The sequence below is a fragment of the Saccopteryx bilineata genome, chromosome 2, assembly GCF_036850765.1.
Source record: "Saccopteryx bilineata isolate mSacBil1 chromosome 2, mSacBil1_pri_phased_curated, whole genome shotgun sequence".
NCBI lineage: Eukaryota > Metazoa > Chordata > Mammalia > Chiroptera > Emballonuridae > Saccopteryx > Saccopteryx bilineata.
In genome coordinates, this window is record NC_089491.1 from 100463383 (window position 1) to 100607561 (window position 144179).

The following is a 144179-nucleotide window of genomic DNA, read 5'->3' on the forward strand; positions in this document are numbered from 1 at the left end:
TTCATCACCACCCCGTCAATGCACATTTCTGTCCTAAGTGCTGTCTACAGCCTACCTAGGCCTGGGTTCCTGTGCTGTGTAGTCCCAGCAGCCATCACACGCCAACAGGGCTCCATAGCACCTTCTCCTTATATGCACCTCAAAGGCAGAGCTCCATGCCAGTCCAACTAAAGGGCTTGGAGAGTCTGGACTGCCGTCCTTTCATTGACCAGTGGGCCAAGGCCATCTGCTCTCCTTCCAGTGGCATGTGCGCATCTTCTTCTTGGAGGCACGGCCTCCATGTGAGCATAACCAGTCCCCAGCCCGGCAGCTCCCTTTCTTCCACCAAGTGGTTTGGGAAGTCTGAGCTCTGATGTCAACGTGCCCTGGCGTGGCCTCTGCATACTTGGGTCAGTAGGGAGAGGGTTCTCAGTAGGCCCCTCAAGCTCCAGGCAGAAGCAGGTGCATAAACATCTTTCTATGCTGGTGCTGGGCTCACCCTTTCTGACCTCCTGGATAGGCCATGAACCCCAACTGCAGAAACTGTTAGTGTTGACAAATTACTTCTCAAGGTGGGCAGGGGGTTGTAAGTGCAACCCACCAATGAAGCTGGGACAGGGAGAGAGGATTTCTGGAAATCAGAGCAAGTTGCACTGGCAGGTGGCAGCCCAGCTCGCAGCTGTGCCTGGCTCTTGTCATTATGACAAACATGTGCAGCCAGGCCAGGCCAGCAGCCTCCAGTGGTGTCCAAGGCAGACAATCCTGGCACTCGCAGCCCAAGGTCCCCTGCTTGAGGGTCATGCCTGCGGGGCAGTCCAGATCCACCTCGTTCTCCACCGTGTGTGTCCCAGGTGGGTGGCGCTCGGCATTGAGCTCCTGTGCCCAGAGCTGGAGTGCTCACCCCTGCTTGGCCTTGTGTGCCAGGTAGCTGGCCCAGCCTGGGTGCAGGTGCCCGGGGGTGGGGTGGGGTGTTTGAGCAGGGGTGTCGCGGAAGCAGCTCTCCGTTTGTCCTTGTGGCGCTCCTTGCTAAGGCGCACATACCTGAGATTCTGCCCTGACTCCAGGTGCTTTACAACTCTTGGCACCAGCGCCATGTTACCGGGGAACACTCCTGTTCCTCTGAAACTCTAAGTCATCTTCCCAAGGCTAACGGCATCAGGGCCTAACTGTCCTGGAAAGAATTCTCCTAGAAGTGGCTGAGCACGGGCACCCGGCACCTCCCGAGCACGTGCATTCTTCGCCGCCCACGCACACACCCAGCGCCATCCAGAACACAGGCGAAGATGGCCATCTGCAACCTGAACGCCAAGCCTACCGCTCCGGTCCCGCTCAGGCAGTGCTTTCAGCGCTCTGCCCCCCCACCCACTCCCGCGCCTGGGTCGCTTGTATTTTATTTTTAGCAAGAATCACCTACTGTGAATCTGATAAAGACTTTACCATTTCTTTTTTTTTTTTTTTTTTTTGTATTTTTCCGAAGCTGGAAATGGGGAGAGACAGTCAGACAGACTCCCGCATGCGCCCGACCGGGATCCACCCAGCACGCCCACCATGGGCGACGCTCTGCCCACCAGGGGGCGATGCTCTGCCCCTCCGGGGCGTCGCTCTGCAGCGACCAGAGCCACTCTAGCGCTTGGGGCAGAGGCCAAGGAGCCATCCCCAGCGCCCGGGCCATCTTTGCTCCAATGGAGCCTCGGCTGCGGGAGGGGAAGAGAGAGACAGAGAGGAAGGAGAGGGGGGTGGAGAAGCAAATGGGCGCTTCTCCTGTGTGCCCTGGCCGGGAATCGAACCCGGTTCCCCCGCGCGCCAGGCCGACGCTCTACCGCTGAGCCAACCGGCCAGGGCCAAGACTTTACCATTTCTACATACAAACAGAGATGATTATTAAAACTAAGATAATGGACAAAATGACAAAAACAAATCTGCTTTGTTTTCAATATTTTTCGCATGAAAACATTTTGCTGAAAATAAAGTGATTTTTAATCTGCAGGTAAAAGGCTCTCTACATGAGATTCAGGATATGTTACAATTTGGTTTCAAAATTGATTTCTAAATATTTAGAATGTCTCCCACTGATTTCGATAAATACGCGTTCACCAATGTGGTGTGGAAAGCAGTGATTAATTCTGCGATGACTTTTTTTACTGAAGAACCTGCCTGAAGTTTCAGAGTAATTCTTGTTTGTTTGTTTTTAATTAAATTTATTGGGATGATATTAGTTTCAGGTGTATTATAATTATATAAAACCGCATCTGTATATTGCATTGTATGCTCCCTACCCAAAGTCTAGTCAGTCTCCCTCCATCACCATCTGACCCTCTACCTTCTTCATCCTCCCCAACCCCTGTCCCCTCTGGTGACCACCATACTTTTTGTCTGTGTATACGAATCTGTTTGTTCTGTTTTTTCATTGTTGCTTTCTGTTTTTCATCTTACATAAGTGAAATCATATGGTTCTTGTCCTTTTCTGACTTATTTTGCTTAGCACGATAGGTCCCGCTATGTTGACACAAATGGCAGTATGTCATCTTTTCTTATGGCTGAGTAGTATTCCACAGTATATGTATACCACCTCTTCTTTATCCAACCATCTATCATAGGACACTTCCATTCTTTCTGTGACTCAGCTACCATAAATAATGCTGCAGTGAATGTGGGAGTACATATATCTTTATGAATAAACATTTTCAAACAATTTTGGTTAGATACCCAGAAGAAGGATTACTGGGTTATAAGGTAAATCTATTCTTAACTTTTTAAAGAAACTCCATACTGATTTCCATAGTGGCTGTACAAATTTACATTCCCACCAGCTGGGTATATGGGTTCCTTTTTCTCCACAACCTCTCTAGCACTTATTTCTTGTCTCATTGATAACAGCCATTCTAACAGATATGAGATGGTGGAGTTGTGGTTTTGTTTGCACTTCCCTTATATATAATGAGGTTGAACATTTTTTCATATATATCTAAGATTTTAATTTTAAAATTTTTATTTTAGAAAGAAAAGATAGAGAAAAGGGGAATAGAATTGGGGAGCATCAAGTCCCATAAGTGCCTTGACTTGGCAAGCCCAGGGTTTCAAACTGGTGACCTCAGCATTCCAGGTCGATGCTTTATCCTCTGCGCTACCTCAGGTCAGTCTCTTCTGCACATTTTTTAAACAGACTTTCTCTGTTGTTGAGATTCACTGATTTTTGGAAGTATTGATTACAAATATCTTCTTCCACTTGTTTGTTTGCCTTTTGGTTTTGTTGATGGTTTATTTTGCTGTGCAGCAGCTTTTTAGGTTAATGTGGTTCCATTCATTTATTTTTGCTTCCACTTCCCTTACCTTTGGGGTCAAGTTTATAAAATCCTCTCTTAGACCAAGGTTCCTAGTTGTAGTACCTACATTCTCTTTTATGTATTGTATTGTTTCAGGTCTTATATTCTTTAATTGATTTTGAGTTGATTTTGTTTATCGTGCCAAGTAGCAGTGTAGTTTCATTCTTTGCATGCGGCTTTCATTTTCCCTGCATCGTTTATTGAAGAGACTCTTCCTTCTCCATTGCCTGTTTCTGGCTTGTCAAAAATCAGTGGCCCGTGTACATGTGGGTTTATTTCTGGATTCCAGTTCTATTTCACCGGTCTGTATCTGTTCTCCTACCAATACCATATGGTTTTTATTATTGTCACTTTGTAGTACAATTTAAAATGAGGGATTATGATAACTCTAGCTTCGTTCTTTTTTCTCATGATTGCTTTGGCCATTTTGGGGTCTTTAGTGGTTTAATACAAATCTGATGAATCTTATTCTATTTCTTTGAAAAATGCCATTGGGTTTTGATGGGGATTGCATTAACTTTGTACATTGGTTTAGGTAATATGACCATTTTAACTATGTTAATCTTCCAAATCATAGACATGGAATATCTTTCCATTTCTTTCACTGTTAGTCCTTCACTCCATTTATTTTCCTTATTTTTAGTTTTTTTATTCATTTGTTGCAATTGCAAATAAAATCATTTCTTATTTATTTTTCTGACATTTCATTGTTATGATATGTGAATCCAACAGACCTTTGAACATTGGTTTTGTATCCTGTAACTTTACTGTATTTCTTTATTGTTTCTAATAGTGTTTTGATGAAGTCTTTAGGATTTCCTATATATAGAATTATGTTATCTGCCAAAAGTGATCATTTTCCTTCTTCTTTCCCAATTTGGATTCTTTTTATTTTTTCTCTTGCCTGACTGCTCTGACTAGGACTTTCAGTACTATGTTGAATAAGAGTGGTGAGAATGGACATCCTTGTCCTCCTCCTGATCTTAACGAAAAAACATTCAGTTTCTTACCATTGAGTATATTAACTGAGGAGTTCTCACATATGGCCTTTATTATGTTTACGAACTTTCTTTCTGTACCCATTTTTTTTTTTTTTTTAGTATTTTAATCATAAGTGGATGTTGTATCTTGTCCAATGCTTATTCGGTATTTATTGATCTGATTGTATGACTTCTTTTATTTTGTAATGTGGTGCATCACATTGATTGATATGCCTATGTTGACATGTCTTTGCACCCCTGGAATGAACCTCACTATGTTGTGATGTACGTCCTTTCATGTACTGTTGTATTCAATTTGCTAGTACTTTTGTTTAGGAATTTTACATTTATATCATCAGAGATATTGGTCTGTAGTTTTCTTTTTTGTGTGTTTCTTTGCCAGGTTTTTGTGTCATGTTGCCCTCATAAAAATTGTTGAGTGGCCCTGGCTGGTGGCTTAGTGGATAGAGCCTCAGCCTGAGGTATGGACACCCCAGGTTTGATCCCCAGTCAGGACACACAGGAGAAGTGACAATCTGCTTTTCTGCCCATCCCTCTCCTCCATTTATCCCTCTTCTGGGTGCTGAGGATAGGTCAGTTGGTCTGAGTGTCAGCCTCAGGTGCTGAGGATAGCTTGGTTTATTCTAGCATTGGCCCCAGACATGGGGGGGGGGTGGATCCTGGTTAGGGTAAATACGGGAGTCTGTCTCTATCTCCCCTCTTCTAATCAGGAAAAAATAGATAAATATAAAAAATAAAATTTATACAGAATCCAGACATGTTTTTAAGTACATTTAGTAAAGACTCAATGTTCAATGTCTTACATATGTGCCAACATTTCTTCCACCTGTCTTCCTGGGAGAGGTGATTAATCAATCATTACATTCTTGTCCTCTAAGTCCACATGATACTTTAAGAAGCTACAGTGAACCCACCAGAATTTAAAATAGGTATTAAAGCAATTTTTATTCCTACTGAAAATATACTGCCATGAACTGACTGCATAAAGGAAAAAAAAATCAGTTCTTTTCAAGTGTCTCATTTTCAGAAAGTTTAAATCTATAGTCTACTACTAAAAAAAAAAACTATAGTCTACTGCTAAAAATAATAAATTTGACCAATAAAATTAAAAATTATACTGTTCAGCCTGACCAGGCAGTGGCAGGGTGGATAGAACGTTGGACTGGGATGTGGAGGACCCAGGGTTGAGACCCCTGAGGTCATCAGCTTGAGCACAGGCTCATCTGGTTTGAGCAAAGCTCACCAGCTTGGACCCAAGGTCCCTGGCTAGAGCAAGGGGTTACTCAGTCTGCTGAAGGCCTACGGACAAGGCACATACAAGAAAGCAGTCAATGAACAACTAAGGTGTCACAACGAAAAACTGATGATTGATGTTTCTCATCTCTCTCCGTTCCTGTCTGTCTGTTCCTATCTATCCTTCTCTCTGACTCTCTCTCTGTCTCTGTAAAAAAAAAAAAAAAAAATTATACAGTTCAATTATAAATTTCTTTGAAAAATGGCATGTCTAAGTTGCTGTCTAAAATTTAGCTCACTTTTATTGTTAAACATAGCACAGGGCAGCTGTCTATGAAATTGCAAATTACCTTCCTGCTTGGGAGGGGCTATTGTTATGCTACTGTCTCCTCCCCTTCTGCCAGGATTTTAACCTGACCTTAAAGGTAAATATACTTCATAAACTGGTTTATTTCTTTACATTTTCTCTTATTATGTGTGTGTGTTTGTATGTATGTATTTGTTATTTATAAAGTACATTTTCTTGCCTGACCTGTGGTGGTGCAGTGGATAAAGCATCAACCTGGAAATGCTGAGGTCGCTGGTTTGAAACGCTGGGCTTGCCTGGTCAAGGCACATATGGGAGTTGATGCTTCCAGCTCCTCCCCACCTTCTCTCTCTGTCTCTCTCTCCTCTCACTCTCTCCCTCTTTCTCCTCTCTAAAAAAAAAAAAAAGAATAAAAAAATATATAAATAAAGTACATTTTCTTATTTAAAAGCATATAAAACAAAAAATTTGTGTAGTTTTAGGGACTGGAACGGATTAATTGCATTCTTAAAATTTAAATGGGGAAATTTAATTTTGACACACGAACAAATTGAATCACGAGCTCAGCCATGAAAAAAATTAAACTCGGGTGTCAGGGCACCAGTGTATTTCAATGTGTTTGAATATGTCCAAACTTTATCAATAAATAGCAACCCTTGCTATTTTAGAAAGAGCTAACTAAACCTCATAGGACTGTGCTGCCCCGTATTTCTGTTTTTGTTTTGTTGATAATGAAAATAATATACCAAGAATTCATAACAAGTAAAAGAAAAAAACCCACTTAAGATGACTACACATTTTTTACCTCATAAAAAATATGTACTTATTAAAGAATCAACCTGGAATGCTGAGGTAGCTGGTTTAAAGCCCTGGGGTTGCCTGGTCATGGCACATATGGGAGTTGATACTACCTGTTCCTCCTCCTCCTTCTCTCTCTCTCTCTCTCTCTCTCCTCTCTAAAATGAATAAATAAAATATTTTTAAAAAGTATTAAAAATATGTATGTATGCTGAAAGCAGATGAAACAAAGGCAAAATCACAAAATGCCTAAGTATCATAAGAAATAATACACAAGATGGATAAATAACCCATGTTTCAGAACTGACAATTCACTCAAACGGCATTAATTGACTTAGGAATTCAGTAAGTACCAAAGTCTACTACATTAGCTTTCTATCCTTGGGTACCACAAGCTTGGTGGCTAACACTGCATGTGTTTGTTATCTGACTTTATAGATCTCGAGTTCAGGAGAGGATGCCTGGAGGCTTCTCCCAGTCTCATGAACTAAAACCAAGCTTCTGGCTGGTGGGCACTTACCCAGAGATTCTTGCCTTACTTGCCTTTCAGGCTTAATCAGATTGTTGGCAGAATTCAGTTTCATGTGGTTATAGTTTTGAGATCTTTAGCACCTTGCTGGTTGTGACCTGGAAGTCACATTCTGCTCCTATAACTCTTCTCAAGAAACCTCCTCTGGAGAGAAAAAGATGGCAGCAGAGTAGGCGGACGCATAGACACCCAGCTCTTACCACCAAACTGGAATACAAATCAATTTAGGAAAAATCAGCATGAAAAACCAACTCTGAACTGCAAGACCAGCTCTCAAAAACCAAGGAGCAAAGAAGAAGCCACAACAAACCTGGTAGGGAGTGCCTAAATCTCCTCTGCTTACAGGAACGGAGGGTGGGGGTGAGGCTCAGAGCCCAGAGGGGATCTGACACAGGGAAAAGAGCAGAAACTACTGCTCACAGCCACTTGCCTGGCAACCAGAGAGTGAGCTGTGTTGAAAAGACCAGCTTATCTCCCAAGTGGAAAGGACAGCGAGAGGGACAGACTGTGAGGGGCTAAGGAATGCAGGAAATGAACTAAAAAAGCTGTCTCATCCATGTTGGAGGCAGCCATAGCTGGGGGAGGAACTGAACCTTTCACAAAACAGAGCTGAAGTGCTTCCAGATCAAAGATCTCTGGACATCTATCCAGCTCCAATCAGCACAACAAGACACAGCTGAAACAAGAAGTGGGGAGGAGGGGCAGTAACTCAGGTCTCCATGGAGATCTGAGATACACCTCCCCCTACTGAAGCTGAGAAAACACCCTGCCCCCAGTGAGATTAGCTGGCTAAAGAGGCCTTCAGAGTCTCAGGTTACACCCATAGCATGCCTGGATACAGTTTCAAGGAAACCCCTCCGGAGATCAGTAAAAAAGACTATCACCTGTTAAGAAAACAAACAAATCAAGACTTCAAAGCTGCCCAAATCCGAAAGTGGATTACAGATAACAGCTGATACCCACCCAAGAAGACCTAGAAATAACAAAACTGAAAACTGGAGGCAGACAAAAACAAGCCTAGACTCAACCAACTCTATAAATAAAACACCCAAAAACAGATAATGAGAAGACAAAGAAGTGCAATCCAAATGAAACCATAAGAGACACCTTCAGGAGATGAATTGAGTGATATGGAAATAATCAAACTTCCAGATGCGGAGTTCAAAATAATGATGGTAAGGATGCTTAGGGATCTTAGAACAACAATGGATGGTCATTATGAACACCTAAATAAAGAAATAGCAAGTATAAAAAAGAATCAGTCGGAGATGACAAATACAATATCAGAAATAAAGACCACAATGGAAGGAATTAAAAACAGGATAGATAGAGCAGAGGATCAAATCAGCGAGTTAGAGACAACTGGGATGAAGGCATGAAAGCAGAGAATAAAAGAGAAAAGAGACTCAAAAAGTCACAGGAAACTCTTAGAGAGCTCTGTGACAACATGAAGAGAAATAACATCTGCATCATAGGGGTTCCTGAAGAAGAAGAAAAAGAACAAGGGATAGAGACTTTGTTCAATCATATCATAGCTGAAAACTTCCCTAAATTAATGCAAGAGAAACTCTCACAAGTCCAAGAAGCACAGAGGACTCCATTAAAGAGAAACCCAAAGAAACCTACACCAAGACACATCATAATTAAAATACCAAAGCTAAGCGATAAAGAGAAAATATTAAAAGCTGCAAGAGAAAAAAAAGTTATCACCTACAAAGGAGCCCCCATAAGGATGACATCTGACTTCTCAACAGAAACACTTGAGGCCACAAGGGAATGGCAAGAAATATTCAAAGTAATGCAGAACAAGAACCTACAACCAAGACTATTTTATCCAGCAAGGCTATCATTTAAAATTGAAGGAGAAATAAAAAGCTTCCCAGAAAAAAAACAACTCAAGGAATTCATTACAACCAAACCAATGCTGCAGGAAATGTTAAGGGGCCGGTTGTAAACAGATCAAAATGGGAAAAGAATATAGCAAAAAAGGAATACACCTTTAAAGAAGAAAATGGCAATAAACAACTACATATCAATAATAACCTTAAATGTAAATGGATTAAATGATCCAATCAAAAGACATAAGGTAGCTGCATGGATAAGAAAACAGGACCCATACATATTTTGTCTACAAGAGACACACACCTTAGAACAAAAGACACATATAGATTTAAGGTAAAAGGATGGAAAAAAACATTTCATGCAAACGGAAAAGAAAAAAAAGCTGGGGTATTAATACTTATATCAGACAAATTGGACTTTAAAACAAAGTATATAGTAAGAGATAAAGAAGACCACTACATAATGATAAAGGGAGTAATCCAACAGGAAGATATAACTATTATAAATATCTATGCACCTAATATAGGAGCACCCAAATATATAAAGCAGACTTTGATGGATTTAAAGGGCGAGATCAACAGCAATACTATAATAATAGGGGATTTCAATACCCCACTAACGTCACTAGATAGATCCTCAAGAAAGAAAATTAACAAAGAAACAGCAGACTTATTGGAAACACTAGATCAACTCGATTTAATAGATATCTTCAGAACCTTTCACCCTAAAGCAGCAGAATATACATTCTTTTCAAGTGCTCATGGTACATTCTCTAGGATAGACCACATGTTAGGGCACAAAAGTGCTCTCAACAAATTTAAGAAGACTGAAATCATATCAAGCACTTTCTCCGATCACAACGGCATAAAATTAGAAATCAACCACAACAGAAAAGCTCAAAAATTCTCAAACACATGGAAATTAAATAGCAGGTTGTTAAATAATGAATGGATTAAGAATGAGATCAAAGAAGAAATAAAAAATTCCTAGAAATGAATGACAATGTGCATAAACAACTCAAAATTTATGGGACACAGCGAAAGCAGTGCTGAGAAGGAAGTTCATAGCACTACAGGCACACTTTCAGAAGCTAGAAAAAGCTCAAATAAACAACTTAACCCTGCATCTAGAAGAATTAGAAAAAGAACAGCAAGTAAAGCCCAAATGTAGTAGAAGGAAGGAAATAATAAAGATCAGAGCAGAAATAAATGACATAGAGGCTAAAGAAATAATACAGAGGATCCAGAGGATCAATGAAACTAGGAGCTGGTTCTTTGAAAAGGTCAACAAGATTGATGAACCTTTAACTAGACTCACCAAGAAAAAGAGAGGACTCAAATAAATAAAATTAGAAATGAGAGAGGAGAAATAACAACTGACACAACAAAAATACAAAATATTGTAAGAAAATACTATGAAGAACTGTATGCCAGAAAACTAGACAACCTAGATGAAATGGACAAATTCCTTGACACATACAATCTTCCAAAAATCAATCTGGAAGAATCAGAAAACCTAAACAGACCAATTACAACAAATGAGATCGAAACAGTTATCAAAAAACTCCCAACAAAGAAAAGTCCGGGACCCGATGGCTTCACAACAGAATTTTACCAAATATCCAAAGAAGAACTAACTCCTATCCTTCTCAAACTATTTCAAAAAATTCAAGAGGAAGGAAGGCTTCCAAGCTCCTTTTATGAGGCGAGCACCATTCTGATTCCAAAACCACGCAAAGACAACACAAAGAAAGAAAATTATAGGCCAATATCCCTGATGAATATAGATGCTAAAATCCTCAACAAAATATTAGCAAATCAGATCTAACAATATATGGAAAAAATCATACACCATGATCAAGTGGTATTTATTCTGGGGAGGCAAGGCTGGTACAACATTCGCAAATCAATCAATGTGATTCATCACATAAACAAAAAGAAGAGGAAAAACCATATGATAATTTCAATAGATGCAGAAAAAGCATTTGATAAAATCCAGCACCCATTCATGATCAAAACTCTCAGCAAAGTGGGAATACAGGGAACATACCTCAACATGATAAAAGCCATCTATGAGAAACCCACAGCCAACATCATACTCAATAAGCAAAATTAAAAGCAATACCCTTAAGATCAGGAACAAAGCAGGGGTGCCCCCTTTCACCACTCTTATTCAACATGGTCCTGGAAGTCCTAGCCACAGCAATCAGACAAGAAGAAGAAATAAAAGGCATTCAAGTTGGAAAAGAAGAAGTAAAACTATCATTATTTGCAGATGATATGGTATTGTATATAGAAAACCCTAAAGTCTCAGTCAAAAAGTTACTGGACTTGATAAATGAATTCAGCAAAGTGGCAGGATATAAAATCAATACTCAGAAATCAGAGGCATTTTTATACACCAACAATGAACAGTCAGAAAGAGAAATTAAGGAAAAAATCCCCTTCACAATTACAACCAAAAAAAAAAGTACCTAGGAGTAAACTTAACCAAGGAGACTAAAGACTTGTACTCAGAAAATTACAAAGCATTGATAAAAGAAATCAAGGAAGATACAAACAAGTGGAAGCATATACCGTGCTCATGGTTAGGAAGAATAATCATTATTAAAATGTCTATATTACCCAAAGCAATCTATAAATTCAATGCAATACCAATTAAAATACCAATGACATACTTCAAAGATATAGATTACATATTTCAAAATTTTATATGGAACCAAAAAAGAACACGAATAGCCTCAGCAATCTTAAAAAAGAAGAATAAAGGGGGAGGTATCACACTTCCTGATATCAAGTTATACTACAAGGCCGTTGTACTCAAAACAGCCTGGGACTGGCATAAGAACAGGCATATAGATCAATGGAACAGAACAGAGAACCCAGAAATAAACCCACAGTTCTATGGACAACTGATATTTGACAAAGGAGGTAAGGAAATACAATGGACTAAAGACAGCCTCTTTAGCAAATGGTGTTGGGAAAATTGGACAGCTACCTGCAAAAAAATGAAACTAGACCACCAACTTACACCATTCACAAAAATAAACTCAAAATGGATAAAAGACTTAAATGTAGGCCATGAAATCATAAGCATCTTAGAAGAAAACATAACCAGTAAGCTCTCGGACATCTCTCGGAGCAATATATTTGCTGATTTATCTCCACGGGGAAGTGAAATAAAAGACAGGATAAACAAATGGGACTATATCAAACTAAAAAGCTTTTGCACAGCTAAAGACAACAAGAACAGAATAAAAAGACAAACTACACAATGGGAGAACATATTTGACAATACGTCTGATAAGGGGTTAATAACCAAAATTTATAAAGAACTCGTAAATCTCAACACCAGGAAGACAAACAATCCAATAAAAAAATAGGCAAAAGAAATGAATAGACACTTCTCCAAAGAGGACATACAGATGGCCAATAGGCATATGAAAAAATGCTCAACATCACTAATCATTAGAGAAATGCAAATTAAAACCACAATGAGATATCACCTCACACCAGCCAGAATGGCGCTCATCAACAAAACAACACAGAATAAGTGCTGGCGAGGATGTGGAGAAAAGGGAACCCTCCTGCACTGCTGGTGGGAATGGAGACTGGTGCAGCCTCTGTGGAAACAGTATGGAGATTCCTCAAAACACTGAAAATCGAACTGCCTTTTGACCCAGCTATCCCACTTTTAGGAATATACCCCAAGGACACCATAGAACGGCTCCGAAAGGAGAAATGCACCCCCATGTTTGTGGCAGCATTGTTCACAATAGCAAAGATCTGGAAACAGCCCAAGTGTCCGTCAGAGGACGAGTGGATTAAAAAGCTTTGGTATATATATACTATGGAATACTACTCAGCCATAAGAAATGATGACATCAGATCATTTACAATAACATGGATGGACCTTGATAACATTATACGGAGTGAAATAAGTAAATCAGAAAAAAAACTAAGAACTATATGAATCCATACATAGAAAGGACATAAAAATGAGACTCAGAGATATGAACAAGAATGTGATGGCAACAAGGGTGGGAGGTGGGGGGAGGGGGCATGGGATGAAGAAGGAAAGAGGGGTTGGGGGAGGGGAGGGACACAAAGAAAACCCGATAGAATGTGACAGAAGACAATTTAACTTTGGGGGAGGGGTATACAGCACAATCAAATGTCAAAATAATCTAGAGATGTTTTCTCTCAACATATGTACCCTGATTTATCAATGTCACTGCATTAAATTTAATAAATAAATAATTAAATTAAATTTTAAAAAATAAAATAAAATAAAGAAACCTCCTCTGGGTTCAAGGCCACCAACACTATATCAAATCCTTTCAGTACTTTGAATTTCTGACTTCTTTCACCTTTGTCTTCTGCCACCGGCCAGAGAAAGTTCTCTCCCTTTAAGGCAGGGGTCTCAAACTCAACTCAGCATGTGGGCCGCAGGGCAAGATCACAGCCCTTAGGCGGGCCTCACTAGGTCTACAAAAGGCAACTGTTCCGCAACACTTTTCTCACTGCAGTTGAAAACAAAAAAAAATCAGTACAACAAGCACAATCGTACATGCAGTTTACTCAGTGTCACAAAACGACCAGAAACTGTAGTTCGCATCACAACTGCTGTTAACTAAGCTAATATCTAGCTAGGATGCTAGAGAAATGAAAAATACAAGTAGGCCCCTAGGCTTACTTAATTTTATCCAAAATATTTTGAACTTCGTGGATTAGTCTGCGGGCCGCACAAAATTGTTCGGCGGGCCGCATACGGCCCGCGGGCCGCGAGTTTGAGACCCCTGCTTTAAGGGCTCATGTGATTAGATCAAGCCCACCCAGGTAATCTCCCTGTTTTAAGGTGACCTGGGCTACAGAACAGCATGACCTTAGAGGTACATACCAGCACGCTCACAGTTTCTACAGCGCTGTGTGAAACCCGGGGCCCTTCAAAGACTGTTGCAGAAAGGTAGGTATAAGTCTCAAGATCAGGCCCATGTCCAAATCACAGAGTATCAGAATTGAAGAAAAATTTGGAAAATATTAGTTTAAGTTTTCAACGAAAGCATAAATTCTGCACATGGGGAAAAGATCTTACATTTAAGTTCACTAATGAATGAAAATAAAGGATCTCACTCTTTGACCAATGCAATGATTAAAAAGTCAGAAATACTGTGATGACATTTGTTCCCAATAATTTTTAATTTTAAAAATTGAATCTAGTTTTCTTTCCTGATACCTGGTAGTCTTATACTTTTTTCTATGTTTTAATGTTCCTGTGACTTTGTTTTGATGACCTTAAAAATAAAACAGCCAGTTATCTTTATCAGAAAATAAATGATATATTTGGGATTAGCAGAGAATTACAATTGAGGACAAGCATCAGACAGCAAAACATATGAGTAAGTCCAGCAAACAAATGAAAAAAAAGGGTTACATTATAGAAAAAAAGGTGGAATTTGAGAGGAGGTGCTTTGAACAAATGTCCATTGGAGGAAAAGAAGCCTTCAGAGTGGTAATAACTTTTCATTGGCTGAGTTGTGACCACTCTCGTTGTTTGAGCTTATTTCTGGGCAAGGAGAAAATCTTCCTTCCTGCTGTGGCAGTAGAAAATAGAGACGCTTCTGTTAGGAATACAAGGGCATCTCTTCCTGTGAGGTATGTAGTTGACATGGAGTGGTAGTGCCCTTTCAGGCCTTCCAACTTAATTTAAATAAGGTTTCTTTTATTCAGTTTCACAGTGTTGCTTTATCCCACTATCTCTTGTGAAATAGAGGCTGACAAAACACAACCCTCTAGCTGCAGCCTCATTCTATATATTTTATAGACATTTATCCTGGTATTTTCCCCTGTTACTAAGATAGCTTTCCTTTTGAAATTGTACTTATTTTAACTTCAGACTCATGTGTTCTCATGAGAATCTTAGTGTTCTGAATAGGCTTCTAGACGTTTGGAAAGCCCACTTACAGCCAAAAAACAGAGTATAACTTTTATATAATGGCTCCCTGTGATTGAATTTCACCTCTTTCACTATACCTTTATTTGAAGAATCATCAAATACCCTAGAAAGTATTCAAAGTACCATAAGAGCCCCTAGTACTTTGGGCTGCTTAGAGACCCATAAAAGAAAACATGTCTACATAAACAAGAGAAAAGAATAATATTGTTAGAAACATTCTGTGGATATACAGGTGCATTTGTGATCTAAACACATGATTATTCCATCATCCTGGAGGCCCGGTGTGAGCCTCCACCCTGACACCTTCATGCTGAAAGGAGGAGCCTGTGATGAGCAAACTGCATCCCTATGGGCTTGTTGATTTCCCAAGCAGGATAAAATCATAAAAAGAAAAGAACTGACTACTGCTGTAGAATTAGCCATTCAGGAAGCTTCAAGCTTTGAACATATTTTACTTTTATTTCTTCATTCATTTTGGTCAAGAGAAACTATAAAGTTTGTTGAAAATATTTCTTAGTTCAATTATGAGTTTGAAGACCCCGGGGAAAAGCACTGTTCTGTTCTCCAGCCTGGCAGCCTGCTGGTCTGGGTTCCTGTTTGCATTTTGGCTACTCAAATACTGGATCATAGTCTTTTTCATCAAAGTTTACTCTTTGTGTAATATGCCAATATACTGTTGTCATCTGAAATATTAAAGCCAAGCAAATAGTCTCGGTGCCTTCTGAAACTTGACTGGCATGGCACAATCCCTTTTGATGAAATCTGTGTAGCACTTAAATTGTTTGCACCCAAAATGTCCAAACCTATATCTGAATTAAATGTTTATTCTTTTATTATTATTATTAAGTGAGAGGAGGGGAGGTAAAGAGACAGATTCCCACATGTGTCCCAATGGAGATCCACCTGGCAAACCCCATCTGGGGACGATGCTCAAATCAACTGAACTCTTTTTAGCAACTGAGGCTGATGTTCTCAGACCAACTGAACTATCCTCAACGCCCAGGGCTGACTCGAACAAATTGAGCCACTGGTTGCGAGAGGGAAAGAGAGACTGAAGGGGGGAAATGGAGTGGGAGACAAACAGATGGTTGCTTCTGCGTGCCTGATCGGGAATCGAACTGGGTATGTATGCACGCCAGGCTGACGCTCTATCCACTGAGCCAACTGGCCAGGGCCTGTTTTATTTCATGTGGTGCTCCATTTACATGGAGCATTCTGTGGTGAAACTGGTAGGAAGTCCCACTTCCCCCAAGAATGAACTATTTAGGTTACATGTGAAATCCATAGAATATATTATTATACTCTACATTATGTCTCACTCTGGGTGCAAAAGACAGAAGATATAATTTGCTGTCATGTAGGTGAACTTCTCAGAATGTAGGTGACTGGATGATACACTCTCCCACAAGTCAAGTTGTTCCCAATTATTTCATTGCAACCAAATATCAGCTGATAGATGATATAAGAAAAGTTTGTTTTAGATCACACTGTAACTTTCAGTATATAACTTGGAAAGAGTTAAAATCAATGGAGCATTGTCACCATAAAGAAGTTCCTCCAGTGTCCTGCAGGGTAAGTAAGTCAGACTTCATTGCACTTAAAGGTATCCAGTTGAAAACTATGAAGAGAATCAACGCTGAAACCGATCTCAGTCTAGAGGTAAGTGGCGTCTATTCACAGGTCTGTTAACTAGTTCAGAAGTAACCCCAAGCCCTTCTTATCACATGATGTATTTCCAATGGGTTTCACTTGTGTCTCATGCTCCTTTTTTCAGAGACCCTTCACTTCTGAATTTGGGCAGTTCGACAACATTTTTTAAATAGAAACATCTCACCCTGCAAGGAGGACAGACAGGCTGCAGCCTTGGGACAGGGTCCCAGAGGTCTGAGCACTGCTCCTGTGCTCTGCCAACACTGCCAAATGGGCATCACAGAGGAAAAGAAAAGGTTCACTATTAAATCAACACATTTTGTGTTTTAGTACAAAGGCATAATTCATTATTTTTTAAGAAAGAGGAGGGCAGATAAACAGACTCTCACATGCGCCCAATGGGGACCCACCTGGCAACCCCCAACTGGAGCGAATGCTGGAATCAGCTGAGCTATCCTCAGCACCTGGGGCTGACACTGGAACCAATTGAGCCACTGGCCATGGGAGAGGGAAAGGAAAGAAGGGGGAATGGTGGAGGAGAGAAACAGATGGTTGTTTTTCTTGTATGCCCTGACTGGGAATCAAACCCAGGACATCCATACAGCTGGGCTCACTCTCTATCCACTGAGCCAGCCAGCCACAGCCAATGCACTCATTTTGAAAAAGGCATGTTTAATTGGTGCAGAGGCACATGAGGATGTCTCCTCAGCTACCCCTGTTACTGGGAGATTGGCTGTTGAGTTTGTAAAGGCTCAGTAAAGAACCACCACTCATGTGGTGACTTAAATAACACACTTTATTTTGCAGAGTTCTGTAGGCTGAGAATTCCTGTATCGAGGTGCTGGTGGATCTCATGTCTAGTGAGAGAGCCCCCTTCCTGGTTCACAGACAGCCACCCTCTCTCTGCATCTTCACATAGGGGAGAGTAATATCTTGTGTCTCTCCCCTTTTTAGGCCATTAATTCCATCACGAGAGCCCTACTGCATGATCTACTCTAGCCCTAATCACCTCCCTAAAAAATAGCACCACACAGGGGTAGAGGGCTTCACCAAATGTGTGAATTTTGTAGACACAGGAGTTCAGTCCATAGCACCTGGTGGACAGGATCCAGTTGGTAATATTATCTGAAAATGTGTATAACCTGTTTGTGAGGAATTAAATGGACCCTACAACCTAGAAACCCGAGAGAAAGTGCACAGTGGTTTTCTCCTTGTTTTACGATGAGTTCTGAGCCTACTTGTTAGGGATTTCAACTGTGTTTACAAACTCCTGAGGCTTATGTTTTCTTAGGCTGGTAACTGATGGAACAAAAGACAGAGATGAGAAACCCCTTGGACTCAGCAGGCCAGGTAAGAGGACAGTGTGTGTCAGTGGAGACGGCATGGCGGGGAACACCGTTTTCCCCACCTGTATATGCACACAATAATAACAGAGGGCTGCTAGTTCAGAAACCACTGGAGATAAAAATATTCCATAGTTTTTAAGGAAATATAGTCACTAAAATAATTATTTGGTGTCAAAACAACAATGTAGGCCCTGGCCAGTTGGCTCAGTAGTAGAGCGTCGACCTGCCGTGCAGGAGTCCCGGGTTCGATTCCTGGCCAGGGCACACAGGAGAAGCGCCCATCTGCTTCTCCACCCCTCCCCCTCTTTTTTCTCTCTGTCTCTCTCTTCCCCTCCCTCAGCTGAGGCTGCACTGGAGCAAAGATGGCCCAGGCGCTGGGGATGGCTCCTTGGCCTCTGCCCCAGGCGCTAGAGTGGCTCTGGCCGCAACAGAGCGACGCCCCAGAGGGGCAGAGCATCGCCCCCTGGTGGGCACAGCGTCGCCCCTGGTGGGCGTGCCGGGTGGATCCCAGTTGGGCGCATGCGGGAGGGAGTCTGTCTGACTGTCTCTCCCCATTTCCGGCTTCAGAAAAATACAGAAAAAAAAAAAAAAAGAAGTGTTATGTCTTCTTGATATAGTGCTCCCTCTGTCATTAGAATATGTCCATCTTTATCTTTTGTTAACTCTATCATGAAATCTATTTTGTCATATGTAAGTATGGCTACACCTGCTTTTCCTTTGAAGTTATTTGCTTGTAGAATCATTTTCCACTTTTTCACTTTGGATCTACTTTGTTCTTGCAGCTTAGATGTGTATTCTGAAGGCAGCAAATGGTTGGGTTTGCTTTTTGATCTAACCTCTTAGTCTATGCCTCTTTATGTTGAGTTCCGTCCTCTTATATTTAGGTTGTTTATTGATGCATGCAGATTTCCTATAGCGATTTTATCATTGTTATCTCATAGTGCTGTTTCCATTTTTCTTTTCCTTTGTGTACCTATTCCTTAGGTTTGGTGGTATTTCATACTTCTTTTTTCTCTCTTTTTAAGCTAGGTGTCTCAGTTCTCTGTGTGTGTGTGATTACCATTAGGTTTATGAAAAAGAAAGTTTTATTTATACAGTAGTCCTTCTTCTTTTGAAAGCATTTGATCTCCATATTCTGTAAATTCAAATCTTTACCCTTTCTCCTTTTACGTTTTTGTTGTCACAAATTATCCTTCTTTATGCTGTAAGTTTGTTAGTGACCTTAGTTGTAGTTTTATTACCCTTTGTTCTTTGTTTCAGGTAAAATTACACCCTTGAGTATTTCCTGTAGTGGGAGGTCTTCTGGTGGTAAATTCCCCCAGCTTCTTATATCTGGAAAAGTGTGTGTTTCTCCTTCAAATCTGATGGATAACTTTGCTGGATATATTATTCTTGGCTCTTAATTTCTCTCTTTCAGTAATTTGAATACTCGATTCCACTCTCTTCTGTCTTGTAGTGTATCTGCTGAGAAATCTAATGCTAATCTAATGAGATTTCCTTTATAGGTTACTGTCTTTTTCCCCCTGGCTGCCTTGAGAATTCTTTCTTTGTCATTAATTTTTGACAGTTTTAGTACAATGTGCTTTGAAGAAAGCCCCTTTGGATTGGTCAACTAGGTGTTCTGTTTGCTTCTTGGATTCAAGGGTCTAGCTCTTCCCATATGTTTGGGGTATTCTTATCAACTATTTATTTGAATAGGCTCTTCATTCCCTTTTCCCTCAGTTCTTCTCTTCCTATACCTATTATTCCTATATTTTTCTTTCTGATGGAGTCAGATAGTTCTCAGAAAGTTTTTTTTCTTTTTATGTTCAAATTTCTCTCTTCTTCCCTCTGCATTATTTCTAGGTTATTATCTTCAGTATCACTAATCCTTTCCTCTATCTGATTCACTCTATTTCTTATGCACACTAGTTCATTCTTGAACTCGTTTATTGAATTCTACACCTCCAGAATTTCTGTGTGGTTACTTTTTAAAGTTTCCATTTCTTTGGTAAACTATTCATTTTGTTTGTTGATTTGTTTTCTGAGCTCATTAAATGGCCTGTCTGTATGTTCTTGCATTTTGTTGAATATTTTCAGAATACAATCTTGAATTTGGTCTCTAATATCACACATTTGTATGTGTTTAAATTTGTTTTCAGGCATTTTTACTGTTCTCTCTGAGTTGCTTCGTTGTGTTGATTATTCATTTTATTTGATGAATTTCTTCTCTTTGTAGGTATCTAGGTATGAGTGGCACTTCTCTAGCAGATTGACATGAAGAGGTCTTTCTATTATTTTCTTGTAGGTGGTGCTGAATATTAGCTCTGTGGAATCTCAGTCTGTACCTCACAGCCAGATGTTGCCAACAGTGTAGCTGCATGCGTGGGGGTGGGGTAGGCTGGGGGAACCTGGTAGCCAGTCATCCGTGTTGTTTTGTCCTCCCAGTAAGGGTGACTTCAGGCCCCTACAGGTTCACCTCTGTACCCCCAACACTGGAACAAATCACAGAATGCACTTTTTTCTCAGGGAGAAAAAATAGTGATTCTAATGCACTATTAGAATGGAGTGCTATAAGGATGGAGGAACAGGGACCAACACTAACAGAAAAAGCAGTTCTTGGGTTTGCAGATAATGTGTTCTGCCACCCAACACCAAGGGCAAACGGAGGTGAACTCTGGGAGCTACCTGGGGGCCAAGCTCTGTGGTCTCTGTGGCTTTGTTTCCCTGTCTGAAATGCTTGCTTCCCAAGAACAGAGGCTGTACTCCTGTGCTCTATTCTTGCCCAGGTCTCTAGACTCAGCCACAGCACATACTACTCATTCTTACAGGAATGCTCAACAAATCTCTTTTCTCTTCCCAGCTGAAGTTAGCACCAGCCACAACCCAAGTCCTCCCCTCCCCATGTTGAGCCCCACCATGAGCTTCCTGCTGCAGGGCTGTGTCCATGGCTCATCTCAACTTTTCTAACTTCTTGTTTTCCGTTTTCACTCCCACTTGCTTACCTTTAGATGTTTCAAGGCATGGATGTGTTGGACACGTTTGTGCGTTGAACAGGGAAACCCTTGTTGACTGATAGCTCTTGAAACTGTCTAAACTTCAAGGGAAGAGGGTAAAGGGAATGTCTTAAACCACCATTTCTCTAATGTCACTCTTGGGTTTTGCCTCTCAAACCTCAGGAGCTGTTGCCTGTCATGCTTGTTTTACAAACTACCATTTTATAGGTGAAACACAGAAAGTTACCACAGGAGCAGTGGGATTGGCAAGGCCTTGATGAGAGAAAGCAAAGAAGAGGGTCACATCTGCACAAGTTAGAGCCTGGGACTTTCAGTGAGAAAAGCAGTGTGGAATGATGACCACGTTTCAAGAGAGGAGTAGAGACGATGAGACGCTGTGTACATGTTTAGTTGAAAAGATGTCTGCTCCAAAATAGAGAGGCATTTTACAATCAGACAGTGATCTGTAATGAGCTTCAGTTGAAGTTTGAGATTAATAAATTCAGCACCCATAGAATAATAGCCAAAATATGGAATGGGAGCTCTTTCACAGAGAAGAAGGATAACAGGAGAGGAGAAGTAGAGAGGTTTTCCCTGACCCAGAGAAAGGATGGAAAAACAGGGACCAACACTCACAGAAAGAACAGGAGAAGCATCTGGACTGGGATGCTCCATTAGGGATATATACCTGCTACTCCAGAGCATGCTGTCTCCCTAAAGGACACTTGACCACACTTGAAGGGACAAGAAATTTACACAGATACACATTCATAAATGAGTCTTCAGTTGGCTCCATGTCATCTTGTTGGTGAGAAAGAGATAACCACCTAGGGTTGTGGAAATGACCAAACACACCACACCTAACACAAAACAGATGAGCTCAGTGGTCACATGTACTCACAGCCCCGGGAGCAGGACACCAGACAACACGCAGCACCACACAGGAGTTGTACTCAGCAGCAGGGTACATGAGCACGAGCTGTAGTAACAAGAGGTCGGTCTCCCTTTAGTCCCTGCAGAATGATACAGTTGACTGCTTTGAATAATTCTGAGTCTGGCAGGAAAATGAAGATTGCTTCTCTGGGGACACAGGAACTGCCCCTGGTCCCCGCAATAAGCAGGGTCATTGGGCTGGGTGACCTTGTCTGTGGGGACACAGTGGAAAGGGAATGCTGTCAAGGCGGCACATCATATTGAAGCATGCTTTGGGTCGTGCACTACCATGACCTGATGTGGGGAAAGGCAGGCAGTGCCAACCTGGATCAGAAGCACAGTGTTTATTCAGATTACAGGATGGCTCTCGAGTTCAGCACCTGTGCACCTGGAAGCGTGCCTGTCTCCTAGTTCACCTGCCGGCAGACCAAGGCCTGGTTCACTGCCCATAAATTCTGTTTATAAACAAGTGCTGGCAAGGCTTCTACCCTCACATCAAAGAGTGAGAAGGCCTCCAAGGGAAAGGCTGTATAATATAGGACATAAGGCTTCCTTGTTCAAATTTAAATAGGGTTTTGGGGGGGAAAACCAACCAAATAGTTTAATTTGATCCAATATGTGAGTCTTTGTAATAAATAACTCCATTTACATTGAGCTCTGATGTGTTGTGTTTTCATTTGTTTTGTTGATTTTAAGTATAAGGGAGCTGAGAAAAAAATTAATTTACAAAACCTTTTATTCTTTTTTCAAGTTCTTGCCTATAAAAAATTGCATTTCTTTTTTTAATCTTCTTATTACTTTTTATTCAGTAACATTGATAAATCAGGGTACATATGTTCTGAGAAAACAACTCCAGATTATTTTGACATTTGATTATACTGCATACCCCTCACCCAAAGTCAAATTGTCTTCTGTCTTCTTCTATCTGGTTTTCTTTGTGCCCTACCCTCCCCCTACCCCCTCCTTCTCCTTCCTTGCCCCCTCCCCACCCCTCCACCCCATCCCCTGTTACCATCACATTCTTGTCCGTGTCTCTGAGTCTCATTTTTATGTCCCATCTATTGTATGGGTTCATATAGTTCTTAGTTTTTTCTGATTTACTTATTTCACTCCGTATAATGTTATCAAGGTCCATCCATGTTATTTATTGTAAATGATCCTGGCCCTGGCCGATTGGTTCAGCGGTAGAGCGTCAGCCTGGCATGCGGGGGACCTGGGTTTGATTCCCGGCCAGGGCACATAGGAGAAGCGCCCATTTGCTTCTCCATCCCCCCCCCTCCTTCCTCTCTGTCTCTCTCTTCCCCTCCCGCTGCCAAGGTTCCATTGGAGCAAAGATGGCCCGGGCACTGGGGATGGCTTCTTGGCCTCTGCCTCAGGCGCAAGAGTGGCTCTGGTCGCGGCAGAGCGACGCCCCGGAGGGGCAGAGCATCGCCCCCTGGTGGGCAGAGCTTCGCCCCTGGTGGGCGTGCCGGGTGGATCCCGGTAGGGCGCATGCGGGAGTCTGTCTGACTGTCTCTCCCCGTTTGCAGCTTCAGAAAAATACAAAAATAAAATAAAATAAAATTGTAAATGATCCAATGTCATCATTTCTTATGACTAAGTAGTATTCCATAGTATATATGTACCAAAGCTTTTTAATCCACTCGTCCTCTGACAAACAATTGGGCTGTTTCCAGATCTTTGCTACTGTGAACAATGCTGCTATAAACATGGGGGTGCATTTCTGGAACCTCCTTTTGGAACCGTTCTATGGTGTTCTTAGGGTATATTCCAAAAGTGGGATGGCTGGGTCACAAGGCAGTTTGATTTTCAATTTTTTGAGGAATCTCCATACTGTTTTCCACAGTGGCTGCACCAGGCTGCATTCCCACCAGCAGTGCAGGAGGGTTCCCTTTTCTCCACATCCTCGCCAGCACTTATTCTGTGTTGTTTTGTTGATGAGCGCCATTCTGACCAGTGTGAGATGATATCTCATTGTGGTTTTAATTTGCATTTCTCTAATGATTAGTGATGTTGAGCATTTTTTCATATGCCTATTGGCCATCTGTATGTCCTCTTTGGAGAAGGGTCTATTCATTTCTTTTGCCCATTTTTTGATTGGACTGTTTGTCTTTCTGGTGTTGAGATTTACGAGTTCTTTATAAATTTTGGTTATTAACCCCTTATCAGACCTACTGTCAAATATGTTCTCCCATTGTGTAGTTTGTCTTTTTATTCTGTTTTTATTGCCTTTAGCTGTGCAAAGCTTTTTAGTTTGATATAGTCCCATTTGTTTATCCTGTCTTTAATTTCCCTTGCCTGTGGAGATAAATCAACAAATATATTGCTCCAAGAGATGTCGAAGAGCTTACTGCCTATGTTTTCTTCTAAGATGCTTATGGTTTCATGCCTTACATTTAAGTCTTTTATCCATTTTGAGTTTATTTTTGTGAATGGTGTAAGTTGGTGGTCTCGTTTCATTTTTTTGCTGATTGCTGTCCAATTTTACCAACAACATTTGTTGAAGAGGCTGTTTTTACTCCATTGTATGCCCTAACCATCTTTATCAAATATCAGTTGTCCATAGGGCTGTGGGTTTATTTCTGGATTCTCCATTCTGTTCCATTGATCTATGTGCCTCTTCTTATGCCAGTACCAGGCTGTTTTGAGTACAATGGCCTTGTAGTATAGCTTGATATCAGGAAGTGTGATACCTCCCCCTTTATTCTTTTTTTTTTTTTTAAGATTGCTGAGGCTATTCATGTTCTCTTTTGGATCTATATAAATTTTTGGAATATGTGATCTATATCTTTAAATTATCTCATTTGTATTTTAATTGGTATTGCATTGAATTTATAGATTGCTTTGGGTAATATAGACATTTTAATTATGTTTGTTCTTCTTAACCATGAGCATGGTATATGCTTCCACTTGTTTGTATCTTCCTTAATTTCTTTTATCAATGTTTTATAATTTTCCAAGTACAAGTCTTTAGTCACCTTGGTTAAATAAACTTCTAGGTACTTTATTTTTTTGGTTGTAATAGTGAAGGGGATTGTTTCCTTAATTTCTGTTTCTGACTGATCATTGTTGGTATATAAAAATGCCTCTGATTTCTGAGTATTAATTTTATATCCTGCCACTTTCCTGAATTCATTTATCAGGTCCAGTACTTTTTTGACTGAATCTTTAGGGTTTTCTATATGCAATATCATATCATCTGCAAATAATGATAGCTTTATTTCCTCTTTTCCAACTTGAATGCCTTTTATTTCTTCTTCTTGTCTGATTGCTGTGGCTAGGACTTCCAGGACTATGTTGAATAAGAGTGGTGAAAGGGGGCACCTCTGCCTTGTTCCTGATCTTAAGGGGATTGCTTTTAATTTTTGCTCATTGAGTATGATGTTGGCTGTGGGTTTGTCATAGATGGCTTTTATCATGTTCAGGTATATCCCTGTATTCCCACTTTGTTGAGAGTTTTGATCATGAATGGGTGCTGGATTTTATCAAATGCTTTTTCTGCATCTATTGAAATTATCATGTGGTTTTTCTCCTTCCTTTTATTTATGTGATGAATCACATTGATTGATTTGCGAATATTGTACCAGCCTTGCCTCCCCAGAATAAATACCACTTGATCATGGTGTATGATTTTTTCCATATATTGTTGGATCTGATTTGCTAATATTTTGTTGAGGATTTTAGCATCTATATTCATCAGGGATATTGGCCTATAATTTTCTTTCTTTGTGTTGTCTTTGCGTGGTTTTGGAATCAGAATGGTGCTCGCCTCATAAAAGGAGCTTGGAAGCCTTCCTTCCTCTTGAATTTTTTGAAATAGTTTGAGAAGGATAGGAGTTAGTTCTTCTTTGGATATTTGGTAAAATTCTGTTGTGAAGCCATCGGGTCCCGGACTTTTCTTTGTTGGGAGTTTTTTGATAACTGTTTCGATCTCATTTGTTGTAATTGGTCTGTTTAGGTTTTCTGATTCTTCCAGATTGATTTTTGGAAGATTATATGTGTCAAGGAATTTGTCCATTTCATCTAGGTTGTCTAGTTTTCTGGCATACAGTTCTTCATAGTATTTTCTTACAATATTTTGTATTTCTGTTGTGTCAGTTGTTATTTCTCCTCTCTCATTTCTAATTTTATTTATTTGAGTCCTCTCTTTTTTTTTCTTGGTGAGTCTAGTTAAAGGTTCCCCAATCTTGTTTACCATTTCAAAGAACCAGCTCCTAGTTTCATTGATCCTCTGTATTGTTTCTTTAGTCTCTATGTCATCTATTTCTGCTCTGATCTTTATTATTTCCTTCCTTCTACTACATTTGGGCTTTACTTGCTGTTCTTTTTCTAATTCTTTTAGATGCAGGGTTAAGTTGTTTATTTGAGTGCTTTCTTTCTAGCTTCTTAAAGTGTTCCTGTAGTGCTATAAATTTCCCTCTCAGTAGTGCTTTCGCTGTGTCCCATAAATTTTTAGTTGTTGTATGCTCAATATCATTCGTTTCTAGAAATTTTTTTATTTCTTCTTTGATCTCATTCTTAATCCATTCATTATTTAACAACCTGCTACTTAGTTTCCATGTGTTTGAGAATTTTTGAGCTTTTCTGTTGTGGTTGATTTCTAGTTTCATGCCATTGTGATCAGAGAAAGTGTTTGATATGATTTCAATTTTCTTAAATTTGTTGAGACCCCTTTTGTGCCCTAACATGTGGTCTATCCTAGAGAATGTACCATGAGCACTTGAAAAGAATGTATATTCTGTTGCTTTAGGGTGAAAGGTTCTGAAGATATCTATTAAATCGAGTTGATCTAGTGTGTCCTTTAAGTCTGCTGTTTCTTTGTTAATTTTCTTTCTTGAGGATTTATCTAGTAATGTTAGGGGGGTATTAAAATCCCCTACTATTATAGTGTTGCTATTGATCTCGCTCTTTATATCCATCAAAGTCTGCTTTATATATTTAGGTGCTCCTATATTAGGTGCAGAGATATTTATAATAGTTATATCTTCCTGTTGGATTGCTCCCTTTATCATTATGTAACGGCATTCTTTTTTTTTTAAGTTATTGAACTCGTTTTATTCATCATAAATTTATACAACAATTCAAGTGGGAAATGCAAGTAAAGAAATTACAACCACTGTATAAGATGCACCCAGGTTTTCTTTGTTGTTTTATTTTTATAAATTTTTATTTTAATGGGGTGACATCAATAAATCAGGGTACATATATTCAAAGAAAACATTTCCAGGTTATCTTGTCATTTAGTTCTGTTGCATACCCATCACCCAAAGAGAGATTGTCCTCCATCACCTTCTATCCAGTTTTCTTTGTACCCCCCCTCCCCCTCTCCTTCCTTCCCTCCCTCCACCCCCCCATAACCACCCCATGCCTGTTCATGTCTCTTAGTCTCGTTTTTTGTCCCACCAATGTATGGAATCCTGCAGTTCTTGTTTTTTTTCTGATTCACTTATTTCACTCCGCATAATGTTATCAAGATTCCACCATCCTGCTGTATGTGATCCGATGTCATCATTTCTTCTAGCTGAATAGTATACCGTGGTGTATATGGGCCCCATCTTCTTTATCCAGTCTTCTATTTTTTTTTTACAGTAATTAAAAGCCTTTAAGCAAACTCTTGGCCAATACAGCAAGAATCCATAAAAGAGTAGTGTCCTTAACATGTTCACCAAGTCCAAGTTGGCCCCAACACCATGCCAAATTCCTGAAAAATTTAACCCAACCACAGTTCAATCTGTTAGGAGCTCTCACAGGGAGCAGGAGTCCAGGAAAAGTCCTCATGGCACTGGAATTTTTGTCACCATTCTATACTTTGCAGTTCATGTCCAAGTCCCAATGACCGCTGCTTCTAGCTGGTAATGATTCAGGTAGACTGAATTTAACAGCATTCTTTATCTCTTAATATATTCTTTGTTTTAAAGTCCATTTTGTCTGATATACATATTGCTACCCCAACTTTTTTCTCATCTCCATTTGCATGAAATGTTTTTTTTCCATCCTTTTACCTTCAGCCTATGTGCATTTTTTGTTTTAAGCTGCATCTCTTGTAGACATCATATGTATGGGTCCTGTTTTCATATCCATGTAGCTACCCTATGTCCTTTGATTGGATCATTTAACCATTTACATTTAAGGTTATTATTGATATGTAGTTGTTTATTGTCATTTTATTCTTTAAAGCTGTATTTCTCTTTTGCTATATTCTTTTCCCACTTTGATCTGTTTACACCATGCTCCTTAACATTTCCTGCAGCATTGGTTTGGTTGTAATAAATTCCTTGAGGTTTTTTTTTGTCTGGAAAACTTTTTATTTCTCCTTCAATTTTAAATGATAGCCTTGCTGGATAAAGTAGTCTTGGTTGTAGGTTCTTGTTCTGCATTACTTTAAATATTTCTTGCCATTCCCTTCTGGCTTCAAGTGTTTCTGTTGAGATGTCAGATGTCATCCTTATGAGGGCTCCTTTGTAGTTGATTGTCTTTTTTCTCTAGCAGCTTTTAATATTTTCTCTTTATCACTTAGCTTTGGTATTTTAATTATGATGTGTCTTGGTGTAGGTTTCTTTGGGTTTCTCTTTAATGGAGTCCTCTGTGCTTCCTGAACTTGTGAGAGTTTCTCCTGCATTAATTTAGGAAAGTTTTCAGCTATGATATGATTGAACAAAGTCTCTATCCCTTGTTCTTTCTCTTCTTCTTCAAGAACCCCTATGATGCGGATGTTATTTCTCTTTATGTTGTCACAGAGCTCTCTAAGATTTTCCTCAGACTTTTTGAGTCTCCTTTTTTTTTTCTTCTCTGCTTTCTTGCTTTCATTTAAGTTGTCCTCCAACTCGCTGATTCGATCCTCAGCTCTATCCATCCTGTTTTTAATTCCTTCTATTGTGGTCTTTATTTCTAATATTGTATTTGTCATCTCTGACTGATTCTTTTTTAATATTTCAATATCCTTTTTTATACTTGCTATTTCTTTATTTAGGTGTTTGTAATGACCATTCATTGTTATTCTAATATCCCTAAGCATCCTTACAATCATTATTTTGAACTCCACATCTGGAAGTTTGGTTATTTCCATATCACTCAGTTCATGTCATGGATGTTTCTCTTGTGGTTTCATTTGGATAGCACTTCTCTGTCTTCTCATTGTATCTGTGTATTTGGGTGTTTTCTTTGTGAAGCTGGTTGAGTCTAGGCTTGGTGTTGTCTGCCTCCAGTTTTCAATTGTGTTATTTCTAGGGCTTCTTGGGTTGGCATCAGCTATTATTTGTAATCCACTTTCGGAATTGGGCCTCTTTGAAGTTTTGGTTTGTTTGTTTTCTTAACAGCTAATTGTCTTGTTTCTGATCTCAGCAGGGGGCTTATTTGAAACTGTATCCAGGAATGCGGTGGGTGTGATCTGAGGCTCTGAAGTCCTCTTCTGCCAGGTAATCTCTCTGAGGGCAGGTTGCTTTCTCAGCTTCAGTAGGGGGAGGTGTATCTCAGATCTCCATGGAGACATGATTTACTGCCCCTCCTCCCCACTTCTTGTTTTCAGCTTTTTCTTGTTGTGCTGATTGGAGCTAGAGAGATGTCTGTATCTCTGTGACCTGGAAGTACTTTTGTATTTTGCTTTGTGGAAGGAGCAGCCCCTCCTCCAGTTATGGCTGCCTCCAGCATGGTCTCACTTTGTATCATTTCTCAAATCAAACTCATATGTGTGGAAATCAACCTCTTGAAAAGCCACAGCTTCTTAGTGACACTGCCTGCTCTCCCATGGGTGTGGCTTTCCATGCTTCAAGGTCACTGCTGTCACTTCAGGCCTGATTATCCAGGAAAAAACTGCCTCACTCAGAGGTCACTCAATTCCCTGCCTCTGTTTTTACTTTGACCTTGCTTTTCTGCCTCTGGGTCATTTCTCAACTGGTTAACATCTTCACCTATCTGATGGACAAAGAAAAAATAAATGAAACACAATCTAATCCCATTTTCCTGCATCTAGGTGTTGCTGAAGGACTAGGAAACCTGCTGGGAGACATTGAAGTGAGCAGGAGATGCTAAAATGTCAGTGCCAGCCTGGTCCTGATACTAGCAACCTCCTTTATGAATCCAGGAGACCCCCAGAGCTGCCCCACCCACAAACACTGGGCCGGTTGAGCCTGGAGATATCCATGCGCCCGCCCCGTCACACCCTGCCTGTGAGGTACGGGATTACCCGAGCTGCCCCAGTGAGGCCTTCTTTTCCCTGACCGAAGCTCCCAAAGCCTGCCCTGCACTGCCACGTGTTGATTTCAGGTAAAGGATAGACCCAAGGCCGTGGTACCCTGGGTTTTGTACAACTTTGATTTGTAAATTAAGTCCATTTTTTTGCTCAGATTTACTTGGCACCTGTCCGAACAACCAACTGGGAAGCTCCCTGGCCTGTGCCCTGAACACCCAGCCTCCATGTCAGGGAACACGGTCCCTGCCACCCACACTCTACAGTGTCTCTGATACTTAGAAATCTTATGCCCTGACCAGGAGCTACCTTGGATTACACAACCAGCTGGGATCCAGCCCTGCCTTCCCTCCCTCATGGACATTGGTTTAGACACTAAACTGTTTTTCTTTTTCTTTCTTTCTTTCTCTCTCTCTCTCTCCCTTTTTCTTTCTACAAGATATAGATAGAGGCAAACATGAAGTAAGACAGTTGAGAAGCATCTACTTGTCGTTACAGCACCTTAGTTGTTCATTGATTGCTTTCTCATATGTGCCTAGACCTGGGGGCTCCAGCTGAGCCAATGACCTCTTGTTCAAACCAGCAACCTCAGATCATGTCTATGATCCCACACTTAAGCCAGCAACCCCGTGTCAAGTTGGTGACTTTGAGGTTTCAAACCAGGGTCCTCTGCATCCCAAGTGGATGCTCTATACACTGAGCCATCATCTGATCAGGTTAGATTGCTTTTTGGAGAGCTACTTCTGAGGTCAAATATTCCACTACTAACCCCACATAAAAACTCCCATTTCAGCCCTGGCCAGTTGGCTCAGTGGTAGAGCGTCAGCCTGGCGTACAGAAGTCCCGGGTTTGATTCCCAGCCAGGGCAAACAGGAGAAGCACCCATCTGCTTCTCCATCCCTCCCCCTCTCCTTCTTCTCTGTCTCTCTCTTCCCCTCCCACAGCCGAGGCTCCATTGGAGCAAAGATGGCCCGGGCGCTGGAGATGGCTCCTTGGCCTCTGCCCCAGGTGCTAGAGTAGCTCTGGTCGCAACAGAGTGACGCCCCAGAGGGGAAGAGCATCTCCCCCTGGTGGGCAGAGCGTCGCCCCTGGTGGGCGTGCCGGGTGGATCCCGGTTGGGTGCACGTGGGAGTCTGTCTGACTGTCTCTCCCTATTGCCAGCTTCAAAAAAATAAAATAAATAAAATAAATAAAAAATAAATAAATAAAACTCCCATTTCAACAGTATGTTTGCAGATGTTATTTAATCATTATAACACTTTTTTTCCATACTCCCAGATCATTAAGATTTGTCAATAATTACAATAACTAAGGACTGAAGGTGAGTTTTGTTAGTTTCCTATTAATGAAATTGACACATCATTTAATCGATTCAAAATATTGGACTATATTCAATATTGTTAAGATATCCACTGTCCCCAAATTGATCTATAAAATTAACACAACTCTACCAAATGCCCAGCAAATGTTTTTGTAGAAATTGAAAAGTTAATTCTAAAATGTGCATGGAAATCAAAATGATCTAGAATAGCCAGAAAATTTTGAAAAAGAACTTAGTTAGAGGGTTTATATGACCTAATCTCAAGGGTAAAAGATTATTAAAGCTACAGTAATCAAGGGAGTCAAATATGAGCATGAAGACAGACGTATAGATCAGGGAACTAAACAGAGAGTCAAAAACAGACCATCCATAAGGGGAGAATTGATATTCAACAAAGTAGAGTTGAGAAATGAAGAGTTTTCAACTATAGTAGAAAATGAAATATCCACATAGAAAATAATGAACTGAAAATTTTTAACTGACATAGTACAGTATTCTTTTTTTTTTTTTTTTTTTTTTTGTATTTTTTGTATTTTTGTATTTTTCTGAAGCTGGAAACGGGGAGAGACAGTCAGACAGACTCCCGCATGCGCCTGACCGGGATCCACCCGGCACGCCCACCAGGGGCGACGCTCTGCCCACCAGGGGGCAATGTTCTGCCCCTCTGGAGTGTCGCTTTGCCTCGACCAGAGCCACTCTAGCTCCTGGGGCAGAGGCCAAGGAGCCATCCCCAGCGCCCGGGCCATCTTTGCTCCAATGGAGCCTTGGCTGCGGGAAGGGAAGAGAGAGACAGAGAGGAAGGGGGGGCAGGGGTGGAGAAGCAAATGGGCGCTTCTCCTATGTGCCCTGGCCGGGAATCGAACCCGGGTCCCCTGCACGCCAGGCCGACGATCTACCGCTGAGCCAACCGGCCAGGGCTAGTACAGTATTCTTTGTGGCAGAAGTATTGTGCAAGTCCTCATCCCCAGTACCTGCGAGTGTGACCTTATTTGGCAAAAGGTTTTTGCAGATGTGATTAAGGGAAGGACCTTGAGATGAGGTCATCCTGGACTGATCAGGTGGCCCCAAAGACACAGACAGAAGAGTTGACACATGGGAGAAGACTATGCAGAGATGAAAGCAAAGACCGGAATTACGCTGCCACTAACTGAGGCGCACCTGGAGCCCCCAGAAGCTGAAGGAAGCAGGATGACTCCCTGGAGCCTTCGGAGGGAGCACGGCCCTGCCAGATTTCTGGCCTCGGAGTGGTAACAGAATGCATTTCTGTCATTTAAAGCTACCACATTTGTGGCCATTGGTATGGCAGTCCTAGAAAACTAATACAATGCATAAAAATTAACTGAAAATGTGCCCTGGCAGATAGCTCAGTTGGTGAGAGCATTGTTCTGAAACACAGAGGTTGACAGTTTGATCCCTGGTCAGGGCACAAAGAGGAGCGAATTGATATTCCTGTCTCTCTCTCTCTCCCTACCCCTCTTCTTCTCTCACAAAAATCAATTTTAAAAAAAAGTAAATTAACTGAAAATGTATTATAGGCTTGAATTTAAGATCTAGAACTATAAAGTTTCTAAAATGGAGCACAAGAAAAAGTCCTCGTGACATTACTTGCACTGAGCAAAGATTTCTTAAGTAGGACAGAAAAAAAATTAAGCTAAACACAGAAGACAATATTAAAATAGCTGCTTTTTGAAAGGCACCATTAAGAAAATTAAACAAGCCAGAGACTGGGGTGAGAATACAGAGGAACTGGAACTCTCATCTGCTGACAGGTATATAATAAAATGTCCACCGGCCCCCTCCCGACCTCCACCGGCATCCTTGCTCCTTCCCCTCCGCCCTACCACCACCACAATCACATACCCCCCTGCCCTCGGTCACATGGACCCAGGCTTGGTCGTGTGGTGTCTCCCAGGGATGTGGTTCCAGCAGACAAGGCTCTGTCCTTCTGCTCCCCTGCCTGGAATCATACAGTACAGATTCCGTTGTGTCTGGCTTCTTTTGTTCAGCAAAATGCTTTCGAGAAATCTCCCTGCTCCTGCACGCATCATGACTCCATCCTGCCACTGCCAGGGTGAAGTATTTCACTGTGTGCATAGACCACGCTTTGTTCTCCCATTCACCTGTTAGTGGGCTTTTGGGTTGTTCCTGCCTTTCACCGTGACAAGTAATACTTCCGTGGACATTCATGAATAAGTAAGTCTTCGTGTGGTCACACCAAATTTGGGAGCACATGCTAATCTTATGTTTACATTTTTAAAAAAAATTTCAAACTGGTTTTCACATACTTTATGAGGATTATGGGGGAAATATTGGTCTGGCAATATTGCAGGGGTGAGGACAGTGTTACAGAAGCCTGGATGGAGCGGGGTGGGGCGGCTTCCCAGGGCGGTGGCACATGTGCTGACTCCCAAAGTGTGAGCAGGAGTCTGCCAGATGCACGGGTGGAGGGGTCTCTGAGACAGAAGACCGTAGAATGTGAGAAGCACAGGCTGAGGGAGGAGCTACGCAGAATTGAAAAACAGGAGACTCTCAAGGTGGAGATGGCCTGGTCCTATTTTACAAAGTAAAATGATTCAAATGTGTTCGACATTTTGCATAAGCACAAGATTACATATTTACATTTATATAGCTCCTGAAACTCAATTGGTGTCTTTATGTTAACCTAGAAACAAGTGAGCACCAGCAAAGCACCTTGAAATCCAACGAGAAGCATTAAAAGTTCAGAAGAAGCCCGTGTTCACATGGAAACTGACTCAGGGAGGCAGAGGGAAGGGACGGCAGCAGGGTCCTTCGGCTCTTTGCAGAGATGGGACAGGCACCAACCCATCCTGTTTAGGACGAGCAGCTCAGCTGCTCATCAGTCATGGCCAAGGCGCTGAACACCATCAGAGGTGCTGAGCGGAGCTCAGTCAAAACCTGACACTCAAAACCATGAACCCCAGTTGTAGGCAAAGATGGAGAGAAATGAAGAAGAAATTGATCTCTCTGCAGCTTCTGCTGGAAGCCATCTACCTGCTTGAAGTTCTCCTTCCTCTTCCACATGGGGTAGGGGTTGAGGCTCTGCTGGGCCCCCCCCCCAGAAGCTTCCATTCCACCTACACAGAAAGGGAGGGCCGGGCAGAGGCAGAGGTGGGGCACCTGCACGACACCTGAGGGCTGACTTATGACATCTGATTGAGGTAAGTATTTGCAACAGAAACCGAGAAACAACCTTCATTTTCCGGTGTCAGAAGCCCCTTGACAGCAGCTCCTTTGCTTCTGAACAGGAGGGAACCACTGACTCGAAATCCTGCCCTCAAACACCTTCGTCCCGGGCTGCCAGGAACCAGAGCTTGCCCCCATGCCAGAGCCGAAGCAGGTGGTGCTGGACCAAGAACTAGGGTGCCCCAACACTGTCCTCCCAGCAGCACCCCTCCCTTCTCTTCTCCTTGGCTTCCCAGAGGAGCTGAGACCGGGAAAGGCTACACACGATCACCTGGGACCAGAGGCTGCTGCCATCTGTGTTGGGTCATACCAGGCACCACACAGAACTGACACAGCCAACACCGGTAAGAACAGGGACTGGGCTCCTCGAAATGGGTGCTGAATTAGTTTTCTAAGACTGCCACAACAAAATGCCACCAACTGGGTGGCTTCAGCAGCAGGAATTTATTCTCCCTCAATTCTGGAGGCCAGAAGTTCGAGATCAAAGTGTCAACAGGGTTGCTGTCTTCTAAGGCACATAGAAAGCCATCCCCACCTGTGTCTTCATACGGTCGTTTCTGTGTGTGTGGCTGTGTTCTAATCTCTTCTTATAAGGACACCAGTCACATTGGATCAGGACCTCTGTAATGATCTCATTTTAGCTTAGTCACCTCCCTAGGGATCGTACCTTCAAATATGCTTACAGTCTAAGGTACTGGGGGTTGGGATGTCAATATATGAACTTGGAAGAAGGGGACACAATCCTGCCCCCAGCAGATGTATTAGCTATGTCAGTGTTTCCATTATTGTCACAACTGAGCTCCCATGGAGATGCTTCCTGCTCTGTGATATTGATAACAGATCTCCCAAACTCTGGAAAGTCATAGAATCTTGTACTCTCCCCACCAGTTTCTTCCAGAGCCCCGCCCAGCACTGATGGCCCAATCCTGCTAGGTGTGCTGACGCTCGCTGTGAGGGCCATACGTCAGGGGTCTTCACCAGCCCCTGTGCCTGTTGCTCTTCACACCCAAATGAGTGTGAACACATCTGACTGTGAATTGAGCAAAGCCTGTGACGGGGTTGACACTCACTGGCCACTGTCAGAGTCCACCAGGAAGTTTAGGACAAGAAACTATAACATTAACAGTGAAATGACAACAGGTTGCTTTGCATATACTATATATAGTTTGGGGGAGTTAATTTTAAATATTTTAGGTAAAATGGCATTGACAACCACATGGTATCAGGTAGCATATTATAAATGTCTGTTTCCAAGGTGCTCATAGTCTAATCTCCAAGAGTCCTTGAGATGCTGAATGACTGTAGCGTGTTCTTGTGATGCACATGGACAAGCATGCTACTGAGAAACACTGAGAGGTCTGCTTACATATTAGAGCCACCAGACCTAATCATTGTTTTTTTGTTTGTTTGTTTGTTTGTTTTTCAGCTAAGAGGTGGGGAGATAGTGAGGCAGACTCCTGCATGTGTCCTGACAGGAATCACCCTGCAATCCCATCTTTGGCTGATGCTTGAGTACCAAGCTATTTTTAGTGCCTGAGGCTGATATACTCCAATGAGCTATCTTCAGCACCCAGGGCCACACTCCAACCAATCAAGCCACTGGCTGCGGGAGGAGAAGAGGGAAAGGAGGGGAAGAGAGAAGCAGATGTGTGTCCTGACCAGAAATTGAACCCAGGACATCCATACATGGGGTTGATGCTTTACCCACTGAGTCACCAGCCAGGGCCAGAATCATTTTACATCAAGATTTCAACTGGCATGACCATAAGTAATCAGTGAATGTTTTAGCTCCTAAATTATGGTAAAATCATAATAATATAGATTTTTAATCATCATTTAAGATCTCAAATTCCTTGATGCACTGAACATATTCATTTCTTAGCAGTAGTTTCATTTGTAAGTAAGTGCTCTCTGAGACATAAGCTCACCAAGAACCAGGCTGGAGCCCTGGCTGTATCCTTATGCAGCATCTCCAGGGTGCTGTTAACTAGATAGACATGGAGCCCTAATAAGACAGGTGGGTCCCTTTGGCATCAGACTGAGAAGGACCTGGCCCCACAGGAGCACTGTTCTCCCCTGCAATCCCCACAGGTATGGCTTCCTTGCTTCCTGCATGGGACAGTCCTAGCCCCAAGTCACCCTAGTTAGGGAGACAGCATCCCACCAGACACGCCTATGGAGATGTGCAGTCCTTGAGGTCAGATGCCCTTGACAGTCAGTCGGGGTTACTTGTACCACAGTCCACACTGCCTGGCGGCCCAGCTGACAAGCCTCTGTACCAGGGGGCAGAGAAGCAGAGCTGCAGGTCCACCTGCAGCCAGATGTGCCCTCAAAGGAGAGAGGGCTCTGCTCACTCTCTGCCACAACACTCCTTGCTGTTGTGATCACTGGGACTCTTCAGAAGAGGGCAGTTTTATTGTTGTTGATTTTAGTTTTGAAGGATAAAGCAAGAACAGAGATGAGCCCAAAGTCTCCCTGATCTGGGACTCCCTTGTTTGCGTCTCATCCTCATCAGTCTGTAGGTCCACTCTCTCATTCATCTCTTCTCTGCACTTCTCCACACCTCACCCCAAAACCTCCAGCAGCAGACAAGTCAACCTGGAAAAGACCCCTGTGCAAGCCCAGGGCAGCAGAGTAGGTGCCATTCAAAGAAAGATTATAGATATGCAATGTTTAGGAGTCTGGACCGATTGGCACTAGTATTTGTGTCTACGGGTAGATTGGGAGATGTTTAGCTTCGGACTCTACTAAGTTCTGCTAACAATTCGTAAAGTGGGGGAGGGTGGGGAAGCACATGTGCATAATTTATGCTATCCTGGTGAGCCCAAGAAAGGATTCTTAAGTAGGGACAGGCGGGATCCCAGGACCCCCAGGTCCTACGTGACTGATTCATGGGGAGACCGTGGATGGAGCCCTCTGAGCTCCCAGTGTGAGGGCAGCAGGTGCCATGAGAGTTAGGGAAGCCACACCACTGACTCCCTGTGCCCTGGAGTCAGATCAGGGCTATCAGCACTTGTGAAAGTCTTTGGCGCCCTCTTCTGGACAATCTACTCCACAGGTGCCATTTTCCTCTGTGAAAGCTGAGCACAAGAACAGGTGGGTTAGGCAAATGCAGATCTCAAACATGTATAATTTTTAACAATTAATGGAGATCCTGGTGCTGACATCCTTGGAAACAATTGCTTACTTCTCAAAGGAACAAACTTCATGAAACAAGAGGCTGAGTGCCTGGAGTGCTGACTGTGTCCTCTGACTCCAACTTCCATGAGGGTTCCACAGCTAGCCCAACAGGGGATTAAAAACACTCTTAAGCCTGACCTGTGGTGGCACAGTGGATAAAGTGTTGACCTGGAAACACTGAGGTTGCCAGTTTGAAACCCTGAAGCTGCCTGGTTAAGGCATATATGGGAGTTGATGCTTCTTGTTCCTCCCCCCTTCTCTCTCTCTCTCTCTCCTCTCTAAAATAAATGAATAAATAAAAATATTTAAAAACATTCTTAAACCAGTGTGTCTAGTTACAATCGTGCTATTATGTTTCAGCCCCAACCTTGGGGCCCACAGTTAGGTCCCCTGCTGTAGATGGACTTGCACCCACGGGCCCAGGCTTCGCTCTCTCTTGTTCTAAGGAGGTCTCTGTTGCCGTGCCAAGCTCTTGAGGTGCTGCTTCCGGGACCCAAAGCACAAGGGCAGCTGGGCACCAAGGAGCTGTAAGAACCTCTATTTCCAGGAGAGCCCAGAACAGACCAGCAGTTCCACTCTCATGGGATACAGCCAGACGTGGGATTCAAATAATTTAACAACCAGTTCTCTGCCCTAATGACCATTTTAAGTATAAAAAAAGATATACCAAAAGGTAGTTTATTATTTCATGCATTTAATACTTAAATAAGAACAATAAAAGAGGTACACAAAACTAGATTATGTTATGAGTTTTAAAACATTAATGAAAAAATATTAAATCATATTTGACAAAAAAAATAAAACTGTTATTTAAGATATTTCCATATTGGTTCTTGATTGGCATCCTCACTTGCAATTCTTTTCAACTATGGACAGAACTAACATTACTATGGGTGCTTAGAATATGCTGCTGCACAGATGAATGTTAAAAAATAATAAAAAATGTAAATCTGTGATTTCCACATTGGGCAGCTGCCCAGGTGCCCACCTTAGACAGAACCCTGATACAGTGCCCTTTTAACAACTGGTTCACCAAATTCAAAAAATGAAGTATCAGTTCTGCCGAGCCGGTGTGAACCAGCTGAATCCCAGAACTGCCTAACCCAGGCATGGCCAACATACGGCCCGCAGGCCGGATCCAGCCCGCGTAATGAGTTTATGTGGCCTGTGATTAAATTTTTAATATTCTCCGCTACTTTAAAATCTCAGCTATTCAGATGTGGAAGCATCTTTGATTATTGGAAATCGAGATATTTAAGAAGATAGTGATACGCGGAAAAGAATTCCGCGTGTGACTAATCTCGGGTTAACTTCCAATAATTGGTTGAATGGATTCGTGATATTTCTTTATTTTTTTAAAAAATTCCATTATAAAGATTTAAAACTTTTGTACTTGTCTGTACTCTGTGAACTGTTTGATGTTTAGCGGCGATGTGAAACCCACATTCTTTTAGGTGGAGTTTGCCAGTGCACACCCAAGGTTAAACAATTTGTTATTTTTGTGGCCAAGCGTGCTGAATCAAGTGGCATTGTAGCATAGACAATAGCTGCAGTTGATAACTGAAAACATGTCCAGGCTATTTATAAAACGAAGTAATTGTTTTATTTGCAATATAACCCCTTCAAGCTCATTCTATTAATTAAATATTGTTTTGATTGATTGCGATAGTTTGAATATTTATACGGTATGTAATTATATTTTTATTAAAATATATTTTTATTAAAATAATATTGTATATTAAATTTTTTTCACTCACATTTATTCATAAACAAATTACATAATGAAATTTTGTTTACTTAAATTACTTTTGTATTTAATAATTTTTTAATTTTAATATTTTGTTCGTCCTGTGAAAAAAGTTTTCTTTCTAATCTGGCCCAGGAGCAAAAACTGTTGGCCACACCTGGCCTAGCCCCACCAGGGGCTCCTCAGTTCAGAGCAACAGGGCTAGGAAGAGCTCCCACACATCTGCTGTGAAAATCAATGGGGATTCCATCCATCAGGGGGAGATGGAAGCCTGCTGGAAACCCATGTGTCCTCTTAAAGGGCCTGTGCACAAACTCAATAACAGGCGTTTCCCATGGGCTTCAATGGGAGGACATCAGCGTGGGGGCAACAAAGACATACAGGAAAAAAAATGGGTTGTGCGGCTCCAGAGAGAAGGCTAAAGAGATAGGCACTATGACCCCCATGTTGAAACCTCCGCCCACATGGCCAAATTAGCTTGGTGAACACCACTTCCTCGCCCCGTTAGCTCCCTGAGACTGCATCCATCCAACCCAAGCACCACCAGAGACTCTTTCAGTGCCAAGTACTCAACCTTGCGCTCACGCCAATGTAGGCTCTTTCAGCAGCTGAGCCTCACGGGCAGCTGGCAAGTGGCAACAGGCCTTGGGGTCCCTGTGCCTTTTGCTGAGCAGCCCTATACCTGGTAATGGTGGCAGCCAGCCTCACTTTACAGTGTGGTCTCTGCCATGTGCTTCCAAGCCCAGCACGACCAGCTACCAACCATGGACCACTTTCTCGCTCCTACCAGGTAGGCCCAGGTCAGTCACAGACAACAGCTCACCTTGCCCTGCACCAAAGCCCTCCCAAGAGGCCCACGGAATATCATGCCCAGTAATCAGCTTCTGACCACAACAGAGCACCACATGATTAGCTCCACAAGTGGCACACCCTAAGGACAGTCTCAGCAGGCACCAGACCATGTTAGGGTAAATAGCTCTTCATGGAGTCAGCCTCACATAGAAGCTCGTGTGCTGTGGTCATGGCCAGTTCTCACAGCCAGGCCGTCTGAGGGTCAACCCCACCTACTGACATGCCAACAGCAATCAAGTCTCAACTACAACAGGATGGCACACATGACTCATACATGGGACACCCTGGAGCAACTGGCTCAGGTGACCAGGAAGATTGCACCACTAGGCTCCACAGGATGCCTACTACATAAGGCCACCATCAAGGCTAAAGATGTAGTAGTTCTATCTAATACAGAGAAACAAACACAGAGAGGCAGCTAAAATAAAGAGACAGGGAAACATATCCCAAATGAAAGAACAAAAAAAGACTCCAGAAGAATAACTAAACAAAATGGAGGCAAATGATGTACCAGACACCAAGTTCAAAATACTGGTTATAAGGATGCTCAAGGAACTTAGTGGAAGAATAGGCAAACTCAGTGAGAACTTCAACACAGATAGCATGAAAAAGAACATAGGAATTATGCAATAGAACCAGTCAGAAATAAAGACTACACTAGCTGAAATGAAGACTAAACTAGAAGAATTAAACAACAGATGAGAAGGGGACAATTGAATGAATGATTAGAAAAACAAGGTAGCAGAAAACACCCAATCAGAACAGAAAAAGAAAAGAAAAAAGAATTTTAAAAATTGAGGTAGTTTGAAGAACCTCTAGGGCAAAATCAAACATAACAATAGTCTCATCATAGTACAAAAAAAGACCAAGGAATTGAGAAGAAGTAATGACTGAAAACGTTTTTAACCTCGTGAAGGAAATAGACAGGGAGAGGAAGCACAGAGAGTCCCCAACAATATAAACTCAGAAAGGCCCACACCAAGACACATCATAATTAAAATGCTGCAGGATCAAGAAAAAGAGAATTTTAAAAGCAGCAAGACAACTGCAGTCTTATGGAGCTCCCATAAGACTGTCAGTTAATTTCTCAACAGAAACTTTGCAGGCCAGAAGGGATTGGCACAAAGTATTCAAAGTGATGAAAAGCAAGAACTTACAACCAAGATTACTCCACCCACCAGGGCCATTATTTAAAGTTGAAAGAGATAAAGAGCTCCCTAGACAAGAAAAAGCTACAGGAGTTCACCACCACCACACCAGTATTACAACAAATGTTATAAGTACCTCTTTAAGAAAAAGAGAAACATAAATATGAATAATAAAATTGTAATAACTCTGCACCTATCAATAATTACTTTAAATGCAAACATATTAAATGCCCCAAACAAAAGACACAGGGTCAGTGAATGGATAAGAAAACAAGAGCCATAGGTATAATGTCTGCAAGAGACCCACTTCAGACTTTTAAAACCACACAAATGACAGGAAAAGATATTTCATGCAAATGGAAGCAAAAAAAAGCTGTGAAGGCAAACTTCTATCAGCTAAAAGAAACTTTAAAACAAAAGCTATAATAAGAGATAAAGAAGAAGATTTCACGATGATAAAGGGATCAATTCAACAAAGGAATATTCTTGTAAACATTCATACATTAAACATGTAAACATTGTGTAAACATTATCTCAAAATAGGAGCTCCGAAATACATAAAACAAATCCTGACAAACATAAACAGAGAGATCTACAGTAATGTAGCCATAGCAGGGAACTTTAACACCCCAATGACATCAATGAGTAGGTTTTCCAAACAGAAGTTCAACAAGGAAACAGCAGCCTTAGATGACATATTAGACCAGATGTACTGAATTAATATTTTTAGAGCATTTTACCCCAAAGCAGCAGAATATATATTCGTTTTAAGTGTCCATAGACCATTTCCCAGGATAGACCATATGTTAGGCCACAAAACAACTATCAATAAATTTAAGAAGATTGAAATTCTATTAGCATATTCTTTTACTATAATGGTATGAAACTAGAAATAATTACCAAAAAACAAAACAAAACAAAAAACAACTAAAAACTAAAAAAACACAAACAAATGGAGGCTAAATGACATACTACTAATGAATAAGCTAACAATGAAATCAAGGAAGAAATAAAAAGATACCTTGAGACAAATAAAATAAAAACACTATCCAAAGTCTACGGAGAGCACTGTGAAAGCAAATCTTAGAAATTCAAAGCAAATACAAACCCATCAAAAGAAATCTGAAATAAACAGTCTAACCTTACACCTACAGGAACTAGAAAAAGAAAAACAAGACTCAATAAGAATAGAAAGAAAAAATAACAAAAATTGCAGAAGAAATAAACAAAACAGAGTGTAAAATAATGTGGAGGTCAATGAAACCGAGAGCTGTTTTTTTAACTGTACGGCTCCACAGGTGCATTTTGCCAAACATTCAAAGAGGAATGAACGGCTATACTTCTCAGATTATTTCAAAAAATTTAAGAAGAAAGGCTTCCAAGTTCATTTTACAAGCCCTAATTCCAAACTCAGACATTACAAAAAATATTATAAGTTGATATCCCTGATGAGCACAGATGCAAGAACCCTCAACCAAATATTAGCAGACCGAATCAGCAATACATTAAAAACATCATACACTGTGATCAAGTGGGAAAATGTATGTCTACACAAAAATATGCACACAGATGTTCGCAGCAGCTTTATCCATCATTGCCAAAACTTGGAAGCAACTAAGTAGGTGAATGTATTGATAACTGCGGTACACCCATGGAATAGTATTCAGTGCTAAAAAGAAATGAACTATCAAGTCACAAAAGACATGGAGGAATCTTAACTGCATATTACCAACTGAAAGAAGCCAATCTGAAAAGGCTAAATACACGCGATATAATTCCAATTGTATGACATTCTGAAAAAGGCAAAACTATAGAGACAAGAAAAGGATCGTGTGCCTGACATGTGGTGGCACTGTGGATAAAGCATTGACCTGGAATGCTGAGGTCGCTGGTTCAAAACCCTGGGCTTGCTTGGTCAAGGCACATGTGTGAGTTGATGCTTCCTGCTCCTTCCCTTCTCTCTCTCTCTTTCGTTCTCTCTCTCTCTCTCTCTTGTCTTCAAAATGAATAAATAAAATCTTTTTTAAAAAAGAAAGAAGAGGGTCCTTGGTTGTCAAGGGGAAGCAAGAGGAATGAGTAGGCAGACAGGATTGTCAGGGCAGTGAAACTATCGGTCTGATACAATGGTGGAAACGTGTCATTATACTGTGGTCCAAACCCACAGAACGTACAGCAAGAGTAAACCCAAGGTAAACTCTGGACTCTGAGCGAGAGTGATGTATCAGTGTTGTTTCACGGATTGTGAGAAACGTTTCACTCTGGCAGGTGTGTTGATGGCAGGAGAGGCTGCACCTCAGGGGGGAAGGGGTGTAGGGAAGTTTCTGTACTTTCTGTCAATTTTGCTGTGAACCTAAATCTAAAAAAATAGATGTTTTGTTTTTTACAACCCTCAAGTAACAGAGACATGATAAGCAACATTGTTCTGTGATTATTTTTATGTTGATTACACTGCTGCTTTTCCTTATAGGGGTGAGAAAGTGTTTAGGCATGTTAGTCAGTAAACTTCTGCCCGTGCCTTCTGGAATTCTAAGAGGTTTTAGAACTCATGGGTCAGCAGCAGTGGTTGGGATTGAGAAAACTATTTACTCCCCCTAGAAATGCAGCTCCAGGATTTAAATCCACATTTAACACACAGGAGTGAAAAGGGAACACAGTATTAAAATGGGTGGCCTTGTCCACCTCTTAAACTCTATTGTGCATACCTGCCATTGAGAAACCCAGCTCCCAGGAGCCCAGCAAAGGAGGTCAGGACATTGCCAAACTCATCCTGCTCCCTGCGGATCCTGAATGTTTGCCTCCAGAAACCCTGCACTTAATTCTAATCAAGTTATTCAAGAAAGCACAGGACACTCCTACTTCCCTTGGCTGTTCACCATCTCTCGTTCCAACAAGCTGCACTCCAGGTTCAGGATCAGCACGGCAGCACACCTGAACAATCACCTGTTTGGAATGGGGAAGAAGTGGTTGTGAATGTCCTCCAGTCTATGATGGAAAAATAAAATTCACTCTGTTTGAGAGCTTGAGGTAAAAACTTGACTGAGTGGATGCAACAATCTAGGTGAATGCAACTCCGTCCAGATTCTGGGTGAAGGAAGGCCTTTGGAGCTCCACCCAGGAGGCAGCTGAACCTGCGTTTGTAGGGTACTTTGTGCAAGATGGAGAACAAATCAGCTTCCCAAATCAAGCAAATGTGAGGTGGGAACAGGAGGCTGACAGGGACTATGAGGGGTTCAGAGTCCCCTAGGCATCTCTTGGCACTGACCCGGCTTCACAGGCACTTCTTTGAGTTCCTTCTGAGCACATACCGACTAGACCAACGTGGTGGCTCATTTCTTTTTTCTTTTAGGTGAGAGGAGAGTGTACAGTGAGGCAGACTCCCACATGTGCCCCGACCAGGATCGACCCGGCAACCCCATCTTGGGCTGATGCTCAAGTACCAAGCTATTTTTAGCACCTGAGGCTGATGCACTGGGACCAACCAAGCTATGCTCAGTGCCTGGAGCCACGCTCAAACTGAACTACTGGCTACATGACGGGGGAGAGGGGCAGGGGCAGGGTCAAGATGGCTCATTCTTGTGTTGCTCTCTACCCATTTCACACTTGGCTCATCAAGGGGGGTACAGAGGCTACCGTGACATCCAAAAAGGTGAGTCCATGGCAGAGAATCTTAGCCACCCCTCTTGGCATACAGATCAAGAGATGTAGAATGTCTCTCCTGAGAGCTCTGAGTAAATGAGCACTCCACCCTGCTCAGAGTGGGGTCAGTCACAGTGAACTGGGCTGAGCGGCCGACCTCTTCCTTGAAACCTTAGTGGTTGTTACGGTAGGAAGAAGAGAGGCAAAATCTTAAGCATGTCCCAGAGTCCTTCTGCATTACGCCGTGATCATACTTTTGTCCGGAGTACAGATGAGTGCCTTCTTCACCTTAGATGACCCAGGGGAAGCCACTGGCAGGCACACCTCGTGACATTTCAGCTGAGGAATCCCGTCGAGTCACCTAGTCACTCCCTGAATTGGCTCTGGATGAGTCCTACGACATGTTGGTTAGGCTACCTGCACAGCTGTCCCCACCGAAATGGGGACTCTTCTAATAACAACTTCCAGTCATTGTTCACTACTCCTATGTTAGGTGTTTCATTAGCTTCATGATGACCCAAGAGGGCACACTAGTCCTGTGGTAGTGAGAATAGTATGCTAATTAATTGTACATTAATTTCTTCTGGTCTGTGACATAAGAAAAGAAAACCAAAACAAAAAAGAGAGAGAGAAAGAGAGATTTTTAAAAATATGCTGAGAACCTCAATGCTAGGAGTGGGGGCTGGACCCATCCAAGTGGGCTTCACTCAGGGGGCTGTGGCCTCCTGTCCCCACTCCAGTTCCCAGATGTGGCCCCCATAGCCCTCCTGAAAGAATTCAAGTTAAACCTTTTTATTATTCCATTCACATCTTACCCGGAGCACAGCCTTGGGATCTTTGACTATCCAACAGAGAGGACTGACTTGATTACTTCAAGATTTTTTATCTAATAAAGAAATATAACAGATTGAAAAGGAGGGAGGAGGAGAGAACATGAAGCAAAATCTCCCTATATTGGAAGAGGTGTTCACAGTAGTGCATAGTAGCTATCGATCCACACACAAGAACGGGTGCATATACTCAGGGGTGTGCACACACCCAAATGGATATGCAATGTATATACTTCACTCCAATGTATAATTATATAAAACTGGAAAGAATCTGCTGTCCATGATTGTAAGTCATTCTAAAATGGAAATGCTACAGGCATTTAAAAGCCACTTCCCAGATGACAAATGCAAGTCATCCACCTCAACAAGCAAAGCAGGAAGAGGCACCTGGGCATAACGTGACCACCTGGCAGGATCTGAGTGGCTCTGATTTCTTGTCTTCCTTGTCACCAGGAAATGTCACTTTCTGCAGGGTAGAAAGTGCCCTATCCATCCCTGCCTCTGGGCCCTTGCCCAAGCCCCTCCTCATCCTCTCTCATTCCTCCTACACATCCTTTTTTTTTAAGAGAGAGGAGGGGAGATAGTGAGATAGACTCCTGGATCACCCCTACCAGGATCCACCCAGCAACCCCAGTCTGGGGCTGATGCTCAAATCAACCAGGCTATTTTTCGCACCTGAGACTGACACACTTGGACCAATGGAGCCACTGGTTGCAGGAGGGAAAGCGAGAAAGATGAGGGAGAGTGTGGAAGAGAGAAGCAGATGGTCCTTTCTCCTGTGTGTCCTGACCAGGTATCGAACCCAGGATGTTCATACGCCGGGCCGACACTATCCACTGAACCAACAGGCCATAGCCATCTACTATACCTCCTTAAATGGCCCCATCTAAGCCTTCCGATATCAGGTCTTCTCTGAGCCACACAAGCTCCACAGTTTCAGTCCTCCTGTCTGAAACCCTGTGTAACTTGTAGTCACTCCCTCCCAGTACTGCTGAGGGGGTCATGAGCAGTTATGAGAGGAGCTAGAGAGGAGCTCCCAGCTGCAGATCTAAAACATGATAGGCCTGTGCTCCGAGCAAAGTCTATGGTGACCCTGCTGAAAATAAATAGCACAGGAAGAAAACTACCAATGGAAGTTTTATAGACATTTTCCACTTTAAAACACCCAGATTTTTCTCAGACATAGTAATAGTAAAGGTCTATGAATGTTGGCTGTACCAAGTCCGACTCTGAACACAGTTATGTACTGTCTTGTTTGTCCCGCATGATCACTTTAGGAGGTGAGTCCTGCTGTCGTTCCCTGCTTGACAGATGAGGAAAATGAGGCACATGAGCTTTTGAAACTTGCCCAAGTTCACACAGCTGGGAAGGGGCATGGGGCTTCACACAGCCTCCTCACCACTTTTCACCCTTGGCAACTCTTGTAGGGCCAGAAGGTTCACCTTCCAATCAGCACCCCTGGCCCTGCAAGTTGGGTTTGTTAACACAATACATTAATTTCTAGAACAATTTACTTAGTCCCTCCTGAAGGGGCTCTCCTAATCACGATCATCGGCACTTGTGCAAAAATGAACACATCATTATTGTAGACTTGAAAGAAGAACAGGGTTCTTTATTATTAGAAATCACTTATTTGTAGTATCCTGAACTGAAACTGAAAAACTTATTAATGAGCATCTATCAGAGACTTGTGAATATAGTGACGAAAACACTGACACAGCTTCTATCTATGGTCTACGGAGAAGGCGGACAGTAATTTGGACATGTACAACTACATACTTAAGGCTTTATTACACCAAAGCCAACAAGTGCGGAGTTCTGAGAGATCGTATAACTCGGAAGTGGAGAGCTCCCTGAGGTCGTGGTGTCTGAGCTGAGACCTGAAGGGTGTAGATCTCAGGTCTGGACGGGGAGAGGAGAGCCTTCTAGGTACAGAGCGTGTGTTCCAGGTACATGTGCCAAGACGCAGAACAAAAGGGTCATTAAGGATTAGGCACATCCAGTTCCACCCCTCTTTCTTGAAAACTGAATCCCATTTTATTTAGCCAGTGGGCAGAGACCCCTTGGTCTCTGTGATGGTAAGCCCAGCCCCTAACTAACTTCCCCTCTTTCCCAGTGACTGGTCAGGAGACATAAAGTACAAATAGACTGCTGGAGGCTCCTGGGGCAAAAAGGCTTCCGGAGAAAGCTTCAAGAGTTCAAGAAGAGAGGTCCTTTTCCTGCCCTCTCATCCCAACTGTGTGTGCATGTGTGGCACTGTGGTGATCTGGTATCGGTGACGATCCTAACAACACAAAGCCACCATGCCGAGGACTGCAGAATGGAAACACAGAAAGAGTCCACATCCTTTCCTTCAGAATTTAGCTTGGTGTTGTACTCCCAGGTCTTCTCCTTCTTCCCTCCGCCCTTCATCCAATGTGACCAGTTCACACTGCAGGCCCGCCCCACAGGTGTTGTCCTCGGATCCTCCCCTTCTTTTCTGCACCGGGGGACCCATGCCACCTTCTTTCTTGTTTAGCTGACTCATAGGAGCAGCATATTATCCCGGAGTTTCTTAAACTGGAGGTTGGAAGAGGGGGTCGCTGACTGAGAAAGCTGTGCAAGTGGGAGGTGGGGGGAGGGCACAGATATATCAGCAGGTTTGCTCAGGTGGGGAGTTACGGGAACTGCCCTGATGCTAGATGACTTCAAGTTTAACCAGAGGTTTTTTGGTAAAGGGCCCTGGACCTGAACCTAGCAGTTATCATTGGGGGACACTGGGTAAGGTAAAGGGTATGTGAGACGTCTCTGTATTATTTATAAGACTAAAAGAATTTACAAATAGCTCAAAATAAGTAATTTAACTTTTTAAAAGCAACATTGCATTTTAATAGGCACAAACAACCTCATGAATGGAATCACATAGAGACTCCAGATATCAACTCTGTCGGGTTTGGTTCCCTTGTAGCAAACCATGAGGCAAGGGTTTATGTTATATGACTTACTAATACACATTCTCAGGAAATGTGCAGAGTAAGGTGGAATGATCGGGAAGGAAAGGAGACTGTAGAGGGTTGAATGGTGGCCCCCCAAAAGACATGTCCATGTCTTAGACCCCTGTGCATGTGACCTTATTAGCAAAAAAGGGTCGTAAGCAGATGTAATTAAGGATCCCAAAATGAATTTATCCTGGATTATCCAGGTGCACCCTAAATCCAATAACAAGTTTTCTTCTAGGAAAAAAAAAGGAGAGATGTACAGTAAATTTAGAAAGAGGAAAAAGCCACGTAAAGATTGAGGCAGGCACTGGAGTGACGTAGCCACAAGGCAGGGATGTCTGCAGCTACCAGAACTTGAAAGGAGCAAGAAGGGAGTCTCCCCTGCAGCCTTCAGAAGGAGTGCTCCTTTCAGACACCTTGATTTTGGCCGTCTGACCTCCAGAACTATAAGAAAATACATTTCTCTTATTTTAAGCTACTGGGTCTGTGGTCATTTGTTACAGAAACCCTAGGAAGTTAATACATATTTTGGTACTGGGAGGGGGAGTGCTGATGCAACAAATACCAAAAACTGGGGAAGTGGCTTTGGAATTAGGTATGGCTAGAGGTAGGAAGAATTCTGAGATGCATGAAAGAAAAACCCCAGATTTCCTTGAAGAGACTATTAACAGAAATACAGACATTAACGGCAGTTCTGGTGAGAACACAGAAGGAAGTAGCGAGGTTGATAGAAAAAGTTTCTGTTATCTCAGAAAATGCATCTCTCACCACGAGTAGAATGTTAGTAAATACATATGTTAAAGGCATTTATGTTGGGGGCTCAGAAGAAAATAAGGAACATGTTATTGGAAATTGCAGGAAAGGCGGTCCTCATGACGTGGCGGCAAAGTACTTGGCTGAACTGTGTCCTATAGTTCTGTGGAAAGCAAATTTGTAGGTGATGAACTTGGATAACTAGCTGAGGAAGTTTCCAAGCAAAATGATGAAGGTGGGAACTGTTATATATGTTTTGGTTTTTTTAAGTGAAAGGAGGAAAGATAGTGAGACAGACTCTTGCATGTGCCCTGACCAGGGTCTACCCAGCAACCCCCGTCTGGGGCCAACGCTGAAGCAATTGAGCCACTGGCTGCATGAGGGGAAGAGGGAGAGAACGGAGAGAAGGAGGAGCAAAGCAGATGGTCACTATTTTAAATAAAATTGAGAAAGAAACTATTAAGCAAAAAATAAACCAGCATTTAAGGATTTGGAAGATTCTTGGCTTATCCCTATTTCAAAGGATAAAAAAAAAAATCAGTAGACTCACTGTTGAGAAAGTATGCTCTGGAGAGAGGACCAATGGCAGCTGGACAGACTTTGCTGAAGAGATTAGGCGTCTGTTTCATGGATCCACACAAACTCCCAGCAGAGCCAGAAAACAGAAATAGGGCTCTTCAAGGAAGGTCTGCAGGGGGAGGCCCTTGTCTAATGACATGAGTCCTCATGACATACATGGTAGACCCACAAGGTTTTTGAGAATGTCATATCAGCACAAACACTTCTAGCTTGGCCTGAAGGGACAGAGATAGGACAAAGAGAAAGGGGGCTCTTATATTTTCAGAAATTCTATAGGCAGGAAATGGGCTGATAGAGCTATTGAGCTGTAAGCATATGCTGCCCTTTAAGAAAAAGAGAGTGTGACTACAGGGGCAGAATCCCAGAGACAGAGGTAGAGGGTGGAGGCGTGAGAGCAAAGCCCAGTCAACCTGCCAGGGGTACAGAGGCCGATGGAGCTGTGGCCTAGGTCAGTGTTTTTCAACCAGTGTGCCACAGCACACTAGTGTGCCATGAGACATGGTCAGGTGTGAGTATAAATACATTTAGAAACTATATTATTAACTATATGTATAATATGTACTGTGTTAGAGTGTCATTTTGGTAGGTGGTGTGCCCCAGGATTTTGTAAATGTAAAAAATGTGCCGTGGCTCAAAAAAGGTTGAAAATCACTGGCCTAGGTGGTATAGATTTGAACCACATTCTCAGGTCCTGAAATCAATGAAACTTGTCCTATTGTATTTCTTACTTGCTTAGAGCTGGTCTTCTTTATTCCTTCTACTTTCTCTCTTTTGGAATGGGAATGTCTATTGTATTTTTTAAATTAATTTTATTTATTTATTTATTCATTTTTTAGAGAAGAAAGAGAGAGAGAGATTGAGAGAGACAGAGAGAAGGGGGGTAGGAGCAGGAAGCATCAACTCCCATATGTGCCTTGACCAGGCAAGCCAAGCCCAGGGTGAATGTGTATTTTATACCTGACTAACCATTGTATTTTGTATGTAACCTTCTATCTTCATAGGTCAACAGATGGAGAAGAATTTTTCCCCAGATGGATTATACCCAGAGTCTCACCCACACCTGACTTAGACAACTTATGAAGATTTGAGACTTTTTGAGCTCATATTTAGATGAGGGTTAAGACTTTTGGAGATATTGGGATGGGATGAATGTATTTTGCATGTGGGGCAGATGTAAATTTGTGGAGCAGGAAGTTCGACTGTAGAAGGTTGAATAGTGACCCACCAAAAGACATGTCCATGGCCTAATCTCTAAAACCTGTGACTATGGTCATATTTGGAAGAAGTTTCCTTGCAGATGTAACTAAGTCAAGGCTCCTGAGATAAGATCGCTCTGGAATATCAGAATGGGCCCTAAATCCAATGACAAGTGTCTGTAAAGAGGCACATAGAGGACAAAGAAGAGAAAGCAGTGTGAAGACAGAGTCACACGTTGAAGCTATGCAGCCACAAGTTAAGGAATGCCTGGAGCCCCCAGGAGCTAGAAGTCACATGAAGGATTCTCCTCTGGAGCCTTTGGAAGGAGCACAGCCCTGCCAACACCTTGGTTATAAACTTCCGGCTCTGGAATGGTGAGAGAATAAATTTCTGTTGCTTCAAGCCATATAGTTGGTAATAATTTTTTATGGCAGCCCTAGGAAAATAATACAGAGGAAAACAACACTGCCAAATAACAACAACAAAATCCAAAAGCAATGATTTAAAACCACAATCATCTATTTTGTTCAGGAATTTGGGGGTTGTCTGGGCTTAGCTAGGCATTTGTCACTCAGGGTCCTTTGAGTGGTTGTGACCAGAGGATGGCTGGAGCTGGGCAATCTTGAAGGCACCTTTCCTCATGTCTGGCACGTGGGCTGTATGACTCAAACAGCTGGGGGCTGGAGTTGGGTCCTTGGCCATCTCTTTCTCCCTCTGCATGGTCCCAATGTGATCTTTCTACATGGCAGCTGCATTCTACTGTAGAGCTGTCATAAAGATATGCCCAGACACCAGGGAAGAGAATGTAGACTCTACCCCTTGATGGGCATGTAAAGGAATCTGAAGATACTACCACTGACTCAATTCAGGGGAGATGGTGAAGTGCTCCCCTCAGAGTTGTCTTGCTTTGGGCAGCAAGGAAGCTGCAATATTTTTATCCCAGAAACCATCAGTCATCCACCCAGTTATGGGCTTCCTAGGAAAAATAAACATTCTCAGATCTTTCCAATTCTCTGCAAGAGCAGGAAACATGGGTTCTGGCATCCTGGGGATAGTTCTCTAAAAAATGCAAGTGATGGCTGTTGGGAATGAAAGTGCCTGGGTCAGGCAATATGCTAACACACTTTACCAAGTTCTGGGGATGCGAGCAGAGCTCTGCGATCATCAGGGACATGGTGCCAATGCCATGCTGAAACGTAATGCATAGTGCAGGTGCCAATTCCCGGAACTAGGGAAAGTCAAGATTATGCAAATAGATGACACTAGGAAAGTTTGTTATTCCTTTAGGAAAAAGTAATTATAAGGCCTATGCCTCTCATCATACAAAAATATAATTTCCAGAGTAATTAAATAGCTAACTATAAACAATAACAGACTGATGCAACTATGGGATGAAAACATTCATGTGGTGAAGATGGTCTTTCTAAGCAAGATACAAATGCAGAGGTAATAAAGGAACAGACTGAGACATTATATAAAATTTAAAATGGAGACATGATAGAAGACAATATAAATACCTAGATAGAAACTAGGCAAAAATAACATGTATGAGATAGGAAAACATAAGATATTCAGAATGCATAAAGCCTTAAGAAAATGAAAAATAAACAATAGAAAAATGGGCAGAGATATCAATTGGTGATTCACAGGATGACACATGCCAATAAACATAAGAAGTTGCTGAGCTTCATGACTAACCAGCAACATGGAAAATAAAACTCAGAGAGGTATCATTTTTATCTTCATTAAATTATCAAAAACTTTAAAAAAAGGTTGATTATCTTCATGGGCTAGATAGAGGGTGGCTGTCCAAACATTTTTAATGGGTTAAGGCTATCCTGGAGAACGGTATGGCAGTATCTATCAACATTAATAATATGCATACTCTTTGACTAACAGTGCACTTTGAGGAAGCTCATCAGAAGTGTTCCAACATGCACAGACAGAGACGTTCATGTAGATGTTTACTGCAGCATTATTTGTGATAAGCAAAAGTGTGGGGGGGACTTAAATGTTCACCATTAAAAAAAATGTTTAAATAAAATGGTACAGACATATATATAACAAATTATTCCAAGAAATAGTCTTCTTGGACCATTAAAAATACAAGATTTATAGACAAAAAATCTATAAGAACAAAGCAAGTTATAGAACAGTGTTATCCCTATGGTCTATTGCATTTAAGAAATCCAATGTAATTGTGTGTGCTCATCACGTTTGTTTATACATACTGTGAACAACAACAACAAAAAAAAGGTAACCATACAGGATAGTATTGTTAGATTGTCAAAGGAGGGATGCACAAGCCTGATGAGTTTTATAAGAAACTTATTTAGGCATCTGCGAATAGATGGGCAGAGACCCTAAGTGTTGTCAGCAGCAAGAGGAAGAGAAGCTCTAGCCCAAGGATCCCCAAACTTTTTACACAGGGGGCCAGTTCAGTGTCCCTCAGACCATTGGAGGGCTGGACTATAAAAAAAAAAAAAAAACTATGGCCTCGCCAGACGGTGGGGCAGTGGATAGAGCATCGGACTGGGATGCGGAGGACCCAGGTTCGAGACCCCGAGGTCGCCAGCTTGAGCACAGGCTCATCTGGTTTGAGCAAAAGCTCAGAAGCTTGAACTCAAGCTCACTGGCTCCAGCAAGGGGTTACTCGGTCTGCTGAAGGCCCGCGGTCAAGGCACATATGAGAAAGCAATCAATGAACAACTAAGGTCTTGCAACAAAAAACTAATGATTGATGCTTCTCATCTCTTTCCGTTTCTGTCTGTCTGTCCCTGTCTATCACTCTCTCTGACTCTCTCACCATCCCTGAAAACAATAAACAAAACAAACCAAAAAAAAAAAAAACTATGAACAAATCCCTATGCACACTGCACATATTTTAAAGTAAAAAAAAACAAAACAGGCGGTTGGCTCAGCGGTAGAGCGTCGGCCTAGTGTGCGGAGGACCCGGGTTCGATTCCTGGCCAGGGCACACAGGAGAAGCGCCCATTTGCTTCTCCACCCCTCCGCCGCACCTTCCTCTCTGTCTCTCTCTTCCCCTCCCGCAGCCAAGGCTCCATTGGAGCAAAGATGGCCCGGGCGCTGGGGATGGCTCCTTGGCCTCTGCCCCAGGCGCTAGAGTGGCTCTGGTCGCAACATGGCGACGCCCAGGATGGGCAGAGCATCGCCCCCTGGTGGGCAGAGCGTCGCCCCATGGTGGGCGTGCCGGGTGGATCCCGGTCGGGCGCATGCGGGAGTCTGTCTGACTGTCTCTCCCTGTTTCCAGCTTCAGAAAAATGCAAAAAAAAAAAAAAAAAAAGGAACAAATACAATATTTAAAATAAAGAACAAGTAAATTTAAATCAACAAACTGACCAGTATTTTAATGGGAACTATGCTCCTCTCACTGACCACCAATGAAAGAGGTGCCCCTTAAGGAAGTGCGGCAGGGCTGGATAAATGGCCTCAGGGGGCCGCATGTGGCCAGCATGTAGTTTGGGGACCCCTGCTCTAGCCTATATAGGATGGAGTTTGATGGTGTTTCCTGCTGCAGGGTGAAAACTTCTGTTACCTCTGTCGCTTAAACAATGGGGGGATGGGGTTGGTGATTAATGATTAAGTAATAGAATGTTCAGATAAGTGATGGGGAGGTGACTCCCTGGCAGGATATCTAAGGAAACAGGTATTGAAGCCAGAGGCCAGATTCCCACATTGGGGGGGAGGGGAGGAGTTGCTTTCTTCTGGCCTGACCAGCCTTACCAGTATAAACATTTTAAAAAAAATTCTAACTGAGCAGGTCATAGTGGTTAGTCAAGTCCCAGGCCTGTAGCTTGCTCGATAAAGATCAATTTTTACCTTAACTGAGCCCATTGTCTTTGTGCATCTAGGACAGGGGTCCCCAAACTTTTTACACAGGGGGCCAGTTCATTGTCCCTCAGACCATTGGAGGGCCGGACTATAAAAAAAACTATGAACAAATCCCTATGCACACTGCACATATCTTATTTTAAAGTAAAAAAACAAAATGGGAACAAATACAATATTTAAAAGAACAAGTAAATTTAAATCAACAAACTGACCAGTATTTCAATGGGAACTATGGGCCTGCTTTTGGCTAATGAGATGGTCAATGTGCTCCTCTCACTGACCACCAATGAAAGAGATGCCCCTTCCGGAAGTGCGGCTGGGCGGATAAATAGCCTTAGGGGGCCGCATGCGGCACACAGGCCATAGTTTGGGGACCCCTGATCTAGGATAACACACCTTTAAAATGTCAAGAGTAATTTTCTTTCCCAGACCAGGGGAAGACACAACAGCCAGCAACAAAGCAGAAGAGATTTCTTATTGTTACCTTGTTGCCTGCATACATCTCTATTTATTGTTGATGTTAACTACCCTGCACCTACCAATGTAAAAGAAGTATGTATCTGCCCATTTGGCTTTTGATCCTGTTCTAGAATTTAACCGCCCTGAACTTTCTCCTGCCTCAGTAATCTACCATTAATGGATTTCATGTAACCCTCATTTGCTTTCATTCCAATGGATAAAATGAGCTGCAAACCTGCCATTCTCCAGAGCATTTTCCCAATGTGGTAGATTGTTCCAGACATGTTCACAAAATCTTGGAACTTTTATAGACTCCTATAAAACTTTTCTATAGGTTGGACGTTTTTTCCTCTTGACACCATGAAGACACTGGAACGTTCCACATCTACCTGTTGGGCGACAGAACCTGCAAAGCCTTAGTCCATGCATGCATGGCACAGTAAGTACTATGTAAGAGTTAGCTATTTTTAACTCATTTTCTGTATTTTTGATAATAGTCTTGGATTGCTTGAGTGATTAAAAAAAAAAAAGATTACTAACACTCCCTGCGCCCAAATGCATACACAGGCCATTTACTCAGTCCTTTTATCTCGAAGGCCGAGCATGGAACGAATATCTCTCCAAGAAGCCAGAGTGCTGTTTTCAACCCTCCCAGCCAGGTTGCGAGTCCCTAAATCTATTTTCCAGCCAGAGCACTAGCTAGCCCTTCTCCTTCTGCTCAGCCCCCGACCGCCCAGTGCGCAAGCGCAAGGACAGTACGTCCCGCGCTCGGCCGCCCCGCCCCCAGGAGCCAATACGTCACTGGACCGCGCCGCGCTCTGTCTGTCGCACCTAAGGCCCGCCTTCCGGAAGGAAGCCCCAGTGGCTGATGATGGCGACTGCCACGGAGCAGTGGGTTTTGGTGGAGATGGTACAGGCGCTGTATGAGGTGAGCCCGACAGCCCGGGCAGCCCACGAGCCCACCGACCCTGGGGCAGTGGGACGACTCTTGGGGACTTGTGTTGAGAGGCTTGGGCGCGGTGGGCTCGGAGCATCGGCGTCCCTCGCTGCTAGCGCTCGCGGGCGCATGGTGTCCCAGCGGCAAGGGAGGGAGGACTGGACCGGCGGGAGCGGGGACCGGACTCTAGGTGTAAGCTCCCGCGGGCGCGCGCCCGCTCTGGGTCCTGTCGGGGCGCAGGGGAGGCTGATCCTCCAAAGTCTTGGTCGGAGGTGGTGCTTAAGAGACGGTTTCAGAGCTCAGTGTCGGAGGTCCTGCGGAAGTCGGGTCCTCGGAGCTGGAGGACCGGCGGAAGGGGAAGAAGTGACAAGGTGAACTTGGTCTGTTTTTGTCGGAGCGTGAGGTTAGAAAAGAAGCCGAAAAGCTTAGGAATTAGAACTATGAAATGCATGTCGTTACTATTTCACGTGTGCCACATTTTCTGTCTTGTAAATAGGCAACTGTTTTAGGCCTTTAAAGGAAGAGTGGTGAGCAGTTTTTCTGAAAGGCCATCTATTTCAAGTATGTTGAAGTGAAATCAGAATGTCAGTCTTAAGAGAGCGTTTGTTCATCTGATAGGTATCTAACCGAGTTTCCCTGCAATGTCCAGTAGAACTTTGTTCTCTATTTGAGCGATTCAACACAGTAACCACTAACCACATGTGGCTCTTGGGCACTTGAACTGTGTCGAGCGCGACCAAGGGACTACATTTTTATTTAATTTAATTTAGATGTATATTCAGATAATTATCTGGTGACTTAGTGGCTATGATACTGGACAGCAGAAGTCAGGACACTAGATTAGTGCATTGAACAAACAGGTGAAAGGCCCTTTGGTTATAGAGCTCACATTCATCTAAAGTGAATCTCAGTTTTCTTTTGACAGTGCTTTTTAAAACTTAATCATTGCTGCCTACTGAAATGGGTGATGCTAAACTTACCAGGACTTGCTGAAAAACAGTTGACATAAGGATGTCCAGCATTAGGTAATTGTAGGGAAAAAAAAAAAAAAAAAAACCAGCCCCTAAAATGTAATGCTTTTTTTCCCCCTGTATAAATGAATAATTTCCTGTTTTCTGTTTTTGCTCTCTTATTGAAAACTGCATAATTGACCAGAAGTGAACTTTGGGAGAAGTCCTCCTGAATGTAACATTTCCAGAAAAAAGAAGCTGCATTTGTGATTGTTATTAATTCACTAAACAGTATTTGACTTTTCTTAGGATGCTTTCTTTGTAGAGTGGGATGTTTAGTTAGTGACTTGGGCAAATGTTTGCCTACTAAAATTCAATTATTGAGAAAACCAAATGGATATTTAGAGTTCTTATTCTTAAATGAATTATATTTAACAGTGATTAGAAAATTTGAAAATCCTCTTAAAGAGAGGTTTCTGTTCTTGTTCCCAATATTCTATATACTTGGTGTGTAGAATTTGAGGAGTTTTGTGAAGTGTACCCAAAAAAGAAATAATAGTGTCTGTATGTACCATATGTATGTAGTTATAGTTTGAAAGTCATTCGTACATTGACCTAGAAGTTTACATTTGAGTTTTTCAGCAGTTTTCCTGTTTCCAGAGTCCGAAATTTATTTTTAAAAACTGTGGTGAACCATCACCACTTTGAAAATGATTTCTGCTTACATTTCAAAATACCTCTTTTAAATTTTCCAATGATAAACTATTGAAATAAAGGACCCCGTAACTGACTGGGGTTTAGTTGTTATGTGGAGTCTTTCATGTGTACTTTGTATGTCTGGTTGGACAGAAGTTAGAAGTCACTTTGATCTTTATCCTGGAAACCTACAGCTGAAAAGAAGACTTGACAGGGATAATTTCATTAAGGTATCTTTATGCCTCTCAACATGAAGACACTGTATACTTTTGTAGAACTACAGCAGAAAAAAAGACCTACCTACCCTTTAAGCATTTATAAAGTTTTATGTCTCTGCCATGTTACAAGAAGGATTTAAAGAGGCTTATCAGAAGAATACAGTTTCTGAATAACTTTCTTAACTCATCCATGTAGATGGTATTGTGTAAGGCTTGTGAACCTGTGAGATATTTGTTAGAGTCATTTCCCAGCAGCAAACATTTAAATTACTTATAGGATCTCCTAATTCCCTGGTTGGCAAACTGCAACTCACGAGCCACATGCGGCTCTTTGGCCCCTTGAGTGTGGCTTTTCCACAAAATACCACGTGCGGGCACTACCTTGATAAGGAATGTACCTACCTATATAGTTTAAGTTTAAAAAGTTTGGTTCTCAAAAGAAATTTCAGTCATTGTACTGTTGATATTTGGCTCTGTTGACTAATGAGTTTGCTGACCACTGACCTAGTTGATGTTGTTTGACATGTTGAGATTGTGTCAGATTTTATTTTAAAGATTTTTTTCTAAAGATATTTTAAAGCTGCACTATTGGAGCTATTTTATGTGTAGAAGAAATTGCCTACCAATTGCAAGGAATGAGTAGAAATGAGAGGAGCTTTGAAAGTGAATTTTAAGATGTGATAGATTAAAAGTCATGGGAGACGGTATGCACAGGTGCATTAAATTTTATATGCAGGTTTTAGAAATGTTCATTTTACTTGTTTTGTTTTCAACTCACTCTTAGGCTCCTGCTTACCATCTTATCTTGGAAGGAATTCTGATACTTTGGATAATCAGACTCATTTTCTCTAAAACTTACAAATTGCAAGAACGATCTGATCTTACAGTCAAGGTAAGAAATTAAATCTCTCTGCTAAACTGTTTTCTGTTATGTAAAGAAATCAAGGGAAATGAAATACATGGTAGGCAAAATATGGGAAAGCCAAGGAAAAAGTACCCATGCAGAGGAGTGCCATGTTACGGACTTCTCTGCTTTGCTGGGGTAAATAGCAGTCTTATGAGCAGATGACAAAAGGGCAGCATGGGCAGCAACTGGGTTTCAGTGTTCGTATGCACGGTTACATGTGTTACTTGGAAAGAGCCCTCTATTTCTGAAGCCTGAGTGAAAGTTTTCCCTGTGGTCTTCATGAAGGAAATTCATAGGTGGAAAGAATCCTTCTCGCCCCACAATCCACAACTCCCTAACCCAAATTGAATTTTGATGTGTTCTATAAGATAGGGGACCCAGCTCAGGCCCAAGCCACGTGACCCTTAGGAAGCACAAAGATGAAGCACTGGGCTTCTCTGTACTTCCTGTAGCAGTCACAGGAGGGTGTGCATGTGGAGGGGAACTAGCTCAACCATGAGCAGTTGCTTCTCTGGTTTCCCTGACTGGCTACTGCCGCCCTGATCCTTGATATGAATCGTGAAATCATCAGGCACTGTGTTCTAGGGACATGCTACATATAGTTTTTAGGGCAAAACATTTTGGTAACCTGGGTAAAACAGAGTAAAGAAACTCTCATTGCATACCTTTAATATACCAGTGCGTATTTGACCTTTTGTTTGGAGGAATACCCTAAACTTGACCACAGATCTATCTCTCTCTCCCCCTGCCCCTTTAGTGAGTACTTTGTGGGGTTATCGTGCCATGGAACGAACACTCTTTCTGAGCGTTGCCATAAGACTGGGCCTTCTAGGCCAGAAATCCTAACTATACTTTCTTCCTTTGTTATTTAAGAATGTCTTATGAATGATTAGGTGACCATGAAGCAGATTTCTAGCCCAACTTTTTAAAGAGTTCATTAATCCGAATATTCTTAGTTTTAGTTTAAACATATCAGTTCACACATACATACATTTTTTCAGAGCGATTTGTAAGCATATTTTAGAATAATCCTCTGGAAGCAGACTTAGCTAGAACAGAATCTAGTAGTCACTGACATCTTAACCCTGATAGCAGTGTTGTGAGTGAGAAGCACCCTTCCAAGTTTGGTAGATCTGCAGAGGCTCTTGACCAGCATAGCATCTGCAGTGGATTCTGATGTCTGTCTGCACAGTAGCAAGTGGACAGTGTGTATGACATGTGCTCCTGGATTGTTCGGCTGCTGTCTTCTCCCATGAAGTTATTAGCAGAAGCAGATGAGAAGCTTATTGGTTGATTTATTCAGCCAGCAGTTTTTGAGTGCCTGAAAATCAGGTGAAAGGTGCTTCTGGTCCTGCTGTGGAGTTGCCTGTCAGGGTAAAGATGCACAGAATCATTTATCAGAAGTCTGAGACTGGAGCTACTTAGAGAGGGTCTGTTTGCAAGGCAGGAATTGCTGTGGCCAGCATGTTAATGTGTGTTGCCTCATTTTATCTGGTTCATCCAGACTACATTTTCAAAATTACCCTTTTTCCTGATTCAGGAAAGGATAAGAAACTCAAAATAGTCAAAATACTTAAAAATGTATGAAGTAACAGATAAAAGGAATAATGTAGCTTTAATGAGAAATTCCAAGCAAAAGCCCAAAACAATAATGATGAGTTTTTGTCTGTATTTCAGCTAAACTTGAACACCTGTAGGTGGATTGTAGAAACAGGGCTTGTGATCTGGTTGACCCCTTCCCATGATGGTCGCCTCTGTCAGCACTTTGGGTGTGGCACTTGCTCTGTAAGCACTTTCTGTGTTGTCTGGAACAGAGGCTGAACCGACTGAGGAGCAGTTGTGCTTCTCACCTTTATGTTGTAGACTTTCTTTTTGTTTTACAATCAGTATAAGTTATACTTTGTATTTCTACAGTGAAAATTTCTGACCATTGAAATAAAATGTTCTTAAATTTACCAATCACCTGCAAAACTGATTGGAAAAAGAGCCTTTAGTCTGTGATAAGAGGCGAGGAAGTTAAGTGCCCCAAACTCTAAAGTGATTGTCTCATTTCTAGCCACAAGTAGACCTCTATTTCTAGCAGTGTGTTTATTGTGATAGTTCCATTACAATAATTTAGATAGTGCTGGAGTCACTGCCAGTGACTAGCATTGTGCTGTGTTTTAACACCTTTTTTCCTGCAGGAAAAGGAAGAATTGATCGAAGAGTGGCAACCAGAACCTCTCGTTCCTCCTATCTCAAAAGACCATCCTGCTCTAAACTACAACATTGTTTCAGGGTAAATCTGTTTGCTCTTTGGTTACCTGTGGGTAAGCTCCCCAAAGTAGACAGTGGTTTAATGGTATTCATTTTTCACCTGAAATAAAACATTTAGAAATTTCTGTAGATCAAAAAGTACCTGCTTTAGTTTCCAGTATAAAACTTTCTTTTTGGGCATTTTTTGTAGTCTCCTTTGGGTACCATCTCATCTCTTTGTTAGCTGCTGGGTTCAGCCTTCCTGCTCATGTAGTTTGCGTTGTCCTGCTCCTCCAAGCCTGTCTCGATTAACAGGAGTCCTGTATCCCACATAGATTCTAATCCTTGCTCGGTTTTTGATGTAGTACTTTATTACATTGATTCTAAGATGTACTTTTTTTTCTAATATTAAGATCTCTGAGTTAGAGGTGAATCTTACAGCTGCTGAAAGTCATTGTCAGCCAGGATGGGGTGGGGTGTTATTGCCTATATATAGTGATCTTGGTCACGGCACTGTTTACTTCCAGCACTTCACCTGAGTTCTGGGCACTGCTGGTTAGTAAATCAGCTCTGAGCAGATGAAGGAGGCTGAGGTGACTAAACTATGAACACCCTGTTGTCAGACTGCTGCCTCTGGATAGTACAGTTTGCTTTCTAGACACATGATTTGATTGGGAAAAAGATGAAAGTAGTTTAGTCCAATAGGAAAGTTCCCTTATTAAAACTTAGAGAATGGGTCAGGTAATTGGAGAGATGCTAGTCAATGCCTGGGTACTTGGTGGCAGGAGCAGAACATTGTGTGAATGTCCTTGGTGTCCGTGACTTAGCAGAGGAGAGCAGACTATCGGAACTCAAAGAGATGAGGAATGGCTTAACCAATTTAATTGCTTGTATATTCATTTTCATAAGTTCAAAAAAGTGTAGCAAAAATCTGTGTTGGTCCTGGCCTGGTGGTTCAGTGGATAGAGCAGTGTCCCAGCATCCCTGGATTGTGGGTTCAATCCCCAGTCAGGCCACTTGTGAGGCTGAATCAATGAGTGCACAATTAAATGGAACAACTAAATGAAACAAGTTGATGTCTCCCTCTTTCTCCACTCCTCTCTTTTTCCCTACCTCCTTCCCTCCCTCTCTTTCAAATCAGTGAAAATATTTTTTTAAAAATCTGTGTCTAAGAATGCCTTATAGATCTTTTCATTAAATATAATCTAAAAAATTCTAGATGACAGGAAATGTTATGACCTTTTAATTGGCAGCATTTTTCTTCCTTGATGGTAGATAAAATATACTTGGTGGCCTCTAAGAGTCAGTGAAATATAATAAATCTGTATACCCAGCTATTAACTTTGTCTTTGGTGTCTTCATTGAACTAGAATTCTTAATTTTTACTTGATCAGATTCATCCATTTTAGTGTCATGGTTTATGTGGCTTTAGACTCATTTCAGAAATCATTTCCTACTCCAAGATCCCAAAGACATTCTTCTATGTTTTCTTTTGTTATCTTTTTCAAAATGTCTTTTCGGTTTGTAACAATGTCCAAATTCACTTTTGTGCATAGTTATACAACTTTGATTTTCTCCATGGAGAAATACTTGTATGTAATTTAGTCCTCTGTGGGGCAGATTTTGTCATTTGCTGAGTTCTTAGCAAATGACAGCACCTGCCTTATGTATCCACAGTTCTCTTGAGTTCCAGACTCTCTCATTGGTCTAGTTGTCTAGTCTCACACCAGCACCAAACCTGATATTAACAGGGTCTGTGATATTTGTTTCTTTCTGGTAAAGCACCATTCTCCCAATTTTAAGTTCACTTAGCCATTTATGAACCTTTACTCATCTGTTTGATTACGGGTTCTCACTAATAGTGGGGTTGTGGTTTTGATTGGGATGGTTTTATTTTCCCTCTGTCCATTCTCTTGAAGCCTCAACTGTGGAGCTGTCTTTTTGATTGGTTTCATTTGCTTCTGCTAGGTGACCCTGGAGGGTCTTATATCCCAGATACCTGTGTCATGTGAGGCACAGGTGTGAGCCTTCTGTTACTCACCAGAAACCATTTTCATTCCTTGTCCCAGGTGCTGGACAGAAATCAGGTCCAGACAGCCTGTGTGTGCTGCCTGTGGCTGTGGTCAGGAGCTGGGTACTTGTTCTGGATCGTCTGCTTTTTCTGGTACAGTGTTTGTAAAGCGGCCTTGACTTTGACAGCAGCAGCCGTCCCTATAGGCTCATCTGTGTGGGTGTTCCATTTGTTCGTCCTGTTGTGTGTGGAAGGCCTGCACACACAGGAGGACAGAGAAACTGTAAGAAGCCCTGAGAAGGGTGAAACTGAGTGATGCGATGGATTCCCAGTCACAGTGGGCTGAAAGAAGCAGTCCTGGAAGCCACAGGGAAGAAGGAAGAAGTTCTTTAGAAGTACCTCTTTGGGCCAGGCCCTTTTATGGTGACAGTTCTCTCAAGAGAAAGGCTCTCTCCCTACTTGACAGATGACGAAACCGAGGCTCACAAGCCCAGGCAACGTCCACAGGTTTCTGAAGCCATCAGAAGCCACAGTGCAGATGGGATCGTCTGACTCCACAGCCCACGTTCCTTTCACTGAGTCATCTTGCCTTCTGTGAATTTGTATCTTGCTTTTGTGCATTTTACTGAAAGTTGTCATTCATTTTCTTCCTGTTTCCCAGCGTCTTGTTTCTCATGGAAAACCAGTTGTGTTGGAACTGCAGTGAGAGCAGCTCTTCGTTCTTTCCTGCAGCGGCCAAGCGTGCAGACAGTGCTGTGTCCTGAGACCCTGTTCCAGCACAGGCTCACTATCGGCTGCACAGTGCCTGCTGATACGCCTATTGTTACAATGGGCTGGTCTTACAGCCCTTTACTTGCTCGTGTCCTGTAGCATGGCTGCCATCTAGTGTTTGTCAGCAGAGACGTGACAGGTAGTCTGCCAGGCTCAGAGACGAGTTCTGGTGGAGCTGGCTACGCTCTTTATTTTTTAATACTGATTTTTTTGTTTGTGAAGGAAGAATTTCTGTTAAATGGTATTTCAGCATTAACTTTAGAAATTGGGTACATATCCCGGTTCTTTTAGTGCTCCCCGTAGGTAACATTTATTTTTAAACCGCTTCACTGTAAGATTGTAACTTGTTCTGCCTAGTCCTACTTCTGATCTTGGGCTCTTCATATTTCCTTCTTGTTTATCTTATTCCAAAATTGGGTTTTTTTAAGGTACCTTATTTCACTAGTCTTTCTTAAGTGACTTAAACTCAAAGATTTGCTATCCATCCATTTTGGAAGCCTATTAAGAATAGAATTACTGGCCGACTATCTGATTTTTAATGTACTGCTGTCTAATTTTATTTTATCTTTTTAGCACGAGGTGGGGGCAGACCGACAGGAAGGGAGAGAGATGAGAAGCATCAACTTGTAGTTGCGGCACTTTAGTTGTTTGTTAATTGCTTTCTCATACATGCTTTTTTGTAAAGATTTTATTTATTCATTTTAGAGAAGAGGGAGGGAGAATGGAAGGGGGGGGAGAGAGAGAGAGAGAGAGAGAAAGGAAAGGAAAGGAAAGAAAGAAAAAGAAAGGGGGGAGGAGCAGGAAGTATCAACTCTCATATGTACCTTGATAGGCAAGCCCAGAGTTTCAAACTGGTGACCTTAGCATTCTAGGTCGATGCTTTATCCACTATGCCACCACAGGCCAGGCCTCTTATACGTGCTTTAACCAGGGGCTCCGGCCAAACCAGTGACCCCTTGCTCAAGCCAGTGACCTTGGGCACAAGCCAGTTACCTTTGGACTCAAGCCAGCTACCATGGAATTATGTCTATGATCCCACGCTCAAGCCATCGACCTCAGGATTTCAGACCTGGGTCCTCAGTATCCCAGGCCTAATGTTCTATCTACTGTACCACTGCCTGGTCGGGCACCACTGTTTAATTTTTTTTTTTAAAAATAAAAGGCCTGACCTACTGTGGTGCAGCAGATAAAGTTGACCTGGAAAAACTGAGGTCGCTGGTTTGAAACACTGGACTTGCCTGGTCAAGGCACATATGGGAGTTGATGCTTCCTGCTTCTGTCCACCTCTTTCTCTCTCTCAAAAAAAATGAATAATAATAAAAAATAAATAAAATAAAAGTAAAAGAGCTAGGAGATCACTATGCAAGTAGGGTAGCCTAACACTTGTATATCCTGCCTGAGGCCAGCATAGTATGGTGTGTGTACGGTAACACCATATCAGCTGACATAAATCTCATCTTTTTTCCCAGCCCTCCAAGTCACAACATCGTGGTGAATGGAAAAGAATGTATAAATTTTGCCTCGTTTAATTTTCTTGGATTGTTGGATAACCCTAGGGTCAAGGTAAGTAGCACCTTTGCTGATGTAGGAAGATTGTATAACTGACTTTAAATCAAAAAATGCAGAACAACAGCGAGGGCTCTGTAAGTGTTGCCATTACTTCTTTCTGGAAGGCTGTGACCTGTGTTTCCATAGAAGGTGGCAGGAGTGTCTGTGTGTTTAGTGTGGTAGGAGCCAGACCTGGTAATAGTGAAGATGTGTCTAGAAAATTGCTCCATTTCCTATTGGGATGGTCAGCTAGTAAATATTTTTGAGGATAGACATATGTCCACAAATACCAAAAAGTAGAAAGGCACTGAGTTAACCAGGATTTGATAACCAGGAGTTAATAGAACATTTCCATGTTTTAAGTTATATCCCTAAATCTCTATGTCTGTCTTTTATTTATAGACTATTATTAGGATGTCATAGTTCTAAGAAAGAAAGGAAAATTAGGGAGACGAAGAGGTATATGGTTTAGAATAGGAAATGCCAGTTTTGAGCTCTTACTTTCTTTTCTTCCACAAAGGCAGCAGCTTTGGCATCCCTAAAGAAGTACGGTGTGGGGACTTGTGGACCTAGAGGATTCTATGGCACGTTTGGTATGTTTCTGTTGTATTTTTCAGACTGCTGCTTTAAGAATTAAGATTCCATTTCATTTCAAAACTCCTTGGAGAAGATAACCTTAATTAGTTGTGGTATTAAGCTTGTGAGTGCTATTTCTTAACTTTCTAGAACATTGTGTGTTTGCAACCATTGGTGGGGTTGAATGTCACTTGTGGAGAAGAGCTGTGGTTACATTAGAGGTATGATTCTTGGGTCAAAGCTTGAGCCTCTCTTGTGTGCCCCAAGAGGCAGCGGTGTGAGGAAGCAGTTTGTGTCTGTGGAGCATGACGACTGTAAGGGGGAGGGTTCTGTGTGGGTGGCTATGCTCTTCATAGTTGTGCAGGAAACACGGTCGTCCCTGTCTCCTTGCTGCAGTGTGGAGGGTACAGTCTGTGTGTGGCTGCAGCCAGGTGGCAAGTGTGGGGTGAATGGTGTGCAGGAGTGCAGGGCAGCAGTACTCTTAGGCACGCAGGTGGCACTGCACATCACCCTGTTCACGTTGTATTGGTGAGATCATAAGCCAGCCATGCTCACTGTGGAGGGGCAGCCGCCACATACCAGGGAGAAAGGCAGGAGCAGATGTGGGGGGTAGACTTTGATTGTAGCTCTTTTCTTTCCAGAATGAAGGTAAAGGACCATTGACTTCCTTGTGTATGGGTGACTCTGCAACAGGCTAATTAAATATTAGAATGAATGGTGATTTCAAACACTACTAACTCCCTAACTGAGACTTGTCAAAGACAGCACTGGCATTTTCTGGTGTTTATTAAACATATATTGTTCTATTCTTCTGAAAAAAAAAATTTTCTTTTTTAAGTGAGAGAAGGGGAGATAGTTAGACTCCCACATGCAACCCAACTGGGATCCACCTGGCAACGCCCATCTGTATAGCCAATGCTCAAATCATCCGAGCTATTTTTAGCACCTGAGGCTGACATGCTTGGACCAACCAAACTATCCTCAGTGCCTGGGCCAATGTTCAAACCAGTTGAGCCAATAGCTGCGGGAGGAGAAGAGAGAGAGAAGGGGGAGACGGATGGGAAGAGGAGCAGATGGTCACTTCTCTTGTGTGCCCTGACCAGGAATCAAACCTGGGACATTCATACACCAGGCTGACATTCTGTCCACTGAGTGAACTGGCCAGGGCCTTCTGAAATTTTTGAAAATGTTAAATAATTATTTAAATGAGTATTTACTGGAAATAACATTCTGAGTTACAAATGTCAGAGTGTGGGAAAGTAGAGCCACAGACATTTCTATCTTCTGTCCTCATATCCATTTCTGGTTTTGTGTGTGTGTGTATGTTTACTTTAACATTTTAGATGTTTTTATTTTACGGCTCCCCCTTTATTTTTTAATTGGTTTAATGATTAAATAACTTATATTGGAAACAGGTGACAGGAGTTAGCGTCCAAGAATCCTGTAGCTGGAAAGGATCTTAAAAATCTTGTCCTCCAGTCTGACCAGGAGGTGGCGCAATGGATAGAGTGTCGGACTGGGATGTGGAGGACCCAGGTTCGAGACCCCGAGGTCGCCAGCTTGAGCACGGGCTCATCTGGTGTGAACAAAAAGCTCACCAGCTTGGACCCAAGGTTGCTGACTTGAGCAAGAGGTTACTCAGTCTGCTAAAGGCCCACAGTCAAGGCACATATGAGAAAGCAATCAGTGAATAACTAAGGTGTCCCAACAAAAAACTGGTGATTGATGCTTCTCATCTCTCTCCGTTCCTGTCTGTCTGTCCCTTTCTATCCCTCTCTCTGACTCTTGCTCTGTCTCTGAAAAATAAAATAAAATAAAAATAAAAACTTAAAAAAAAAAATCTTGTCCTTCAGCATCCCAACTATTTATTAAACAAATAGCCCGGAGAGGTTGACTTCTTCACAGTCACACAGCTCATTAATGTCAGCCCTAAAACTAGAAAACAAGTGTTTTGACTACTAGTCTTTATTGTTATTTAATAATTATTTTCTCAAATTTTTTTATTTCTCAGTTATAGACACATTATCATACTAGCTTCATGTGTATAATTGAGATTTGTATAACTTATGAAGTGATCACCCCAGTAAGTCTAGTACTGTACTCATCTGACTCCATACATACTTATTATATTACTGACTATATTCCCTATGTTATATTTTATGTCCTCTTGACTAATTTTATTACTGCCAATTTGTGCTTCTTAATCCCTTTATATTTTCACTGATCTATGTGACCCACCTCCTGTCTGGCAACCATCAATTTGTTCTCTGTGTCTGAGTTTCTTTCTGTTTTGTTTGCTCATTTATTTTGTTTTTTACATTCCATATATAAGTGAAATTATATTGTATTTGCCTTTTCTGTCTGACTTACTTTACTTAGCATGATACTAAGTCCATCCATGTTGTTGCAGATGGTAAGATTCATTCTTTTTTATGGCTGAGTCATATTTACATATATAAACATATATACACCAGTTCTCTTTTATCCATTTGTCTACTGATGGACACTGGGGCTGCTTCCTTGTCTTGGTTGTTGTAAATAGCACTGTGATGAACACAGAGATGTATATGTTTTCAGGTTCGTGTTCAGGGTCTCTTCTGATAAATACTCAGAAGTGGAGTTGCTGGGTCCTTCTCTGTCTCTCGTTATACCCTTTGTATTCAAGTCTATTTTATCTGATATAAGTATTGATGCCCTAACTTTTTATTCACGTTTCCATTTGTATGAAATATCTTTTTCCATCTGTTTCCATTCAGTCTCTGTGTGTGTCTTTCAATCTGAAGTGGGGCTCCTCTAGATGGCATATATAAGGGTCTTGTTTTGTTATCCATTCAGCTACCCTTTGTTTTTTGATTAAAGCATTTAGTCCATTTACATTTAAAGTAACTGTTGATGGATATGGAGTTTTTTCTATTTTGTTATTCATATTTTTTATCTTTTTTTTTTCTCTTCTTAAAGATGTCTAGTTACTAAAGATTTCTTGTACTACTGTTGTGGTGGTGGTGAACTCTAGCTTTTATTTGGCGGAGAAGCTCTTTATTTTTCCTTTGATTCTAAATGATAGCCTTGCTGGCTATGGCTAGTGTAGTCTTGGTTGTAGGTCCTTGCTTTTCATCACTGAATATTTCATGCCAGTCCCTTCTGGCCTGCAAAGTTTCTGTTGAGAAATCGGCCGACAGTCTTGTGGGAGCTCATTTACAGGTAACTAACTGCTTTTCTCTTGCTGCTTTTATGATGATTTCTTTGACATTTTAATTATGTGTCTTGGTGTGGGACTCTTTGGGTTCATCTTGTTTGGGACTCTGCGCTTCCTGGACGCATATGTCTATTTCCTTTGCCAGGTTAGGGAAGTTTTCCATCCTTATTTCTTCAAATTGGTTTTCAGTATCTCTCTTCTTCTGGCAACCCTGTGATGTGAATGTTATTACACTTGATGTTTTCCTAAAGACCCTTTAAATCCTCGTTTTTTAATTTTTTTCTTTTTGGTGTTCTGATTAGGTGTTTTCTGCTCCTTTGTTTTCTAACTCGCTGATTCCATCCTCTGCTTCATCTGAGTCCCAGGCCAGTTCACTGTCCCTCAGACCGTTGGAGGGCAGCCACATACAGTGCTCCTCTCACTGACCACCAATGAAAGAGGTGCCCCTTCCGGAAGTGCAGCAGGGGCCAAATAAATGGCCTCAGGGGGCCGCAGTTTAGGGACGCCTGATTAATCTGTTGATTTTCTATAATGTGCTTTTCATTTTAATTATTGTATTCTTCTGGATAGTTCTTTTTAATGTTTTCTGTCTCCATTTTTATGATTTCTGTCTTTTTGTTAAAGTTCTCACTGAATTTATTGAGCATACCTATAACCAGTGTTTTGAACTCTGCATCTGGTAGATTCTTTGTCACCTTTTTGTTTAGTTCTTCTAGAGTTTTCTTCTTTTCTTTTATTTGGGGCATGTTTATTTGTCCCCTTATTTTTGCTGCCCCCTTGTGTTTCTGGGTCTCCTGGTCTTGTTAGTGGCTTTATGTAGTAGGTGTCCTTGGGGCCCGGTGTTCTGGTCACCTAAACCAGGTGCTCCAGATTTGTTCCTGGGTGGGTTCTGTGTTCCCTCCTTTGCAGGTCAGTGGGAAGAGTTGATCCTCAGGCTAACCCTACATGACAGGAGTCACTTTAGTGGGGCGCTGGTGCCAGCCAAGTCCACCCTCTGGGTGTGTTGTTGGGGGAGATAGTGGGTGGTACTCTGGTGTGCTGAAGCTGGCCACCAGGTGTGCTGGTTTTGGAGCCCTTTGGGAGGCACTGTGCAGGCCAAGGTCAGCCACTGCCTATGCCTTGCCCAGGGCCACCTGAAAGGAGTTACCAAGTGATCCACAGGTGATTGCCACTTGTGTTGGGCTTGGAAGCACTTGGAAGAGGTTAATCTTCTAAAGGAGGCCAGCTGCCACTAGTGCCAGACATAGAACTGCTTAGCAAGAGGTACAGGACATGCTGAGGCTAGATGCTACTTGTTCTGGGTTTGTGAACCTTTAAGAGATTTTAGAAAAGTCTACAGTGAGAGCCAAGATCAGCTGTTTGTATGGAAAAGCTGCTAAAAGTGGCTTGGGTGGGCAGCAAATTTGGGGTGGGGGAAGAATCAGGGAATTACAGTGTGAGCAAGTTGGTGGAGACTCAGATATAGTTATGTCTGCCTGCCAGCTTTGTGGTGGGGACACTCCACAAAGGAACGGTGGCCTCTGCTGGCACTTCTGTCCAGGAGAAAGCTGCCCCTCCCACCCTCACCCAGAGCCACACAATTCAGTTTCTCCCCATGTGTCCCTGGTTCTTTTTGACTTGGAACTTAGTGCAAGTACATCAGAGTAAGTCTGTGCTCTGGCTAATTAAGAAGAATGCCTGGGACCCCAGTAGTCTCTGTCTCGGCCACAATCTTCACTGGTTTTCACAGCCAGAAGTTATGGGGACTTCTCCTCCTGGACTGGAACCCAGGGCTATTAGCATAGTGTGGAGCTGGGACTCCTTACTGCTCAGGAGGGACTTCCGCAGCCAAGATATCCCTCCCTTTTTTTAACCTCCATATGTGGATGTGGGACCAGCTTATACCCCATCTCTGCTCTTTCTGCCAGACTCAACATGGCTTCCTCCATATCTCCTTCGTCACAAGACTCCAGTTCAGCTTGTCTTCAGGTGGTTCTCAGTGATGGTTGTTCTGCAGTTTTATTGTAATTTTAATGTGGTTTTGGGAGGAGGTTTACCTACTCTGCCATCTTGATGACTGGTGACTCCCAGTCTTAATGGCAAGATCAGTTTCTTAAACGAGTCTCCCTCTTTGCTCTAACTTCCTGCAGTCATGGGCTGTTGCTTGGCTCTGATCAGTGCAGAATGATTTCCTTGATAAGAAAATAGGCATTATTTATGGGGTTTGTTATAATCTGATCAACAAGGCTTTCTTTCCATGGCCTACTGGGATGGGGTAATGGCTTTCTGAAAAGCCTCTCTCTCTAGTGAACTTTATTTGCATATGTGGCCTTATGTTTTTCCTTTTCTGGAAGTAATCACTTCAACTATTGTAGTTATATTAAATTACTTTGAAATTTCAGTGTTAGATAGCTCAGAGAAGCTGCTGGCCCTTTACACCGTGAAATAAAGCAGGTTGAGGGCCCATTTCCTCTTCTTTGTAGTTGCTTGTGTACTTTTGAGGTCTGGGATCTCTTTCCATGGATCCCAAAAGGTTGTCTTTAATTTTGTTTTTGGGTGTTGTTTTTTCCTGGAAGCCTCACATCCAGTCATCTCTCTTCAAAGATGAAAATACTCTTTTAACTCTTTCATCAACTTTTCAGATAATGACTATAAATCACTTGTAAAAGAACATTTCCTTATTAAAACATTCTTTTTGTTTCACAGTAACATATGAGATGATTAACAGAGTAAATGAAAGGCAAACGAGTTGAATTAGCATTCATCTAGTGTCTTTTTTTTTTTTTTTACAGGGACAGAGAGAGAGTCAGATAGAGGGATAGATAGGGACGGACAGACAGGAACAGAGAGAGCTGAGAAGCATCAATCATCAGTTTTTCGTTGTGACACCTTAGTTGTTCATTGATTGCTTTCTCATATGTGCCATGACCGCGGGCCTTCAACAGACCGAGTAACCCCCCGCTCTAGCCAGTGACCTTGGGTCCATGCTAGTGAGCTTTTTTGCTCAAGCCAGATGAGCCCACGCTCAAGCTGGCTATCCTGGGGTCTCGAACCTGGGTCCTTCCGCATCCCAGTCCGACGCTCTATCCACTGCGCCACCACCTGGTTAGGCTCATCTAGTGTCTTAGGCTTGGCAGAGAGAACTAACCAAGTTGTTACAATGATCTCATGGGGATGATATGATGAGCTTTTCCACTTTCTCATTTTATTGTTGCAGTGTGTATTTTTTTATTTGTGTGTCTGTCTGTTTATCTGTGTGTCTGTGTGACAGAGACAGAGATGGGGACAGGCAGGAAGGGAGAGAGATGAGAAGCATCAACTCTTCCTTGCAGTTCCTTAGTCTCCTTAGTTGTTCAGAGATTGCTTTCTCATATATGCCCTGACCTGGGTGGGGGGTGGCTACAGCAGAGCCAGTGACCCCTTGCTCAAGCCAGCGATCTTGGGCTCAAGCCAGTAACCTTGGGCTTCAAGCCAATGATCTTTGGGCTCAAGCCAGCGACCACAGGGTCATGTCTGATCCCATGTTCAAGCTGGTGAGCTCGTGCTCAAGCCAGATAAACCAGTGCTCAAGCCAGCAACCTCTGGGTTTCGAACCTGGGTCCTCTGCGTCCCAGTCTGACGCTCTATCCACTGTGCCTGGTCAGGCTCAATGTGTATTTTAGAACCAAGGAAGTGGTTTTAATCAGCTTGTAGAACCTTCCTTTACTCTAAGGCTAATGGAGTCCCAGTGCATTTTGATAGTTCCTCTTGAGAACTTGTTTCGATTATAATACAAACAGATCTTGTTTACCTGTAGCTTATTGCTGGTGTCCAGAACCTGCTTTGCTTACTTGGCTCTGGTCTTAAACTTGATCAAAAGGCAATCAGTGGCAGGGTGTTGTGGTGAGAGAGGTTGGCACTCAGTTGTGCCCTGAAGCCTGCAGTAAACAGTTGTGCAATGAACAATTTGCAGCTGTCAGCTGAACCCTGAAGATCGGTCTAGGGTTCTCAGCATGGGAAGTGAATAGCCCTTGTTTGTGCAGCTCAGAAAATTTTGGGAAAATTGCATAAGATTCTGTAAAAACATTTTGAAAAACATTCTGCACTGTATTTATGTTCTAATGAGTGCATAAGTGATATTGTGCTTTTAAGGAAAACTGTCCAGTTCTCAAAGGATTGAATAAAATAACAGTGTGTAACAAAAATATGGAGACCTGGAGAGAACATGTCAATTGTGCTTTAAACTGTTCTAATGTTGATACCTGCTCTTATCAGGTTAAGAGGAGATATTACATAAACGGTAACCTGAGCACAGGAGTTTAAGGTAGTTCTCAAATAGTCTGGGTTTGGATAAATTAATTAGAAGGTTGTGTAACTCTCCTTACCCTTTAAAGGATAACTTTTTTTTATTCTAGAAATACAGACTTAAATGAATAAACACAGTGTGCTGCCTTTGCATGCCAGGCATTACTGTATGTTGTATAAGCACTGACTTCAGAGGTTCTTAGAACCACCCTTTGACACAGGTATAGCTGCTACCCAATTGGCTGAAGGACCCGAGAGGTAAAGAGCAGGCTCAGGCCTGTACAGGGTCCAAACCTAGTGATGAGGGAGCCCAGATCTGAGCCCCCTGATGACTACTATGGCCAGGCCCTGTGCTGGAGCCAGGCATCCTGTCCGACCCTCCCTCCCGGTTCCTTTCTGGTGAGACAGCAGGTGCAGCCAAGGGCAGTTGGTGCTGGGAGAGACAGGCTTTCAGGCCACCTCCCCACGTGGCCTCTTTATCTCCCGCATCAGTACCTAGAAGTGAATCAGACAGGAAAAGCTGGAGAACAGGCCCTGGCAGTTCTCCTATGTGCTGTCTCCCTTTCCCTTGAGTCAAGAGTACTTTCATTGTGCAAAGTCACTGTCACACGGCAGAAGAAATTGTGTGGCTTACTCATATTTCCGTATGACAAAACCTGCTTCGCAAGGCTGACTCAACTAAAGCCCATGTCTATAGATAGGAGCAGGGCAATAACCAGTAAGTCATTGATTTATTGTATAGACTTTATGTCAACGACATAAAAACAGTTGTGAGTATATTATTCCTAACAGAATTTTCATCAACTAGGTAAAAACGTTGAAGCTCTGAAATAAAGACAAGTTTGTTTTACTGTCTCCTTGCTAATCAAGGAGAAGAGTTCTTTAAAGTTAAGTCTGGAAAATGATTTAAAGTCATGTGTGTAGTTAGCAAAAGCAGCTTGCTTCCAGAGTGTGTTTTTTCTTTATGGAGACTGAATGAAAGCAGTGCAGTGTAGCTTGGGTTGCCCGCCAGCTAGCTAAATTGTGAAGGTATGGGGTACATAGTCCAGTTTAGAGGCAGCATTGTAATTTGAAGGAGGCCTTGCACAGAGGACCTGCTGTCACGTCTGATTGGAAGGAGAGGTGGCCGTGGTGGGACCTGGCTGTGGGGAGGCACGCAGAGAGCACCATGGAGGGAAGGAAGACACGCTTGAGCTCTAGTGCTTCGCTGCCTCCTTGTTCTTGCCAGATCTTGCCTGGAACCTGCCATTGGTAGCGTCTGTCACAGCAGGGCAGAGTTAGCTGCAGGCTCAACTCCTCAGACTCGGTGTTGATCTCGCAGATCTGATGCCTGATGAGCCAAGCATCCTTTTGGTACCATTTTGATGAAGTGGGATACAGTCTTCTTTGTTACTGTAAAAATCCCAGCTTTATATAATGTTGATATAATGAAATTGTCAGTTTATAAAATGACTAACAATTACTGATGAAAATCAATGGTTTTCATGTGTTTTTCTTATAGACTATGTTGGTATACATATTTTAACTTATAAATGGGAAGACCTATGCTTAGTTTTTTATCATTACTTGATTGGAATAGGATAAACAGTTTTTTCACAATTTAATAACATCCTATGAAGAATCTATAAGTAGAGATCTTCAATCTCTATATATTGCTACTGAACTTTCTAATTCCTTCCTATGTCTCTCTTGCCATTCAGTTGGATTTATTTTAGACCATCTGTGTCTCCTGGTTGTCACCCACCTTTGGTTTAATGTTGAGTATTCACTGTCTTCCATCAGAAATCACTGTGGAGTATTGTGGTTCTGAGTGTGGAAGGGACTTAGGTGTTTCAGATCAATCGACTGGAGGCTTAGCTTCCCCTTGTACCTGCCGTCTGGCCCAGAGTTCCCAGTGACAGCTGCCAGATGACTCTCTTAGGTGTGTCCCGACCTGCGGCAGAAACCCTGATCCATTGTTTATCAGAGCATCTGTCTTTATGTGATACTCACTGCATGTGTGATTAGTGAATGAATTAACTGTGAACATTGTGGGTCCCCCTCATCTGACTACTTTTTAAAATGTAGTCCTTTGTGAAGTTACAACTTTCCTAATTCTTAATTTGCCTTGAACTACGGTAGTTACAAAGCATCACAATCAGTTGTTTGCCTCATAAGTCAGAAAGAGTTTGCAGATTTTAGACGCTTTATTCAAAGGTGCTAAGAAAGATATTTATTTCCTTTAGCTGACCTGACCTCACTGCCTTGTGCCTCCCTGGAAAGTGGCGAAAGTCTTGCCCTGGACAGTTAGCCACATCCCATCCCGTACTGTGTAAATATCGAATCCACTCACAGTCGGGCTTTGTTCCCAGCTGGTTATGTCATCTCTTTTGTGTATCTCAGTTTTTCAGGTCCTGCTTCTCTCCTCCTCCTCACCAAGAAAGCCTCCATGGGGGCGGGAACATCCCAGTCTCTCTAGAGCAGTGTTTCCCAACCTTTTTTGTGCCATGCCCCACCTTAACCTTTCTAAAATTTTTATGTTCCCCCCTATGTAACATACATAATTTTTAACATTAAAAAATTGATTTGTTCACTTAATAAACATAAATGATAGGTTCTAGGAAGAAATCACTATGAAATTGTTAACAAAACACAAAGTAAGTAAAATTTCAAAACATATAATGAAAAGCAGAAATTTAAATTCCAAATAATTTTAATACAGATTTTTATATATTAATTTATTATTTTAATTTAGTGTGATCCTGCGCTTGATGCTTGCTGCACAGAGATTTTATATTAGGTTCCAATTTGGTTAGCTTTAGTCTCAAGTCTCCACGTTGTGTTATATCCAGCCGATTTCTTTTTTTTACCAGTAAATCATTTACAGCACTAAATCCACATTCAGCTAAAAATGAAGATGGAAATGGTAGCAATAGTTTTCTTGCACACTTGGTTGAATTTGGGTATTTGATTTCTGTTTCCTCACAAAGCCATGCCATTGCTCCTTTGATATTAAATAAAGCTTTAACTGACTCATCATTTTGCAATTCTGTGAGTTCTTCTTGATACTGCATATTTGATATATCAGACAACTCCACCAACATTGGCTGCATCATCCATGTTGGGAAATCAATTTGTTTTAAGTCAGAAAATTTTTCTTTTAAATCAGCCGATAGAATATTCAAATGATTGACAATAACAAGTAAAGCGGTATCAGTTACTTCACATTTTTGGAGCCAGTGAAACTGTTTAAAGTTTTTGTTGTTAATATGTTTCTGACATAACTCAATATTGGTAATGAAACCAAATATCTTTGCTTTTGCATCGACAAGAGTTTTATTTGTTCCTTGAAGTTGCTTATTTAATATATTTAGTTTTTCAAAGATATCGGCTAAATAACTCACAAATGCTTTACCATCTATTGTTAATAGATACTTCATTTCAGGTTTGTCGCTTAAAAAATCACTAAGAGTATCAAACAGTTCCATAAATCTTTTCAAACAGTTTCCTTTAGATAGCCATCTGACTTCAGTATGAAGTAAAAGTCTCACATGGTCTTCATTTTGTTCTTCACAAAATAGCTTGAAAAGACGCTCACATTTGGCACTAGCTTTAATAGCATTAACACACTTTATTACTGTATGTAATACTTCATTCAGAACAGGCAAGATGTTTTTAGCTACCAAGTTTTCCCTATGAATAACACAATGCACAAGAATCATTTCTGGATTCGCGTCTTTCATCAATTTTAAGCAGCCATTTTTCTTGCCCATCATATTGGGAGCACCATCTGCAGCACAAGTTGTTACATTTTTCATTGGTATATCATTGACATCTAAGTAGTTTTTTAGCTTATTATATATATCTTGGGAGGTAGTGGTGCTTTCTAATCTTTTACAGAACAACATTTCTTCAGCAAAATGTCCTTTATCAATATATCTTACATAAGTTATCAATACTGCCTCACTGTCTCTCAAAGTTGATTCATCCATTTGCAAGGAGAATTTTCTTGTTTTCAGCTTTTCAATAAGTTGTTTTTCAATATCCTCACTCATTTCGTCTATTCTTCTGCTAACAGTATTGTCACTGAGTGGCATAGCTTTTATCTTTGTCATCTTTTTCAAGAACCGTTTTAAGAAATGCTGATATTGACGGTTTTATTAAATTCTCTCCTATAGTGTGATTTTCTCCAGTTTTAGCGATGAACAAAGAAATTTGATAACTAGCCTCAAGAACACAATTATTAGTTGAAGTATGAGCAGTAAATAGAGACTTTAATGTTGTTCTTTTTTCAAAATTTTTCTTTAAAGTTTTAAAGTAACTCAAATCTGAATTAATATGAGCACTATGTTTCGCCTTCAAATGCGCCTCAAGACGACCTCTTTTCATTGATTCGTTGGTCAAGCATTGATGGCATAAAAGACAAAAAGGAATCCGCTCATCATGAACAGCGGGTATGAACCCAAATTTTAAATATTCCTCCGAATATTGACGAGTTTTTTTCTTGCTTGCACCACTCATTTTACTATGAGCTATAAGAAATAAAAATAAGATCAATTAAAAACTAATATTAAAATATGTGTTAAAATATATTCAATGTGACATAGAGTAAACGTATACTAAAAATTCATATTTATTTAAATGTATATAACACATTTACTACACTACCACCACAAATCAAAAGGTATCTATATTTTTTCCACTTGACAAAATTTTCTGGAAAGTTATGCTTCTAAAATTAAAATTGTCGTGCATGCACTATTATAGCCCCAATAATATTTATAAAATATTAGTGCTTTCTAGCCCCGATGCAAGAAGTACTTAATAAAGAGTTTAATATTGATAAAAATAAAATCAAATACTTACCAATTATATCTATACAATACATATATGTATATTTATTAAATCAACGAGCTTTTACAACAGTTTTGACTGACACTTATTTCAAATTAACACCAACTGAATGATGTGAAACACTACAGAAGTTGCAATGAGCCAATTAGGTGAGAATAACTGCGTTGTTTAGCAAGTTTTTAAAACGTCTGGTGTTCCCCGTGGCAGACGGCACGCTCCGCGGTGAACCCAGGACGAAGTTTACTTGACGACGCCAATCACCCAGTTGATATTTTGGTCTCGTCAAACGAAATTATACTTAATAATTATTTACCGCAATTATTTAAGAATTGCATTTTTTGTTAAATTTGGCACCGGTATCTAGCATTGCATTTAAATGGCCCAGGACGAAAGAGTTAAAGGCGTGTCGAGTCCATTTTCAAATTGCCCCCCTTAACTATCGAATTGCCCCCCTGTGGGGTGTGGGCCCCACGTTGGGAAACACCGCTCTAGAGTGTGGAGGCGCTGGGCCCTGCTTCTCCCTGATCTCTGGAGTGAGGTGTCAATGCTCTCTGGAGGGAAGGCTGGTGCAGAGGGCGGTGGGGTTTGCCTGTCTCTAGGGGTGCTCCCACCCACGGGACCTCAGCACCTGGGCCAGAGTGCTCTGCCAGCCCATCAGCCCTCTGCGTACCCCTCCTTGGGGACCATCTAGGTCCTCTGCTGCTGCTTAGACTTCTGAGTTCCCCCTCAGCGGCCGTGCTGCCCTCCTTCCACAATCTCAAAGTCTGCCTTTCCCACCTCTGACTTCCCTCTTTTCTCCCATAAAGCTCCAGGGCACCCTCCTTGTCAGCTTCTGAGTTCTCTTTGTGCTGGGCATGTGATTAATCTGGTCCCGTTCTCCAGGCAAGGGTCCTGCTATAGGTAAGAGCTAAAGGAAGTTTTAAAAGTCTTTTTCTCTCCTGGATAATGCCTCATTTTAAGACCACTTTGAAATTTCAGATTCAAAGCCAGTCAGTGCACTGTTTGTTCTAGACATCTTCCATCCCAGGGCGTGATGCCTTGTGGCTCAGCCTGGGAAGGTGAAAGGCTAGAAGGAATCATGATACAAGAGAAGAAAAAAGTTTCATAATTATTATTTGTTCCTATTGTTACATCAGCATTCATCGGAAGCTTCCTTTATAAAAGACCATGTTTCCCTTGGTACTTTAAATATGAATTCTGCAGGACACTTAAAAAGGAATTGAGGCAGGGCCACCGTCCTGCGCCGTGAGGGCAGTCACTACAAGTGAGCACTGGCAGCGGCTGTAGAAGAGTGACCGCCACTGCTCAGCCATGCACTTGATGCAGAATGTGTGGGGTTCTTTTTAAATGAACTGCTTCTCTCTCTTTTTTTTATCCTTTCCCTGTTAAAAGATGATTGACAATTATCTTAGTGCCCTGTTTGATATCTTCTAAAATGCAAAACGGTGTTAATAATTAATGTGGTCCATTGGCAAAGTACTGTTGCTCTTGGTTGAAGGACTTCAAAGCTGGTAAAGTCACGGGGTGTGAATTCTTGGGCTAGAGTAATATCAGAGCAAAGCCCCAAACTGGATCTGTCCTAGTGACACATTATGTGGACAGAGGAGTAGCTGATTCAGTTCACAGATTGTAGAGGTAGGATTGGCCCAGAATCATCTTAATTGACCTTATGTATTATATCTTAAAAACAATAACATTTTGGCCATAAGGTGACAGTATAACTAAACTGTTTATTTTTATCATTTAGTTAGTGAAAAATTTATATGACAGTTTAACCATTTACTTTTTTATTACTGAGCTAGATGTGCACTTGGATTTGGAAGACCGCCTAGCGAAATTTATGAAGACGGAAGAAGCCATCATCTACTCGTATGGCTTTGCCACCATAGCCAGTGCTATTCCCGCTTACTCTAAGAGAGGGGACATTGTGTTTGTGTAAGTAGCCTTTGCCTATCTTTCTAATCAGAATTCCTTTGGAAATAATGTTGACCCTCCTAGAGAAATCCTCTGTTAGATGTTATCTGCTGAAAATAATACTGATTTTTTTTTAAAGAAATACATTGTCACCCCAGCCAAGTAATTTTACAGAATTTGTGACACTGTCATTAGAAGGAATGAATACCTAGAATTGTCGTTACTCAGTTATCTTCCATTATGATTTTATTTAATGATATCGAGAAGCCAGACCTAGCCAACTATTGGCCAACTATCTGCCTTCCCAGTACAGCTCTGTGAAGTGTGGCGTTCCTGTGAGCCTGTGGTCACAACCACGCATACTGCCTTGCAGAGCCACTGCACTTACCCAGCACCCTCACCCAACTCCTGGTCTCTGCTGGTCTTCTTCATGGCGTGTTGAGGACACAGAAGCCGTGAGTGGAGGCCTTCACTTCCCATGAGCACATCTACAAAGCTCACGTGCGAGTGCACTGGATCCATTGCGGTTCCTGTGGAGAGGAGGGGCAGAGAAGCGGGGCACAGGCTGGTGCAGCCTAGGCGGCCGCCTGCACAAGTCAGCATCTGCCTCTAGCCCAAGCCTCTGTCACCTTTGGAGTGGACAATTAAATGACTTAATTTTAAGAACAAATTTACTTTTGCTTCCTCTATTTTTTAACATCATGGCCAGAAGAATCTTTTAAAACTCCAAATCTGATTATGTTACACTCTTTCAAGAGCTTCACTTGTTCCTAAAATATTGATCTTGCATGTCCTAGACCAGTGGTCCTAACCTTTTTTGGGCCATGGACCGGTTTAATGTCAGAAAATACTTTCATGGACCGGCCTTTAGGGTGGGACGGATAAATGTATCACGTGACCGAGACAAGTGTCAAGAGTGAGTTTTAGACGGATGTAATAGAGGGAATCTGGTCATTTTTTAAAAATAAAACATCATTCAGACTTAAATATAAATAAAATGGAAATAATGTAAGTTATTTATTCTTTCTCTGCAGACTGGTACCGGTCCACGGCCCAGGGGTTGGGGACCACTGTCCTAGACTACCTTTCTGGCTTACTTTGTACTAAATCCCCTCAGGTTGCACTATACCCTCACCAACCTTTTATACTAGCTTTCTCTCGTCTCAGGGTCTTTGTGCATGTAAGAATATTGTTCCTTGCCTGACCTGTGGTGGCGCAGTGGATAAAGCGTCGACCTGGAAATGCTGAGGTCGCCGGTTCAAAACCCTGGGCTTGCCTGGTCAAGGCACATATGGGAGTTGATGCTTCCTGCTCCTCCCCCTTCTCTCTCTCTGTCTCTCTCTTCTCTCCCTCTCTCTCTCCTTTCTAAAATGAATAAATAAATAAAATAAATAAATAAAATTAAAAAAAAAAAAAAGAATATTGTTCCTCATCTCATGTCCTGCTTAATCCCTGCTCACCTGCATGTAGTATCATCACCTGTGCAGGAAAGTCTTTCCCGCCCTCTCAGACCAAGTCAGGATCCCCTGCTACATGTGGAGAAGATCTTAACTGCCAGAGGAGACTGGTACCTTGTGAACCCAAGACGTCATGGCACTTGCTGCCTGTCAGCCCTCAGCTCCTCTTCCCCATGTACACATGCACGTGTACACGCATACACACTCTCTGCTCTCCACTCATCTGGTCTCAGACTCACTGGAACCCTCTTTTATTTCACTGCCAGCAGTTGATAGTAGTTTCTTGCCTAGCATAGCATTTGCCATTTAATGGTGCTCAGTATATTCCAGTTCAGTGAGTGAATGAATGGACTTCAGAGCCCAGGAGCTGCCTGTTGCTTCTCACTCACTACTGGAAGTCCTGCAGGTGCAGTGCTCCTGCATGGGCTGCCATGCTGGCTCTGCCTGGGGTTCCAGGGCACATACTGCTTGTTCTTCCCCATCGTGCTGCAGCGTCCTGGGAGCTCTCCAGGACAGGGCCTGTAGTAGTGTTTCCTGTGGGATCATGAAAGCGAATGTCTTTATTCACTTTTTGCACACAGTTAAAAAATCAAATAACAACTCATTACAAACTTGAGAGCTGCTGATTTAAGCAGTGGTTCTATTTTTTAGTAAAAACATAGTTATAGATAACTATAATGTCATGTAGTATTCATACACTGTAAATGACTTTTTTGTGTGACAGAGACAGAGAGAGGGACAGACAGGAAGGGACAGAGATGAGAAGCATCAATTCTTTGTTGTGGCACCTTAGTTGTTCACTGATTGCTTTCTCATATGTGCCTTGACTGGGGGCTACAGCAGAGCGAGTGACCCCTTGCTCAAGCCAGCGACCTTGGACTCAAGCTGATTAGCCTTGCTCAAACCAGTTGAGCCCGCGCTCAATCTGGCAACCTCAGGATTTCGAACCTGGGTCCTCCGCGTCCCAGTTCAATGCTCTAGCCACTGTGCAGGTGCCTGGTCAGGCTGTAAATGCCTTCTTGATTTTTAAGTCCAGAAAAAGTGTACAGTTAACAACTGACTTTGTGTTCTTCCTTTGTCAGTTAATAACTCTACTGTCCTTTTGGTTTTAACTGCTAGGAAACCTAGACTAAATTCACTTCCAAATGTTAAAGCCCGTGTCTTTGAACTTCAACTTCTAGTGAATCATTAGACAACTTAATTATTCTCTTATACAGAATTTTAAATTTTCTGCCTGAAATTCAGTAGAACTAGAGACAAAAATAGTGTTTAGTATGTTATTTGAAGTTGTTTTTGATAAATTCATTAGGTATAGACAATAAGTCTAGCGCTTTATTTTCTTCCTTTTTTAGTAAACAGTGAAAAAGGCTTTCCAGTTGTAGGTCTCAGCACAAGGACTGTGCATTTTTTTCAGCCTGTCCTGGTCACTGTCAAGTGCATGTTCATGTGACTTCACATACCTTTTTTTACTGCAGTGTTTTATTATATATTGAGGTAATTGTGGATTTACATCCATTTCTACAAAGTAATGCAGAGATTCTCTGCGCCCTTGACCACAGTAGTCACTTCTTGCAAGACTGTTAGTTTCACAGCTGGGATGCTGATATTGATCAAGTCAAGATGCAAAAGGTTTGCCTCACCAGAGGGGGCGCATGTTGTCACTCCCGTGTCCCCCTATCCTTCCCACGTTCAGATGAAATTTTTTTTATAATATATTTGATTTAAATCAGTTTATCAAAATAGTGTCCTTTAACATGTAATCAATATAAAAAAGGTTTTAGTGAGTTATTTTACATTCTTTTTTTTTTAATCATTTTTTAATTTTTCAATTACAGTTGACATGTTATTATATTAGTTTAAGGTGTATACCCCAGTGACTAGACATTACACAACTTACTAAGTGAGATTATCCCAATAAATTCTGACACCATCCATAGTAATTGGAATACCATTGACTGTATTCCATATATTGTACTTGACATCCCCATGACTGTTCTGTAACAACTTTTTCACCATCTTTCTAACCCCCCTCCTATCTGGTGCTAACCACCAAATGTTCTCCATAGCTAGAAATTTGTTTGTTTATTTTATTCTGCTTGTTTATTTTATTTTTGAGATTCAGCTGTTGATATGTATTTATTATTATTACCATTGTATTGTTCATATTTTTATTTTTTTCTTTTTCTTAAAGAAGACTCTTTATCATTTCATATGATACTGTATTTCTTAAAGAAGTCTCTTTATCATTTCATGTGATACTGTATATCTTAAAGAAGTCTCTTTATCGATCTAGGGGTGATGAACTCCTTTAACATTTTTCTGTCTGAGAAGCTCTTTATCTGTCCTTCAATTCTAAATGATAGCCTTGCTAGATAGAGTAATCTGGATTGTAGTTCCTTGTTTTTCATCATTTTGAATATTTCTTGCCAGTCTCTTCTGGCCTGAAGTGTTTCTGTTAAGATACAAGCTGACAGTCTTATAGCAGCTCCACAAAGGGTTCTCAGGTTACAACACAGTTCCGTTCCTATGACAGTGACATAACTTGAATTCTGGTGTAAGTCAAAACACACCCTAGCCTAAGTCATTTACCTATCCTAACGCAGTTGTAAAATCATAATCTAGAACATAAAAACACAAGTAAGCGACAGAAAACAGAAAAGGACATAAATATACTGTATTGTACACTATACTATAGTATCAGAAAAAAAAATGAGTGTAAAAAAATTTCCTTACCGGCCTGGCCTGTGCTGGCGCAGTGGATAAAGCATTAATCTGGAATGCTGAGGTCACGGGTTTGAAACCCTGGGCCTGCCCGGTCAAGGCACATATGGAAGTTGATGGTTCCTGCTCCTCCCCCTTTTCTCTCTCTCTCTCCCTCTCTCTCTCTCTCCTGCCATCTCTCTAAAATGAATAAATAAATAAAAAGTTTTTTTTTTATTAAAAAAAAAATTTCCTTACCTCTATTCCTGTGGTTGGCATGGTAAACTTGAAACATTATATGTTCAGATTGGCGTAACTGGAGGACCCCCAGTAACTGCTTTTCTCTTCCTGCCCTTTTTTTTTTTTTTTTTTTTTCTGAAGCTGGAAACGGGGAGAGACAGTCAGACAGACTCCCGACCGGGATCCACCCGGCTCGCCCACCAGGGACGACGCTCTGCTCACCAGGGGGCAATGCTCTGCCCCTCCAGGGCGTCGCTCTGCCATGACCAGAGCCACTCTAGCGCCTGGGGCAGAGGCCAAGGAGCCATCCAGCGCCCGGGCCATCTTTGCTCCAATGGAGCCTTGGCTGCGGGAGGGAAAGAAAGAGACAGAGAGGAAGGGGGGGGGGGGTGGAGAAGCAAATGGGCACTTCTCCTATGTGCCCTGGCCGGGAATCGAACCCGGGTCCCCCGCACGCCAGGCCGACGCTCTACCACTGAGCCAACCGGCCAGGGCCTCTCATCCTGCTTTTAAGAGTCTCTTTTTGGCACTGGCTGGATAGCTTGGTTGGTTTGAGCACAGATGTTGCTGGTTCAATCCCCAGTCATGCACATACAGGAAGGAACAGATTGATGTTTCTGTCTCTCTCTACCTCCCACCCCTTTCTTCTCTCTCTAAAATCAATAAATAGAAAAAAAATTTTAAGTCTCTTTTTGTCTTTAAACTTCTGCATTATAATTATAATGTGTCTTGGTGTGGGCCTCTTTGGGTTCTTCTTCTGTGGGACTCTGTGCTTCCTGGACGTGTATGTCTGTTTCCTCCACCAAATTAGGGAAGTTTTCTGTCATATTTTTCAAATAGGTTTCTGATTTCTCACTCACTCTCTTCTCTTTTCAGCACCTCCATGATGCAAATGTTTGTACACCTGAAGTCCCAGAGACTCTTTATACTGTCTTCATTTTTTTAGGTTCTTTTTTCTTTTTGCTGTTCTGTTGGGATGTTTTTTGCTTCCTTATGTTCTGAATTGCTGATTTGATTGTCAGCTTCATCTACTCTACTGTTAATTCTGTAAATTATTCTTCATTTCAGTTAGTGTATTCTTCATTTTTTGACTGGCTCTTTTGTATGCTATTGAAGTTCTCACTAAATTTTATTGAGCAGTTTTATAACCAGTGTTTTGAACTTGGCATTTAGTAGATTGCTTGTCTATTTTGGTTAGTTCTGTTTCTGGAGTTTTGTTTTGTTCTTTCATTGGGGGCACGTTTCTTTGTCTCCTCATTTTGGCTGCCTTCCTGTGTTTGTTTCTATGTATTAAGTAGAGCTGCTGCGTCTTCTGAACTTGTTCAGTGGCCTTGTGTAGTATGTGTCCTGTAGGGTCTAGTAGCACAGCCTCTCGGTACCCAAGGTGGGCACTCAAGGTGTGCTCTCCGTATAGGCTGTGTACACCCTCCTCTTGTAGTTGAACCTTAATTGCTATTGGCATGTCAATGGGAAGGATTTACCCCAGACCAGTCAGCTGCAAGAACTGGCTGTGACCACTGACCACTGTGGAGGATCAGCTGTGCAAGGGCCCACTCCACAGAGCAGGAATTACTTCAGTGGGGCTCTGGTGCCCACTGAGTCCAACCATTGAGTGTGATGCATGTAGAGGTGGTCGGGTGGTGCTTTGATGTGGTCTGGAGCTGTCCTCTGGGTGTACTGAATCTGGGCCTCCTGGGAGGTGGAGGCCAAGGTCAGCTACCATCTATGCCCTCCCTGGGGCCACCTGGCATGAGCTACAAAGCAATATGCAGATGGCTCTACTTGTGCTGGGCTTAAAGGTGCCTAGGAGAGGCCAAATTGTGACCCCAGGCCAACTGCTGCTAGTGCCAGACCTGGGCCCATTTAATGAGTGTTATAGGGCATGGTGAGGCCAGATGCTTGTTTGAGAAATTTTTGGAAAGTCTGAAGCATGAGCCAAGACAGGCCATTCATATGGAAAAGCCATTAGAAACAACTTAGGTGGGCTTGCAAGTTGGGTGGAGCGGGCTTTCAGCAATCACTGGAGCATGGCAAGCAGTGTGAGCCAGGTGGATGGAGCCTCAGGTATGGTGCCCACCTGCTGGCTCTGTGGGGAAGGGGGTGGTCTCAGAACAGGAACAACAGCTTCTGCTAGCACTTGTGTCTGGCAGGACACTGCCTCTAAGTTCTCACTCTGATGCCAGACAGTTCCGTTTCTCCCCATATGTCTTGGGTTCTTTTCAAGCTGCTGCCCAGCACTGGAGCTCAGGGGAAGTGAGTCCAAGTTAGTTTGTGCATGGGCCTTTTAAGAGGAATGTCTGAGACTCCCACAGTTCTCCATCTCACTCAGTCTTAATCCCCACTGTCTTTTACAGCCAGAAGTTGTGGGGACTTCTCTTCCTGGCTCTGGCACCCTGGGCTGGGGGGCCTCCACAGCCGAGATATCCCTGGAGATGTTTATCTGCCACAGTGGGTGTGGGAGCAGCCCCTTCCGCGTCTCTGCCCCCCCCCACCACCACCACCACCAGTCTCGATGTGGCTTCTTTAATTCCCTAGTTGTAGGACTTCCATTCAGGCGATTCTGAGTGTTCTGTAGTTTAGTTGTAATCTTGATGTGGTTGTGGGAGGAGGCAAGTACTGTGATTACCTACACTCCTACCCACTTCTTAATCTTTGGCAACCACTCATCTGTTCTCCATTTCTCCTTTTCTGTCATTTCAATATTGTGCAAGTGCAGTCATATAGTAGGCTGCATTTTGGGATTGTCTTTCTTCCACATTAGTTCTCTGGAGATTCATTTAAGTCCTTGTGTGGATCCAGAGCTTGTTCTTTGGATTGCTGGATCATATTTCATGGTAGGCTGCACCACAGTTAGTTGAACTATTTATCTGCAAAGACAACTGAGTTGTTTCCAGTTTAGTGTTATTACAAATAAAGTGATTGTAAACATTCACATACAGGTTTTCCTGTGAACATAAGTTTTCTTGTCTCTGGGATAAATGCCAAGGAGTACAGTTTCTGGGTCATATGTTATGCATATTTAGTTTTTTAAGAAATTGCTGCACTAGCTTTAGCCAGTTAGATCAGTCAATTGGAGTGTTGTCCCAAAACACCAAGGTTGAGGGTTTGATCCCCCGTTAGGGCATGTACAGCGGGCAACCAGTGAGTGCATAACTAAGTGGAACAACAAATGAATGTGCTCCCTTTGCCCCCTCCCACACTCCCTCCCCTCCTTCACACTCCCTCCCCCTCCCCCGCACTCCCTCTCCCCCCCCCCCCCCGTTTCTAAAGCAATCAATAAAAAAAGAAATTACTGTTTTTTAGAGCAGCTATATCATTCTGTATTGCCATTAACAATGTATAGTGGTACCTTGAGATATAAGCAGACCAACATACGAATTATTTAAGCTACGAGCTGCGACTCGGTCCATATTTTTGTTCGAGATCCGAGCAAAATTCCTAGATACGAGTCATGATTTGGGAAGCTGCTGCTAGTGGTGCATTGATGCACGGTTCCGGTATCGGCAGCACAACACCAGCATCTCGTTCTTTCTCACGTGTTACCCGCAGAATCAACTTGAATTTCGTGCACTGTACTCATTCTTGCATCATTTTTGCATTTGTCACTAACTTTTTTTGTGTGCTGTCATGGGGCCGAAGAAAGTGAGTGTAAAGGACAGTGATGAGAAGAAGAAGAGAATGATGTCGATAGAAGTAAAGCAAGAAATAATAGAAAAACATGAGTGTGGTGTACGAGTGATTGAACTGGCAAGGCTGTACGACCGCAATACATCTACAATTTGTACCATCCTTAAACAAAAGGATGCCATCAAAAGCGCAAATCCAGCAAAAGGAACTACAATTCTGTCCCAATTAAGGACAAATGTCCATGAAGAAATGGAGAAGCTTCTGCTGGTGTGGGTAAAAGAGAAAGAGCTGGCAGGAGATACAGTGACAGAGACTGTAATATGCGAAAAGGCACGTATTATCTATGGCAACTTGAAGAAGAAAGAACATGGTATATGCTTATATTTCTTTGTATCTATATCAGTTTCTTTCTTCAGTGTCTTAGAATTTTCTCAGTACAGGTCTTTTACTTCTTTAGTTCTGTCAGTTCCAGTAGTTTTATGGTGGAATATCTTGAGTTCTCTATATACAGTATAATGTCATCTGCAAGTAATGACAGTTTTACTTATTCTTTTCCTATTTGGATGACTTATTTCTTCTTCGTGTCTTATTAATATGGATAAGACTTTCAGTACTATGTTGAATAAGAGTGGTGGGGAAGTAGCCAAGATGGCGGAGTGTTGAGTGAGAAGCCAGTTTGTGCAGAGTTTGAGTTTGTGCAGGGAGAAGGAAGGAGATGAGGAACAGAGGTGAGTAAGTCTGGTGAGCTAGAAACCTTTGATTCTAGGAAACTCGGATAAGTCAGTAGCTTTGTGAGCACTGAATGAGTGGGTTTTGGAGCCCAGTGTGTGTTTTTCCTTGCCCGCCGGGTGCAAGCTAGGATTAAAGATGATGGCCCATCAAAAAAAAAAAAAAAAAAGAGTGGTGAAAGGGGACACCCCTATCTTGTTCCTGATCTTAAAGGAAATGCTTTTAGTTTTTTTCCATTGGGTATGATGTTAGCTGTGGGTTTGTCATATATGGCTTTTATTATATTGACATATGACCACTCTATTCCAGCTTTGCTGCGTTTTTATCATAAGTGGGTGCTAGATTCTGTCAAATGCTATTTCTGCCTCTATTTATGTGATCATGGTGTTTTTTTAAATTTATGTGGTATATCATGTTAATTGATTTGTGGATATTGAACCAGTTTTGCATCCCAGGAACAAGTCTCACTTGATCATGGTGCATGATTTTTTAATTTATTGCTGCATTCAGTTATTCAATTTTTTTTTTGTTTTGTTTTGTTTTTCTGAAGCTGGAAACGGGGAGAGACAGTCAGACAGACTCCCGCACGTGCCCGACCGGGATCCACCCAGCACGCCCACCAGGGGCGATGCTCTGCCCACCAGGGGGCGATGCTCTGCCCCTCCGGGGCATCGCTCTGCCGTGACCAGAGCCACTCTAGTACCTGGGGCAGAGGCCAAGGAGCCATCCCCAGCGCCCGGGCCATCTTTGCTCCAGTGGAGCCTTGGCTGCGGGAGGGGAAGAGAGAGACAGAGAGGAAGGAGGGGGTGGGGGTGGAGAAGCAAATGGGCGCTTCTCCTATGTGCCCTGGCAGGGAATCGAACCCGGCTCCCCCACACACCAGGCCGACGCTCTACCGCTGAGCCAACCGGCCAGGGCAATATTTTATTGAGAATTTTTGCATCCGTGTTCATCAGAGATATTGGTGTATAATTCTCTTTCTTTGTGATATCTTTATCTGGTTTTGGGATTAGAATGCTTATCTCATAAAATAAGCTTGGAAGTCTTCCTTCTTCTTAAATTTTTTGGGATAGTTGAAAAGGATAGGTGTTATCTTTTGAATGTTTGGTAAAACTCACCTGTAAGCCTCCAGTCCAGTTTTGTTTGTTGGAAGTTTTTAGATTACTGCTTTGATTTCGTTATTGGTTTGTTCAAATTTTCTGTTTCTTCTTGACTCAATTTAGGGAGAGTGTATGTTTCTAGGAATTTATTTCTTCTAGATTGTCTAATTTGTTGGCATTTAGTTTTTTGCTATATTTTCCTACAATCGTTTATATTTCTTTGGGTTCAGTTGTACCTCTCCTTTTTCATTTCTGGTTTTAGTAATTTGAGTCCTCTTTCTTTTTTCTTTGATGAGTCTGGTTAAAGGTTTATCAGTCTTGTTAATCTTTACAGAGAATCAGCTCTTGGTTTCATTGGAGACTTTCTTTTATTGGCCTGTAATTGATGTACAATTATGTATCCTATTATGTATATTATACATTACTTATATTACACATATTATAATATACATATTAACATATGCATCCTATTAGTTACAGTTGCACATTATACTGATTTGATACTATAATATACACATATGAAATGATCCCCACATAAAATCTGTCACAATACAAAGTTATTACAATATTGTTGCTATAATGCCTATGCTATATATCAGATCCCTGTGACTCCTTCACATTTTTGTAACTGGAAATTTATACCTCTTAATCCTCTTCACCAGTTTTGACCAGCCCCCAAGTCACTCCCTCGCTCTGGTAACCACCAGATTGTCTCTTCTACCTATGAGTCTCTTTTTGCTTTTGTTTATTTGGGGGGTTTTGGTTTTATTTGGGGGATTTTTTTAGTTCCACATATAAGTGAAATTATATGGCATTTGTCTTTCTCTGCATGGCTTATTTCACTGAGTATAATACCCTCTAGATTTATACATGTTGTCACAAATGGCAAGATTACATTCTTTTTTTATGGCCAAGTAGTATTCCATTCTGTGTATGTAGCACAGTGTTTTTACGCATTTGTCTGATGATGGACACTTGGGCTGTTGTAAATAATGCTGCAGGGAACATAAGGATGCGTATGTCTTTTAAATTAGTGTTTTCGCCTGACCAGGCGGTGGCGCAGTGGGTAGAGCGACGGACTGGGATGCCGAAGACCCAGGTTCAAGACCCCAAGGTCACCAGCTTAAGTGCAGGCTCATCTGGTTTGAGCACAAGCTCACCAGCTTGGACCCAAGCTCGCTGGCTCCAGCAAGGAGTTACTCAGTCTGCTGAAGGCCCACGGTCAAGGCACATATGAGAAAGCAATCAATGAACAACTAAGGTGTCGCAATGCGCAACGAAAAACTAATGATTGATGCTTCTCATCACTCTGCTCCTGTCTGTCTGTCCCTGTCTATTCCTCTCTTTGACTCTCTCTCTGTCTCTGTAAAAAAAAGAAGAAGAAGAAGGAGGAGGAGGAGGAGGAGGAGGAGGAGGAGGAGGAGGAGGAGGAGGAGGAAGAAGAAGAAGAAGAAGAAGAAGAAGAAGAAGAAGAAGAAGAAGAAGAAGAAGAAGAAGAAGAAGAAAGAAGAAGAAGAAGAAGAAGAAGAAGAAGGAGGAGGAAGAAGGAAGAAGAAGAAGAAGGAGGAAGAAGAAGAAGAAGGAAGAAGGAAGAAGAAGAAGAAGGAGGAAGAAGAAGAAGAAGAAGAAGAAGAAGAAGAAGAAGAAGAAGAAGAAGAAGAAGAAGAAGAAGAAGAAGAAGGAAGAAGAAGAAGAAGGAAGAAGAAGAAGAAGGAAGAAGAAGAAGGAGGAGGAGGAGGAGGAGGAGGAGGAGGAGGAGAAGGAGAAGGAGAAGGAGAAAGAAGGAGAAGGAGAAGTTTTTAAATTAGTGTTTTCATTTTCTTTGGATAAATACACAGAAGTGGAATTGCTGGATCGAATAATGATTCTGTTTTTAATTTTTTTGAGGAAATATTTTTATCCAGACTGCCCTGAACTTACCAGAAGTGCTGACATTTCTGTCACCTCTGCATTGATTGCTGGTTGTTTTCTTTCATTGTGTTAGCTATCTTCTGGTTCTGGGTATAACAAGTGATAGTTTATTGAAATCTGGACATTTTCATATTATGCTATTTTAGTTTATGCTTTATTTCAATGTACTGTTTTAATAAGCTTTCTCTGATACTTCTAACAGGGACAGGGGGCACAGCTACCTCATTACTGCCAGGTGGAGGTCTCTACTCAGCCTGTGTTGACATTGATGTGGGGGTGTTATCTCTCCATCCTGTGCTCCCCTGTATCTCTTCTGATACAGGCCACACTGAGAGAGGGAGAGTGTCCCCAACTGTAGGGTGGGTCGAACTTGGGACTCTTCACATGGTCTCATGGTCACCACAGTTGGGGCCACAGGTTACCATTCGGTGCAGATGAAAAAGTCTCAGCTCCTTTACCTTACACTCCCCTGAGGGAGTGTTGGGGTGACTTGCTGACTTGCTACAGCCCCACAAGGGTCAGTATCTAGGTCCTCCTTGTCCTGTGCTGGTGCGGAGGGGGTGGGCCAGGGTTTTCCATGAAGTTGCTGCAGCAGAGACATGTTGTTTGCTGGCTGCAGAGCACAGGTTCTTTTGGAGATTTTTGTCTGTGTCTGTGGCGTTTCCAGGTGGCAGCTTTACTGACTCAAGTCTGAAAGTCCAGGACACTCATTTCATGTCATTTCTCAGGTTCCAGCTGGTCTGACTTTCGTCCTCATCCTTCAGTCTTATGTTTGTTTCATGTGTAATGGCCAGGGCTTGGGTTATACCTAGTAAGACAAGTAGGAGAAAAATGTCTACGTCACCTTCCTAGAAATTGAAGGCTTGCTTATACTTTTAAATAGTACAACTTAAGGCCCTGGCCGGTTGGCTCAGCGGTAGAGCGTCAGCCTGGCATGTGGAAGTCCTGGGTTCGATTTCCAGCCAGACTACACAGGAGAAGTGCCCATCTGCTTCTCCACCCCTCCCCCTTTCCTTTCTCTCTCTCTTTTCCCCTCCACGGCCAAGACTCCATTGGAGCAAAGTTGGCCCGGGCACTGAGGATGGGTCCGTGGCCTCTGCCTTAGGCACTAAAATGGCTCCGATTGCAGCAGAGCAATGCCCCTGAGAGGCCGAGCATCGCCCCCTGGTGGGCATGCTGGGTGGATCCCGATCAGGCACATGTGGGAGTCTGTCTCTCTGCCCCCTCCTTTCTCACTTTGGAAAAATCAAAATAAATAAATAAATAGTACAACTTAATTTAAAAATATTTTTTCTCCTGATTAATTCACTTTTAGCAATCTATGGAAGTTTAAATCCTCAAGATTTGAAGTTCTGCCCTGGGTTATACAGATGGATTCAGCTCTCTGGTATCACTTCTGACAGAGTGTAAGGGCAGAGGGGTGTGGCATTCAGATCAGAGGTGCTACTGAGGGTGAAATGCGCAATGTTTTGTGTTTTTCTCAGGAAGAGAAAATTGCCGAGTCAGCTGAGACACTACCCATAGTGAGATGCATGCTGACTTCTGAGAACTGAAAATACAGCAAGAGTGTGCTTGTTAGAGTCAACATGCAGTGTTGTGAGAAGGATTGCAGAGGAAGTGCAAACAATGATGTGCAAATGTTCAGACGTGCTTTATTTGTCGTGTACACGTTAACAAGTGGATGTTGGTCACTACTAAAGCAAGCGTTCCTTTTCTAAGAATGTTGACAAGGCCCTTTAAACCCAATTGTGGTTGTTCTTTCTTCCTTACAGGGACAGAGCTGCCTGCTTTGCTATTCAGAAAGGATTACAGGCGTCCCGTAGTGACATTAAGTTATTTGAGCATAATGACATGGCTGATCTGGAGCGACTGCTAAAAGAACAAGAGGTCGAAGATCAAAAGGTATAACTCTTCTGAAGAAAACGTTGAGTTCTTTTTTACTTTGTAACCAGCTAACTTACATGTGGAACATAATTTGTCATGAAAACTTGCCTGAGGATCACATTTGGACACTAAGGACGTTCCTGTGTATTAAGTGTACTTCATGGTACAGAGCCAGGTCTGACTAATCACCCCGTCACTGCCATAATTATATGTGGCAAGTTTGGAGGCCGTCATCAGGCAGCTAACGGAGGGATGAAACAGCCTGCACTAGGGTTGGGGGTGGGTACTGTCAGCTCTGCAGCAATAGCTCCAGAACTCATTACAGTGTCAGTGAGGTGCACCTATGAATTCAAACTAGGTTAACTTCTGTCAGAGTAAATCATGTATCAATTAAGTGGAAGAAACAGTAACAGCAGGTCGGAATTTATGAATTTATGAACACAGTGAGACTCCTCCCGCACCACACCTTTATGCCGTAACCCCGAGCAGCTGCTATGGGGAGCCCAGAGTGGATTCCTGTCACCTTGCAGCCATTTACGTTTTCTTCCCTGTGGGGGAAGGGTTTGTTCCCTACATTCCATTGGCGTGCAGCAGAGGAAATGTGTGTGGAGCTTCATTGTTAGAATTATCACTTATTTTCTGATGACATGGATGCAGAAGGCAGCGCTGCCTGTGGTTCTGCAGGATCTGTGCTGTGTGGACTTTACTAGGAACCTGGTTTCCACGGTTTCCACAGCCTGGGTCTCAGCACCGCTTTCAAGCAGACTTGTCCAACATAGCTCATTCTTTTACTAAGATAAAATTATGAAATGTCTGTCACGTTCCTTAATTTTATATTAAATTCTGCTCTTCCAGACACTATTTGCATTATTACTTTAGGATCCTATCATCTTTGTCTGGATGACAGCCTAAGCATATCTATTAAAGAATGTGTTACATTCTGTGATGAATTTCCATTGTGATACAAAGGCTAGACTTGCTGTTTCGTGCTGGATGTGCTACCTGCCAGGGCTTTATAGTTACACAGTTGAGCAAAATCTTAAAATTGAAACTGTTCCATTAATGACTTCCCTTTTTTTTTTTTTCTTTCCTTTTTTTGTACTTTTCTGAAGCTGGAAACGGGGAGAGACAGTCAGACTCCCACATGCGCCTGACCGGGATCCACCCGGCACGCCCACCAGGGGCGATGCTCTGCCCCTCTGGGGCGTCGCTGTGCCGTGACCAGAGCCACTCTAGCGCCTGGGGCAGAGGCCAAGGAGCCATCCCCAGCGCCCGGGCCATCTTTGCTCCAATGGAGCCTTGGCTGCGGGAGGGGAAGAGAGAGACAGAGAGGAAGGAGGGGGTGGGGTGGAGAAGCAGATGGGCGCTTCTCCTATGTGCCCTGGCCGGGAACAGAACCCGGGTCCCCCGCACGCCAGGCAGATGCTCTACCGCTGAGCCAACCGGCCAGGGCCTAATGATTTCCTTTTTACAAATTGTAAAAGATGTCCCTTATGCAATTTAGTATAGAATGCACGACCACTACCTTGAGTAGTGGGACCAGGGACCAGTCTGCTGTGGAGTTTATTGTGCCAAGTTAGTATTGTTCAGGTTTGGAAAACATATCAGGTGTCCTGTGTGTTTGTGTTTTACCAGATTTATAATCTGGAACTTTTTTTTTAGAATAATAAATATAATTATCTTGAAATTTATTTTCATTTTATAGTTTTTACTTTTTTACTTATTACCATATTTTTCATCCCATAAGACACACCTAGGGTTTTAAGGAGGTAAATAAGAAAAAAAATATTCTGAACCAAATGGTGTGTTAAAATATTTAATAAAATATACCACAGTAATATTTCAACAATGTAAACTCAACAGCAGTATTAACAACCATTAGCACTGTTATTAACAAACAAGAAGAGACTTTAATGTTTAAATACTCTTCTAGTTGTCCAGGAGCCCACAAGCAGCTAAAAAAATGAACATTCACTCCATAAGATGCACAGGCATTTACCCCTCCACTTTTGGGGGAAAAAAGTGTGTCTTATGGAGCGAAAAATACAGTAATTTATACTACATTTTCCTGCCAAGAGTAGACTCTCTAAATAATTACATTTTAGTTTTTGAAAATAATATCTTTTCAATTTTATTTTCACATGAATATAAATGTTAAGTTTTTTTAGTATTTTTTACTTAGATGCTTATCTTTCCTTTGAAAGTAAGTTATTACAGTTTATTTCCCAAGATGTTTCTCATTTCCTACTGGGTTCTCTTGTCCCATAGCCTCCTAAAAAATAAAAGACAGTAGATAAAAACAACAGTTCATAGAAGAAATACAAATAACTGAGTAAGTGAATAGTAGCCTGGCTTCACTGGTAATTAGAGAAATTAGGCTAGGCAGTTTTGCTGTCCAGTTAGGGATATTCTTTAATAGTAATAATCACTGTGTGATGACACGGAGAGCCGTCCCATAATTCTGGGAAGAGTTTCAGTTGACATGGTCATCCTAGAGGGTAAGTGAGCAAGTATATTACAGTTTTTTTGTTTTTGTTTTTTGGTGACAGAGAGAGGGGGACAGATAGGGATAGGCAGACAGGAAGAGAGAGAGATGAGAAGCATCAACTCTTCGTTGCGGCACCTTAGTTGTTCACTGATTGCTTTCTCATATATGCCTTGACAGGGAGACTACAGCAGACCTAGTGACCACCCTTGCTCAAACCAGATGAGCCCGCACTTAAGCTGGCAACCTCGAGGTTTTGAACCTGGGTCCTCCATGTCCCAGTCTAATGCTCTATCTGCTGCACCACCGCTTGGTCAGGCTCCTCAGTATTCTTAAATGTCCATATCCTCCAGGCTTGTATGTGGGTTGCTGTCTAATCAGAAGTGGTATTTGCAATATGATGTAAAACAGCAAAATGAGGGAAACAGCCTACTTCCAACATTCATTCATTTTTGGTAAATGAATCGTTGGAGAATCGTTCATTTTTGGTAAATATTAAATAATGTGGAAATGCTCATGACATAATATTTTTAAAATTCAGGTCCTAAGATTGTTGTAGTGAAATCCTGATTTGAACAAAGTAATTTATAAAGATACGTTTTTTATAAGAAAGACAAAGTTATCAGTGTATGATGTGATGAGCTAATTACTTCTTTTTTGTACTTTTCCATTTCCTAAGAGTTCTAGTGAATATTTTTAAGTCCTAAATAAAACACTTCATTTATAAAAGGCAGGGAGAAGTGGGATATGCCCCCATGACCTCATCTGGGACTGCTAGCAGACCCATGGCCTTTGGGTCTATGTTAATGACAGAGTGGCACGGACCAAGCAGACTCAGTGCTGGCTGCTTTTGCACACTAACCAAGCGCCTTTCTAAGTGTTCCAGCTGTGGGTTCTAAGAGACCCCTTAGTATAGCTCTAATATTTGAGTTTCTAGCTATCCACCAGACAGAAGCTTAGCGGTCAGAACCTTGGAGTAGCAAGGTGACCGTAGACTCTCTGGGTCTCAGTGTTTTCAGCCTCTCACACCTGAAGTATTTCCACATTCAGCAGTGGGGCTTGGAATCACTGGGTGTGGGGAAGGAGTGTGTGATCTGAAAAGTCCCTCCACATATTGACTTCCAACATCACCAGGGAAGGTCATAGTCAAGTTTCACTTGACCCAGTAGTGAAGAGTAAGGAAGAAAAAGGGTTTCGTCTTTTTTTTGGTAAATAAAGTAAAGCAGGGTTTGTCTGTTTTTTAACTTTTATTATGAAAAATTCTGGACATATTCCAAGGAAGCACAAGTATAATGAAGTCCCTGGGCCCTTATCCCAGCTTGTTACCAACATCTGCCATTCTTGTATCATCTGAATCTCCACCTGACTACCCACTACATCTCTGTGATGATGACTGACATTGTTGTAATAGTTCTTTTTATTTTAGGTGAAATTTACAGACACTGAAATACACAGATCCTAGCCATACAGTTTTTCCCAATGGTTAGACCTGTGTAACCCTGGTATCTTGGCTCCTATCATGATATCAAAAGTCCTATCATCCCAGAAAGTTCCTTGGCCTCCTCCCCTGTCATTCTGGGCTTGGAGTTGTTTGTTTGTGTGATACTATTCTCAGTGTGTAAACCATGTGTGTGCATGTGTGTGTACATGCACGTATAAGGTCTCCTAGTGGACTGTATGTACTGAAACCCACATCTGAGAGGAGGAAACATGACCTGAGACTGGGCTTGAAATTCACCCAGACTCTTATTTATTTAATTTGATGAATGAATCTTATAACAGATTTTATATTTGGAGTTACTAAAATTTAAAATGTCTGGGCTTTTTTTCCAAAGAATCCTCGCAAGGCTCGTGTGACTCGGCGTTTCATCGTGGCTGAAGGGCTGTACATGAACACTGGAACCATCTGTCCTCTTCCAGAACTGGTAAGTGGCTGGCTGGCTGTCAAATGAGTGTTCAGACTAGGTGCAGTTTGCTATTGTTTTTATGACTGCTTTTAATGTATAGCGTCCACACTGGTTTGCACAACAGGTATCATAAGCACATTCTAATCATACCTGAGATGTAGATTAGCATTCAGTGCCTACTTTGGCCTTTATAAAGGAATTAAGACTCAGCTTTTTAAAACCAGCTTCATAGAGGTATGCAGTTAAATGTACATTTTGATAAGTTGTAACAGCTGTATATACCACTGTCACCACCACCATAGTCAAGATATAGAACATATTTATCACTTCAGAAAGTTCCCTCATGCCTGAGTAGTCAGTACCCCCAGACTTGGCCCAAGGCCACCATTAATCTTTTCATTCCTATAGTTTTGCCTTTTGTATAATTTCATAAAGATAAAATACTATATGTATTTTATAAAACTTAAGTTTTTTAATAGGAAAGCAATATACTGTTTTTAGAAACCATGACTATTGGGCCTGACTGGTGGTGGTATAGTGGATAGAGCGTTAACCTGGGACACTAAGGTCCCAGGTTCAAAACCCTGAAGTCACCGGCTTGAGTGTGGGCTCATCCCACTTGAGTTCAGGATCACCAGCCTGAGCATGGATCGTTGATGTGATCCCATGGTCTCTGGCTTGAGCCCAAAGGTCGCTGGCTTGAAGCCAAGGTTGCTGGCTTGAGCAGGGGATCAATGGCTTGGCTGCAGATGCGTTGTCAAGGCATGTATGAGAAGTAATTAATGAACAACTAAAGTGATATGACTATAAGTTGATGCTTCTCATCTCTCTCTCTTACTGTCTGTTTCTCTCAGGTATGTGCACTAAAAAAAAAAGAAAGGAAAGAAAGACTTGGAATTTTTTTTTTTAATGGAGGTGAAATTTATATTACATAACATTAGCTATTTTAAAGTATACATATCAGAACCTGACTGGGTAGCTCAGTTGGTTAGAGCATCATCCTGATACTCCCAGGTTGTGAATTTGATCCCTGGTCAGTGGATCAACCAATGGATGCATAAATAAGTGGAACAACAAATTGGTGTTTCACTCTTTATCCCTTCCTCTCTCTCTACAATCAATAAAGTGTACAGGTTAATGGCATTTAGTACATGCACAGTGTTGTACAAACATCAACTATCTAGTTTAAAATCTTTTCATCACTCCGCTGTACCCATTGAGCAGTCTCTCCCCTTTTCCCTCTCCTTTAGCCCTCAACAACCCCCAGTCTGCTTTCTGTCTGTGTGGATTTACCTAAACTGGGTATATCTGTAAATGGAATCACCCTAATAGACATCATATATAGTAGTTCACCCCTTACTTCAGGGGACACATTCCAAAAACCCCTGTGGACACCTGAATTTGTACATAATATCTAACCCAATATATACCACATTTTTCTTATAAATGCATATATACAATAAAGATAAACCTATAAATTAGGCACAGTAAAAGATTAACACTGACATAATAAAATAGAACAATTATAACTACACTGTGATAAAAGTTATGTGAAGGTAGTCACAGTTTCAGGGGGTCCCTTGCTGAAGTCTTGTATAGGCTCCATGCCTCCAGGTGCAACATGTCGCCATCAAATTGGGATACATTTCCTGTGCACATCTTCCACCTGCTAATTTAATGTCTTTTCCCATTCATGTACTGTGATTGTAACTTGTATCAATAGTTTGAAATACAATGAATTTCTTTTATCTTCTTCACAATTTCACAGATGGAAGATTCATTCTTACTGTAGCTCTTAGCAACCTAAGCATACGATTTTTTTTTATTTTAATGGGGTGACATTGATAAATCAGGGTACATATGTTCAGAGAAAACATCTTTAGGTTATTTTGACATTTGTTTATGCTGCATTCCCATCACCCAAAGTCGATTTTTTTTTAAGTCTTTCCATTTAAAGAAAACACCAAATGGCTTCTCTTCAACATCTGAATTGCCAGCATCACTACTCTTACACTTTGGGGCCGTTAGTAAGTAAAGTAAGGGTGACTTGAACACAGTCACTGCAACACCTGGACAGCAGCTCTGGTAGCTGAGACGACTACTAAGTGTGTATTGTGTGGATACGCTGGACAAAGGGTGATTCACGTCCTGAGCAGCACTGGGGATGGCGCGAGATTTCATCACACTACTCAGAGCAGCATGAAATTTAAAACTCAATGAATTGTTTATTTCTGGGATTTTCCAGTTAATATTTTCAGACCACAGTTGACTATGGATGAGTGAAACGGAATGCAAACTGAGGCTAAGGGGAGACTACTGTAATACATGACCTCTGTGTCTGGCTTCATTCACTTAGGTTAATGTTTTCACAGTTGTAATTTGTAGCATGCGTCAGTACTTCTTGTTAATACTAAGTAATGCCATGTTTATAGATGTACTGCATTTTGTTTATCTGCTGATGAACTTGGATTGTTTCCACTTTATGGCTATTGTGAATAGTGTCACTATGACCATTTGTACAAGTATTTGTTTGAATTCCTGTGTTTTTTTGTCTGTATATCTAGCAGTGTAATTGCTAGATCACATGGTAGCTTTATGTTTAACTTACCAAGGAACTGCCATACTGTTGCCCACAGTGGCTGTGCCATTCTATTAATTATGTACTGTATTACATTGGCCGGTTTTCCTGTGTTGAACCACTCTTGCATTTGACCATTGAAATTTGAATCTATGAGTTCATCAGTTGAATAAGGATTTTAAATGAGAGTTTCTTTTCTTGTTTTTAAAGTTTTTCACTATGTTTTAAGAAAATACAGATACATCCTAAGTATCAATGAAAAATATGTATTTGTTTCCCTCTCCTTGTTTTCATGAGTGTCAGAGACTGATAGAATAATGAGGGGGAGGTGGTGGGCAAACGATACTAGAACTGTATGTTACAGGGCTACAATAATGGAGCAGTACTGATGGGCAAGTGCACAGCTGAGCAATGACACAGTACTGGAAGTGTAGGGGCAGGTGAAGTATGAGTAGTGAGGGTCAAAGGTCACAGGACACAAAATAGGGCTTGACTGTGGGTTTCCCTTCTTTCACTGATTTTTTTATTTGCACACTAATATGTTTAGAATGTTATTAAATACGTGTGTGTGTGTGTGTGTGTGTATGTGTGTTTAAGTAAGAGGCTGGGAGGCAGAGAGACAAACTCCCACATGCACCTTGACCAGGATCCATCCAGCAACCCCCATCTGGGGCTGATGCTCTGCCCATCTGGGGCTGCTACTCCATTGCTTGGCAGTCGAGCTATTTTAGCACTTGAGGTGAGGCGATAGAGCTACCCTCAGTGCCCGGGGCCAACCTGCTCGAACTACTTGAGCCATGGCTGCCACAGGGGGGGAGAGAGAGAGAGAGAGAGAGAGAGAGAGAGAGAGAGAGAGAGAGAGAGGTGGAGAATCAGATGGTTACTTCTGTGTGCCCTGACCAGGAATTGAACCTGGGACTTCCACATGCTGAAATGATGCTCTGCCACGGAGCCAACCAACCAGGGCCTAAATATATTCTAAAACATGATATTTTAAAAGTATCTCATTCATGTTAATGGATATAAAGGAGTCAGTGTTGAAAAGATGTGATTCTCCCCAAATGAGTTGACTCATTTTTAATTAAAATCCAGCAAAAAGCTCAGTGGTCCAAGCACGTCCCCACTCCCCCCGAGTTTGATATTGATTGGCAAGGTTAGCCAATAAAATTTTGATGATTAAAAAATAAATAATCTGAGTCTTGTGATATGGGACATCAAATTATTTTATACATGTTGTTCATTCTATAGTTTTAGTGGGAAAAGTTCTTAAAAATTAAATCTTTAGTAATTAAATGTGTAATACTAGCACAAGAAAAGATATATGAGTTATGGGAGAGGTCAACTTCTCATATCACTTATAAAGTTAGTGGTTGATAATGACTTAATTCAGTTGTGAAACTGATCAAGTACATACCATGAGGTGTCATTAAACATTGGGGTAGGAGACCTATACACAAACATGCATATGTTCAACTTCCCAATGTGTAAACACAAATGCGAATAACATGAAATACTTAGAACATGCAGATAGACACATCTAAAAAAATGCCATGGATCCACTTTAGAACACAGTGCCACAGAGGGCAGAAGGCGTGCACTTCCCTGGGACTCAGACCAGTGTCTAGCAGATGGGTTACGTGTCTGTACTCATAATGTCTTATGTTTACTTTTTTGAGAAATCGGCACTATGCTGTCTGTATTACTGAGTCTGAACATTTTAGAGCACCTTAGAGTGCAGTCAATTCTCATTAATGTTTTGTAAACATGCTGCAAATACTGAATTACAGAATTCAGCCCTGTTGCTCCCAGCACAAACCCAGAGTTAATTTTCTGCAAGCCTCTAATCACAACTTTTCATCAGTCATTCAGTACATTACCTCATTTTACAATATATATGATTCTGTTTGAAGACACCTTACTTCATTTATATTGTTGATTCATTCACATCTAGCTCACAGCCAATAGCAGTCTAACTCCTGCCTGAATGAAGCTCATCTAACACACGTGTTTTCTCCATGAGACACATCACAGCCTTCTCACACTGAGAACACCAGACAGCACCTTAGCCTTTTTTAAGAGAGGCACTGACAGAGACAGGAATATCGAACTGTTCCTGCATCTGCCCTAACTGGAGAATTGAACCAGCAACCTCTGCATTCTAGGACAATGCTCCAAAATCAAGCCGGCCAGGGCTTAATTTTTTTTTTTGGGGGGGGGGGGGGGCTCACAGCATTCATTTGTTGTTCTGCTCAGTCGTGCATTCATTGGTTGCTTCCTATGTGGGGCCCGATCCTGGATCAAACCCGCAACTTTGTCATTTTGGGATGATGCTCTTAACCAACTAACTAACCAGCCAGGGCCCTATGATTAGGAGCATTTTAAACAAAAATCACAAAATGCAGAAACTATGGCAATGAATAGACTGTTAAAAGGACAGTTGCGTACAGGATGAGCTGAAGCAGCCTCCTCATTCAACTCAGCTGGGAACATGCATGTCGGGTGACTCGGGTTTTACTGCTCTGTCTTGTGCCCTGAGTATTGATTTGGGGGTTACCTATAAATTTCAGCAAGTGTGTGGAGTCACAGATAAGAATCTACCTATATTGAGGAGCAACTGTACATGCTTTTTTCTCCTTTTCACTTGTTAATTTTGTTTTTCCCAGGTTGTTCTGTTTGCTGCTGCTAATCATCAGAATTGTAAAGTTATGTTTTATTAACACTTAGGTTAAGTTAAAATACAAATACAAAGCCAGGATCTTTCTGGAAGAAAGCCTCTCATTTGGAGTCCTGGGGGAGCATGGCCGAGGAGTCACGGAGCATTTTGGAATCAATGTAAGCTCTCCTTTTTGGACATTCCCTCATGTAGGAAAGACGCAGTTGTGTCCTCTGAGCTGGTTCATGGTCACAGACAGTGCTCCTCGTGGGTGAGTGGACAGGGCCACGCCACTCTGGTGTCTGTCACTTCACTGAGCCAGACCAGTGGGCCCTGTTTACACTCTCAGAACTATTCACTCAGAAAGGTTCACCATAGAATTTGTGTCATGTCTACATGGTAGTGTTGGATCCTGGCTTTCAGTATCTCTTCTCTGGAAACGATTGAATCTACCTTCCATTTTGTTTGTTTGTTTGTTTGTTTGTTTCTTAAAGTCAGTAAGAATTCCCTAAGTGGTTCTTGAGAAAGTATCTATTATGATGGCAGTGAACGGATGTTCTTTTAATATTTAAAGTCCTGACACATAGACATATGTCGAAATACCAGTGGCTGGGATTCAAAGCCCCTCAAAGTGAGTTTGTCGTGTTTTCTTTAGCTGAAGGGAAGTGTGAGCCCCACTGCCCTGATCTTAGCGATTTGTGCTCCTGGCCCTCATGGAGCAGTGAGTCCACCCATCTACAGAACCTGTCTCCACCCACACCATGTGTATTGTCATGTTGAAGGAAGCTTTTCTTCACATCCTGTGCATAAAAGTTTTGCAGCCTGTGTTAACAAGTCGAACTATGAACCGTTAAATCACCTTAGATTAACTGCACGTCACTACACATACAGTCCTAGAGCAGTTAAATTGACATACACACTCCCAAAGGAATCGAAGATAAAATGGAAATGTAATTCAAGCAAAATTTAAAGCATGAAAATTTTAAAGAGGGAGAAGAAGTACTGTCAACCGTCACTGTTCTAGTTTTCTAACTGCTTTCAGCAGTTGTCATGGAGATAATACATATGAGGGCTTGAGTGAGAGTAGAGTATATGGGCTTTGTTTAGATCTTGAGTCAAACAAATACTGTAAAAATACAAAACACAAGCAAAGTGTTGTGAGACTAATATTTTAACACCAAATATTTGATATTAAGAAATTTTTTGCCTGACCTGTGGTGGCACAGTAGATAAAGCATCAACCTGGAAATGCTGAGGTCGCCGGTTCAAAACCCTGGGCTTGCCTGGTCAAGGCACATTTGGGAGTTGATGCTTTCTGCTCCTCCCCCCTTCTCTCTCTCTCTCTCTCCTCTCTCTCTCTCCCCCTCTCTCTCCTTTCTAAAATGAGTAAATAAAAAAAATTTATAAAGAAATTTTTCATTTATTAGGTATGATTTTATTTTTGAAAGAGTCCATATCTTGTAGCAATATGCACTGAAATATTTATTGATGAAACTATATGAAGTCTGAAATTAACTCCAGAGAAATAATGAGGGTTATAGTGGCTATACATAGAATGAGACAGTCCATGAGTTGACAGTTGAATCTGAGTGATGGGATACTTTCTTCTATTCTCTCTACTTCTGTATATATTTGAAAATTTTTATAATAAAAGGTGTTTTTTTTTGTTTCTGTTTTTTTAAATAAGAGTGCATAGGAACACTTGGAAAAACACCAGCTATGATCTGACTGGTCATTATCATAGCCATCCGTGAGTAACTGTTGATTGGTTACTCTGTGGCCAGGATGAAACTGGATCTGGGGCCTGGAGCAGACAGTGAGGAGCAAAGGATTACTGCAGGAGTTGAGACGATAGTGGGGCCTCAGAAGCCCACAGGAAACACTAGGTTCATCTACTGCCTGGTCCATCCAGTCTGGTCAAAGACTCGATTGCCATGTTCATTTTTGAAGAGATAGATGTGAGTGGGATGTAGGAACAGAGTGCTCAAAACTTAGATTTGGCCTGACCAGGCGGTGGCGCAGTGGATAGAGCGTCGGACTGGGATGCGGAGAACCCAGGTTCGAGACCCCGAGGTCGCCAGCTTAAGCGTGGGCTCATCTGGCTTGAGTAAAAAGTTCACTAGCTTGGACCCAAGGTCACGGGCTCGAGCAAAAGGGGTTGCTTGGTCTGCTGAACGCCCTAGGTCAAGGCACATATGAGAAAGCAATCAATGAACAACTAAGGTGTCCCAACGAAAAACTGATGATTGATGCTCTCATCTCTCTCCATTCCTGTCTGTCTCTATCTATCCCTTTCTCTATGTCTCTGGGGGAAAAAAAAAAAGCTCTTGCGTTTTAAATTTAAAAAAAAAACACCTTAGATTTGTATTTACCTCAAGTACCTTTTGTGGGGAAGGCGAGGAATGATTTTTGAACCTCTGAATATTTTTAGTATCAAACAGCTTTGGGTTTCATCTTTTGATTTCTCTCTCTCTTCCATTGTGTATAAATGTTAGCGTATGATCCAATGGCAAGAAAGAAAAAGCAAGACGCTTTCAGGCAGGCTTTGAAACGGCAGTCCTTTTAACGATAGCTCTTGTGTGGTTTGTCCTCTGTTTCCACGTGCATAGTTCATAAAACCCAGATGTTGATGTGATTAGTGCTGACATTTTGTCTCTAGGCTTGACATTGTCTGTTTTTAATCCAGAAATAATTGACACAGTCCCTCTTTTCTGGCAGATCGATGATATTGATCTCATCAGTGCAAACATGGAGAATTCTCTTGCTTCCATTGGGGGATTCTGCTGTGGCAGGTCTTTTGTAATTGACCACCAGGTAGGTTCTTTTCAGAAACAAAAGAAGCAGCTGAAACCCACTGCTGCATGTCACCTCAAAATGTAACTTTTGATTAATAAAATCTCATTCACAGTTAATCACATAATTTTTATTTAAAAGGGTTTTGGTTTTTTTTTAGTCAGTGAGAGGAGGGAAGGCAGTGACAGACTCTCACATGCGCCCTGACCAGGATCCACTCAGCAAGCCCACTAGGGGGCAGTGCTCTGCCCATCTGGGGCATTGCTGTTGCTCAGCAACCGAGTTCTTAGCGTCTGAGGTGGGGGCCATGGAACCATATTCAGCACCCTGAGCCAACTCGCTCCAATCGAGCCATGGCTGCAGGAGGGGAAGAGAGAGAGAGAAAAAATCAAGAGGGGGAGGGGTGGAAAAGCATATGGTCACCTCTCCTGTGTGCCCTGACCAGTATTTGAACCTGGGACAGCCACACACCAGGCCAGTGCTCTACTACTGAGCAAACCGGCCAGAGCCTTAAAAGTTAATTTGTTAAAGAATCACTCAAAATATTTACATTTTGATACATTTTTATATTATCTCCCTTTTTTAAAAAAAGTCTTGTTTTTGTTACCTGTATGAGTTTTATTCATGCCTGGATCTTAACTGCCTCACTACTTGTAGATACTATCCAGTAAATGATTCAGAGATGTGGTGCGTTTAGATTTTTTAGCTGGGAAAAAAAAAGAGAAATGTATTAGTGCTTTCAATTTGTTTGTTTCTCCTCAGCGACTTTCCGGCCAGGGGTACTGCTTTTCAGCTTCATTGCCTCCCCTGTTAGCCGCTGCTGCGATTGAGGCCCTCAACATCATGGAAGAGAATCCAGGTACGACCTTCCAGCCCAGGGAGTCGGACACTGGCCATGCTCCTGGTGTACGCTGTGGAGGAGTTAGTTAGAGGACAGGATTCATCAGAGAGTGGCTCTCACCTTCCATCATCAGGTGTGACTAATAGAGAAGTAGTTGTTTCTGCGTCAGCAGTTGAGTGTAGAGCTGTTCTCTTGTCCCAGAGCTGGAGCCAAAGTGCTGGTTTCCTTTTTAGCCTTTGAACTTAGTACCTAGTTCACCAGCTATTAAAGCTCACTTCATGCACAAAGAGCTAAATTTAAAATGTGGCTTTGACTGTGATCATACCTCCTCACCAAAGCCTAAAAACAGAATTTGAGAAACAGGCATTACCTGGTATTTCTGGATTTTAAATTTTCTGAATTTCTAAATTTTCAACTTTGGTTTTAATTCAGAACCTTAGGAAATGTGAGTGCTTCTCTGTGCACATTCACCTTCCTACTTGGCCATTGGCCTTCTCAGAGATGGCAGTTTCTGACTTTTCCGTGAGGGAATGGAAAAACACCTAGGAGAGCCATGAATATTACTTTGTACACACAGTCAATATTTTTTACCCAATTGTTTAGATTCCAGAAATAACAAATATATTTGTACCCATTTATTCTTAGCCAGATTATTTATAGAATTTTGGTAAGAACAAGACCCATTGTTCTGCTGTGGAAAACGTCATCCCAGATTTTACTGAAAGTGGGGTGACAGCATATCAGTATGTGTCAAAGATGAACACTTGGGCCTCCAGGGGAATCTTTGGTTGTCTGTGTGTTACGAGTATGTGGAAGGGTTTGCCGCATTTTAAATTGATGAGCTTGAACTAGATCTTTAAAAATACTTTTAGGTCTGTAATAACCAGAATTTCCAAATATATAGTTGACCCTTGAACAACACAGGTTTGAACTTCACAGGCCGCTAATTCACGATTTTTTTAAATAAATACCTGTACTGTTTTCAGTCTGCAGTTGGAGGTTCAAGAATGCTGAAGGCTGACTGTATACATTGATCTGTGTCATTTTATAAGAGACTTGAGTATCGGTGGATTTTGGTATTTCCTGCAAATACCGAGGGACAATTCAAGTTTTTGAGAAGTCAAAAGTTATATGCAGATTTTCAACTGTGAGGGGCAGGGGGTGTCAGCACCCCTAACCCTCACATTATTCAGAGGTTAACTATACAATTGAATGCATTTTTTTCATTCAGGTATTTTTGCAGTGTTGAAAGAAAAGAGCCAACGAATTCATAAAGCTTTACAAGGGTAAGTTTTATATGTATGCAGCCAACTTACAAATCATCTGCATCACATTTTAAAAATTAATGTAAAATTTTGTATGTCATCTCTTTGGTTTTAGGTACATTTGATAGACCTAGGTCAGTTTGACTGAACTGCAACTATAAAACCAAAAACTCTATTCACTCAGATTTGTAAATTTGTGTGTATTCATTGTGTCGTTATTTTGAAGAATCATGTTTTTCTAAAAATGATACAAGCTCTTTAATAATGTAGTATACGGCCCTGGCCATTGGCTCAGCGATAGAGTGTCGACCCGGCATATTGGCAGTCCTGGATTCAATTTCCAGTCAGGGCACACAGGAGAGACAACCATCTGCTTCTCCTCCCTTCCCCACCCCCTTCTCTCGCTCTCTTTCTTCCTTTTCTGCAGCCATGGCTCAATCCGTTGGAGCACATAGGCTGTGGGCGCTGAGGATGGCTCTGCGGAGCTTCCGCTTCAGTTGCTAGAAACGGCTCAGTTGTGAGCATGGCCCCAGATGGGCAGAGCATCAGCCCTAGACAGGGGACAGGGGTTGCTGGGTGGATCCTGGTCTGGGCACATGCGGGAGTCTGTCTATCTCCCCTCCTCCCACTTCAAAAAAAAGAGCACAGCAGTGTGCAAGGTAAAAATAATAACCTGACATTCTACCACCAGAAATAACCAGCATAAACCCTAGAGAATCTCTTCACATCTACAAATATAAGGATATAATCACATGATGTGTAATTAAATGATAGTCTGTTCATACTGTCCATATTCCTTACTAGAAAATTATTTTTATTTACAGTTAGTGTTTATTTAAAGTTAAAAAGAAACACGTGAAATTGAAGTCAATCTTATGAGTGGTTTATTTGTTTTAATGACACAAGAGTACTTCTTTAAGATTTCCCTACAGTTGAGGAAAAAAACTGACATTGGTGACATATTCAAGCAGATTTCTGGTCTTATTGAAAATGGATTTACATTGCCCCAAAGTGTTTTCTTTTGCCTTTTCTAAGGTGAAACATGCCTTTTTGGTGATGAAAGGCCTCTTTATTGCCAGATGCGGAAACCAGAAACTTTTCTAAAAGAGAAGGATAGTTGAAAAATGAGCAGATCACAGCTGTTCCAGATAAAGTCGAGGCAGAAATAATTAAAGTTCTGGGTGTGTCTACCTGATAATAAGATCAGTTCTTGCATGATTTATGGTGCAGAGATAGTGTTTGTGTTGGTTTATGAAATATTAATGTACCAACACAGGCCAGCACATTGGAGTCACTGTAAATTCAGGAACAGATGCTCTTCATGCTGTCTGGCAACGTCAGTGTTTATTTTGTGACACCAGGTCTCCATTTCTCCCAGTTCTTTGACACCTTCTCATCTCTCCAACATCTTTCATCCTGGCAACCATGCCTCATGCTGTCACTTGGGAACTCTCATTTTTCCTAACAAACCTATCTGCACACTTATGGTATCTGAGTCAATCTCCCCTTATGTTACAGCCAAAGAAATGTTCCTCCAACTGTCACAGCTCTTCTTCCTAAAGCCCAAGTGCCTTTGGTTGTCCCCTCTTCTTGGTGTGGGTCTTCTCCTTCCTGAGTGTGTGGTTAGCATTCGGTGCCCTCTGACCCCTCACATTCCTTCCCCTGAGCACACCTCTACCTCTAGCAGCTCGCCCGGGCTCCACTTCTCCTTTGTAGCTTATCTTCTCTGGAGTCGTTTGTGCTTTCTCTACATCCTCACCTCTGTTTACACTTGACACTCCTGAATCTGCCTCTGCTCTTCCCTTCGCCCAGACTCTTCCGTTGGGCTTGTCGGTACCTGCCTTGTTGCCGACTCCAGCAGACCGTCTTCAGAACCCATCTCAGTGGTCCCAGTGCCTCTAGCACAACTGGCCACTGCCTTCCTGCAGCTCCCTCTTCCGTGGACCCTGTTCTGGCACACTGGCCGCTTCTGCCTATTTGAGTCGCTTTACCTTGGTCTTCTTAGAATCCTTTCTTTTAGCATCCTCCTCTTCAGGGTTTAGTCATAGGCCGCCTTTTCCGCTGCCTTCTTGGGGAGTTGCTTTCTTCCAGCCCTGGAGCTTCAGATCATGACACTTGTATGTGGGCAGCCCACAAATCTGTGTTTCCACTGTGTCCCACTCTTCAGGGTTCCAGGTCTCACATCCAGAGGCTTACCTAGTATCTCTATTTGGAGGACTCCACAGGCACCTCATGCCCAACACACAGTAAGGCAGGTGTGGGAGTACATCGCACAGATGTTTAGATATTTGGAGGGAACAGGAGACAGAACAGCAATGATGCCAGTGTGGTAAGAGGGGAGAACGGGCCAGGACATGAAGGGCCGTGGAGTCCTTGACAAAAACCAGGCTCAAATAGGGAGCCATGACTGGGCTCTGAACGAAAGAATGGCATGACATGACTGCACTTTCATCTTAGCAAAATCACTCTTGTGTTGTGTGAAAAAATATGTAATACATATTTGTAAGTACAGAGGCCAAGAGAACAGTGAGGAGATTGTGTGGTGCTGTGTGTAAAAGACAGTGTTGCTCTGACCTTCAGAGTAGCAGTGGATTTTGGATTTTTTTTTTTTTTCTTGAGAGAAGAGGAGGCAGAAACAGACTCCTTTATGCGCCCCAACCAGGATCCACCCGGCAAGCCCACTACGGGGCAATACTTTGCCCATCCGGGGCCCTTGCTTCATTGCAACTGGTGCCATATTTTAGCACCTGAGGTGGAGGCCATGGAGCCATCCTCAGTGCCCAGGGCCAACTCACTCTAATCAAGCCATGGCTACAGGAGGGGAGGAGAAGATAGAAGTGAGAGGGGGAGGGATGGAGAAGCAGATGGGCGCTTCTCCTGTGTGCCTGACCGGGAATTGAATCTGGGACATCTACACGCCAGGCTGACACTCTACCACTGAGCCAACTGGCCAGGACCTGGATATATTTTGAAGGTGGATTTGCCAGAAGTTCATATCCAGGGTGAGTGAGGAAAAGATGACTCAAGCTTGCTCTTTAGGTTTTTGGTGAATAACTAGATAGAGTTGCTAGTAAATAAAACGGATAATAGAACTGTTTGGGGAAATTTGTTGGGAAAATCCAGTGTTGAATATGTTAAGCTTGAAATGCAATCGGATGTCCAAGAGATACAATTTGAAGCTTAAGGGAGAAGCCTGACCTAGAGATAAGTTTGGGATCAACTGCATGTAAATGGTATTTCAAGCATATCCATGTGAAGAGGTCAGGGACCGGGCAAGGAGACTGAGAAAACCTAAGGAAGAGTCTAGGGAAAAAAACGTGTAAGTGGGTCAGCATGTCAGGTAGATCAGGTAAAGAGCGCTGAGAATTGGTCCTTTGGTTTTGTAGTGTGGAGGTTACTGCACTCGAGCAGTTTCAGGGGAGCAGTGGGTGCAGAAAGCCTGATAGAAGCAGGTTCAAGAGAAACCAGGAAGGGAGGGCTTGGACACAGTTGCATACCTGTTCTGAGGAGTTATGCTCTTGAGAGGAATAGAGAAATGGGATGGTGGCTGGAGGAAGAAATGGGTTCCGTGGTGGGAGGTCTCCATTTGTTTGCATATTAGTACCATTAGTTTCTAAATGTCCGAATGCCACGTCCTTTCTTCCTTGCTTGGTCTTTGTCCTTTACCAACTTCCCATTTTGACCTGAATCTGGTTTTTAGCTCTCTTTTTTTTTCTTTTTTTTTTTCTCTTCCTTTTCTCTTTTATTGGTTTATTTGCTCATGCTTGAGACTGTTTTTACTACTACCTCTGTTTGTATCACTGTAACTTTGGTTATATGGTCTGACAAAGTGAGCACAATCACTATAAGTTTTGGAGTAAGTTCAAGTTCCACCAAATATATTACTAGAATTTTAATAGTAATTATTAAGTTTTCTTGTTATACTGGAGGGAATTTATATCTACTTATTTGAATTTTCCTTTATTTCCTTTAATGAAAATTTAAAATTTTTTCCTGAAGCTCTTGTATCTTCATGTGACTTTTAAGGACAACTTGTCAATATCCTATAGATTTTGTTGCTTTTATGAATCAAGTTGTCTTTTATATTGTCTAATTGTTGCTGATTTATAAGAATGTTAATTGTTTTCTCTAAACCGATCTTACATTCAGCAGTCTAAGATCTTATTTATTCCAGTAGTTTGTTTCAGATGTACATGAAATCCTATTATCTATAATAATGTTTTTCTATCTTAATTCTTAAACATCTTATTTTTTTATTTTCTTTTATTGCATCCGTCTGGGTCTCTAATACTCTGTTGAACAGTGACAGTAATAGCAGACATCCTTCTCTAGTTCCCAATATAAAAGCATTTTCTTTATTATGTATAAAACATTTAATAGGTTTTTGTGGGTGGCCTTTATTACATTTATTCCTAGATTTGGAGACTTTTTAAAAATTATAGGTTTGTTAGATGCTGAATTGCATTGATATATTTTCTAATGTTAAGCCATCCTCACATTTCTGACTAAACTCCTACTTGACTATAATATAATTCTCTGTACTATTGATTTAGTTATATATTTTAATTTGAATTTTTATATCCATACTTACAATTTAAATGGTCCTATATTTTTTTTTAATACCAACTTTATGTAACCTAGAAGTCAGTGTCTGGTAGCCTCAACAAATTAAACCATTTTCCCACTTTTCCTGCTTTTAAGAAGCCACTGCATAAGACCAGGCTTGATGTTTATTTCGTCAGAGTTGGGCAAGAAAAGTTCTCGAGGCTTGGGGCCTTTGTGTTGGGTACAGTCTGTGATTATCTTTCTGTGTCTACATTTCTTCTCTTTTATATTATAAGTTTCTTTATTTTGCATTTAATGATAATCTTTCCAGAAATTTGCCTATCTTGTTATTTTAAGTTTTAATTATATTTTCTTTTCTTTCATTGATTCTTTCCTTATTTTTCTACTCTGATTGATTGAAGTTTTCTTACTCTTTTTTTAGGCTTCTTACTTAGGTTATTGGTTTTATTTCTTATTTTCCAATAAATACCTTAAAGGTAAACAATATCAAAGGTAGTGCTTTCAGTGTTCACTTCTAAGTAACTTTTTATAGTCTAATCAGTGCTTCTCTTCTCTCATCTCTCAGGATGTGTTTGGGACAGGTCGGCAGCCTGTGCTAGTTTGATTACTTGCTGGAACCTTAAGCATCCTTAAATTATAGCGGACAGTTGTATCAGCTTTCTCCCCAGACTGCAAGCGCATGACAGAGGCCACGGCTGAAGTGTTGATGGCCCTGTCCTTGGCACCTAGTCCATTTGGATAAAATCATATGCTTTCTACAATTTCTGTTTAAAAAGTATAATAGGGCCCTGAAATACAGCTGTTAAGTTTCTGAACTTGAGCTATAATTCTGTGTCCATTTGGTTTTAATTATACTTTCCTCTGGCATTCTGTCATGGCAGCAGAGAGAGGGCATTTTGTTTCCTTCCTTCCCCTAGCAGCTTCCCCCACCCACCCAGGGAGATGAGCCCTTGATGGCAACACAGGCTAAGCTGGGTTATAGTTGCTTTGTTCGTGTTAAGAAAAACACAAGCCATTTAATGCAGATGAAATGCTATTTGAAATATGAGTTTTAAAATTCTCCCTTGAGAGTTCATGACCTAAAAACAATTGGTACTTCTTTGTGTACAAGTTTAACACATTAAAATTTACATAGGATAATGGGTTTTAAAAGCACACAGTTTTGCTTCTGCATTTGTAAAGAAAACTAATCTAGAAGGTTCTCCCACATTCCAGAAACCCTAGATTCTAAGATTCCATGATTCAGATTTACAGCCTGGTTTACTGAGGGATCATAGCACAGTGTATGGCATTTAAAGAAAGGAAACATAATTGAATAATTGCAATGGTGGTTTGAAATCCAGGTGATGTTAGCTTCCAAGCAGCTCACATGCTCCGTGGCACATGGTAGACATTCAGTAAAAGCTTATGGAGTCTGGAACATATTTGAGGCGTAAAGCATGTTACCAGGTGCTCTTTGTGCACATTTCATTCCCAGGAAAGAGTCGTCTTCTCAGGTGAAACAAAGTAAATGAAAGCAAAACAGAATGTTTAGCCTCATTTCAAATAAACATGTACAGTATTACCATTTGTGTTCTAGGAGATAGGTCAGAAATCATCTTTAAATGTCTTTCTCCCTGAGAAGCAGATTTCTGAGCTCTTAATCCTAAAGAGAAAGAAAAGAATCATTAAGTAAAATTTAAAATTAAACATAGAAATACAGAGGAAACTTTCTTTTTTTTTTTTAAATTTTTTAATTTTTATTTATTTATTCATTTTACAGAGGAGAGGGAGGATAGAGAGAGAGAGAGGAGAGACAGAGAGAGAGAGAAGAGGGGGAGGAACTGGAAGCATCAACTCCCATATGTGCCTTGACCAGGCAAGCCCAGGGTTTTGAACCGGCGACCTCAGCATTTCCAGGTGGACGCTTTATCCACTGCGCCACCACAGGTCAGGCCAGAGGAAACTTTTCAATCGAAATATATTGCTAGTAGTCTACGTATTCTGATAATTTCTGAGAAGACAAGACACAGACTCAAGACTTAGATAATAATCAAGAACACATGTTATCCTTTGTAATAAGTAGTTTGTGAAGTGGAGGAAGTGAACAGTAAGTGTGGGAAGGACAGTGCAGCCCTTTCCTGCAGTGAGCCGTGAGGGGCCCGGTGTGGCACTGGGAAGAGACCTGGGATGTCCAGCGCCTGCGGGCCATGGGAGGAGAGGAAACTACAGGGCGAAGGACTAGCCACACTCGGTGGGGAGGGGGCAGGGCCTGCAGAGCTGCTGGGAAACGGGGGTGATTCCTGTGACAAGTGGCCCAGATTTGTTCTTGACGGCCTGCTCCTCCCAGCCGTGCTCAGAGGAACAGCATGGAGGGCGGGGGCACTGCCTGGAGCCATGTGTTCACCATGGCAGTCAGAGTCCCGCACAGGTCTCCCTCAGCGTTGCAGGTCTCGGAGACACGCGCTCAGGCAGACTGGGTGGAGACCCCTGGGCCTGGCGGATGTGCTCTGACCATGTATGTTTCCCCAGCATTTCCGGGTTAAAGGTGGTGGGTGAGGCCGTATCGCCAGCCTTTCACCTGCAGCTGGAAGAGAGCACCGGGTCCCGAGAGGAGGATGTGAAGCTGCTTCAGGAGATTGTAAATCAGGTGAGTGTCCCATCATCCGAGTGATTCTCCTTGTACCCTGCCCCTGGACCCACACCTTCTCTATGTTCTCTCCAGAGGGCTCTCTCTGCCCTCCGGGGTGGGCATGAGGGAGGAACTGGTCCCACTGGCGAGATTGCTCTGGTGTCCAGTGGAGTCCAGCATCTCTGCAAAAATGATCGGTCCCGTGGGATCTGCGTTCAGGTTGGACTGAAGGGGCGTGTGCTGGGCCACCTTGTATTAAAGCAGAATACACTTTGCCTCAACTCTGAATAGCCATCCCGAAAACCTTTCGCCACCATTTACAGTGCCAGGCTTTCTTCCAGCAGGCCGGCCAGTGTGTAGTGCCCCTGCAGCCTTGAGCAGCTGTCAGGGTGAGCCCCAGCAAAGCTCAAGAACAGGCTGCGATAATCTTATAGCCCAAAGGAGAGGAGGGAGGACCAATTTGTAACATGGCCTAATTTGGGAAGTCAGTTTCAATGTATTTACTCTCTGAAAGTGAATTTATTACTAACTGTAACTCAGTCATTAGCCAAGAAATGCTCACTTGTAAAGAGCACCTGCCCTTCCCTCTTGGAGTCCTGTCCCTCACGTGCCTGCCTGCGTGCCACAGTGTCCTCCCCCCACATGCCTCTGCATCCCCCCTCCTGTGCCTGCCCACGTGCTGCTGCCCCATAGCTCTGGAAATGCGTGCTTCTTACTTCAATCTGAAGCACATCTAGTGTATTTGTGAGAGTGAGAAGAGCCATGCTCTGCTTCTTTGTCATTTCCTTGTGGAGGTTCCTATGTGAGGCCCACTGCCTGGTGTCAGGGTCATTGTGATGGCCGCCACCTGTCCTGTGTCCCAAGATGTGTGAGCCACATCACCTAGAATAACAGATTCCTGGATAACTTTGTGCAATTTGTGGCCTTCTGGAGGCAGTCCTCTTAAAAAACCAAAATGTTACCAAGCTCAGAGTGTGAGATTACTAATTAAGAAAATATGATCCTGGCCTGTTGGCTCAGTGGTGGAGCATCAGCCTGGTGTGTGGATGTCCTGGGTTCAATTCCCAGCCAGGGCACATAGGAGAAATGTCCATCTGCTTCACCCTTCCCCCTCTCCTTTCTCTCTCTCTCTCTCTCCCCTCTCTAAAATACAGTGTGTCCATAAAGTCATGGTGCACTTTTGACCAATCACAGGAAAGCAACAAAAGACAATAGAAATGTGAAATCTGCACCAAATAAAAGGAAAACCCTCCCAGTTTCTGTAGCATGATGTGGCAGCATGTGCACATGCACAGATGATGACGTAACACCATGTATACAGTGGAGCAGCCCATGGCCATGCCAGTCAAGATGTGGACGGTACAGAGGAAAGTTCAGTGTGTTCTGTGCCTCGCTAAATTCGAATCTGTGACCAAAGTGAAATGTGAATATTGGCACATTTATAACGAAGCGCCACCACATAGGAATAACATTACTCGGTGGGATAAGCAGTTGAAGGAAACCGGCAGTTTGGTGGAGAAACCCCGTTCTGGTAGGCCATCAGTCAGTGACGAGTCTGTAGAGGCTATACGGGATAGCTACCTAAGGAGCCCTGAAAAATCTGTGCGTGAGCCCACATCTAACTGCACAGAATAGGTATGAAACTGGGAGAGTTTTCCTTTTATTTGGTGCAGATTTCACATTTCTATTGTCTTTTGTTGCTTCCTGTGACCAGTCAAAAGTGTACCATGACTTTACGGACACACTGTAAATAAATAAGATGATTCTAAAAAGTATACTGCTTACAAAAATTAGGGGATATTTCAAAATGTATATGAAGCGATATAAAAAACACATTTATTTTGTATTAAACAAGAACATTAGAAAAGCAAATAACAAGTCAAAGTTGTTTAATTATGCAAATGAGATACAAAACCAACTTTTATTTCATTGGTGAAAATGCACTATACAAAATGCACAATGAAAGGACTGGAGTATCTGCACGTTCCCTGATCCCCTAATTTCCATGAGCAGTGTATGATTCATATACCATAAAAGCCACCCTTTTAAAGTATACAGTTGAGTGCTTTCTGCACAACTCACAAGTTTGTGCAGCTGAAACTACAAAAAGTTTTCAACACCCCCCAAAAATAGACCATTGAAACTCACTATCTAGATCTGATTTTTATGCTTGCTTTATTTTGATAGAGAATATTTTTTAAGTATTAAAAAGTGTCAGCAGGTGACTAAGGCATGGGAAAGGTGTGCACAGATGTGTGGCAGCAGCCCCTGTGCCTGGCAGCCCTGCCGCGGGGAGCGAACAGGAATCGGGCATCGCTAGTATTGAAGGGTGAGCAGATTCTCTCTGAAACATTCAGCTCTTGGTTAGTCTGCAGAGCCTTGCTGGACTTGTCCCCCCATGTCCTAACTCTGGTTTGTCTAAAATGGTAATTTCTAGCTACCTGTGGCGATTGACATTTCAGTTAAGTAGAATTGACAGCTCTGTCAGAGGCACTAGTCATTTCTTAAAGTGCCCAGTGGCCACACAGGCTCCCTGCTGCTATGTGGACAGTGCAGAAGCAACACCTCCTTACTTTGGGAAGTTCTGTGCAACAGGGCTGCTCTTGATTACGATGTGCTGGTTTAGTTCTGTCTTCTAGCAGTTATAATTGGAAAAATGAATGAAAACTACTGTTGAGGGTGGCATTTCAGTGTGCCTTCCTGTTTTGATTGCCGCAGAGTCTGCAGTCCAGGTTTAAATGTATTTCTCCCCTTCCTGCAGTGCATGAACAGGAACATCGCATTAACCCAGGCACGCTACTTGGAGAAGGAAGAGAAGTGCCTCCCTCCTCCAAGGTTGGTGGTTATTAAAGTATAGGCTTACTTTTGTTTTCCTACTTTAAACCTGTGTGAAATGTATCATGTTTTAAAGTGTTTTGAACGGTTATCACAGTGTAGGGAAGAATGTTATCATTAAAATATAGAAATACATCATAGTTAAGAACAGAAAATACATTTTCTGTTCTTAAACTAGATGTGATATCTTAGCTGAAAAGCCCCACAGGACTCACAGTATCCTCTTGGATGACTGAAAGAAATGCCTAGATCCCAAGAATGCACTGGGCTGCGGAAACTTCATTCAGCAAATGCCTACCGTGAGACAGCACATGGCCAGCCCCTCACGAGGGCAGTGTCGGCAGTGCTCCCTTGCCCCTGGCTATAGCTCCCTGGGACAGCACACAGCCAGCACCCCACGAGGGCACTGCGGGCAGTACTCCTCTGTCCCTGGCTATAGTGTCATGTAGCACTTGATCCCACAGACACTTACACACACCCAAGGAATATGGTGGTAGGGGAAGTCAAAGGTTCTGGAAGCCCTCCCTGCATGGGCATGAACCTGGACTCATGACTTAACAGAACATCTGGATTCTGCCTTCTCTGTATTCACAGTGTAGTTGAAGAAGGGAGACACCTGGAGCATGATGTTTCCGGGTCGTGGCATGGAGTTGGTGAGGTCACAGAGTAGGCCATGGTTAGTCCGGCCTGGAGGAACTCAGGCTTCTGAGATGTATAAGCTGAGCCCGGAAAATGAAATTTGTCAGACAGTCTGGTGGGCATCATGGCCTTCCAGTCGGTAGTAGGGCATGCCCTGGCATAGTGAGCTATTATTGCATGTGGGGACCAATGCATAAGTTTAAAAAGCCTGGCAATAGGCCTGGGAATGCATGGGTGTCAGCACTGTGTGTACACAGAGGCTGGTCTGGAGCTCTGGCTGCAGCTCAGAAGAACCCAAAAGGTCATGCCCTGTCATTTCTAACTGCACCCAGCAAAAGTGTGACTTAGTGTCAGGAAGGTGGGGCAAGTGTGTTTTATGCCCTAGGCTCCAAGCCTCTTAGAGTGCAGCTCAGTGAATGTGTCCAGGGGATGAAGCGGACACATGTAGAGGAACAGCAATAGAATTGCCCTGTGGATCTGGTGTTTGTCTTCAATTTTCTGCTAACTTGAAACTGTCTGCCTTGACTCAAAGTATTATAGAAGTTCCACATGACTTACTGAGTTGTAAACACGAGCAGCCAGACAATTGGAGTTTTCATTTTGGGTTGGGTACTGCTTGAAGCAGTAGATCATTTCAAAGACCGAGTTTCCTGGCGTCCCTGGGCAGAGGCTCACTGCAAGGTTACTTCAAGTAGACACTCACACTCCAGGCAGGAAGCGATACACTCCTATAGAGGGCCTGATAGTAAATGTTCTGGCTTGCTTGCAGGACCTAGGGTCCCTGTCACAACTCCTTGCCCTGCCTTAGTAGTGCGGAAGCGTCTGTAGATAGCAGGACAGCTGCTGGGAGGGCCGTGCTCCAGGAGAGCTCTGTTCAGAGAGCAGGCAGCAGGCTGACCGGGGGATTTCTTATGTCTTATGTTATCTCTCAGCATTAGGGTTGTGGTCACAGTGGAACAAACAGATGAGGAACTGGAGAAAGCCGCGTCCACGATCAAGGCGGTAGCCCAGTCCGTCCTACTGTAGTGCATCTCGGCCTGGTGGCTGCCACACAACTCACAGACGGGCCTCAGTGTTGCTGGGGATGTGCAGCAGGAGGGCCTGCACATACTGGATACTGTTGTCACCAGATGCGGTGGATGTGGACTCGGTGTATGACCATGAGAAGGATGCTGGTTACTTTTACAAAGGAAACACATCTAAAAACCAGGAACTTTTTTTTTTTTTTTAAGGAAAACTACTGACAGCATATAACTGGTATTTAAATTGTACTATTTAGTACTATTTAAATGTTTTATTTTGGTATTTTATTTTCTTTGTCATTGTCATTGTTTAAAAATGGAGCTTCAGTTTATCTTCCCTCCCTTCTACTACTGAAGGTTCTGCAAGCACTCCTTCAGGTTACGTGAAACATCTGCAACGTTGTGGCTCCAAGAAGCCCTTCAGCGTATGTGATGGGAAATGTATTCTTTAAGATCTAAATCAAGGCCCTGGCCGGTTGGCTCAGTGGTAGAGCGTCGGCCTGGCGTTCAGAAGTCCCGGGTTTGATTCCCGGCCAGGGCACACAGGAGAAGCGCCCATCTGCTTCTCCACCCCTCCCCCTCTCCTTCCTCTCTGTCTCTCTCTTCCCCTCCCGCAGCCAAGGCTCCATTGGAGCAAAGATGGCCCGGGCGCTGGGGATGGCTCCTTGGCCTCTGCCCCAGGCGCTAGAATGGCTCTGGTTGCAACAGAGCTATGCCCCGGAGGGGCAGAGCATCGCCCCCTGGTGGGCGTGCTGGGTGGATCCCGGTCGGGCGCATGCGGGAGTCTGTCTGACTGTCTCTCCCCGTTTCCAGCTTCAGAAAAACACACACACACACACACACACACACACACACACACACACAAAAAAGATCTAATTCAACTCCGTCTTCTTCGGTCTTCATCGTGTGACACTCAGTGGTAGCTAACATATAAAGGAACTCTTTTTGTGCAATTATTATAAACTTTTTGTTCTATTTGAATCCTAGGATTTTTATGTGCACTAAATACTGATGTTACACCATTTCTTACAGCTAATCTTGGTATCACTAACCAGAGAATAGTCATTATACTTCCTAAGTGAGCAATAATTTAAATCAGATATTTTATTTTAATGTAACTGGCCTTCCCATTTATTATGTGTAGAACTAATCTGTTTTAGAAAGAAGGTTATTGTGATGATTCCAAAATATAAATCATGTCTTCCGTATTGTAGTGTATCTTGAATGTATTATTTTTTTGTATAGTGGGTTTGCGTAGGGACATATAACTACAGGCTTTTCTGAGCTAAGGAAAATGAGAAGTTTTTTCTTTTCAGCTGATTAATTCCAAAATGATGAAAAGCGCTAAAAATAAAATGTTTAAGCTGTACTTCAGCTGTTTTTTTCCTTAGCAAACCAAGTTAATGGTGTAAATGTTGGTGGTATGCCACACATGTTACATAAATATTATACCATTTTTCTCTTTTTAAAGCTAAAGGAATAAAATTGAAAAAAAATGTCATTTTATAACCTGTACTCACCATCTTTTTAAATAATGCATTTTTTAATGTTTGGTTTCTATTTTGCTTGAGGTATTTCATATATATGTGCCTTGTGATTGCTGCTGCTGCTTAAAGGATACAGAACTCTTTGAAGGATGACTATTTTTTCATGAAAATAAATCTACATTCCTGATAATGAATGTGTTTGCATATGTAATATATTCAACAGAATAGTTCCTTGATTTTCTTATTTTACAAATCTAGAGTGGTATTGTGGGAGTTAGAAAATATTAGTTTCTTAGTATATTATTTAAGTGTATAGTACCTGAAATTTCCTACGTTCCTACTAATTTAAGGCTTGACCACATATAACTACAAAAATACCAGAACCGTTCTTTTGTAAACAATGAGGATAGTAACTTTTTAACTGCTTTTATGCCTTCTAAGTCAAAATTGCAACATCTAGATGGTTTTCGGTACTTTAAAAAAAAATTTTTTTTTCTTTGAGAGAAAGAAGAGAAAGGGGGAAGGGAGAGAGAGAGAGAGAGAGAGAAGCAACAACTCATTGCTCCACTTAGTTGTTTCATTTAATTGTGCACTCATTGGTCACGTCTCATAGGTTCCCTGACTGGGGATGGAACCCACGAACTCAAAGCAATGGATCGACGCTCTATCCACTGAGCAACCCAGCCAGAGCCTAGATGTTTATTACTACTTTTAAAAAGTGATTGCAGCCTGACCAGGCGGTGGCAAAGTGGGTAGAGCGTCGAACTGGGATGCGGAAAGACCCAGGTTCGAGACCAAAGGTCACCAGTTTGAGCACGGGCTCATCTGGTTTGAGCAAAAGCTCACCAGCGTGGACCCAAAGTCACTGGCTTGAGCAAGGGGTTACTTGGTCTGCTGAAGGCCCACGGTCAATGCACATATGAGAAAGCAATCAATGAACAACTAAGGTGTCGCAACAAAAAACTGATGATTGATGCTTCTCTCTCTCCGTTCCTATCTGTCTGTCCCTATCTATCCCTCTCTCTGTCTCTGTAAGAAAAAAAAAAGGATTGCAAATTCCTGGGAAAGATATTAGAGCAACACATATTATTTCATTTTAATTCTTGTAAAGCACCAACATTTTAAACAAAAATAACATCTTTTATTAAAACTAGAGCATGACCACAATTCAATAATGTACAACACCGAAAATGTCAGCTAGGCCAAAAGCTGAGGAAACAATAGTCCTCTCAAGTCTGATACAGGTTACAAATTTCTCTTAGAATTCCAGGCTCTATAGCGCTCTGTAATGACCCCTCTTGAGAAAGTGGCTGTGGTGAACAGCATTTCTAACATTCGGAACCCATTTCCACTCAGCATAGTTGCCCAAAGGGGAGGAAGGAACCACGTGACTGCTCCCTTTTTGTTGTCTACAATGAGGTTCTAACTCAGGAAAAGTGGGGCTTTGAGGCAAGTTAGAACAGAAAAGATAGCAGTACTTCAAATCCAGAACACTACTACCTGGACCCTGTGTGTTTATGTACTCTGCTCTTTAACACACCATCTGTAAGATGCATTTCAATATCAGAGAGTGCATCTGAAACAATAATCTGATGCCAGCTTCCTTGTGGACATAAAATTTTAGTTCCCAAAATAGAGATGTTTGATAATAATTATTAGCCACTAAATCTGAATATCCCCATCTGACAGTGTCCTTACGATGACAGCCCACACCTACAGTATGGACTGTGTTGTAGAAAAGACTTAAACCTTATTTCCTCGCTTATTGTCTGATAGGGAGAATGAATTGGAAGGCTCAAAGATGACAGAACACAGGTGGAGAGAAAAGTCCATCTCTCAACAGCAATATACAAAGCAAAACAAAAGTGAACCAGCATTTTAGAGGTTCGAGGCAAAAAAACGTAAATCAAGGACTGTATTCCAGAAAAGCTGTCTTTCAAGTAACAAGTTTATAGAGGAATTAGAATAGTAAACTAAAAAATATTGAAACAGAAAAAATACTAAAGGAGAAACAGATACAAAAGTGATATATAAAACAAATAGTAAAAACCCAACTATATCAATAATTCCACATTAGAATGTGAATGAACTAAACATTTCATTCAAAAGGCTGAATTTAAAACGAAAACTGATGTATATAAAAGATACACTTTACATTCAAAGATACAAGTGGGCAGAGTAGAGAGATAAAATGTCATTTCCCATACAAACCATAAAAGCTAGAAAAATGATGGACTTTCAGATAAATGTTACTATAAATAGAGACATCTGAGGATAATAAAACGATCAATATGTAAAGCAAATATAACAAAAATATGTATGTTCTTGAAAACAGTCCTGAAGTATATGAAGCAAAAGTGACATAAATGAAAGGAGAAATAATTTAACAATAATAAAAATTGGAGATTTGAATTCACCTTAAATAATTGATAGAACAACCAGAAAGAAAATAGTAAGGATACGGAAAATGTGATCAACATCATCAAGCAACCTGAACAAACATATTCATTGAGCACTCGGCAGATTCTAAAATACATAGTCTTCAACTGCACATGAAGCAGTGTCCACGATAAACCATATGCTGGACCATAAAACAAGTCTCAATAAATTTTAAAAGATTAAAAAATATGTTCTCCACAACACAATTAAATCAGAGATCAATAATAGAAAGAAAATTGAAAATTGGCAAAACCCCAAATATTTGTTTATTAACCAGGATACTTCTAAATAACTTGGATCAAAGAAGAATTACAAAGTAAATTTTTTGAGTGTTCTGAACTGAATGAACTAAATACATCAAAATTTATGTGACATGGCTAAAGCAGCGGTAAGCAGGATTATAGGTCTAAATATGCCAGTATCTGAAAAGAAGAAAGGTTTCCAATCAATTACCTAAGATTCCACCGTAAAAATTAGGAAAAGAACAAGCTAAACCCAAAGCAAGCCAAAGGAAGGAAATAACGATTAGAGAGCAAATGAATGAAATAAAAAACAGAAAAACCATAGAGAAAATAAATGAAACCAAAAGTTCTCTTCTTGAAAAGATCAAATTTGGCAAATTCTTAGCTGGACTGCCAAGAAGATAACAAGATACAAATTACTGAAATCAAGACCTAGAGAGGCAGTATCACTACCAATTCCACAGAAATTAAAAGGATTATAAGGGAATATCACAAATTTATGCCAACAAATTAGACAATTTAAATGATGAAGAATTATCAAAATTAAAATAGAATCTGAATAGAACTATATAACAAGAAAGGAAATTGAATTAATTTTAAATCTTTCCATAAAGATACCTAAATCATTATAATTACAGTAGTAAATTCTACTACTTAAAAACAAAGTAATACAAATCCCTTACAATTTTCTTTCAGAAAAACAGGAGATAGGAACATCTCTCAATTCAATTATGAAATCAATATTACCTTAATATCAAAGCCAGTACATACCAATTGCCCCATGAAGATGAACATAAAAAAACCTTAACTTCTATTAAGATTTTTATTGGAGAACCTCGCCTATACAATAAGGCAAAAAAAAAAGAAAATGGAAGACATCCAGATTGGAAAAGAAGCAAAAAATACTGTTATTTTCAAACGACATAATACTATTTAGAAATTTTAAGGCAATAAATGTTTATAGCAAGATCAGAAGATACAAGCTCAATAGACAAAAATGAATTGTAATTTTGTTACCAATAAACAATCTGAAATGAAATTAAGACAGTTCCATTCATAATAGCACTAAAAAAAATAACAAGTTTAATTAAGTATAAGACTTGTGCCTTGAAAACTATGAAATATTATGAGAAATTAAAGATTTACATAAGTGGAGAGACATTTCATGTTTATTGATTAGAAGAATCCCTAAGTTGATTTATAGATCCAGTCCAATTCCTATCAAAATTCCAGCAGATTTTTAGCCCTGGCCGGTTGGCTCAGCGGTAGAGCATCGGCCTGGCGTGCAGGGAACCTGGGTTCGATTCCCGGCCAGGGCACATAGGAGAAGCGCCTATTTGCTTCTCCACACCCCCCCTCCTTCCTCTCTGTCTCTTTCTTCCCCCTCCCGCAGCCAAGGCTCCATTGGAGCAAAGATGGCCCAGGCGCTGGGGATGGCTCCTTAGCCTCTGCCCCAGGCGCTAGAGTGGCTCTGGTCTTGGCAGAGCGATGCCCCGGAGGGGCAGAGCATCGCCCCCTGGTGGGCAGAGCATCGCCCCTGGTGGGCATGCCAGGTGGATCCCGGTCCGGCGCATGCGGGAGTCTGACTGACTGTCTCCCGTTTCCAGCTTCAGAAAAATACAAAAAAAAAAAAAAAAAAATTCCAGCAGATTTTTATGCAGAAATCAATAAGCCAATCCTAAAATTTATATGAAAATAAAAAGGCCTCAGTAGCCAAATTTTTTTTAAAAGAACAAATTTGGATGACCCACACTAATTTTATATTTTTATTTTTTATTTTATTTTATTTTTTTTGTATTTTTCTGAAGTTGGAAACGGGGAGGCAGTCAGACAGACTCCCGCATGCACCCAACCGGGATCCACCTGGCATGCCCACCAAGGGGCGATGTTCTACCCATCTGGGGCATTGCTCTGTTGCAACCAGAGCCATTCTAGCGCCTGAGGCAGAGGCCATAGAGCCAGCCCCAGCGCCCAGGCCAACTGCTCCAATGGAGCCTTGGCTGCGGGAGGGGAAGAGAGAGACAGAGAGGAAGGAGAGGAGGAGGGGTGGAGAAGCAGATGGGCGCCTCTCCTGTGTACCCTGGCCGGGAATCAAACCTGGGACTCCACGCCAGGCCGACGCTCTACCACTGAGCCAATCGGCCAGGGCCCACACTAACTAATTTTAAAACTTACTATAATATTGCAGTTAAAAAGATAGTATGGTACTGATTCAAGAATCTATCCATAGAACAGAGCTGAGGGTTCAGAAATAAACCCTCAGATTTGTCTTAAGCTGATTTTTTACAAAGTGCTGAGATAATTCAACGGCAAAAGGATAGTCTTCCACGAATGGTGCTAAGAATTAGATACTGTGCTAAATTGAATGAGGGCCACCCAAAGAATCAAGTCCTAATTCCTGGACATTGTAAATGTTACCTTATCTGGGGAAAAAAGGGCTCTGTGTGGTTATGGTTAAGGATATAAAGATGAGATGCCCCTGAATTATAACCGAGATTACCACAGTTATAATCGCCTCTACCATCGCCAGAGTCAGAAGGTAGAGGCAGAAGATGATCCACAGACACACAGAGGAGGTGACACCCGAGCAGACGGCCCTGTGAACACAGAGTTTGCAGGGATGTGACTGCAAGCCAAGGAGTGGCAGCAGCCTCCAGGAGGTAGTGCAAGGCAAATCTGAAAACAGCAGGCAGATCTGGTCCCAGCTCCTGTATTCAGTTGCTGAGAGACCCTGGGTGAGATCCTGCTCCTCTTTGGACAAGTTCTTTCCTGTGAGATACAGGGTTGAGCTGAAGGACCGTATCTGTTGGAATGATGGGAATCCTCCTGCTCCCCCAGGCCATCTGGGAAAATTCTATTCAGCTCCAGATAGACCTCTGTCTCAGAAAGGGAATGACCACACGTATCTTTCTCAAGGGCAGTGCAGAAACCCTTTTAGTCTCTCATACCAGCTATGCCCCGTTTTTATGAGACAGTGCATCAGCCAGAAAGTTTCACATATTGGGCTCCATTCCTGCAACTGTCACTCCTTATCAACAGAGCACCTCGGCCCCCCTCAGCAACATGCCATCCCACTGCCACTTAATGGCCCCTGCACCTTCTTCCAGTCACCCTCCCTACTGTGCGTTCCTGCAAGGACCCTTTGTCCTTTGTCCCACAGACCATGTGATGTCCGAAGAAGTCACCAAGGGCTCCAGGCTCTGCACATAGGATTTCGAGCCCCAGGAGAGAGGTCATACAGATGAGGACCCACATCTCCACCTACCATGCTTATGAGCCTCAGATCTTCTGTGCCTCAGTTTCCTCACCTGCAAATTAAGAATGATCATCTCCAATCCCACAAAGCCATTGTGAGAATTAGGTGAGATGACACAAGCAAATGCTGGAAATTGTACTTGATGTGTTGCCAAGGCATATGTTATTTTTAACGATGACAGCATGACTAAGACACTTTGGCAAAAGAACTCCGTGTAGCAAGTGCAGATCTCCCTTCTACAGGGTCGGGGGAAAGTCTAGGAGGACTAGGATTTCTGTGACATCCAATTCCGTGATTCCTTCTGCAGAGCCGCACGGAAGACTTTCAGGAAAAGGAGTATTTCGGTCGCCTTTCACTCAGGTGTGCCCGTAACCAGCTTCCTGGATGTGGTTGAGGGAGGATCCAGATCTCCTGGCGGCACATTCCAGCCCACACCCTCTGTGCCCTGCAAAGCGACGGAAAGAAAGCAGGGGAACTAAGTGGTCTCCAGTGCAGCCAGAGGGGAGGTCAGCAAAGGAGCGAGACCTCTGCGCGAGTCCCTGGCATCGGTCTTCAGGCACCCGCGTGTCCGCAGCCGATGAAGGGGAAAGAGGAGAGCTGTGCCGCCCTGACCACTTCCCGAGCTCCTTGCGGCCCACCAGCTCCCAGAGGGAGTGAGGGTTTGGGGCCAGGACTCCAGGAAGGCCGCCTCCACCAGGCAGGCCTGGCTCCCAGCACGAATGGCTCCGTCTGGGCAGCCTGGCCCTGTGAGCCATGGTGAGTGAGAACAGGAACAAGCCCCCATTTCCAAGGCCTCAGATCTGTAGGTGATAAATCATTTCATGGCGGTCACATCTGGCACTCTCCCAATCTTGTTTTTCTTCATTGTTCAGATGGAGAGGAAACTGTCCTTTGTCCCAGGGCGGACGACCCACAGTCTCTGCTTGGAGCTGAGTGTGAAAGGAGCTTGTGAGTATGTGTGCCCCCCAGCTCCGCCCCAGCTCCTCCGTGTCTGTTTCCCGCCCTCTAAGGCTTATGTGGCCTTGGGCTCGTTGGGCTCTTGAGTTTAACATGGACGCACAAGTTTCTTATTTATCCCTGGTAACAAGCGGCCTTGCTTTCCTGTTGTTTACATTTTTAAACTTACATAAATGATAGGCATTTACAATATAGTATATTAAACATCCAAACTATAAGGAGGCATGAGGAATAAAACTTGAAAATCCTATTTCTACCCCATTTCACTCTCCTCCCCACTGGTAGCGCTTCTCACAGTTTGTTGGAGATCTTTCTATGGTTTAAAAACTATTCTTGATAATATTATATATAAAATTATATATAATATTTTCTGGTTCTTGGTTTGATGGGTGAATTCTTTATCATATCCTGGACATTCTTGTTATTCTGTTAGGAGACTTTTTTTTCTTAAGATTTTATTCATTTATTTCTATAGAGGTGAGAGAGAGAGAGAGAGAGAGAGGAAAAGAGAGAGAAGGGAGGAGGAACATGAAGCATCAACTCCCATATGTGCCTTGACTAGGCAGGCCAGGGGTTTCAAAATTAAATCTATCAATACTTTAGGTGACAGTCACCCTTTTTAAGTTTCATGTCGAGGTGCTGGCCCACGCTTGTGGGCTGCGGTTCCAGGGACAGTTTAGTTTTTAGGACCCTTGCAGTTTTCTTCTGGGCTGCCTCATTCAGCTGGCATTTCTGCGGTTGCACTCAGTTCCTGCAGGTTCTGCCTGAAAGGGTGATTGTTGTTTCCCATAACAACCTGGTATTGCAAGTGCACCTCCTCCAAGGAACATGGGAGGGGTCGCAGCCAGTGGGTGAAGGGCAGAGAGGTGCTGGGTTGTGCCAATGCTGCCCCTCGTGGATCAACACACCCACCGTTGCCCAGGTGTGGAGTAGGGGCTAGGTCAGCCCAGCGCGGCATAGGAGGCAAATCAAGCCCCGCCTGGCCCCTGTAGAGTGGCCTCTGTTGGGTTTCTCCTTCCCAGTCCTTTGGCCAGCCTACCTTGTTTGCTTGTCTGCGCCCACCTGTTGGCGATTCCAGGCATCAGGCCCTGCTGGCACCCAGATGGAGCATGTGGGAAATAAAAGAACTCACCACATCATCATTCCTTGAGTCCTGGAGTCTCTAACCGGTCCACCTCATCCTTTCCAGCTTTTCCTATCCTTCCTCATTGTCTCTTGGACTGGTTTCCAGGCTTAGTTGTTTTTAGGGGGACAAAGGGAACAGTGGGTCTATACTTTCTTGTTCTGGAAGTACCCTTTGAGATTTGGCAAATAAAAATGGGAATGAACCATTTAAATTTCGTGGTTACAAGAGTTCCCCCTGGACCTGGTTTCAGAGTGGGCACTGTGATGATTATCAGTTAACAAATGAGAGAATGGGGTTTTCATACTTCAGTTTCAGTGTCCTCAGGGCATAAAGAGCCCCACAGCCTCAAACTCTTGGACAGGTGTCTCTCAAGGCCTTGGGGCTGCATCTCCCTGAGGGAAGTCCGAGTGAGCCGGTTGTCTGCAGGTGGAGGACTGCTCTTCTGCAAAGCTGGCAGCACTGCTCTTTACTGGTATCTGTCCACTCAGCTCTGTGTTTGTCTTGTTTCTGTCTGCATACATGTATTTAGCCAGTCACTTTGAGGATCGTTATTCTCTGCTTTCTAAGAAAAAAGAGAAAAACAGGAAACCTGCTATTCAGTATTCATACATACATACCATCATAAATTAGGACTAGAAATCGTTAGCTGGAAACTTTCTCAGGAAAGAGCCAGTATTTAACATAGAGAAATTACAGATTTTTAATATTTCACCCTTAATGGTATCAGAGTAGCATGACAGAATGTCAGCGTTTTGTAAAGACAAACCTTTCAGCACAACTCCCTCCAGCCCGTGCTCTCTTTCCTCTGTAAATACTTTGATGCCTCTCGGATGTGGCATTTAAACGAGAGCATCTTAATGAAGCAGGAAGTGACTCCACCTGAGAAGAGAGGATCCACACATGCGTGCATGTGACTTCTCATGAAGGGTCACACCCGCCGGCTTTGTTTTTGTCCGAATTTCACTCCCCAGTGGATACCCCCTATTTCATATTCAAGAGATGAAATGCATAAGGAATTCATTAAGAAATCAGTCTTTGGTGGGACAGCTTCGACTTGACACTTTTGAAATATGATCCAGGTCACGGCGCAAATGGTACAAGCCTCTTTTTTGGCAACAGCATCTGGACCTGATTATTTTAAATTAGGTTGTGGGGCGCTGGCATCCACCCCTCTATGAAGCTGCTACTGCGGACAGACCTGGGATCCTGAGATGATATGGGAAATCAATACAAGCTCTAAATACTTTAGAAATGAGCTTTTATATCAACTCTCTAATTTGCTGTTTCAGAACCCCATTTTAATAAGCTTTCACTTCACCTTTTACATTTGATCAGTAATGATGGCTTTCATGCCAAAGGTAAGTTAAACCTGGAGCATTTTATTCGTATTTAATTTCTTCCCTCAGAAGCATAAGTGACACTAAATAGCCTCTTCAATAAATATTTATCAAGTGAATGGGAATTACTCCAACATAACCTGCCATCAACATGTGAGCATGCCCCAGGCAGGCGTCCCCAAAGTACGGCCCGGGGGCCGCATGTGGCCCCCTGAGGCCATTTATCCAGCCCCCCCCCCCCCCGCTGCACTTTTAGAAGGGGCACCTCTTTCATTGGCGGTCAGTGAGAGGAGCACTGTATGTGGCAGCCCTCCAATGGTCTGAGGGTCAGTGAACTGGCCCCCTCTGTAAAAAGTTTGGGGACCCCTGCCCCAGAGGGTGGCTTGCCGGCTCCCTGTGCTCTGCCCACGGCTTCACTCCCTTTGCACCTCCAGGGGGCAGGAATTCAAGACCAACCTGTCCGTCACTGCACCCTAATTGTAGTCAAGCAAGAAGATATAAAAGGGTGTAAACGCAGTTTTTAGCAGCTAAGATACATAAGTGTTCTGATTTCCAGAATGTGTCTACTTAGAAGTTTATTTTTCAGGATCAGAGTTACATCTAAAGAGGTTACCAATGGTCTGTATTCTCTGTTTTATGTTGTTTCAGAAATCATCACACAGCCCTTACTCAAGTAATTTCATAGAAGCCAAATTCCAAGTGCATTTACATTTCAAAGATGAATGGGGAATTTTGATGAGCTTCCATTTTTTTTTAATTTTCTTTTTTTATTATTAATTTTTAGAGAGGAGAGAGAGTGAGAGAGAGAGAGAAGGGGGAAGGAGGAGCAGGAAGCATCAACTCCCATATGTGCCTTGACCAAGCGAGCCCAGGGTTTTGAACCAGCGACCTCAGCGTTCCAGGTTGACGCTTTATCCACTGCGCCACCACAGGTTAGGCAAGCTTCCATTTTTGGAAAGAGTTTAATAACCTATGCTTTGGAAAGAGGTTCTGCACCAAGAAGACCTGGGAAGAAGGTCTTTATTTGCATACACATCAGGTGTTGGAACCACACTTAGGCTTCTCCCCGAGGCTTAGTGTACAACCCTCTGAGGGTGCAGGGCGTTCTGCAGTCTTATGTTTTGAGACTCCCTAAGAAATTGTGCCTCATGGAAACCCCACACCATCCATGCACAAAGGAGAAAGCGGAGGCGGAGAGTCCAACTCAGGGGTCTCAAACTCGCGGCCCGCCGAACAATTTTGTGCAGCCCGCAGACTAATCCACGAAGTTCAAAATATTTTGGATAAAATTAAGCCTAGGGGCCTACTTGTATTTTTCATTTCTCTAGCATCCTAGCTAGATATTAGCTTAGTTAACAGCAGTTGTGATGCGAACTACAGTTTCTGGTTGTTTTGTGACACTGAGTAAACTGCATGTACGATTGTGCTTGTTGTACTGATTTTTTTTTTTGTTTTCAACTGCAGTGAGAAAAGTGTTGCGTAACAGTTGCCTTTTGTAGACCTAGTGCGGCCCGCAGAACGGCTGTGATCTTGCTCTGCGGCCCACATGCTGAGTTGAGTTTGAGACCCCTGTAACTGGTGTCAGGTCCCACAGCCTGCATGTCCCCCAGGCCCTCTCTTGATCCCTGTTCACCTCACTAGCTGAAATTGTGTCTTTACCCCAGCAATCCAAAATGGGCAAAAAATAACTGGAGGATCAAACCCTAGGAAAACAGTCATTTCAAAAACGGCCCTTGAGCCTGACCTGTGGTGGCACAGTGGATAAAGCATCGACCTGGAAATGCTGAGGTCTCCAGTTCGAAACCCTGGGCTTGCCTGGTCAAGGCACATATGGGAGTTGATGCTTCCTGCTCCTCCCCCCTTCTCTCTCTCTCTCTCCTTTCTAAAAAAAAAGAATAAAAAAAAAAAAACCGCCCTTGAACCCTAACCCGACATGACTCTTCTGAGTTTACTCGTCCCCTTCTTTCAGGTTGGGAATATTCTCCCTTCAAACTAGGGTGGGGTTGTTTTTTGTTTGTTTGTTTTTTGTTTTTACTTGTATATCAGAAATGACTCTTAAGACACCGCGAAGAAAGAAGCAGACACGTTTGTTGGGAATCGGTGTCCGTAGTGTTGGGAGCATTCATGATTCTCCCAGAGCTGTTGTTCCTGAACCACTGTCAGCTGGTCCCTGTCCTGGCAGACTCGCCTGCGTGAGGATGTGGACCCTGGAGTTGGGAAGGTGGAATTTCAGCAAGGGCATCCCCGTTACTTAGCCATGTGACCTCAGGCAACATTTTTGTTTTCTTTTAATTTTGTAATGTTTTAAATGTTTAAAATTACAGTTTATGTTCAGTGCCGTTCTGTGTTTGTTTCAAGTGTTGAGCCGCAGCTCTACTCCTGTGAAATAATGGGGTGAGACCAGCAGCCTCAGTTGCTGTGCAGAGGGGGTGTCCAGCAATGGCCACACAAGGCAGCAGCGCTGCCCACGGCCTGCACACAGCAGCCCATGACCTGCACTACAGGTCAGCTCTGGCTAAGAGGACGTGTATGGGGTTGTCCACTGACTGACTGGGTCACAGCTGCTGACCTGGGAGGTCCTCCCAGGAAACACCTGAGAGAGGCAGAGGCGTGCATATTACTCCAGGAACAGTGTCAGAGACAGGGCCCAGTGACAGCTGGGCTGACCTGTTGGGGAGTCAGGCTGGCCAGGTACCCTACCTCGGCCCGCTCCAGGTGAGGGCGGCTACAGATACATTCCTGCCCCTGCGCACACGCCCGTGGCCACAGCGCTGGCCGTAGGTCATGGATCTGCAGACACAGCTCAGTGGGAATCTGGCATCCAGGCTGGCTGCCACACCAGCTATTGCGGGTTTTACAAAAGAGAACTCAGCATTTATGGGGTCCAGCTGCTCACGCTGGGGGCCAGACATGGAAGGCAGGTGTCACCTCCATCCAGCATGGGACAGGGCTGTCCCCAGGACACGCCCCGGGAGACGCTGCCTGCACTGAGGCTGACCCTGAATGAGCTGAAAGCAGGGGTGACAAGCTCCTCCTGGAAGGAAGAGCTGGCTGACCTGTTTCAGACACCTTTGTCCTATCTGGCTTCTAGAACTCTGGCAGGCTGTGCCATTCCATCCAAGGGCCCTTCTTTGGACAAAGGACCTCCAGGTGCTGACATGTGATAGAACTGGCTCTGTGCCAAGCACATTCAGTGGGGGCCACCAGGCCCCAAACTCCCCTTGCTCACATACAGCCAGATGCTTAGCTCCTGACTCAGTGTGACAGAGAGACGACCCTCATAGGAGGAACCAATACAAATAAACAAAACAGACAATTTAGGTAAATGATTCACATACACACACCTATGTTTGGGTATCAGAAATAGAGAAAATTTTGTATAAATTGAGAATAATTATCAGAGACTCAAATAACCTAAATTAATTTTGTTTACAAGTTCAGTAGGTGGCGTGGGAGATGAAGTTCAGGGAATATCAGGGCAAGAGGGATAGAGAAATGGAAAAAATATGAGATAATATAAAAAATGAGAGAATCAGTCTAGGAGGCACAATAATATCTAATTAACTGAAGGTATAAAAAGAAAGAAAAAAAGTTTTAATTAACTAAAAGCTTAACTAACCAAAATATTAGGTAGATATTGGGCCTTCTAGAATGATAATGGATAAATAACCCAGGCTTCTCCTTCCTCAAAAGTTAATCCATGGAAATTTTCCAGAGTCCAAATGTGAGTTTCCACACTGGAAAAACCCACTGAACATCTCCAAAAACCAGTTTAAAAGACCCATGGCAAAGCATATCATTATGAAATGTCACATATTGTATGTAGCACATTGAGTTTCTGAATTGTGTTTTCAAACTTAATCTGTTAGCGTCATATTATTTATTTATAATACATATTCACAAAAGGCTATACCTTCAGCTACATTTCTAACTTTGTCCTTCAACAGAGGGTGAGTTCATCTCAGTGAAATGAAATTCGAGTGAGTCACCAGGGTTGGTGAGTAAAGTGAGCCTTTAATATAAGAACTATAGGTGACAACTTCAAGTAACAAACACAGTTTGTCTATACAATGTCATCTAAAAACTTAGACTATCACATGATAGACACAGTCAAGTTCCAAGGTTATGAGAAAACAGTTCAAAACTGTCAACACAACACTATCAATATGACATGAAATCCCCTACACTTATCCCATTAAGGGGACAATCAACGCACTCATGCTATTTTTAGATAGATATTATGTTCTGGAGAGGATCAGAACGTGACACCCCAAAACATGCCTCTCTAGCATAAGAAATATTTTGAACTGAAGGCAAAGGAGAAGCAGCAGACCCATAGGAAAAGCTCGGCCATCCCCCTGCCTCCCTAAACACAGGCATAAATTTCCCTTTGTGAAGGTTTCCCCTCTCTGAGACCACAAAGGGAAGAGTGTCCTAAGTCTCTGGAGATGGAGGCAGCACTGAGATGAGTCTGGAGACCCAACTCACCTTCCGTTACTTTCCCCCATACGTGTACCTTCCCGTGAGCTTCTGCCTCCTGAAGTCCAAACCCCTTTCCTCTGTCTGGTTGTGTCTCCACAATTTATGACCCTTTGCTAAAATGGTAGATAAGCCTCCAGGTTCCGCTGCGCCTATGTGGCTTCTTCACTAGAAGGCCTCCACGTACACAGGAAAATTAAACTTTACATCAAATTCAAAAATGTGTCTGGGGGGGGAGGAAGCAGAGGGAGGTAGGGGAGAGGGGAGGGGCACAAAAAAACCCAGAAGGTGAGGGAAGACAATTTGACTTTGGGTGAGGGGTATGCAACATAATCAAATGTCAAAATAACCTGGAGATATTTTCTCTGAACATATGTACCTTGATTGTTCAGAGGTACATTAAATTAAAATGTCACCTCATTAAAATTAATTTTTAAGCCTGACCTGTAGTGGCGCAGTGGATAAAGCGTCAACCTGGAAATGCTGAGGTCGCCGGTTCGAAACCCTGGGCCTGCCTGGTCAAGGCACATATGGGAGTTGATGCTTCCAGCTCCTCCCTACCTTCTCTCTCTGTCTCTCTCTCCTCTCTCTCTCTCTCCCTCTCTGTCTCTCTCTCCTCTCTAAAAAAATGAATAAATAAAATTTAAAAAAAAAATTTAATTTTTTAAAAAATGTGTCTCTTGTTTAATTCACAAACCACAGCTACAGGAACTAAGAGGGCAGAGGAAGAGTTTTTCCTCCCCTACAGTTCCCTGCTACCCAGCGTGTCTTAATACACATAATAATAAGCACCAATAACAACAGCAACATAGGACTTTTTAGTAGCACTATGGGAAGTTACAAGAGAGCGGAAGAATATCTCGAGCTCAGGAAGACTATCCATCACCTATAGTGGAGAGAGTTCCCATAGCCCTCTGTTCTCTTCTTGGTACACAGAGGGCACAATTTTCATGAGAAATTTTATGTCTTGTTTTTAGGTGGGAAGGAAGGAGGAGTTCAGAGAGCCTTTCCCACACTTGCTGTCTCTCATTTGCCTTCCGCTCAGAATAGTCCTTATGCCAAAGTGGGGTATGTTTCGGGGTAGCCGGCTGAGGGGTAAGGCCTCCACATTCTTCCCTCCACTCCCTTGTCCTGACAGCCTTCTCCACAGATAGGGTCATTAACTTCCATTCAGCAAGTAAACAGCCTGGAGATTTTTAACCAGCATTATTATTATTCTGTGCAAACAAGCACTGCTGCATGGCCGGAATTTGTGAGGCCCTGGCACTTGGGCCCTGCTGGGGAATCTCCCCAGCGTCAACCCCTCTGCTGCCTGCCCCCCTCCTGTGGGCTTTACCTAAACAATCCGCGAGGCCTTCTTACAGCCAGGCTTAATTCATTCCGTCTCAGCTGGAGTCCGGCTTTGCCCTAAATGTTTCACTGAATGACAATGCTATCAGGGTTTATTTCTGTAGGAAGAGTTTTCTGAATTAGACCCATTTAGGTTAAAGCCCCATTCAAGTTTCTAACAGAGCACGGTGAACAAATGCAGTTTTGATGCAATGCTGATACTCCCACACAGCCATGCTTAGGTAAGGAAACTCGGCTTGTTTAATGTAATCCAGTACTCAGCACACAACGCTCCAGGGTCTTGAGGGAGTTTGTTTAAGCAAGCCCATTCCTGAAGCCAAAACATAAGTAAATTAAAGTCCTTTACTATATTGGGGGAATTTTTAACAGATCACATTTTCCTAGTGTTACTATTTTCAAAAGGAGAACTATGAATAAAGTTGGGTGTATTTTACAAGCTAACAAAATAATCTCTCTAACACCATTCTAATGTATAAACAAACAAGTGTGTGTGCCCCACGGCAAACAACCAAGACTTAAGTATTAGCAGTGGGGAGAGGGGGGGAGGCATAGTGTCTCTTCAACAAAGTAAAGTCTGTATGTCTTTTTGAGGAGGATATAGGGGTACATTATAAATATTTCAAGTAACATTTTATTATAATAGAAGAGATACCTGTTTGTTGTATAAAAACTTTAAAAGTTCAGGAAGGTGTCAAGTGCAAAAATCACCCTTAATCCTGTCCCACAGAGGTAACCGACAAATTATTAAGATTTGGAAGTAGTAACCTGCCTCACCAGGTGGTGGTGCAGTGGATAGAGCGTCAGCCTGGGATGCTGAGGACTTGGTTCAAAACCCAGGGTCGCTGGCTAGAGCACAGTCATCGGCTTGAATGTGAGATTATAGACATGACCCAACCCATGGTTGCTGGCTTGAACCCAAAGGTTGCTGGCTTGAGCACAAGGTCACTGGCTTGAACAAGGGATCACTGGCTCAGCTAGAGTCCTCTGGTCAAGGCACATATGAGAAAGCAATCAATGAACAACTAAGGTGCCACAACTATAGGTTGATACTTCTTATCTCTTTCCCTTCCTGTCTCTCTCTCTTTCAGAAAAAAAAAAGTAGTAAACCAATTAGTGACAGTTAATTCAGGGAGTAGAGAAGCAATCTTTAAAGAAAAAATATTTGAAGGTTGTCTGCTTAACACTTAGGAACAAAATAATATTAATATATAAAAATAATTTTATAGCCTGCCAGGCCGTGACACAGTGGATAGAGCGTCGGACTGGGATGCAGAAGGATCCAGGTTCGAGACCCCAAGGTCGCCAGCTTGAACGCGGACTCAACTGGTTTGAGCAAAAGCTCACCAGCTTGGACCCAAGGTTGCTGGCTTGAGCAAAGGGGTTACTCCATCTGCTGAAGGCCCGCGGTCAAGGCACATATGAGGAAACAATCAATGAACAATTAAGGTGTCGCAACAAAAAACTGATGATTGATGCTTCTCATCTCTCTCTGTTTTTGTCTGTCTGTCCCTATCTATTCCTCTCTCTGACTCTCTGTCTCTGTAAAAAATAAATAAATAAATAAATTTAAAAATAAAAAAACATTTATATATAAAATAACTCTGTGGGGTAGGTATTCTCTCCATTCTAGAAGTCAGGGATTCTTGCTGAGTGAGTTTCTGCTGGAATCTCTATGGACTGCCCCTGAACAGTGAGAACATCAGCAGTGATGAGCATTCATTCAGTGAGCCCTACAATTTGTTGACTGCTTATTTGATTCACTTGAAAACCAGGCAAAATCTCCCAGGAATACCAAACCTTTTAATGACTGATCAATTTAATACTCAATCAAGATAAATTAGGCCCTGGCCAGATAGCTCAGTTGGTTAGAGTTTTGTCCCTAAGCATAGAGGTTGCCGGTTAGAGCCCTGATCAGAGCACATACAGGAACAGATCAATGTTTCTGTCTATCTGTCTGTCTATCTCTCCCTTCCTCTCTCACTAAAATAAATGAAGTAAATTTAAAAAAAACTATTGGTTGAGCCTGACCTGTGGTGGCGCAGTGGATAGAGCGTCGACCTGGAATGCTGAGGTCGCCAGTTCAAAACCCTGGGCTTGCCTGGTCAAGGCACATATGGGAGTTGATGCTTCCTGCTCCTCCCCCCTTTCTCTCTTTCTCTCTCTCGCCTCTAAAAATGAATAAATAAATAAAAATTAAAAAAATTTTTAAAAACAAACTATTGGTTGAAAATATATATATATAAATTAGTAGGATATTGGCCCTGGCCGGTTGGCTCAGTGGTAGAGCATCAGCCTGGCATGCAGGAGTCCCGGGTTCGATTCCTGGCCAGGGCACACAGGAGAAGCGCCCATCTGTCTCTCCGCCCCTCCCCCTCTCCTTCCTCTCTGTCTCTCTCTTCCCCTTCCGCAGCGAGGGCTACACTGGAGCAGTTTGCCCGGGCGCTGAGGATGGTTCTATGGCCTCTGCCTCAGGCGCTACAATGGCTCTGATTGTGGCAGAGCGATGCCCCAAGATGGGCAGAGCATCGCCCCCTGGTGGGCATGCCGGGTGGATCCCGGTCGGGCTCATGCGGGAGTCTGACTGCCTCCCCGTTTCTGGCTTTGGAAAAATACAAAAAAATAATAATAATAAAAATAAAAATAAACTAGTAGGATATTATAGTAAGATACTAGAAAAAATCCAGTGGCTTGTGCATGAAACTAGCAAAGTCTGCTCCAGCTTTAGAAATGTTTTGTCTCAGTTCCCCTCGCAGGAAGGAGGTGGAGCCCAGAGTTTGGACACAAGGATAACAAATGGGGCAGCAAGTTACACAGTGAGAGCAATGGAGACAGACCGTGAGAATAAAGTAAATATCCGTGAGTCCACAATGATACAAACAAAACTGGAATAAGTAAAGAAATGGGAACAGCTCTTTTCTTACAGATACACTCCAGTCAACAGAAGTAGAAGAAGTGAGGGAAATAGAAAATCACCCTTAGGCAGAGATGGAAGTGACAATTGTTACAGGCAAGATCCTCCAGTGGGTGTGGAATTAGTGGAGAAAGTTTGAGGAGAAACGAGATGTCTGCATTGCCTCAAAATGTCCCCCTCTCATTAGGAGGCTGCACAGTGAAAACCCTTACAGGCAGCCTTACTCGAGGGAGCGAGGTTAGTCTCGACCCCGGGTCAGAAAGCCTGCCGCGATGACGTCAGGGGCAGACTGGGCCACCACGCTGAGAAAGGCACTTCGCTGGTGCGCTATTCCTGCTGAGTGTGAGGCCTCAGTCCCATCAGGAGAAAGCACAAGGCAAACCCAAATCTAGAGACAGTCTCTAGAAATAATGAACCAGTGACCTTCAAATGTGTGTCAAGGCCACCAAGGACAAAGAAGACTGAGAAGCTGTCCAAAAACAGAGGAGACTAAATGCAGGGAGGGATTCTGGAACAGAAGAAAGGTGTCAGTGGGAAAACTGGTACAGTCAAAAGCAGGCCTGTTGTGTGTTCAGCCCCCTCTTCATCTCCGGGGTTGGGTCTTGTGGTTTGGGAGATGCTAACATTAGAGGAACCTGGGTGAGGGCATACGGGAACTCTCCAGCCCATTGTACAGCATTTCTGTAAGTCCAAAATTATTTCAAGGTAAAAAATATATAAAGAAAAGGAACAATGGCAACAGAGAGGATGGTATCCTCCCACTCGAGCACCCAGTCACAGCCCACGGCGGTCGCTCCCCCTCCGCCGGCAGGGTGTGTGATGGTGGCCATGTGACCATGGCCTGGCTGCTTCTCTCCAGGGCAGCCGTAGCAGCACCAGCACAGCAGTGTTCGGGATTGTTTGTCTTTTGCAAAATGGGAAGATGCCAGTTATTGATAACAAGAGAACTGGCCCTTGCACACCAAGACTGGCATATGACTGAAGCAGACAGTTGAGCCTAACCTGTGGTGGCACAGTGGATAAGGCATCAACCTGGAATGCTGAGGTCACCGGTTCAAAACCCTGGGCTTGCCTGGTCAAGGCACAGATGGGAGTTGATGCTTCCTCACAGATGAGAGTTGATGCTTCCTGCTCCCCCTCCCCTAAAAATCAATAAACTCTGGCTGGTTGGCTCAGTGGTAGAGCATCAGCCAGCTTGTGGATATCCTGGGTTCAATTCCTGGTCCAGGCCTGACCTGTGGTGGCGCAGTGGATAATGCGTAAACCTGGAAACACTAAGGTTGCCGGTTCAAAACCCTGGCTTGCCTGGTCAAGGCACATATGGGAGTTGATGCTTCCTGCTCCTCCCCTTTCTCTCTCTCTCTCTCTCTATCTCCCTCCATCCTCTCTAAAATGAATAAATAAATAAAATTAAAAAAAAAAAATTCCTGGTCCAGGCACACAGGAAAAGCACCCACCTGCTTCTCCACTCCTCCTCCTCTCACTTCTCTCTCTCTCTCTCTCTTCCCCTCCTGCTGCTATGGCTCAATTGGAGCAAGTTGGCCCTGGGGACTGAGGATGGCTCCAAGGCCTCCGCCTCAGGCTCTAAAAAGAGATTGGTTGCTGAGCAACGAAGCAACACCCCAGATGGGCAGAGCGTCACCCCCTAGTGGACTTGCCAGGTGGATTTCAGTAGGGGTACATTCAGGAGTTTCTCCTGCCTCCCCTCCTCTTGCCGAATCAAAAATAAAATAAAATCAATAAAAAATTTTAAAATAAAGTTGAGTTAAGGAATCTTCAAAGATATACATGCAAGTTGACAAAAATGTGTTTATAATTTAAAATGTATTGCACAGCCCTGGCTGGATAGCTCAGTTGGTTGGAGCATGGTCCCAAAGCACAGAGGTTGCTGGTTTGATCCCCGGTCAGGGCACAGACAGGAACAGATTGATGTTCCTGTCTCTCCCTCTCATTCTCTCCCTTCCTCTCTCTAAAATCAACAAAATAAACATAAAAAGTAACTTAAAAATAAAAAAATAATCAAATGTATGGCATGCACAATGTTCTCACGCTCATGTTGAGGTTTGGGGGTACTGAATAACACCCCTCTTTTCTCCTTCTGAGTTCTGAACCAACTGACAAATAAGAAAGAGAGATCAAGATATCAGTTGTATTTATGTTAAAGCTGATTGGAGAACAGGGTTTTTCTTTCCACTTTCTGAGGCCTTTTCCTTAATATCCTCCCCAGCCCCACCCAGTCACAGGCAAATGTGAGCAACCACAGTCACTGAGAAGGCTGAAGACCCCATGACTACCTCTGAGGATAATCATGTTACCTTCAAAATATGGCGATGAGCCAGGCTCACTTAGCTCCCCCTGGCTTCCCTCAGAGAAGGCGCCCTCTTCTCCACATCAAGGGGAGGAGGTTCCCTGTTCCTGGGCTACACTCAGAGTGCTGTAGACTTTTTTTTCTTTTCTTTTCTTTTCTTTTTTTTTTGTGACAGAGAAAGGAGGGACAGAGAGGGACAAACAGACGGGAAGGGAGAGAGATGAGAAGCATCAATTCTTTGTTGCGGCACCTTAGTTGTTCATTGATTGCTTTCTAATATGTGCCTTGACTGGTGGGCTACAGTAGACTAAATGACCCCTTGCTCAAGCCAGCCACCTTGGGCTTAAGCTGGTGAGCCTTGCTCAAACCAGATGAGCCCGCGCTCAAGCTGGCGACCTCGGGGTCTCGAACCTGGGTCCTCCATGGCCCAGTCCGATGCTCTATCCACTGCGCCACTGCCTGGTCAGGTTTTGTTTTGTTTGTTTGTTTTTTGTTTTGTTTTTTCAGAGTGCGGTAGACTTTTAGTTTTACCTAAAAGTCTAGGAGAAGTCCATGAATTAAGGTTGCTAGAGGTTGTGGGTGAGGGGAAGGGAGAGTTAGTGTTTGATGGGGACAGAATATTAGTTTTGCAAAATGAAAAGCATTCTATGAAGGGACGGTGGTGATGAGAGAATACTTAATACCACATAGCTTTATGCTTTAAAATGGTTAAGATAGTAGCCCTTGTCAGATGGCTTAGTTGGTTGGAGTGTCTTCCTGATACACCAAGGTTGCAAGTTCAATCCCCAGTCAGAGCACATACAAGGGTCAGCTGGTGAGTGCATGAATAGGTGGAGTAGCCGATTGATGTTTCTCTCTTTCTTTTTCTCTTCCTCTCTCTCTCTCTCTCTCTCTCAAATCAATCAATAAAGCCACTTTAAGCCTGACCAGGTGGTGGCGCAGTGGATAGAGTGTTGGACTGGGATGCGGAGGACCCAGGTTCGAGACCCCAAGGTCGCCAGCTTGAGAGCGGGCTCATCTGGTTTGAGCAAAAGCTCACCAGCTTGGATCCAAGGTCACTGGCTCGAGCAAGGGGTTACTCAGTCTGCTGAAGGCCTGCTGTCAAGGCACATATAAGAAAGCAATCAATGAACAACTAAGGTGTCACAACGAAAAACTAATGATTGATGCTTCTTATCTCTCTCTGTTCCTGCCTGTCTGTCCCTATCTATCCCTCTCTCTGGCTCTCTTTCTGTCTCTGTAAAAAAATAAAATAAAATAAAATAAAATTAAAAAGAAAACCATTTTAAAAATGGATCCCTCTCCAGTTGGGTCAGTGAATAGAGTGTCAGTTCAGTGTGCTGACATCCCAGGTTCGATCCCTGGTGAGGGCACACAGGAGAAGCGACCATCTGCTTCTCTTCCCCACTCTCTCCCCCTTCTCTCTCTTTTCCCCTCCTGCAGCCAGTGGCTCAACTGGTTTGAGTGTTTGTCCCCGGTGCTTAGGATAGCTTGGTTGGTCCATGGTGTTAGCCTCGGGCACTAAAAATTGGTTGATTTAAGCATCAGCCCCAGATGGGGGTTACCAGGTGGATCCTGGCTGGGGTACATGTGGAAA

At 42.5% G+C, this 144179-nt stretch overlaps 1 protein-coding gene across 2 annotated transcripts; it reads left to right on the forward strand.

The window, feature by feature from the left end:
- Window positions 1-56631: 56631 nt before the first annotated feature.
- SPTLC1 (serine palmitoyltransferase long chain base subunit 1) lies at window positions 56632-121536 on the forward strand. 2 transcript variants are annotated; one of them, XM_066257501.1, is made up of 16 exons: window positions 56632-56720; window positions 59378-59485; window positions 61684-61778; window positions 65987-66080; window positions 66586-66658; window positions 80736-80868; window positions 94384-94513; window positions 98816-98905; window positions 104190-104297; window positions 106837-106932; window positions 107674-107770; window positions 108984-109038; window positions 116095-116212; window positions 118956-119029; window positions 119527-119531; window positions 120638-121536. In XM_066257501.1, exons 1-16 carry the CDS (start codon window positions 56661-56663, stop codon window positions 120910-120912), a joined length of 1611 nt encoding a protein of 536 aa, XP_066113598.1. In that variant the 5' UTR covers window positions 56632-56660; the 3' UTR covers window positions 120913-121536. The 2 variants fall into 2 exon arrangements, with proteins under 2 accessions (XP_066113598.1, XP_066113597.1); XM_066257500.1 differs by lacking the exon at window positions 119527-119531 and having other exon boundaries at window positions 120601-120895.
- The last annotated feature ends 22643 nt before the right edge of the window (window positions 121537-144179 follow it).

Excerpts from the sequence above, each read along its gene's own strand:
- SPTLC1 (XM_066257501.1), top strand. The coding sequence starts at position 56,661 with ATGATGGCGACTGCCACGGAGCAGTGGGTTTTGGTGGAGATGGTACAG. Across the intron at positions 66,659-80,735 it reads AGGATTCTATGGCACGTTTG|ATGTGCACTTGGATTTGGAA; the intron begins GTATGTTTCTGT and ends TTACTGAGCTAG. Across the intron at positions 107,771-108,983 it reads CATCATGGAAGAGAATCCAG|GTATTTTTGCAGTGTTGAAA; the intron begins GTACGACCTTCC and ends TTTTTCATTCAG.